General features: G+C 42.0%; 9 protein-coding genes across 15 annotated transcripts in view; 8 read left to right on the top strand and 1 right to left on the bottom strand.

Annotated features, from left to right (window-relative positions):
* The window catches only part of tdg.2 (thymine DNA glycosylase, tandem duplicate 2), a 5,020-nt gene extending 1,668 nt beyond the window's left edge, over positions 1–3,352 (bottom strand). Inside the window, exons 1-5 of one of the 2 annotated variants that reach the window (XM_079163680.1) lie at positions 2,957–3,352; positions 1,658–1,971; positions 919–1,118; positions 764–833; positions 32–167 (exon numbers count right to left, since the gene is read on the bottom strand). In XM_079163680.1, coding sequence (XP_079019806.1) covers positions 32–167; positions 764–833; positions 919–1,118; positions 1,658–1,971; positions 2,957–3,045 — 809 coding nt within the window. In that variant the 5' untranslated portion in view covers positions 3,046–3,352. The remainder of the gene's footprint in view (positions 1–31; positions 168–763; positions 834–918; positions 1,119–1,657; positions 1,972–2,956) is intronic. The other variant, XM_079163681.1, reaches the window with a different exon arrangement.
* Positions 3,353–3,921: 569 nt separating this feature from the next.
* uqcc6 (ubiquinol-cytochrome c reductase complex assembly factor 6) lies at positions 3,922–5,362 on the top strand. Of its 3 annotated transcripts, none has more exons than XM_079163098.1 (3): positions 3,922–4,028; positions 4,438–4,565; positions 4,930–5,362. In XM_079163098.1, the coding sequence occupies exons 2-3, from the start codon at positions 4,458–4,460 to the stop codon at positions 5,047–5,049; spliced, it is 228 nt and encodes a 75-aa protein (XP_079019224.1). In that variant the 5' UTR covers positions 3,922–4,028; positions 4,438–4,457; the 3' UTR covers positions 5,050–5,362. The 3 variants fall into 3 exon arrangements, with proteins under 3 accessions (XP_079019224.1, XP_079019226.1, XP_079019225.1); XM_079163100.1 differs by having other exon boundaries at positions 3,930–4,167; XM_079163099.1 differs by having other exon boundaries at positions 3,930–4,202.
* Positions 5,363–5,790: 428 nt separating this feature from the next.
* efcab10 (EF-hand calcium binding domain 10) lies at positions 5,791–7,119 on the top strand (the record flags this gene model as incomplete). The annotated part of the gene is made up of 4 exons (XM_079163302.1): positions 5,791–5,893; positions 6,432–6,596; positions 6,876–6,966; positions 7,074–7,119. The coding sequence occupies 4 exons, from the start codon at positions 5,791–5,793 to the stop codon at positions 7,117–7,119; spliced, it is 405 nt and encodes a 134-aa protein (XP_079019428.1).
* An 855-nt stretch (positions 7,120–7,974) lies between these two features.
* Positions 7,975–15,166, top strand: samm50 (SAMM50 sorting and assembly machinery component). Of its 3 annotated transcripts, none has more exons than XM_079162476.1 (15): positions 7,975–8,111; positions 9,225–9,335; positions 9,643–9,744; positions 9,832–9,919; positions 10,065–10,171; positions 10,426–10,556; positions 10,761–10,848; positions 11,035–11,163; positions 12,102–12,173; positions 12,261–12,347; positions 12,683–12,753; positions 13,733–13,800; positions 13,893–14,039; positions 14,273–14,414; positions 14,989–15,166. In XM_079162476.1, exons 1-15 carry the CDS (start codon positions 8,091–8,093, stop codon positions 15,032–15,034), a joined length of 1,410 nt encoding a protein of 469 aa, XP_079018602.1. In that variant the 5' UTR covers positions 7,975–8,090; the 3' UTR covers positions 15,035–15,166. The 3 variants fall into 3 exon arrangements, with proteins under 3 accessions (XP_079018602.1, XP_079018601.1, XP_079018603.1); XM_079162475.1 differs by having other exon boundaries at positions 13,884–14,039; XM_079162477.1 differs by lacking the exon at positions 7,975–8,111 and adding an exon at positions 8,267–8,284 and having other exon boundaries at positions 13,884–14,039.
* Positions 15,167–15,896: 730 nt separating this feature from the next.
* Positions 15,897–22,791, top strand: api5 (apoptosis inhibitor 5). The gene is made up of 14 exons (XM_079162259.1): positions 15,897–16,187; positions 17,243–17,404; positions 17,554–17,647; positions 17,891–17,956; positions 18,128–18,279; positions 18,531–18,737; positions 18,950–19,054; positions 19,710–19,799; positions 20,383–20,564; positions 20,717–20,810; positions 20,917–20,973; positions 21,321–21,400; positions 21,509–21,651; positions 22,147–22,791. Exons 1-14 carry the CDS (start codon positions 16,116–16,118, stop codon positions 22,224–22,226), a joined length of 1,584 nt encoding a protein of 527 aa, XP_079018385.1. The 5' UTR covers positions 15,897–16,115; the 3' UTR covers positions 22,227–22,791.
* Positions 22,792–73,700: 50,909 nt separating this feature from the next.
* hsd17b12a (hydroxysteroid (17-beta) dehydrogenase 12a) lies at positions 73,701–93,931 on the top strand. Its single transcript, XM_079162478.1, has 11 exons — positions 73,701–74,044; positions 85,614–85,660; positions 86,654–86,729; positions 88,412–88,519; positions 89,288–89,352; positions 89,630–89,674; positions 90,098–90,132; positions 90,869–90,950; positions 91,091–91,156; positions 92,010–92,159; positions 92,552–93,931. The coding sequence occupies exons 1-11, from the start codon at positions 73,867–73,869 to the stop codon at positions 92,690–92,692; spliced, it is 993 nt and encodes a 330-aa protein (XP_079018604.1). The 5' UTR covers positions 73,701–73,866; the 3' UTR covers positions 92,693–93,931.
* An 892-nt stretch (positions 93,932–94,823) lies between these two features.
* Positions 94,824–108,797, top strand: alkbh3 (alkB homolog 3, alpha-ketoglutarate dependent dioxygenase). Of its 2 annotated transcripts, XM_079163693.1 has the most exons (10): positions 94,824–94,923; positions 99,934–100,019; positions 100,186–100,295; positions 100,418–100,452; positions 100,609–100,656; positions 101,304–101,407; positions 103,227–103,315; positions 103,512–103,721; positions 104,166–104,264; positions 107,338–108,797. In XM_079163693.1, exons 2-10 carry the CDS (start codon positions 99,944–99,946, stop codon positions 107,461–107,463), a joined length of 897 nt encoding a protein of 298 aa, XP_079019819.1. In that variant the 5' UTR covers positions 94,824–94,923; positions 99,934–99,943; the 3' UTR covers positions 107,464–108,797. The 2 variants fall into 2 exon arrangements, with proteins under 2 accessions (XP_079019819.1, XP_079019820.1); XM_079163694.1 differs by lacking the exon at positions 94,824–94,923 and having other exon boundaries at positions 99,611–100,019.
* A 13,196-nt stretch (positions 108,798–121,993) lies between these two features.
* Positions 121,994–123,508, top strand: cUnh11orf96 (chromosome Un C11orf96 homolog). The gene has a single exon (XM_079162535.1). It carries the CDS (start codon positions 122,340–122,342, stop codon positions 122,718–122,720), a length of 381 nt encoding a protein of 126 aa, XP_079018661.1. The 5' UTR covers positions 121,994–122,339; the 3' UTR covers positions 122,721–123,508.
* A 5,773-nt stretch (positions 123,509–129,281) lies between these two features.
* ticrr (TopBP1-interacting, checkpoint, and replication regulator) lies at positions 129,282–141,560 on the top strand (the record flags this gene model as incomplete). The annotated part of the gene is made up of 21 exons (XM_079163016.1): positions 129,282–129,944; positions 130,487–130,724; positions 130,821–131,056; positions 132,366–132,609; positions 132,960–133,098; positions 133,230–133,357; positions 133,598–133,801; positions 133,931–134,076; positions 134,489–134,589; positions 134,782–134,875; positions 135,082–135,164; positions 135,390–135,620; positions 135,840–135,927; positions 136,191–136,269; positions 136,691–136,822; positions 137,006–137,096; positions 137,191–137,249; positions 137,650–137,927; positions 138,142–140,245; positions 140,400–140,528; positions 140,942–141,560. The coding sequence occupies 21 exons, from the start codon at positions 129,282–129,284 to the stop codon at positions 141,058–141,060; spliced, it is 5,586 nt and encodes a 1,861-aa protein (XP_079019142.1). The 3' UTR covers positions 141,061–141,560.
* Positions 141,561–142,176: the final 616 nt, after the last annotated feature.

The raw sequence follows: 142,176 nt of genomic DNA, 5'->3' as shown, positions 1-142,176 counted from the left end.
AATAGATCAGTGCAATTTCTTTTGTATTCACCTGGAGAGGTCCTTGCTGCCGGGCGTGGTCCTCTCCACCATGTTGGTGAAGCCGATGCTGTATGTCTCCGGCAGGCTCTGGTCATGCATGAAGTTGAGCTGCTCGTCAGTTAGACCAGAGAGAAACAGACATTTCCCTGGATAGGAGAGAAGAGTTGGACATTTATTTAGCCAAGCGGCTATCGAGACACATAAAATAAGTTACGAAAACACTGGACCCAGACTAGTTTTTTAATAGGTTATTGTTGCTTCACTGAATCTACGGGAATACATAATTCAGTGAGCTGATGGACAGTAAAAGTCTTTTTTGTGCTGAGATTGAGGCAAAGTGAGCAAAGTAGAAAACCTGTCTGTCAGAAAAACCTCCGTTGATGATACATTTGTAAATTGCATTTCTACATTTTTTATCGACCCCTTAAGTGTTTCAATGAGCACGTATAAAAGTCAAAGTGATGAAGCAAAACTGTTCTGTGCATTGTCTGCTTGTTGCAGTGAATCGCTGAAGCTTACATGCAGCGAAATATTCAAACCCTGAAACAACATTTTCATGGCTGCACACGAAACAAACCATTTTATAAAAGCTCTTTGTAATTCAGCATGATGCATTTAAGCATCTGGGCAAATATGAAGTCTGAACAAATGTGAGCTGCATGCCAAGTGTTTGTGATGACGGACCCACGGTGGGTTAAGGTATGGGTTAAGGATGTTGTGTATTCCCTGGATTTAAACTCACAGAAATGGTTTCCTGGGTTTGGATAATGGCGTCCTTTGAAGGCTGACAATAGTCCCGGGTTAATTCCAATCTGAGGGGAGAAGCATGAAGGTGTTACCAGGTGTTTTTTTTAATTAAAAACAAATACACAAATAGTTGTCCAGTAAATAGCTCACTATCAGAATGTCCAGATTGTAGGTGATGACGTCAGGCAGGGTTTTGGTCATAACCTCGGCCACCGACATGCCGTTGAAGCGGTTGAGAGCCCTCTTGGCTTTTTTGGCGGCCTCGATCTCGTTCTCCTCCTCCTGCGTCTTGCCGTCCTCTGCCGGCTGCTTTGGAGGCCGGCCTCTCTTCTTCTTCACCGGAGTCGCAACTGGGACAGAGAGGAGCAACAAAAACAAACGGTATGAGCCAATTAAACCCGTATTTGTATTGGGTAAAATCATTCATGTTGGCGTGGCATATTACTTAACTTCTGATATTATTTAAGTTTGTATCGTGTTGCCTTAAAGTGCTACCAGCTATTTGTTATTTACGACAGGTAATAGTGCCGTAGTGCAGTATTTTTAGTGCACATGACAAAGTAGAGTTGGAAGGTGACACTCTTTGGAAAATGAAGTCTGCTTCGGTTTGGATCGAAACGTGTTGTAATGTGCAATAATGGAGTGATAAACAATATATGTATTGGAATCGGGAAAGATGCAACCTCGTTCAACCGTTCCCTGGCTTCTGTGAGCACATTGGGTCATCACAAAGAGGTTTAAATTAGTTTGACCACGAGTCAGAACTCAAGACACCTTGCAGACTAAGTGGGCTAAGAATTTGGAGCATTGTAAACGGCCACTATGCATTCTTTTAAAACCTGTTGTGGGTGTGGGGATGAATTACTTTGATCCATAACCTCTTCCATACCTTGAGCGGCAGCAGCAGGCTGAGGTTGGTGCTGAACACTCGGCTCCAGCTGCTGTATTGTATGTTGGTGGTGCAGGTGCGCAGGATGCTGCTGCTGCTGCTCCCTGAGGTGCGGCTGGTAGGTCAGCTCCTGGTAGTGATTTTGGGCCGGGGGGTTATAGTTCTGGTAAAAAGGTTCCTGGTAGGCAGTTGGTTCCCGGTGGACAGACAGCTCGGCCATGACGAGGTCATCTCTGGGCCCTTCTGCGTAGTGGCCCATGTTGTGATATGACATCACATGCTGCGCCTCGGGGTGCTGCTGGCTGGACTGGTACCTAGAAAACAGAGGGTGCACGAGAGAGGAGAAGGAGGAGGAGGAGGAGGAGGAGGAGGAGGAGGAGGAGGAGGAGGAGGAGGAGGAGGAGGAGGAAGGTAAAAGTTAAAGAGAGAAGGAAAAGGAAGGTGAGCCAAAGAAGAAAAACGAAACGGGACCCGGACAAAGCAAGAAGGACAAATTATGTCTGGTGCTCAATGGGGTGCGTGGAGAAGTGGTTTTTGAGGCAAACTTACAAGACACGATACTTACAAACACACATGCGCTGATATACACCTGTTTGTATTCTCTGCATTTCATTCAGTGAAGAGCATGCGAGTCCAGCTCTAAAAGTAGTTTTCCTCGCTCTAATTGGTTGTTTTTTTCAGCCTCTAACCTGCGACACTCATTGCATCCACAAATCTGTTTAACACCGACTTTGTTGTGCGCTCAGGTAAGGCAATGGAATGAAGACATACAAACAACTGTGATTAATGTGAAGTCAACTGCAGGTCAAGAGTTTCTCATATGGTCCCGTTCATTCCACAGTTGGCAGAAAAGGCTGCGTAAGAGCCACTGTATTTATATGAAGCCTGTAGCAAGTCATGTTGTAATAACTGCTCAATAATGTAGTAACAAGTCCAATATTTAAGAAATATCATTGTCAATTTACCAAACCAGCGTACAGAGTACAAACTCATTACATTGTAACTGGCAAGTACATTTGCCAGTTAATTACATGTATTGAATTACAACTCAGGGTACTTCTTATACAAGCTGTTGGTCCACTTCCCATTTAAAAAGGACAATTTATGCCAAAATGGTTATATCCTTAATAATTACACTGCCACTTGCTACAAGCCTGAATACAAAGAATACAGGTATGTATGATGTCGTGTGTCAAATGCTATTTATTTCTTTTCTCCATCTCATGCATGAAAATGAAGACGTCAGGGAGATAAACATGAGAAGTTTTCCATGACCTGCCACCTCCGACACCAACTCACCACTGCTGAAAATAATCCGTAGGTACCGTCAGTGATGTATACTGGTTTTCTTCCATCTTAACTGTTGACTTATTTGAATACATTAACATTCATTCTGCTGCCAAAAGCATCAATACACACTGGAGATGTGAGCTGTGTGGAGTTTGTAGCACATACGGTACACAAAGAAGACTTATGGACGCTGCTACAGGAAGATGGAAGGTTTAGCTAACAGTTAGCCAACAACGTTACGCGGTCCTACGGCTGTCTTGAAACCGCACGAGACATCTAGGTTAACGACACATGAAGGTATTTGAACGAACTACCGTACCTGTCATACATTTTGTTCTTTAGTTTTCAAATAGGAAGACTGGGGGCTGGGATTCCTCCCAAAACAAAGACCATTTAAACGCTCAATAATTCATTTAGCGCAGGTTGAGTGAACGCTTACCGCCACCTCTTGGTCAGGAGGTGTACTGCATGGGTCTGACTAAAAAGGATAATTTAGGATTTTTAGTCACGTTGCGCAACTATATTATTACAACCGATAATCGATAATTACAAAGTAAAACAGCACACACTATTTATTTAATTTTAACATCTTGAAATTATAGTGTATGGAAATCGACTGTGTGAGTTCGTACAAACTACCGCTGGGTGGCGGCAGATCTTGTACGTATGAAAGCACCAGCCCGAATTTACACTGCAGACGAACGTAGCAGTCAAAGATAGTAGTGTGTTTACTTAAAGTGCATCACTCCGCATTGAAAACAGGACCAGTCAAAAAACACACAAATGGGGAAAAGTCCATATCTGAACCCTCCAGATCATCCACATTTTTTGGGTCAATTTATTCAATGTACTTGTCTTTAAATGGCACAACAATGTAAGTTAAAATATATTATAACACGGAATCGGTACCTCTGTGATATCCGTAAATAGACGCGGAGTGAGAGCTCTTCTCTCTTATATTTTATCTCCGCTTTAGCTAACAGCGTGACCTGAGTCCCAATGACAGACATTTGGGATTTACTATGGTGAAAATTAGATTCACATTGCGGTCTGTTATTTAAAATACGTTGAAATAAACAAGGTGAGGTCTTAATAGCGCCATTATGTGTCAGCTTGTGTCTATGGCTGTGTCGACATTTATTTGTTTTTAGCCCTAACATTACACCACGGCTAACAAACACAGTAACGTTAGCTTCCGTGTCACTGGATGTACTGCGCAGGTGATTAACAATCGTATACAGTATATACATATATGGTATGTGTGCATGCATAAGATACTAAAATAGTGAACTTTACTTAAATAGACAACCCTAATATGATACTGTCTGATATTATGATGCATAGCCCTGATTATGAGGCATTGTTTTACAATTTTAGTAGAGACTTTTCATTTAGCAAAAACAATATTTGACACCATATTGCATGCTTCTTTCTGACATATAGCTTTTGGTTTGTTTACACATCTCTTCTCTTGTTTTTGTCTCCCCCAGGGTGAGGACTTTCTGTGAAGATGCCAGCCGGTGTGTCTTGGCCTCGTTACCTGAGAATGTTGGGTACCAGTATGCTGGCCATGTTTGCAGGATCACAGGTCGTCCACCAGTACTACCTACCGGATCTGGTGAGGGACAAAATTATGTTTTTAAGTCTTTTACCACTCATGTACATGGCTATCGCTGTTTAGTGCTACTGTTATTACACATAGGATAATATGTGCTGGTACATAAACACACACTATGTTATATGTTATAGTGTTTTCCAGCATTTCCTATAATGCAATTTGACAGCCACCACATGGTAGATGTGAAAGTGTTGCATTTACTCAAAGATGGTCAACCAATCAGGATTTTCTTCCATTGATACTAAAGCCAGACTTACGGTTGATGTTTAATAATAATACAACACCACCCATCCAAACAGGCCCAATCTTGCTGCATGTGTTTAACAGTTCTTCCTGTTTTTATTTTTATTTTTTTATCTTTCAGAGTATACCAGAGGTCCCGCCAAAGCCTGGGGACCTAAAGACTGAATTGCTGGGCTACAAAGTCAGAGAAGAAGCTACGGCTGTGTTACAGCAGCTTAAAGCAGAACAAAAGGTGGACTGATCCTGGACTTATACGTCCTCCGTCTGATGGACACACTGAATCAAGCACTATGTCCAATGTTTTGCCAACAGCTAGAGGCTGCGACGTGCTACGGGAGTAAAGTCATTTCTTGGACATCTGCAAGTGGACATTTTCTGTGTTTGTTTTAGCAAACATGAGTGGAACGAAATGCTACACACTCGGGATAAGGATCCTATCGTAAGGGAAGGCTTCTTGAGCACATGAACTACAAAAGTCATGAGATAATTCTATTCTATTCAAACGTATATCTTTTGATTGTATTTTCCCTTTAGGATACGCTTGAAATAAAGATATCACAACAAACATTTGTCATTACTTTGTGGTAAAAGTTAGTGCTGCTGACAAACTCGCAAACAATTATGGAGGAGTATTTTGATAATTGATCTGCAGCTTCTGAGATGTGAAGATGCACTGCTTTTCTCTATATAAGTTAGTTGTAGATTTCATATTTTGGGGTTTTGGACTGCTGGTCAGACAAAAGAAGCAAATAACCTCAAAACATCACAGAGGAACGTCAGTAATGCAAAATACACAATTAAAATGAAAATCACGTTGTGTGTAATAATTTTACTTTATTATAGTCTGCCTGGATGTATCATGGCATCGAGGGACCTAATAAGTATAAACAAGCACGAACGTGTGTACGTGTGTGCGTTTGCCCGCGCGGTTGGATGTTGGCGTATCATAGCAACAAGTGTAAACACAAGTGAAGTGGAAAAGATGGCGACTCAGAGAGAGCAAGACGCCGCAGATTACCTGAAGAAACACAAAATACCAGAGCTCATGGAGAACCTGACCAGCATGCTCTTCTTTCACAGACCCGGTTAGAGCAACAACCCAACATCCTCTCGTTTCTTTAGAGAGCTGACTCCATTAATAACACACGTGCTATGGGCAGGCTAATGAACACAACACGTGTTTGGTTATGGCTTGTCAGTCACTCTTTAGGCTACAGGCTATACCTTATTTAACTGGATTAGGACTTCTGTTGCTAGATGGAAAGAGTGGAAACAGGGTTAGCTAATACACTGAAATAAATATACATAATGAGATACATAACGTTATATAGGTTATTATTGCCTGTAGTAACCTGAATGTGGTTTTAAAAAATGACACAATTACATATAAAACATTGTCTTTTTCTTACAATTGTTAGCACAACACAAATGTACTTGAACCCAAGTGTTGATATTGTCTACCAAGTGTATTTTGCATTGTCGTACTAGTAATTGTTTATATGGCATTTTATTAATTTTGAAATTGTTGCTCCATATATTTTTCCTGAAAGTGTTCAATGATTTAACTTTAATTACCAGACACATTCATATCAGTGATTAATTGTGATTTATTCCTTCGTTCAGAGAAACCCAGAGAGTTTCTTGTGGAGCAGCTGGAGCAGCTGAAGATTGCTCAGCAGAGCGGTACAAAAGGGCCCAATCTGTTCAACAAAGCCAACCTGGATGCAGTCTTTGGGATACTGGACCCCACCAATCAAAAATACATCACTACGGCCCAATACCAGCAGGGTGAGCACGGGACATGGACAGTATATTAGGCCTTCACTTTCAATATGATTAAATATGTGATTGTTATTTATATCAGCAACAAAAATCTGAGCTCACTCATGAAAAGGATAAACAATGTTTTCATGCATTTGTCAGGTATTCATTCAGTCTTTCTGTTTTAGAAACAATAGTGATTGCCTTCATATTATTGCTTCATACAGCAGAATATAATATCATCAAATAATGAATAATGACACTTTGGACTAAAACAACTACTAACAGAGTCTCCTTTCCTCACAGCTCTGACCACGCTGGGCATCAGTGATATTAACGAATGCCCCGAAGGTGTCAATGAAGACAGAATATCCCGCGATACCTTCACAACAGAAGCGTAAGAGCACCTTGTAAAATCTGAACAGCGTTACAAAGACAATATTCACCAGCGTTTTAAAGTTCACCATGTTATGAAGATTGTTTTGTCTCATTGTGTTGTTACAGGGTTGAAGGCCTGAAGAGATGCTCAGCAACATATGAACAACTGTGAACTTCTGTTCGATGTTCCCTTCAGCGGTTATTTAGATGTTGATATGCGTTTGTATGTTGCCATTGGGGCTTGATGTGGAGCTGTGTCTTGTAGATTAAACACATTTTCTATTAAACTGCTAATGTGTTTTCTGATTTTGGTGATTTTCACTTATCAGCCTTTTTACTACTGTTTCATATTTTTGGGGAATTTCCTCTAAAAACTGGACCCTGATTGATGATTATTTTCATTTTCATTATAAAACAAAATTCTTTCCCAGTGGTTTAATTAAATTAACACCACTGGTCAGTTTACCAATGTCTCATACGTATGTTTTCACCAAACAGGAGGATACTTTGGTTTGCTCCACATAACCTTTCCTAAAACCGGATAATGAATACAGTTTATAATAATGATAATGAATACTCGTGTAAAATAACTAACTTAATAAATACTGTATGTAGTAATAAATCCATCTCGCCATCCAACCTACATAGATGTCAACAGAAAGTTGGGAGTGATTTATGTATGTATCCTCCATGATCTCTATCTGAAAAGAAAAGGAAGACGCTTTTAATTGTATTTGATGTTTTTATAGTATTATTATTATTAATGCCAATATTAGTAATATGATTAGAATTATTTGTATTTATTGGAAATAAATTAAATAATAATACATTATAATATCTTATAATGTGTACAACATAACAAATAAAACAGTAGTAAAAATATTATAGTAGTGTGTATGGTAGTATACATTTATTTATTTTAGAAAAAGTTATTATCATTAGTTATCTATTATTTACATTTTGCAGCGTCGCTGTGTTGAATGCGCACCCGCAGAGGGGCGTGGTCAGGAAGTGACATGGCCGCCTCCTTCTACGAAGCCTCGTCGCCTTTCCTCCGGTTACTTGTAGGTTAAATTGTGTCGGTCTTTTTCCACCTACAGCTTCGTCCGTGATTTACCGGGACCGCGCCCTGCGGAGCTCAGCATGGGCACCGTCCACGCGAGGGTAAGGAACCTCCCGGCGAACGCGTTAGCTAAGACTAACTAACCTCTCCGTGTGTCCAGTGAGTTATCTGACAGAGCGGGCTGCTGTGCAGAGAGAAAGAGGCCCACACACTGCACGTTCAACATGATCCTACAAAGGCTCAGGCGTTCATCTCTGGGACAAGAAGACACTCGGTTAATTCACTGCTAGTTAGTTTTTACCTCCATTAAACGTGAAGGCTCTGCTGAGTGTATTTAGATATAAATCATTGACAGATATGCTCGTGGCTCCTCCACTCACTGCATTCTGCACACTCTGCTACACTTAGTGTTGTTTACACCGTTATTCTTCTCAATACATTTTGTACAGGACTGTAGCTAGGGCCAGAGTAGTCCCAAATATAATACATCAATAAGTATTATTGTTAGTATTATGATTAAAACGGAGTTTAAAGGGAAAGATAACGCTTTGTACATAAACCTCCTCATAATCATTTTTTAATTCGTTGATTTTCCTGTATTCATATTTTTGTCTGGGCACACATTTACTCATGTCTTTTCCAATGCAACATTTCCTATTCTTCTAATAAAACTTATATAATTATACTATATATATATATATATATATATATATAATACTTTATAATAAAATAGATGCGTCATCAACAATGGCCAAACAACAGTCCTGTTTTTATTAATCGGTTTCATGATATTTTATGGAAATTGTATCTCACTGCATTGTGGTGTGGTTTAGCTTTGGAACAATGAATCGCTTAATCAATTAATTAGTCAAACTAGTCAGCAAATATTTTGATCATCAATTAATTATTTCAGTGTAAATGTAATTGTCTTGCTCCAGCTTCTCCAGTGGGCTGATTCGCTGCTTTTCTCTGTTTTATATTGAACAGTAAACAAGACATTTGGAAATGTGATGCACATACAATTGATTCATCAAATAATCAAGAAAATAATGGTAACAAATAACCGTTGCAGCCCTACTCTGCTGCTGGGCACTTCATTGTTGTGGAGAATACTTGGCACTCCCAGCATGTGTAATATAGTGTAATTATAGAATGTAACCTCCTCTCCGTATTGGTCAAACGTATAACACACACCCTCTTATTTTGTGTTGCAGAGCCTGGACCCTCTGCCCATGCGAGGGCCAGAGCTCGGAGTTCAACCTGACGACATCGAGGCTCCGGAGATTGAGCTCGAGCCAAAGCAAGAAGTTCTTGAGAACAAGAAAGTAAGATTTGTTTTGTTCCGGTCAGTAATTAAACTGTGCACTCTCACGTTGTGAGGGCTGTGTCCACGCTTTGTTTGTGCTCTGCTAGCAGAGGAGTTCTGCATTGTTTGCCTCATATCCATCCCACAAGCTGTAAATGAAAGAAGTGAAACAATAAATCTAAAACAACCTGAAATGCAGGCAAACTGCACCTTTAGTGGACATGCTATAGAAGGGAGAAACAGCATTTTAATATTTGGCTAATGAGTGTTTTTTGTTTGTTTTGTTTTAGGTAAATATTCCTATTTCTGTTTGTTCTGTTCTACAGGTCGTAGTTCAACGAGTGCACATAGATGGGCTCGGAAAAACCAAGGAGGACCTGCTGACTTATGAGATCGCAGAAGTCTTCCGGGCAAAGAACTTGATTGATGTAGGCGCATGTTGATACAGCTGTACTGATCAATGCTTTCCCAATTCATGCTTTTGAGTGCATCAAGAAATTCCATTTGTTGTGCAGGTGATGCGAAAGTCCCATGAAGCCCGACAGAAGCTGCTGCGTCTCGGTATCTTCAGAAAAGTAGAAGTTGTAATCGACACTTCCCGAGGTACTGGCAATCACTCCGCGGCCTTATGGTTGCGCAGATGCACTTTTCAAATAAAAGTACATTTCTAATGATTCATCTTCTGTGTTAAACAGCGGAACTGGGCTGTACGTACATCATCTGACTCATTGTTTCCCTCTCTCTTCAGGTGAGGATGCTCTTCCCAACGGCCTCGACGTGACGTTTGAAGTCACCGAGCTGAGACGGATGACGGGCAGCTACAACACCATGGTTGGAAACAACGAGGGAAGCATGGTGAGCATGGCTCATGTCGCCGTCTGCTTTCTGATAGGCCACAGACTGACTTGGATCTAAATCATAGTGTCTTACTGCACTGACTTCCATACACTGACTTACCTAAGATTATTTCCAATGTTGACTTCAGCTTTCGTTTGTAATGATGCTAATATGTATTTATTTCTTCAGACAGATTCAGTGAAAAGATCAGCTTGATTGCCTCTAAGCACACAGTCGGAAACCCTGATCATCTCTCCCGCTTTATTTTTCAGGTACTGGGCCTGAAGTTACCCAATGCATTAGGTCGGGCGGAGAAAATGACCTTCCAGTTCTCCTACGGCACCAAAGAAACATCCTACGGCCTATCTTTCTTCAAACCCCAGCCAGGAAACTTTGAACGCAAGTAAGACATGAACAGCTTCATAGAACACCCTTGTTTTTAGGTCTAATCACCTTAATACACGGTGTGCAGGGCAGGCAAGCATGGTGGTCTCCTGGAGTCGTGTCTGAGTAATCTATGCAGTAACTGTAGATGGGTATGTTTCATGATCACAAGGGAATCCGAGCAGGGTATTGACATTTCCTCTCTTCTTTGTTTCCCTTTCAGTATCTTACTCAACGTGTACAAAGTAACGGGTCAGTTTCCGTGGAGTTCTGTGAGGGAGACGGATCGAGGCGTCTCTGGAGAATTGAGCGTAAATATTTGTTTTATTCCTAATTGTATTGCACTCACATAAATGTATCGCATATGGATGGATAATGACAGAGGCCTACCAAGATAAGCCTTTCACAGAGATGTTACTTTTCCTATGTTTTAAGGAGACACGGGTGCCTGAAATCTGTACAAATAAAGGTAATAAACTGGTGTCTTATTACCACAGTTCCCCGTGTGGAAGACCAACCAAACCCTGAAGTGGGAGGGAGTGTGGAGAGAGCTGGGCTGTCTGGCTCGCACTGCCTCGTTTGCCGTCCGGGAGGAGAGCGGCCATTCCCTCAAGTCCTCACTTTCGGTATTCGTCTCTTATTTTACATTGAATATTTTACTGTGGGCTTTGAAACAGCTGTGGGGTTTCATGAAGTCTGCTGTCAGAGAATTAATGGCAACGCTGTTGTTCAGCGCTTCAGCCGGGGTTTTCAAAAATGTGCGCACAACACATTCCAATAAAATTGTGTGGAGGGTGAATGGTGGATTCCCTCTGACGAGTGCAGTACTGATGTGGAAGGGGCCGATTGCTTGGCCCCTGGACATTCTTTGCAGGGTTGTCAATAACCGCTCGTCGCTCATTGATTCCAGGGAAGTGAAGAAGAGTTTGGTTCTAACGTTAATAGCATCCAGCAGCAAAACTGAACCGCTGTCAATGAGCCACGGCCTGTAGAGGCCCGCAGCGGACGACATGTTTGACTTAGTCTGTAGACCCCCGAACCCCCTTTCCCGCGGATGCACTGAGCTCTTTTCACTTGTTTATTAATATTAAAAGTAGATTGAATTAAACGTTCTTGAGATATCCTTGCTTTGTAGTTAGATTATACTGCTACAGTGCAACCTATTGGCCAAATGGCACCAAATTTGTCATTATCATTCAAAATGTAATGAAATATGAGCTACATTTGAGGGCCAGCTATAGCAAAACTGTATTGAACATCAAAAAAATGAAAAATAACTTTTTCCGGCTTGGTCTTGAGCGATCGCTCAAGATTTGTAGGTGGGGTAGCGAAAAAAAAACAGATTATGAAACGATTCAAAATGGCGGAAATACAATATGGATACAAATGGGCGTGGCTTATGTGGATAGATACGCCTGGACCCACAGAATCCAGGAAAAAGATATTTTGGAAACTTAAGATTCCAAAGTTAAAGGCCAAAATGTAAACTTGAATATCCAAAAAGAGGCCGTAGTACTAAACCAGTTTTTAGCACGTTTTCTGACGGTGTCTTTATGCTTTCCAGCACACTATGGTCATCGACAACAGAAGCTCCTCCATTCTTCCCAGGAAAGGTGGCCTGTTGAAGATCCATCAGGTCTGTTGTTCAACACTAAGCCAGAGCTTTTTTTCAATTCCTATATAAAGAACAATTTCACTGACGTGTTGTGTTGTGGTTGTGTAGGAGCTTGCTGGTTACACTGGGGGAGACGCCAGCTTCCTGAAGGAGGACTTTGAGATACAGCTCAACAAAACTCTCTTCTGGGACTCGGTGAGATTCTAGATTTTACCTTTCAGCCATTTAGTAAATTATCTGAACTAAAGACTCTTAAAGCTAGGGTTGGTAATCTTGAGACTAGCAAGAGTATTGTTCTTACAGTCCTGTGATAGCCACAGATGCCAGAGCATTTGATGCATTGACTTCTGTCGGGATGTAATAAGAGTTTCAACAAAGATAATAAAGATGTTTTTGAAGTAGATTACTAACCCTACCTTTTATTGCTTTATAGTTTAACTTAAAGCAGTTTTACTGGGCCAAAGTACACAGTTCTAGTAAATAATTTAGGTTCTGTGCACTATACGAACCCCTTTGACTCTCTCCTCCAGGTCCTTTCTGCCTCACTGTGGGGCGGTGTGCTCCTACCCATTGGTGACAAGCCAACAAGCATAGCAGACAGGTACAGAAATACAATGCACCACCCTTTTACCCTCAACAACAAGGCCAAGGGATTTTGAAGTCTGGACACTCCAGACAACTTGAGCCATTTTAGCAAGTTGGCACCAATAAATGTATGCTGGATTATCGGCAGTTCCTGTTTGCAATGAACACATGCATGTCCAGACAACTATCTCTGGATTACTGTGATAATGAAGATTTCTAAGTGGATTATATATGTTTATTTGCAATGGACATTGCAGATATTTTTTATATTTCCTTAAAAAATGTAAGTCACATTGATTTTAAGAATATGTGTATCATGTACACTACCGTTCAAAAGTTTGGGGTCACTTAGAAATGTCCTTATTTCTCATAAGGTTTCTTTCAATGAAGATAACATTACATTATTCAGAAATACGCTCTATACATTGTTAATGTGGTTAATGACTATTCTAGGTGGAAACGTCTGGTTTTTAATGAAATATCTACATAGGTGTATAGAGGCCTATTTACAGCAACTATCACTCCAGTGTTCTAATCGCCTTCGAAGACTAATTGATGATTAGAAAACCCTTGTGCAAATATGTTAGCACAGCTGAAAACAGTTATGCTGGTGAGAGAAGCTATAAAACTGGCCTTCCTTTGAGCTAGTTGAGTGTCTGGAGCATCACATTTGTGGGTTCGATTATACTCTCAACATGGCCAGAAAAAGAGAACTTTCATGTGAAACTCGCCAGTCTATTCTTGTTCTTAGAAGTGAAGGCTATTCCATGCGAGAAATTGCGAAGAAACTGAAAATTGACACGAAATTGTCTGGGTGACCCCAAACTTTTGAACGGTAGTGTATGTGTGTTCAGATTTGACTGAGTTATGACTCACAGAGCGAGTGCAATTTTTATGCTAACTAAATTCACTTAATTAACTGAACGGTTCTTTCTGTTTTCACGGAAGCTCACATTACATATTGTATGTTTTCTGTGTCTTTGTCGACCTGCTAGGTTCTATCTAGGTGGCCCCACCAGCATCAGGGGATTCAGTATGTACAGTATGGGCCCACAGAGTGAAGGTGAGACATTAACTTGGCTGAGTTGCTCTGTAACCAGGCTGAAGTTTGATGGTTAATTGAAAGGTTGTGTGCTTGAATTACTGATATGGCAGGCGACTACCTGGGAGGAGAGGGCTACTGGGCGGGAGGCCTCCACCTCTACACCCCTCTACCCTTCAGACCAGGCAAGGGGGGCTTTGGTGACCTCTTCAGAACACACTTCTTCCTCAACGCTGGAAACCTTTGTAACCTCAACTATGGTGAGTAGTTGGAAACAGAGCAAGCACCTCTGTAATGACCGTTGAAGGTTCATTGTTTCATGGACCAGAATTCTGTTAGGAAGGATTGGGTCACTGGGTTGAATTGTTGTCTTATGTAGTTCAGGTTTGGACAGAGTTGCCTCTTGATCGGGCGAAGCAGAGCTCAAAATATTGATGCTGGAATTTGCAGATGCCCAATATATTTTCTGTTGATTGGGGTTATATGTTCTCAGGTGAGGGGCCACAGGCACATTTGAAGAAACTTGCAGAATGCATCCGTTGGTCGTACGGACTCGGCATTGTGCTGCGTTTGGGGAACATTGCCAGACTGGAGCTGAATTACTGCATTCCCATGGGAGTCCAGAGTGGAGACAGGTAGGACTGGTTGGGTTAGCTAGTTTTAGGTTTTACTTTAAGGACACTTTAGGCTCACTAGGTAAACTCCCTTAGCTTCCCTGCAAACAGACAATGAATGAATAACTTAGAAACGACCAGAGTAAACAAAACAATCAAACTGAAACTGAAACTGCCTGAGCAGGTGGGTCTCATCATCTCATGTAAACATGGGTGAAATACACTTAAAGGGGAACGTTTTTCTTTACCTTTCGCTTGAACTGGTGTGTTTGTTATTGTGTCCGCTCAAAGAGAAATCTCGTTCTGAAATCTGAATATCGGGCTGCAACACTCTTTACAGCATTCTTCCTCTATGGGGGAAATTTTATTTTAAAACATTGTCACATACATTAGGAGCAGGAGGCTGCTGTTCAGTGTCTCCCTCATGGACACGCGAACAGGAGGAGCTGGGGATCGAACCAACAATCTTGTAGTCAAAGGCGGACCCGCTCTATCTCCATGTTCCATGCATAGTGTCCTTCACATGCACTGGAAATAATCAAATTCTTGGTTTGCTTCGACATTGATTTGAACTTATTTTCTCTGTTCCTTGCAGGATATGTGACGGGGTCCAGTTTGGAGCAGGAATCCGGTTCCTGTGAAACCACATTTCTTGGATCTGGAACTTCCTTGTGTTTCAATTTAATTTTATGCCAGAAACATTTTATTGGAAGAGGAAATTGCTTGTACAGAATCGTTGCAACTCATTAGTTCAGTAAAAGTGTTTGCACTGACCGTTCATTATGATGTACCCTTTTTTTTTATCATTTATTGTCAGAAGTCAAATAAAGGGCTCTTAGTCTGATTTTACTCAGGTCACATTACTGTGTTTCACATAGAAAATAACAAGTGAACGAACCTGAGTCTGCCACAGGATGATTGAACATGTAGTTGTCAGCCTTATACATTCAAAAACACTATTGCATGTTGAGCAAAGCTCTGAATTTAGAGATTGGTCTCACTGAGGTTTTGAGACATTGTTGACAGCTGTTTCAGTTTTTAATCCGAAACAGAAACCGTTTTATTACCAAGTAGGTTTGCACAATCAAATGTGTCTTGGTGTTTTGATGCATAACCAAAAATGCATTGCAAAAGTCAAGAGACATGATATAAATGGAAAAATGTACAATAGAAAACATAAGAAATAAGTTTCAGACTTGATTCAAATATAAGTTTCATATAAAAGTATGACGTATTATACAATTTAGAAAAGTATAAATGTCAAACATTTGAACATAATACATGAAATAAAATAAAGCGATTCTGTCAATATAAGCCTAATTTATTCATCTGTTTACTTGTCATTTGAACCAGAGCCATCTCATTTGATCATTTCGGTGACCTACGGTGAGCGGTTTTACTGCGCGTCTGTTCGGCGCACTCTACTGGTCACGTGTGCTGTGAGTCTCCACCCGATTGGCTACACCGGCGCATGCGCTCAAGTTATTGTTCCGTAGCGTTTTAGCCTGCTCACCAGAGATTGCGGGAAGACGGACCGTAGTAGGGTGTTCATTCAGAGGATTCTCGAAATTTCTCCCCGTCAGCTTTTCCGAAGAACACATATCCCGATAAAACGGCGTTGTTTGTGCTAACGTCGTTTGAAACGGAGCAAAAACGAGCAGAGAAGAGCTCTCTTTTATCGGCGGTCTTATCTGTGAGCGGCAGGCACCCGGACGCACGCTGATGGCGGTCACTATTGAGGATCTCTATCGGAGCTACGGGGTCCTTGCTGATGCTAAGGACGACCTGAGTCAGGTAAATTAGGCGACCGTGTTTATTTTACAACATATAACGGCCCCTTATCCCCCGTCCGCAGTCGTTAACTTTGTTGTGAGCTACGTAACATTGTTGTGAGCCTGCTAGGCTAACTTCTAGCATGCTAACGCAGTGTCCGTGCTAATGTTAAGGGCCTCTCCATAGCGACCCTTGGTGGTACAAACTCTGTTACAATCACTTTTAACTCCTTCAAACGGTGATTTTCCTACGAACAAACACATTTTCATCAACGGTCAACCGATTTAAGGACAACTCAATTAAACTAATGTTGACTAAAATTCACCGCATTACTTCTCATTCAAGATAATGTTTCACTGGACGTTGTTGGGAACTTTTTGACGCATATGGGTTTAAAAGATCAAATCTTTAGTTTACGTTTAAATGTATGGCACACAGTTTACAGTTGAGTGACCAATCACGTTTTTAGCCAGTTCTGCAAGTTTGGTTACTCCCTGTTCAACACAGGCACAGCAGGTTTAATTTTTTATTTTGGGACTAACCCGAATCTGAAAACAACCCAGTCCACATGCAATTTACATTTAAACGCACCGCCTCCATTTCCCTTTTGAGATTAAATAACGTTAGGTGTAGTGTTAGAGGACCTACAAAAACTGGTCAAAGTCAATGCTGCAGAGCCATAGCATGGTAGGTCTCGGGTGAATGCATTTCTCCTTTTTTAAAACCCAATTTGTAGTCACCCAGTTATTTCCTCAGACTTAAGAAAGCTTTCCCAGAATCACGTGGAACATCGTACAATTGTTTTCACAGACTAAAATTACGTCCCCATTTCTACCCTCACGCAGACTGCTTCATAGCGGTCCCACCTCATGGTAGTACACATACACAGAGCTGAACTGTAACAACCATGTACACTCAATGTCCCATGAAACCCACTGTTTAACAGGTTCAGCTGTATGTCGTTCCAGTGAACCGTGGACCAAAGTCGCTTTCGATCTTGAACCTACAGCATATTATAATGTGAGCTTAAGTATAAATTTGTAATGTGGTTTATTGATGTACCTTTTCTTCTGCAGCACAAGGATGCCTACCAAGTAATCTTGGATGGCGTGAAGAGTGGCCCGAAGGAGAAGCGCCTGGCGGCACAGTTTATCCCCAAGTTCTTCAGCAGCTTTCCGGAACTGGCCGACTCGGCCATTAATGCCCAGCTTGATCTTTGTGAAGACGAGGATGTGTCGGTGAGCATTGAAGGACACAGCTGTGTATGGGAATCTGATGAACTTGCAGTTCTAATCGCAGGCTCGATGTGTTGGTTGATTTGGGGTTTCCTCCTACATTTCTAAACATGACAACAAAAACTCAATCCCCTCTGTGTGTCTTTGTCCAGATCCGACGGCAGGCCATCAAGGAGCTTCCGAGGTTTGCAACTGGCGAGAACATCCTCAGAGTTGCAGATATTCTCACCCAGCTCCTTCAGACAGGTATTTGAATGCTTTAAGCTAAACATTTAAGAAACTTCAGTATCCTTTTTGGTATTCTATTTGTTTTTTTACAAACGACCTCACTGGCCGTACAGCCATGTCGTCTACTTGCACTGCTAATATCATAATCTGTTCTCCAGTCTGTATAATAACTTGGATATCAGATTTTCTTGTCAGTCTTAACAGTATATTGTTCTCTGGATTATGCAAATGTTAGAAATCTGTATTTGTTTGTGCTCTCAGATGATACACCAGAGTTCAACCAAGTGACTGGAGCACTTGTTTCTATCTTCAAGATAGACGCTAAGGGTAAGCGCTGCGTCCCCCTGCTGAGCAAAAATACCACTCTTGTATATTTGTCAATAATTCAACTCGGTTCAGAGCTGTTCTGAAAGAGGACCCTGTGAAAAATGAATGTATAAGTGACTGTCCACGGTCCATTCTTTCAAACATGTAACGTAAACGTCTTTTATCGCTCAGGTACTCTCGGGGGCCTCTTCTCTCAGATCCTGCAAGGAGAGGACATAGTGCGGGAAAGGGCCATCAAGTTTCTGTCGACCAAACTGAAGACCCTGCCAGAGGACGTCATGACGAAGGAGATGGAGGATTATGTCTTTGCAGAGACAAAGAAGGTGAGCATATAGAGTGTACTATTGATCTATGGTCACAGATGCGTGCTTTATTTCTGAATAAGTCTAAATGTAACAATGGTACTACATCACACCTTATGATGGACTGGAATCAGTTAGGGCTGGACTATATGTATAATATTATGATTGACTGACTTAAAGGCCATGGGGTTGGTTACCATTTTAATAATGTTGTAGTTCAAACAATGACAGACGAGTGCATGTTGATTAAGTGTTTCCTGTCTCCTCCGTAGGTCCTGGAGGATGTGACTGGAGAGGAGTTTGTGCTGTTGATGCGTGTGGTGTCGGGCCTGCGGGTGCTGCAGACGGTGAGCGGGCGGCAGCAGCTGGTGGAGCTGGTGGTGGAGCAGGCTTTCCTGGAGCAGGCCCTCAACCCGGCCGACCCGGACACTGTTGACCGCCTGCTGCAGTGCACACGTCAAGCCCTGCCCCTCTTCTCTGTGAGTGCAACCAATGCATGAAACACATGACTAATCAAAATAACTGATGATTCATTTTCTGTTGATTGAATAATCAATTGATCGACCAGTCGTTGCTGCACACAGTGCATATTGTCTGTTTTTACATGTATTCGTCGAAGCATTGATGTTATTTATGGCAGGTTTACTGCAGTTAAAGTATGAATTAATCATAGTTTTCTCTTGTCTTGTAGAAAAATGTCCATTCCACGCTTTTTGTAACCTACTTCTGTGAACACGTCCTGCCCAACCTCAGTGCTCTGACAAGTCCTGTGGCTGAGCTGGACATTCAGTTGGAGGTGAGTTCTTTATGTATTTACTGATCTTACCACATCGTACGTCGCATCTAAAAGTATTTATAAATTCCCTTGGTTCTTAAGTGATATTAACTATTGAGTGTTGTTCACATCTGCAGCTTAAATCGGTTCACTTTTATAATTTTGTTCAATTGTGGGTGAATTCACCAGCTATGCGCAGAGTTTTATACTCTAGTTTTATAAACTATAACGACTTTTTTAATTCTACCAATGTGATTATCGCCTCTTGACCGGCCCGTTCTCCATGCCTTATACTTGCCACGGCTCATGGGTAGTGTAGTGTTTAGACCCGTCTGCTGTGCCAAAACGAAACAAAGTTAAAATGATTAAAACTGGAGGTCATAGCATAAACCTATATGGTTGTTAAACTATCCAGGAGAATCTTTTGTTTATGTGTTAAATAACAGCAAGATGAATATGGCCACCGGTGTGAGGTCGATGCTCAGAGTGTCTGACATTTGGTGAGCGGTTGTAGTAGTAAACAAAGTCAGCGTGGCAGCCACCTGTCAGAGGTGTCAGCCAACTGCATGTTGTTAATGGGTCATTAGTCTGCACCACGCAACACTGTTTTCTCATTAGCAATGCGCATTACACTGTGTGAGGGGATCTGCTAAGCTGTGTGTGTGTGTGTGTGTAGGTGCTGAAGCTGCTGGCTGAGATGAGTCCGTTCTGTGGAGACATGGAAAAGCTGGAGCCCAACCTCAACATGCTGTTTACCAAGCTGCTGGTGAGAACCGATTGCCCTGTTGTTTTTGGAGCTGGAGGAATACAAGTGGAAACGCACTTAAAAATCAAAGTACACATCGGCAGTTTGAGATTCTACTGCTCTTTTTTTAGCTTTTCCTGCTTTACATTCGTGTCGTTGTGCATCCTCTCACTGTGGGACAACTGAGGATTCATTTTCTGGCGAGGGATCATTTAATAGCAGTTGGTGGGACATTCAAGAACTTGACTTACTCACTTTACTTAGTCAGATTGTCCCATCTGGTCTCTGTATTTGAACCAACAACCTTCCCTTTTAAAAGCCTACAGTTTAACAACTACTGCTGTCAGAGTTGTTGATATTAACTATACAATACAAAGGCGTTATTGTAATCAACTTGAGCTTAAAACAATGATCCTAATGATTTATTGTAGAGGTAGTTTTAATGCAGGGTCCACAGTAGTAATGGATAATAATGTTCAAATATATATTTGTAGAACAATAAACTATCCCTTTGTTCCAGTAAACCCTGTAATTGTCCAAGCTGAAATGGCAATAAATTAAAGCTAACAACAATGTTCTGCTCATGTTTTCCCTGTTTATGTAGGAGTTCATGCCTCTGCCACCAGAAGAAGCGGAGAACGGCGATAACCCGGCAAGCGAGGAGCCCAAACTGCAGTTCAGCTACGTGGAGTGTCTGCTCTTCGGCTTCCACCAGCTGGGCAAGAAGCTGCCGGACTTCCTCATCGACAAAGTGGATGCCGAGCGCCTCAAAGACTTCAAGATCAGGTGAGGGTGTGGCACACAAAGAATCCCGTGGAGTGAAATTTGTAACATAGATGAGCACGTCGGGTGTGTTTGATGGCTTAGCTCACCGTGGTCATTTTATCCTAAAACGGACACTTTTCAGACGGTAGTGAATGTGCTTTGTGTTTCAACAGGTTACAGTATTTTGCCAGAGGCCTGCAGGTTTATATCAGACAGCTGCGAGTAGCACTACAAGGAAAGTCCGGAGATGCTCTGAAGACGGACGAGGTAACGACTGCTGTCAACAATAAATGCAAACTGAGCCGTGTCCGTTGTCTTGAGTTCTGCTGTGAAGTGTACATCACAGACTAACCCGTCTTCTCTGCGTCATCAGAATAAGATCAAAGTGGTGGCCCTCAAGATCACAAACAACATCAACGTCCTCATCAAGGTGAGGTGTTTTCATGCTGTACTTTGTGCCGTCATTACGCTAAGCAGCAAGATGTTAAAACATTAATTAATCACACCATGTATGGATCTAGAGAAGCAGAAACACCTCAAATAATAATGTGATCCACTGCAACAACATAGACGTAAACAGAACCTTTCTGACACTGTCGGCAATGATTGAGAAATGTACAACTTCTCCAGTGGAGTTATTTATTTAAAGGACTGTTTCATAGGATTGCTTTACAATGTACAGGGTTTCTACTTTTTCTGGTAACTTATGTGCATCAGACGAATACAATATAAACTCTGCATTGCAACCAATAGTTCTATTTTAATGTTTCTTTCCAGGATCTCTTCCACAACCCTCCATCATTCAAGAGCACAGTCAGTCTGTCCTGGAAACCCGTCCAGAGGTCCGAGGCAGTAGCGTAAGTCTGCTCCCACTGATTCAGCCATCGGAAGCTACACACGCACAGCGTCTGTGTGTCCTTGCTGCCCTATTGGGTCCTCACCTACTTTTCTCTTTATCTGTGCAGGCCCAAGCGCCCGTCCGGTGAGGAGATGGGCTCTGCCGACGGCATAAAAAAACAGGTCTCTCCTCAGCCCCGGAGGGACGCGCGGCAGATCTACAATCCACCCAGCGGCAAGTTCAGCGCGACCATCGGCAATTTCACTTATGGTGAGGAGCGCTGTGGCGCTTTTATCTTTTAAAACACTGTTGTGCAGCCGTTGCATCTTTTTTTAATATACTGCACATTGGGGTGTTTTTGATAGAGCTACGGTTACTATCTGTGTCAGTGAGGATTTCTTTTGGTCTGAAAAGTCTGTGGATTACTCCTTAGTGGAGGACGTCGGCTTCAGTCCGCTTGGATTCACAGCCGTTCAATGTATTCAAATCAAAATGTTCAACTTACACCTGCTGAGTAATCCACTTCTTTATTGTAAATCTGTATGATCTATATTAAGGCAGTTTTTCTCATTTTATAAGAACAAGACAAACAACAACAAGCTCTCAAATGGGAAAACTTTGCCACGAGCTAAATCCGGCAATATATTCAACTGCATTGATGTATATGTCGGCCACTGCGTATCAATCAATTGCCGTGTAGAAATGCCAAAGATAAGTCATATTTCCATGCTGATCCGTGTTTTTTTTGTTTTGTTTTTACTCCAGAGCAGCGCGGCGGCTTCAGGGGCGGCCGAGGACGAGGCTTCGGAGGCAGAGGCAACAGGAGCCGAGGCCGAATCTACTGAGAAACTCGCACAAACGCACGCATACAGTACATGTTGCTCATTGAACTGCATCACATCAGGATCTTTTCCGCACCAAGACGGACTATTTGTCACCTACGTTTTTTTTTTCCAACTGGTCTCCACGTCTTTTTCACTTTCCGACTCGCACATCCAGTTTTTTGTGTTTTTGTTTTTGGGGCTGGGGGGAGGGTTTGGTTTCCTGTCTTCAGAATATCAGACAACGGGCTCAGTCATTACAACAATTACTCCCATAATCCTCTTGGCCACGGCGATGGTTAGCGTAAATCTAGATGTTTTTCCCCCCATCATTTTTAATATTATCCTGTGTATTTTTGTGGAACAAAAGACTGCCATGTTGTAACTGATAAATATTTTTGTCGGATTGTTGTAGGAAGAGATGAAGATCCTCTTGTTGGGAACATGTTGGTGATTGCGTTTCTTTCTACCTTTTTATTTAATCTTTTTTTATTAGAACTTAAGTTGAATTGGCTAACTATGCGACTTTGTATGAATCAATGATGTCGTTTCATTGGATTTTTATCATAAACTTGTATGGAAGTATGAACCGTTTGTCCTTCAACTTTTCTGTAGAAGTTTGCAGTAGTTGAGCTGAAGGCTCTCAATAATTGAACAAGCTATAAATAGTTGCTGTGTTTAGAACACACACTTTATTTTACACACACACTGGTGGTGGAGGCTCTGGTAATGTGCCCATTTTCCAACACACAACCGTATGCTATAGTTCATTCATTAATGCAAAGTTACGCCAAAGTCCTAATCTTGATTATTATTCTGAAACAACTGTAATTCTGATGAAGTGAATGAACGTAAAGCTCTATCAAGATCCACCTTAAAAATGGTCCGAGGGAGTTGATGCGAAGACGGCAGCTCTAAAAGTTTCACATAAAAGCACAAACGGAAGATAAAACGGCTAAAGGTTGAGTTTGTATGCATTATTCTGGATGTGAGCGATGTTAAACGTGTTGTGTTTCTTACTCACACAATCTTTACTTTGGTCTTAGCTCAGAATCCAAGTTTGAACTAAACTAAACATACCTATTCAAATCCTAATTTAACCTGTTTTTGTCCAGTAGCCTTGAGTCTTAGCTAAACCTTATCTAAATATAAGACTCTGCTCTAAAGACAGAGCGTATTCCCAAAATGTACCCAGAAATGGAAAAAGGAGGATCATGTCCGCGCAAACTCAATGTTCTGAATCGACTGTGGAAGTGTTTTACAGGGGCAACTGTGAAGCGTTTTAACGTTAAAAACAAACTATATGAAAGTGAAAATCATATTTAAAAACATCAGCTGCAGCATTATATAAAGCAAATACAAAAAGCTGCAGAATAAGTTACATTTCTGAATGTAATTAAGGAAGTGCATGAAGATCAAACACAAATTCGTTTTATCGTCCTTTACTTGCAGAAGGACGTTTAACATGCAGCATTTGTTGGATAGACATTGTTCTTAAAGTCCACAATACACATTTAGGTGTTTATTTCACTACACGATGTCTAATTGCATCTGTAGATTTTTCCGAAATCCCCCAAATGAGCATTCGATAAGGCTTCATTTCCCAATAGAAAAATACTGGAATTCACAACACTTTAGAAAACTTCATATAAAAAATAATTGTCTTTATGTAAGTAATCAACTATGGAGATCTCATGGAGATGCCTATTGGTAAAAACGTTGCACCCTCTTCACCTGTAGTTTCTTCCCTTACATACAAACAAATTCCAATACAACAAACATGTCTCAGTATGTATCATTTCATGTACAATTTAAAAAATAAAATGAATCCATTATATGAATTGATTAGAAATAAAGGTGGTGGTTGCTTTACAACACTGTTGAGCAATACTGCACATTTTGATTGCAGAAGATATAAAAACAAAAGCTTGTCCGTCCATGAACTGTCTCTTGTCTTTGCAGAGTCTCCCCTCTAGAGGGCGATCCAGTCCAGGGTTTTCCTCGCAGAGCAACCAGATCTATTTTTATCCCCAACCCAACGAGTCACTTAACGCTTTCATGATGTCTTTTTGTCTCTTTGTATTTCTGCTCGGGTTAGGGCGCATGGAGGAACACTGCGATCCCGGCGAGCGATGCAGAGAAGAGGAAGAGAGAGAAAATATCCTCACATCACATCCCCTCCTTTTCATGACCCTGAACATTTAGTGATAAGGGGCCTTGTCTATTTTTTGGTCAAGTGCTGTGATCGGTCACTGCTGAAATGAAACACGGCTGCAACAGAGATAACGCTTTCAAAATGTACCACCAGTTGGTTGCTTTTGATGCAATATGTGTTCCCTAATTTGATCTCTCATCGTGACTGATTTGCAGGCTGGTCGTTTAAGTTCAAGTTCTCATTTCAGGACAGTAGGGAGCGGTATGTGACCAGGATTAAACCATCTCCTCATTGATCGTGACCAGGTATTTCCCAAACCCGCCAGCCAGCCAACCAAAGATGCCTGGCACACGCGTTTGCGCGCGCTCACACAGACACACACACACACACACACACACACACACACACACACACACACACACACACACACACACACACACACACACACACACGGCGGAGCTGAAAATAACCAACACAGGGTTTGCCCAGAATGCATCCAAGGAGAACTTTGCTTGACAAAAACTTTCTTGACAAATTCATTCCATACAATTGAGAGCAGCATTTTTGATTGAAACGGATGATTGTTGTTTGTCTTTCACGAGACTACGGTGCGTAACGTGTGAGTTTATTAGTGTTATGTTACCAGTATGTCCAGACTTCGACGTCTTGAAAATAGTTATGGAGTTTAATAACATTCATTCTATGAGGGAAGAAAGCTTTGTTGCTCCACACAGAGGTCGAGGCAGTTACACACCATCTGAGTTCTGCATCCAGCATTATCAGCTGGTTGTGTCCAGGCATTGAATTATCGAGCGAGGTATGGGTGCAGATAACAACCCGGAGTTTACGCATACATCTAAATCTGTTGAGAAAAGGGTACTTGTTCTTCTATCTTCTATTTTGTATGTATATAAACGCACCATCCGCCCCCTCATGTACAATGCTGGGAATAGTAACAGCACTGTGAGGCTGGGCTAAATATAGCAGCCAGTGAGTGTTAACATGTCAACTTCAGCAGGAGTGCAGGGAAGCGGCTGCGGCACATGTGACCGCTGTGGATGTACACAGTGTCTCTACAAACACCAACCAGCCCTTCCCTCTGCTGCTGTTTATTATATGCATATATACCAAGTTTTATTAAAAAAAATACGCAGTTCCTCCTGTCGCACGAGAAAAACACAAATGTCCCAACATACATGGAAACGATGCCAACAGAGACGTATGATAGTGCTTCAATCAAGCAAAATGACAAATATGTGTAGCCTACTCTCCGCCTCTCAAAGACAGAAATGATCAGAATTACCTCTTTTTTATTTTATTTATACCGGCTTTGAAGTGAGATATTGAGGACTTTTGCTCCGTTAGATCCCCGAAATCATCATTAACCTCTGCCGATAGAGCCGCATCAGCTCCTGTTATATATTTACACGATTCCGTTGATGAAGGACGGGTTTGAAATTCAGCTCTTCTAAATCTCAGAGAGGATGAGGGTGGATGATGGATTTTGGGAGGGGGGGGGGGGGGGGTAGTAGTTTATTTTTATCACGGCCGCCTTTCAGAAATAGTAGGCAGTCTAAAAAAAACAGACCTCATGAGTTCTTCTCAGTCGAACACGCTTGTGCAGCAAACCGTGCATTTATTTGTGATGGAAGGAGACTTTAACCCCCCCCCCCCCCCCCCCCCCCCCCCCTCAGCACCACCACCACTCCCCCCCTCAAACTATGTTACGTAATCTAACATGTGAATGTCAAGAGACAGAACGAGTCGTGGAGAGAGAGAGAGAGAGAGAGAGAGAGGTGTGGAGAGGAGAGGAGAGGAGAGGAGGGGGTGTTATTTGGTCTATGCATAGAGCTCCCAAAACTCATACCCAGGGAACACAGTGTACTCTTGTGCCCCCTCCCCCCTCCTCCCTCCACGCACGAGCACTTACACGCACACAAGTTCAAGTTGGTGATTCCAACTGAGAAAAAGAAAAAAACCCAAACAACCTGGAATACCGGCAGCAGATAGCGCACCGACAGAACAGGTGGCTTCCCGCATTCCCACATTCATCCCATTCACAGACTCTGCGGGACGAGATTTGTATGAATGAGTGAGTGGGAAGGTGATGGATGAATGAATGAATGACTGCACGAAATGAGTGAATGAAGAGCAGCAGCTCGGGGCCGCGCATCTCCCCTGTCCCTCTCAATGGGTTTTCTTTTTCTTTGTTTTTTTTTCTCTCCTGCAGAGGGAAGTAGGCTACGGCTGCACGGACAATAACCAGGCATGGAGAGCAAACACACACACACACACACACGTTAAGGGGGGGGGGGGGGTGATGGGGGGGGGGAGACATGCGCGCGCAGTGCGTACATGTGACAAAGCCGTTCATAAATATTCAGCGGCTCGATTCATGCGGATTCTTCTCTTGAGGTGGTTTATTGTGTGCAGCAGAGCTCCCAACCAAGCATGTGATGCTGAGGATGGTTGGTGTTGGGTGTAGGAGGGGTTTGTAAGTAGTGGTGGTGTGTGTATTTGAGTGTGTGGTGCAGAGTGGAGTGGGGAGGGGAGGGGGTGGGGTTTCTATAAATAGCACTATAGCTCTGCTTCCATTGACATCATTTAGGCCGGAGAGATGGAAAAATAAATAGGGGGAGGGAGGAGAGGGCGCAGGGTTCCTTAATCTGGGCTTGAAATTCAAACAAAACCTGGCCAGCCATCCCTCTGTACACACTCTCAACAATAACGGTCCCACAGTAGTAAACCTGGCAATGGTTCTACACTTTAAATCTATATTTTCAAGCTTCTCTTTGATTTAGATTTAGTTTGAGTGTTATTTTGTTCTATCATATGAAGCTAAACCTGAAAACAAATATGACTGAAAAACTACTTTTAACATGTTTAAGACACTTCCCTTCTGTAATTTAACTTTAAAAGGTATTTTAGATTTTTTTAAGTATGTTTTTTAATATAATCTATTTTTTGTAACCTTTTCTTTATATATTTTTGACTTCTTTCTTTTAACGGAACATTTAAACCAAACAGTAGAGGGATTTAAGTTACCACAGTTTATTAAGACGGTTTTGAGGAAACAAAAATCGCACATGAAACCAAATAAAATATACAAAGAGACATTACAATCCTGATATACCTTTCTCTGGGGATTTCTTTTTTCAGTCATAATGGTTCAATATGTATAACATAACTTGGCAAAGGATCCCTTCTATTCGGTGTGTATGCTTGCCCTCATCCACAGGGGCCAATAGTAAACATCAGACCAAAACACCCACTGTTTCCTAGAAAGACGAAGCCTACGAGTCGGAATGGAAAGCCACAAGGCAGATGGGAGGGGGACATCAAACAAATTAAAAGGACCTGTGTGTATACAACACACACATACACACAGGCAGAGATCCAAGTGGAAAAAAGGGAGGGGGAGGGGCAACATACACCCAAGGCAAATGTTTTGAAGGTATTATTATTGTATTGCCGTGTTGTCTTCTAAAGAGGACAAGGCGGAGGGTTGAAGCTCAATAGGCCGTATAGAGGGAGTGACATTTTCATTTTGTTATCAAGACCAACATTTCCGCTCAAACAGGCTGTCTGACTCGTGTGTTTATGTTATTATGGAGGAGGAACGGAGGACAGCACACTGTTTTTCCATGGTCTTAGTCACACCCTGGATCTCTCTCTCTCTCTCTCTCTCTCTCTCGCTCTCTCGCTCTAACTCTGTCATCAGCTTTGGCACTGACCCCTGAATGCTGCGTGACTTCCATGGCTGCTGATGACGTCTTCTATGATACATTTCTCCCCATGTGGGTCCCCCGCCTGCTACTGCTATCACACATCTCTTGAGTCCCACAGAGCTTGTACCTGTAACAGCACAAGTCATTGTTTTCTCATTTATTGTGAATCCCTTATAGATTCTTCTGAGAAAACTCGTCTTTCCCCTTAATTCACAGAGGTTCAGAGGTCAGCGGCAGCTCCAGAGTCGCCTTGAAAGGCTCCCCAGCAGGCCAGACATTTGCTTGAACCCAGGATGGACACCCACCGGTTCAACCTGCCACCTTTTGTTCGCGACAACCTGAGCAGGTTAGTGGTACGTTCATGTATTTGGGCGTTATCCGAGCATCTTTCCTCTCTGTTGGTGATCGCACACTCCACTTCCTCCTCCCAAACAGCACTCACACCCTTTTTTTTTTTGTCAGTGTGTTTGGTACGCAATTGTCACAGCAAAAACCTGAAAGGCGCTGTGGTAAATGGCTACCAGACGTGAGATGGAACATCCTACGACATTTGAAATGTGTTTCTCAATTGAAGAGGATGAATCATAAGGCCTAATTCAGTCCTAGAAGTATTTTTGTCACGGTCTCTCTGCTCGCCTCACTCCCTCCCTCCCTGCATGTGTCTCCTTCTCCCTTCTTCTCTCTTGTCTTCTACTTCTCTCCACCAGACATCACACATAAAGACAGTTTCTTTCTGCACTCCTGGAAAAAAAAACACAAATGGCAACCCAGTAACTTAAGTAGGTTGGGCAACTTTTGAAAAACAGGTGGGAAAAGTTCCAAACCAGTAGCCAACATTTGTATATGACGTTTGTGTGTTTCATAGCATGCATCAATGATGATGTGTCTCGGAGATAGGGTAGTTATTTTTCAAATCAACAGGTCTCTTAGCTATATTAGACTTAAAAGAGAAAGTATTGATGTTGCTCATACATTTTGTATGTAAAGATAACAGGCTATTACTCTACAAAACGGTGTTTCTTTATTGTAGAAACTGGCTACAGACAGGAGAATAATAAGGGTTCTTTCTTTCTCTACAGCTTCAGATTCTTCATTGAAAACACATTGGCAACATATTATTAGCACTTGGTAAGGGCTAATAATATTCATCAGAACAGTGTAAACACTTAAATACAGGGATGTATATGAGTAAACTATAAATCTCCAGATAGAGTCATAATTTCTGAAAAAAACATTTATTTGCATTCTCACCTACACTTTATTCTTTTATAGAATTCAGTTTTGTGTCCTGGTGGATACTGAAACACTGAGGGCACTGAGTCTTTCAACCACTTGCACAGTTGCTTCTCTACTTCAATCACCAATAAAATCAATGTTGTTGTAGAAGTATAAAAGTTAGAGTGAATGGATAACTACACAGCCACCCCCCACCCCCTTTATCCATTTGTTCTGTTTACCCCAAAGATCATGATTGTAAATCATTTGCCACAACGAGATTTTCTGATAACCCAAAGGGGTTTTAAAATGCTTGTTTCGCTTAAGAAGAAGGGAAATAAGGAGTACCTTCAGTTTTTTTTACCTTTCAAAAATGTACCTTATTTGGAGATGAACGGTCTTAGTGTTGTGTACAGTTTCTATATTGTCTCCCATAGCTTGTGAATAAGAAATATTAATTGCAGCTTTGTAGTGATTCCGGGGAGTGTATTGCCATTTCACCTCTTCAGACTATTATCAATTATCAGTCACGATATGTTCCCGGGATGCAGACGAGTCAGAGGCCTGTCAAAATAATAACCGTAAGAATAATTTATGGGGGCCACTCCTCTGAGTTTTCAAAAAGCTGCTTTACAACAACATTGGGTAAGTTACATAAAGCGGGGACAAAAAAAATGTAGAGTTTAACAGTAAAATCTTGATTGTTTTCAGCTTGTATTGACATTTCAGCACCATGGATAGCTCCCACACGTGAACCCTGAGACCCAACAGTGAACTCTTCCTCTAAATCCTAGTACAACTCCCCATGTATTATATTCCTTGACATTAAAACCACCTCCCTGTGAATTCAACCTCTACCGAGTGAGACCTGGACAGAATCATTCTGGAGGCTTTGTCAAGTCTTGTGAGGCTTACCATGTAGATCATTTAACCAATATGTTTTTTGGGATGGTCATTACGGGTCTGCTGAAGAAAAAAAAATCTGAAGAACGCAGCATCCCAAGAACCTGTAGAACTACACCTTCTGTCTCTCTGCTCCCTGTTTCTCTGCTCCTGTGGCTCTAAGAGTTGCAGGTTAGATGGGGAAAAGGTTTTCAACATGGTCAGCTGAGGATATTTTTAGATTGGATAAGCCAGAGAGAGACAACCCCTTTGACCTGTTCACTAAAGCTAATACTTTAAAAATCTTTATTTTAATCAATGTTTGATTTATTCAAGCCTTAGTTTTTCATAGTGCGTTTATAAATTGAATTTGTATCGTTCCCAGTGGGAACCACATTGAGCACCGGGTCTTTCGGCTTCAGATATCGATGTCTCTGGACCAGCTCTCCACCTCAGTCGGCATGGAAATGGTGGTGGTGCGTGGAAGAGGGGGGGTGGATAAAACACGATGTCCCCCCCACTCCTCACCCATACCCACCCACACACCCCCCTTCACCCCAAACACTCATAAGCCCCACCCCTCTCTCTTTGCCGGCTGAATTAATTTGATACTATTTTTGAAAGTCAGTGTTTCTAAGGGAAACCTAATGACGCAATGACGTCAATGCAGGTCAATAGCACACTGCTGGAGAAGAGGACCAGAGAGAGAGACAGAGACAGAGAGAGAGACAAAGGCAGAGATAGAGCGAAAGAAGGAAAGGTGGTTGCAGGTCTCGTCCCCAAGACACTTTTCCAAAGCCCTTCCCTGTGTTGTGACATGAATGGTTAAAATACAAATAGCGCCCGGTTTATTCCTTACCAGCAGGTTTGCGCTGATAATAGCGCAGACTCTCAGTCGCGCTTCTCCTGCCCCATTCATGTTTTCCGCCTCTGTCTGGAAGTCATTCACACGCACACACGGACATGGTGAGAGAGAGAGAGAGAGAGAGAGAGAGAGAGAGAGAGAGAGAGAGAGAGAGAGAGAGAGAGAGAGAGAGAGAGAGAGAGAGAGAGAGGGGCACACGCACAGGGTGTGAGGGAGAAGAGAGTCTATGCAGTGAGGTGAATCGTGTGGCGCGCCTCCCCAATTGCGTATAGTCCCCCTGATTTGGCGGGCTCTTTCCGTCAGCTGGCTCACATACACTCTGTGTACTCTCTCGCTCCTCTCCAACCACCACCGCCACCCTTCCACTCCCAAGCCCCTCACCCCTCCCTTCACCATCACCACCTACGACCCAACCAACCCTGAATCTCGAATGACAACACCAAATATTTTAGTCAACGACAGAGCAGGGAGGCGAAGCACATCGGACTGACCTGCTTTCTCCATCCTGACGCAGGAGAGACTGTAGGCTGCCCTGCTTTCTACCCTCTCCATGTCTCCTCATTCTGCCTCAGCTTGCGCAAAGCCCCTCTTAAAAAAAACAAAGTTTAAAAAGAGAGAAACAAACTATCTAAATCCAAAAGGTAAGTGCTTTCTTTTGTAGTTGGCGCGAATCCCGAACCAGAATGTGTGCCGTGCTAGTGACGGGAAGTTTGCAGTCAGACCATGCGTAGATATTTTGGGACTACGAGGGTAGTAGCACTCTCACGAGCAGGAATGTTGTGGCGGCGAAAGCCCTCCAAAGTGCAGGTTATACGCCGTTTCATAGTATGAAAACTTCATCTTTCTCACATAATGATCTAAATTATGTGACGATGTCGGCCTTTGAAACAGAAGCTCTTAATCGCACATTTTGCTGCACAAGAGACATCCGAGGATACTTGGGTTCATAGGGCATGCCTGTGTTTGCAAGCGTTACCATCTCCGGGAAATAATCTAAACACAGCAAATTGAACTGTTGTCAGGAAGGCTTTTCTGTTGTTTTTGTGTATGCATGTTGACAACGGAGGGGGGTTCTGCAGGCACTCAAAAGAGAGCGGGCTGCGGTAATGCGTAGGAGTATTCACGTGTTGGGGATCCTCTGCTTTAGGCTGCCTGCTCTGCTGAGATGCCTAGTAACAACTAAGAGCGAGACAGAGAGGGAGGGGAACTTTTGGGGAAATTGTTTTTTTCCAGACCCTGTTTCCTCCGTCTTATATCTTATATCTGTGATATATTTTTACTATTTTGCAACACTGGTTTCTTGTCGTGCCACTCAAGCAAGTATGATTGCCTCATGCATGCCTTTTATAGAGAAAGATCAGCTTAGATTTTAGGCGCCTTTACTTCACCACTCTGTGAACAACTTTCCGCAGCGGACTTGCGACCGTCCACGCGTGTTTTCAGCCACCTCCGACTTGCATGTTGTCTTCCTTTTTCAAGGATGTGTTCTCTAACTTTACTTGCATGCGCTGAAGCAGCGCGAGGTGACATCAGTTTCAACCGACTGTGGAGCATCTTGTGCAAATTGCACCGGCTGCTTTGTGCAGCAGCAGGGAGGTTATAGACACGACAGACTGACTGAGCTGTTTCAGCACCATGGACAGCGCCTATAGCTCATCACTTTCAGCTGCGTCCACATGTCACCGCCGGGAGGTAAAGTTGATTTACGTCAATACACAGTGCTTTAAGTGGTGTTAAAAACACTTAAATTAATACTTTAAAAAAAGTAGAAAACAGGTGTTTTCCTCGATAGACCGTATACCTACTGAATATGAATGCCTTGAAGATATCAGCCTAAAGCACTTCGAGTGTAGGTGTTTATTGCTGTCAATTTCTGGCTTTCACTTGTTGCGGTTGTTATAAAGCGAGCACCACCTGTAATGAATTAGTTTCGACAGTGAGCGCTGCGTCGTGTTTCCTCCTATCGTTGTAAGATGAAGTCGGACAAAGGCTTCACAAAGGGGGGATCTGCTACGGCTTGCAACTTGCAGGAGTCAGGAGTGCATACTTTTCAAGGGGTATGGGTGGGGTGGGGGGGATTAGGGAGGATCTCTGGCCGAGTTTGTCGACACCACGCGGTGATCTCGGCGCACTGCACTGAGGAACCTCGGCTGCGACTCCCATTGATACTGCTCCCTCTTTGATTGAATGATTTTGGACTTCAGGGAATCGTTAGTACATGTGTGTGTGTGTGTGTGTGTGTGTGTGTGTGTGTGTGTGTGTGTGTGTGTGTGTGTGTGTGTGTGTGTGTGTGTGTGTGTGTGTGGTAGATGGGATACTTAACTATTGACACTTCTTTTCGTACTTCGGCTTGATTTTGTCAGGGAAAAAAGGGGTTTCTTTATTATTCAGTGATTCCCTATGCTGGTTTTCTCAGTGTAGGGGACATGCTAAATCCACTGTGTGTATCTGTCCCTATGCACTCACCAGCAGAAAAGGACATATATACAGTTGGCCTACAGGCAGGGATAAAAATAGCACAAACCGATGCGACGGGCGCAGCCCTTTTCCCTTCTCAGAGACGACTTTTCTAGGTAGCTGCCACTCAGTGGATACACACCATCTCCATCTCCCCCCCAAAAACATATCCAGCCTCAGCCCACCACACCCCATCCCATCCCTTTAAGTCTCGTGAATCTCCACGCGGCACAAGTGCAGATGGACAGCGTGGGGTGTGAGGAGAGGGTCTTACAGTAAAGGTGTTATCGAAATTGAAGGGGAGGTGGGGTGAGAGACGGAGCATACTGTGGAGGGAGGTTTGTGTGTGTGTGCGCGCCTTTGCTTGGACACGTGTGCGCTCCCCGTGGGTCTATTCCGTGGGTGAGCTGGGTCTGGTGCGTGGGCACGGCTAGTGAATATATGAGATGGAGGATGCAGCGGCTCTTCTCGCTGTGTTTTCCTCTCCTTCAGCTTAGACACACATTGTTTTGCCCGCCAAATGCACTGGATGCTGGGATACAAATTCTCCAAGACTAAAACAGCACCAATGCTTGATGGGGGGATATATAGAGACGAGAGAAGGAGGGGAGGGAGAGAGGAGGGAGGGAGGGGAGGTTGGATGGAAACCCAGATGCTCCAGCATTAGAGGAGGGTTTTTATCAGGAGATAACCTTCTCCAAAGCTGCAATTTCCACGAGTCCACACCACATAATCCACCTGTAATATTTTCCTATTTTGTCACTCTTTTTAAATTTTTTTTCCATGGCACATTTGCGAAGATCTGATCACAGAGCGGCAGTGTCTTTAATCAGGCTCTACGGGCTGTAAAGTGAGAGAATCTAAACGTGACGTCAATGCCTAGTACTGACGCAGCCCTTCAACAAAAAAAGCCTTTTTATTTATAATTTTTTTCCTCTTCTCGTCAGCAAAGCTTAATTACCAAATTGCACAGCGCTCCGTCGACTAAAATAAAAAAAGGGGAAAATCCCGCAGGGAGCGTTGGGTAATCCGCGTTCATCAGTATTTGGACCTATTTCGCGTTCATGAGTTCCAGCTGCTGAAGTGGGACGAGGGACGAGGAGCTTCTGAAGAGGGCGACAAGACATCAAATATTGTCGATGATATTGGCAGCGACGACGAGTTGCACATTTTAGCCGAAGAGGGTGAAAGTAGTTTAGGGATGAGAATGAGGTGGTGGGGCTGTTGAAGGCACATTGGGTTTAAAAAAAAAAAAAAAAAAAAATCACTGCAATGATGCAACGGAGGGGAATCGGGGTTCTTGTGCAGAGTTGGAGAGGCAAATTAATCTACATTACATGCACTCCACGTAACGTTCCTAAGCGATGCCTTTCGTGAGTGTTTTTTTCCCTACCTCGTACTGTGACCTAAAAATAGCATCATAGTTTTGATCGTGCGCCATAAATAGACAGACGGGTATCACTTGTATAAAAAGGGAGGCGATCCTGAACAAACTTGGACGTGTCACTGTAAGCCTATACATAATAACAAATGGTGGACTTAATCTGTTGCATTTTCTTCCAGACTCCTGTTGCGGCTCTTCACTAAAACCTCAATCTCTCTCTCTGTTTCTCTCTCTCTCCAGTTTAGAACGAGGACGTACCCGCACCACGGTGAGTGAGACACATGCGATGTTTAATTTCGTATACTTTTTGTACATTTGGTAATGCATGCTCCTGTTCCGCTTCTCTTCTCACAATTTCTGCCCGACTCATGCACGCAGACACACTCGACTCCCGGTCGTATAAGCATAGATTTTATTGGCATGCTTTACGAGCCATGTTTGACTACAGAGCCGAAGCATAGAGCAACCCTTCCTGCAGAGTAGGAATCACCCCTTTTGGTAAATAAGCAAGTGCAAAAACTCCCTTTGTCTGTTGGCGCTGTTGAGTCTATATCACATATTTATTTCCCCCTCCTCCCATCTCCCTGCCTAACCGCGAAAGCGAGGGGAACCCTTCTCTGATGAGCGCTTAAGGACGCCTTTCCCTTCGTTTCCTTTTTTTTGTTTTGTTGTTTTTTTTTATTAAAGAGGAGTCGTACTGACAGAGAAGCTGCGGTGGAGGAGGAAGAGGAGGAGAGGGGGGAGTGAATTAAAGGAGCTGTTGCTGCAGCAGAGACCAGGCGCACCGCATGGGGAAACCCGGGAGCTGTCCAGCAGCAATGGTGCTGAAACCACACCAAGTGGCGGTAGTGGGCTGTTGCTGGTAGTGTTTGCCTGTGTGTGTGTGTGTGTGTGTGTGTGTGTGTGTGTTGTTGCTGGCCGCGAAAAGCTTGCTTTACTCCTGTTTGGAAACCAAACAGCATATATTCTGAGTGAATCCTCATTCCCGAAGCGACGCTGGAGGAGAAATACGGAAACAACCTTTTTAAATCGCCTGCGCTAACTGAGGGAAGACATTTGGCTCGGAAAAATATTATAACAGAGCTTTTCCCGCCTGTATAGTTTGAACTCCCTCATCCCGACGCAATAGGCAGGCAGACAGACAGAGAGCGAGAGAGCGAGAAGTGTGTGTGTGTGTGTGTGTGTGTGTGTGTGTGTGTGTGGGGGGGGGGGGGGGGGGGGGGGGGGGGTACCAGCAGCCGGACCGACTTGGATCAGCTCTTCTTCTGCTCACGTCAGTCCCGTCAAATTTCCTACCGCGTCTGACCAACTCATCAGTCTGACTCCTGTTCGATCCAGCCTTTTATTTTTAAGTGCAGCAACTTGCGTTGAAATAAAATGAAGATGCAATCAGTGTCGAGTTTGCATGCGCGCGTGCGAGATGTTTGAGAAAGTATGTAGTTGAGATATTCTGTGCTCAGTGAGACGCACCTAACTTCAATGTTGGTTTTGGTTTTGCCTCATAGCGACGGGGAGGGCGCGCGAGAGGCGAAGGGGGCGTCGCGGTTATTTCCCATACTCCAAGAAAGAGTTTAAAAGGAATCACCCTTTTCAATGTTGGTGTCAGTGTTGAATTCGCAAGCCGGACCTGCAAGATGGTGAAAAGGTCTGCATGCGTATGCAGAGTTCTACAGTCTGACTGGGACGCAAGAACCGCGCTCATTCCGCCAACCCCAGTCTGTGCACGACTTTGGCCAATTTTTCTTCGTGATTTAGAATTTAGCAGGCCAGGCTACCGTGCCATAGACGGAAAACCCCACATCGACCACCTGTCTTTGTCATGCAAAATTACAACTGTAGGCTACTTCACCTGCGAAACATTCCTCCACCTCCCCAAAACACCGAAAAAACAACTCTGTCATTCTTCGTCGGTCAAAACGCGCAAATACCGGTTCGATGGGGCCAGATCCTGCTCAATAATTCAATACCGAGCGTGTCATTTCGGTGGAAACAACACGGATTCCCGAGTCGTGACTGCTAAAGTGAGTAATGTGCGCGTTGGCTGCGTCAGGAGAGGCAGTCACTGTGCAGTGCAGACGGTGGGGGAGAATCGTGACTGACTGGGTTGCAAATGAAAAGACCACCCAATAAAAAAAAAATACCCACACCAGAAGGGGGGGGGGGGGGGGGGCTTCAGACTCTGGGTATGCACTAACCATTTCCCTAACCCCCCCCCCCCCCGTTCTTCAATCCCAAACATCTCCTTCCTCCCCAACGCTTGTTTTTAGCGTGAGCCCTGCTGTTTGCTGGCATGCTGGCGGCCAACTTGAATCCAGACGAGTTTCATCAGTGATAGTGGGGCGGTGTGGATAGGAGAGAAAGGAAGAGGAGGAATGAAGGAGGGAGAAGAAGGGGGGGGGGGGGGGTGTATAGGTCCAGGATCAAACCTGGTATAAACAAGGGGGGGGGGGGGGATGTGTCCGGATCTAGATCGTGACCCAGCCTCCACCTCGGTACAGTAACTTGCATAGAGGGGAAGTTGAGGGGTTGTTTATTGGAGAGGGATATTGCAATGGGTTCTGATAAATACTGATGGAACTGTTGCAGGAGAAAAAAAAACACAGGTAAGTTATTCTATTTGATTCTTACTTTGCTAAATTTGACCATAAAAAACATATTAAAGATTGTGTGTGTGAGAGAGAAAGAGTGCGGTCGTGATTAACTCTTTCACTCTTGATTTGGTGCTCAGCATTTTGTTGTTATTCTGTTAAGTATTACATTGTTGCTGTATGAGCTGTGAACTGTTGCAGCGTGTCGTCGTGGTGATGTAATTGTTATTCTGTTTGCTTTCAACCTTAAAATCGCTTTAAATGACTGAACCTTCGCTGCTCCGGACTGAATTTGCAGTTCGGAGACCCCCGTGTCGTTTTTTGCAGTGGTACCCTCCGGTGAACTCTATAGGTGACCATGAGTCGCCTCAGATGCTTCTTGCTGGTGTTGTGATGTGCTGTGCGAAGCCTCACTGTTATTTTCGTTATTATATTTTCGCTCAGTATCTTTGCATTTCCCATAATGTGATTTCGCTGGCTTGCAAGAAAAAAAATGGAAGGGGGGAGGGCGTTATTTGTGACCGTGTGAAAATGTCTCATCCGTGCCATCACATGTCTTGTTTTTATTATTAGCATTATTAATGTCTTCATAATTCAGTGTTATTTATGAAGATATAACCCATTTAGAGCGACGGTGGGTTCCGCAGCCTCTCTAGACGCCCTGCAAACGCAAAACAAGGAGAAAAATAAAATGCATAGTAACAAATAGCCGCATGAAATGCTCTTAGCCCTACATCAATGCATATAAGTATACACTTTCCCTGGTATAGATCACAATTTGGTTAGCCCTGTCTATTCTTTTTATTTTTTTCAAAAAGGGGGGTCCCTATATGAGCGAGACACCGATTGGTTGATGACGAGGTTTGGTTTCTCCAATGAGATCCCGCCCTGCTCTCTATTTATTGCCAGCAGTTTACAGCCTTGCTCTCTCCTCACCCAGAGCTCTGGAGCGGCTGCAGAGAGCCAGCGCTTCACTATACGGAGACACACCGCGGACCAGGGAATATAACACAGAGAGAGAGAGAGAGCACACTGACAACAAAACGCATCGTTGCACAGCTCCCAGTGATCTCACGGGCTCTGCACATCCGAGCGTTTGGATAATAAAAAAAGGAAAGAGAGGAGAATATGAGGGAGAGACAGAGAGACAGAGAGAGATAGAGGAAGGGGGAGAGGAGAAAGGAATGGATGAGGGTGGAGAGACGAGAGGGGAGATAGAGGAGAATTCAAACTGGAGAAGGAGTGGGGAATCAAAGCGAAAGGACCTTGGACAGCTCTCAGTTGCAGCAGCAGCCTTGGCATCCGGAGATCCCCCCCTCTTTTCATCTCTTTCTCTTCCTCTCCATCCATCCTATCCCCCTCCGTGTGTGTGTGTGTGAGTATGTGTGTGTGTGTGTGTGTGTGTGTTGGAGGGACAAACTCGCCTCGGGTTGCCGATGGCTGGAGATACAATCAACCGAGCCGGGATGGGAGATGCATTCACGGAAGCAAAAAGAGAGCAGACTCCCCGGGTGTCACGGAGTCTCCGTCGGACGGCAGCGGCAGCAGATAATGTCCTTCACGAATCTTTTTGCGGTCTGGGCTTGCTGTTCATAACTATTAATCTGGGAAGCCCTTACCCCAAAAAGCATTTGCGGAGGGCGCATTCGCCGCGCCGAGACATCGACAGACGGAAGACGGCTCCACTCGTGGAATTTTACAGTCTTACATTTTTAAGGGCTTGATTTTCTTTTTTTTGCTCGAATTTTCTTTTTGCTTCTTTGTTGTCCTTATTTGCTCTTGTTATTTTCGTCATTGCCATAGCGGTGGCGTTTTTGTCATGGTTGCTTCTCAGCCTCTTACGTGTGTCATTTTTTTTTCTACACAACAGTTTTCTTCTTTGTTAGAAATTGTGGCGAAGCTCTGCAGCCACGTCGCACCCAAGTTTTTTTTCTCAAACTCTTGCGTGCATCAGTGTCCAAAAAAAATAAATTAAAATCTGATGTCAACAAACATCTCATCGGACCAAAAACGTTGAGCCATGCAAGATAAAGTAATTTCAGCAAAACATCCCCCCCGTCCCATACTTAACAAGTGTGGCCCCCAGCAGAGTAGAGTGTAAACACGGGGAGACCCTTGCAATGCACAAGCACGTGGGCAAAACAGTGGAGGGTGTGTCTGTGTCTGTCTGTGTCTGGCTCTGGCACTCCACTAAAGGGTGGAGTGCCACTTTTCTTGTACCCAATTGAATCCCCAAACCCCTTAAAAAAAGTATGTGGGAAAAACACACACACACACACACACACACACACACACACTCACACACACTCACTCACACCTGTAAGCAAAGTGTATATGTAAGGGATTCCCCAACAAGACCATCTTAACATGGGGAGAATCCCAGATTGGCAGATGGAGAGGAAGAAGGAACATCTGCAATCGCTGCCTCAGACACTGACCGTGTAGTGAGTCTCCTCTCCCTCTCTCGTGCAGCCTCCGTGCGAACATCCAAGCAGCCTCCCCTTTAACTGATTGACACACACACACATACACTTTGGAAATGCACACGTGTCTCTCCCAGTTTTATGAATAGTAGTTAATCCACCTCAAGTATCACCCACCACTGTTCCCTTTCAACTTTCCCCACAAATAGCACACAGAGAACCGGACACGACCACATATTTTCAGCCTGACCCACCGAAAAGAAAAAGAAAAACAAACAACCTTAAATTTCTGCAGGTTAACGACTCGATCGATACACTCACAAGTTATGCAGCACATCAAAACTCGGACCCCCCTATCTGGCTGTATGTGCATTATGAGTGTTGTGTGCACACAAAGTGATCACACCGATGAAAATAAAAGCCAGAGATGAGCGTTCCCTTTCTGGACAGACAGAGTAAAAAAAACGAAACGAGGCGCAATTCAATTTAGCCTCAAGAAAAAACATGCATGCAACTTTACGCTTAGTTTGGTCTCTGCTGCCCCATCACAGGTAAAGGTGGTAGAGTATCGGTGTGAATAATCATGATTCATGCTAAAGTATATTTGCAATAAAGGGCCAAATAGCAGCCAGATGTAGTCTTGAGATAGAGGAGGCATACTCAGAAATGGCGTGCACTATGAAATATTAGGCCCCTCGTTACGCTGCAGGACCTGCAGGTTACAGGCCTGAAGCTTGGCAGGAAAATATATCGTCAGAGTGGAAAAGGTGCACGTCAAAAAGCAGAAAGTGGCGTAATTTAATTCAAAATCAAACCCCTTAGAAGGCTGTCTCTGTTGTTTTTGGTGATGACGTGGCAGAAAAGGAAACTTAAGACGTCAAAAAAGTTCACGACGTGCTGTGAGCAAAATGAACGCTGATTGATTTTTTAAAAAAGAAAAGAAATCCCAGCAGGTGTGTCTGTAATTTCCGAGCTAGACATGTGACCCAATCCATTAGCAAAGCATTAAAAGATACAGTTGCACCCAACCGAAAAAAACACCTTCTTGCAGGTGGCTTACATGGCCTGAACACGTTTGTTAGCAGGACGTGTTGGTAATGAGCTTTGACATGACGAAGCAAAAAAAACGGAAACGACAAAACGGACAGATGACGTGATCTCCTATAAAGGGAAACAGTGTGACCTCTGACCTGGCCTCACGTTTCTCTTTTTTTATGACGTTTAATGACTAAAGTAACACTTTTGATATGCGAGGCTAACTCTTTGTTTGGTGAGGATGTGACTAAAGGAAAACTCGTCGTTTAAGGGTGATGTAATTGTCGCTTGTAGGTTTGTATCAATCTGTTGCGTAAAAAACTTTTCTAGCTTATTTTTCTGGCTGTGTGGTAGAGTCTGATATCCACCGGATGCAGCTGACATTGTTTCCAAGACAGCTCTCCAAATGTCCATGTGCATCTGTCCTGTCCATGTAGGCCTGCACGCGCGCATGGACGCAGATTAACTTTATAGTCGGTTAAACCTCACCATTCGCGTCTTGTCTTTTTGTCTTGCAGGAGAGACCAATGAGAACAGAAACAGGAGCAAAGATGGGAAGAGGTGTGTGCCCGCGTGGACCCTGCCGCTGCCGTGGGAGCCTCCAGTTGTGCGCCGCAGGAAAAAACCCCCAACGTTTTGGATGTTTTCACCGAGAAGCGCACACACAGAGAGAGAGAGAGAATGACCGACCGTCCGACCGACCTTCCTCCACCTTGTCCTCCCCCTCTTCCTCATCCCGAGAAAGGTAATTGCACAGCCTGTGATGTGTTAGAGGATGACGTCAAACCCAAATCACCCTTTAAATTGCATTTTGCGTTAGTCTGGTTATGACAGCTCGCTGCTTGAGAGCAGGACTTGTGTCGGCGCAGAGGCTTCTTCTCCTTCTTTTTATTTCAACTAGGCCTTTTAATCGTTCATGCCAACAAGTGTTGTGCCGCTCTCTCACACGTTGATAGTTTTTGTTCTTATGACGGTTGGAGACCCGTATTGTCAAACACTTCTAAAAGCCATGCGTAGATGTTAATTTTTACCTGAATAACAAAAATGGTATGATATATGTATCTTAGGTCTTGGAGTGTGTATTAGTGATTTGAAAGTCTGCCGGGTATCTTACATGTCCTGTCATATCAGTATACCATTCCTAATCCAGACTGCTGTGATCTGATGACCCCGGCGACATTTTGCGTGTTTTGTTACCCGGAATTTTGAATCGTGCTTTGCTGCAATCCTGTATCTTCAATTTATATTATTTCAGGGATCATACGATTATATGTTACTGTATTTTCTGATAATATGGCAGAAACCCGTACACATGCCCGTCACTTGCCATTTAATCTGATATGTGATTGTTAATCAGTCATCCAACTTGGGAGATCATGCTATTCATCTGTACTTGTGTATTTAGTGTCAGTATTGGATGTATGTGAAAGTTATCCAGTGATTATACATTATATTATTATAATTGTTATGTTTGAGCGGGTGTGAGTGTGCACATACTGTAACATTCACTGTGCCTGCTTTATACTGGTACCATTAGCTGTAAATTCCCCTCCCAAATACCTGCTATGTCACCTCTCAGTGTGAGTCATCATATCGTCGACAGTTCAGGCAACACCTGAACGTCACCTTAGATTTATTTTACCCTTGTAATAATGCTGTAGTTACCAGTACAAGTGGAGAAGAAACGCGCCATGACCTGGTGCAGCAATTCAGCCCCAAAATGTCTGTATTCTAACAAAACAGCCCCTCCATGTTTCTATACAATATAGGTTTTTATTGCAGTAATTATCAATTTCCATTGTGTATCAAAGAGTGACATAGAGTATACATTTATGACAAATATGACCATGGCTGGGAAGGTCAACCTTCTTTCTTTAGAGACTGTTGGAGGCATTTCAATGGCAGCTATTTTGCATCCCCGTTACATTTGATGGTGCATTCAGGTGCTCCTCCTATAACCCTCTGCTTCTAAAACAGGAAGTGGTAATCACAGTAGGATTGACAATCATGTGCTCCTGCAACAAAAGCAACAAAATGGATGCTGTAGATGTTTTAGCATGTGTGTGCTGTGTGAATAAAAACACCAGCTGATTTCCTATAAAAGACAAGAACTTTGCTGTCATAGTATTTTTGAAGCAGTATAGCGTTGCTTTCTGTAATAAACTATAAATTAGCATTTTAAATGCATTGCCGGCTGTATGTATAAACTTGTATGACAGCATGTTTGAGTCATTCTCTTCTGTTCAGTAAATGATTGTGGCTGAACTTAGGGTCAATTATTTCCCCCCAAATTACAATCTATTTTCTCACGTACGTCGAATGGTATTTACTGTAGCAATGCAGATATTTTTATTTGTCCAGGTTTTGAGATTTTAATCTCTGATATTTTTGCCTCCACCCAAAAAACAATTGAGGCATAATTACAGTGTCCTCATTTATCAGGATAATCCACAAAACACTCTCTCAATAGTTGTAATAGGACCATATCTTCAGAAAGAAAGTAGTTCCAATGAACACCGTTGACAGCGTGGTCTGTTTAATATCCAGAGTGACATGAACACTGACTCTTGAAAGATATTCTGCTACTACATTTATAAATGAAATGGGCTGGGGTTGTGGCAGAAATCTCAGACGTTTCTCAAAACAGACAAATAAAACCCCAAATATATAGATACCAAAAGAGGTACGTGAGAAAATGGATTTGTTTGGAATTTGGGTGGACTAACCCTTTAACTGTACATATAAAATTGGGCCAAACTGAGTCCTCACAGTTCTCTTTTTTTGCATCAGTAATGTGAATGAGGGAAATTAGTTTTTTTTCTTAAAAAACATTTTTCTTGAGAAAACCAGCTTGAATGTTTTTTGTTTTTCTTAAAACACTATTGCTAATTTGTCCATGAGCTATTTGGTGTTTTATTGAAATGATTTGCTTCAAGTTTGGTGTTGAATACTGCTGTGCCGATTGTTTACTTCTCCTGTCTTGTATCACTTGCACGTCTTTTATCGTGACACTTGTGTTGTTGCTTCATCAGAATAATGCATCACAAATGGGGATGCAAAATGGTAAACCATCAAATAGTGGAAATAGTTTGATGTGTAATTTAAATTCTACTGTTCAAGCAGTTGATGTTATGGTAATACTGTGGCATCATTTAACAGTAATCAAATCATCACACAATGTCGTAAAATAAAAGATGAAGTACATTTTATACCTTTAAGTGTAGAGAGAGTACTTCTGTGCTGACGTCACCCAATCTGTGTACAATAAATTATGGCATGTTCCTAAATATCCACCAACAAGCTTGCTGTCTTGTTTAATACGAGTATTGCAAAGCTATTTTTGGGGAGATGACGTCAAAACTGAGACCAAGGGGCTTTGAAGACGTAGGCTACAAAAAGGCAAATCTGGGTTCTATCGACACAACACACAGCACACGCTGCATTATGACTTGTCGTCAAAAATACACCGTATTTCTCTTTGAAAGTCTTTGCAGATTATTCCATGATGACCTGCATCCATTTGATTTTAGCTGAGAAATGTCATTATCTGGTATTTATATTTACATCTGCTTGAAGACCAAACGTGGATGCAGCCAGAATACATTCTTGATTTATTCCTAAATGTATCTTTTTGGATAAAGTGACCAATGTCACCAACAGACACTTTGAAGTATTAACGCAAATGATAATCAGAGAACATTTTACCTCATTTATTTACTTAACAATGAGTGGAGTGATTTTTTTTCATGACTTTCTTTTTAAGCAAAAAGAGTTGCCCCACTCGCATGCTCAAAAAATAATCGCTCGTCCACTTGATATTTAACTAATGTGTTTTATTCACAAATAATGAATGACGGCACGTTTGCGTAGTCCATTTCAAACCTCCATGTCTCAAGTTGTATGTCCTCCTTAAAAATTAATAATTTGTATGTGTTTGTGAGGGGAGGTTGTTTGTTTGATTTGCAAATTTGCTATATATATATATATATATATATAAAGAGATCGTTGGTGTGTTGGGACATAACGATACCCTCCATTACAGCCCACCTTTCATTTATTTCTCAAAGTGTAAGATACTATTGGGCTATTCCACAAAACATGTATTTAAAAATGTGATTTTAAACGATAAGGCTGGTGAAATTCTATATTTTTGTGACTGTTAACATTTACAATAAAGAGATCAAACTCAATGATTTTATCCTACTTAGAAAGTATCGCTGTGTAGCCAAAGCTTCATATATCATATTCCTCTGTACCAAAGAGCTCCATTGATGTCCCAAAACTCAACATTGTGATACACTGTGGCACTGAATGGCATGTTCCTTCATTATGATGAGCAGCTGTCGTTTATTTTGAATCAATGCCACATACATGGTCCTGCTGCTGAAAATACGCCAGTGAACCAGATGTGTATCAATCCGATTTGCCTTTTGTAAAGCTATCGTGGTTTTACTGAGTCACAAAGCCTAAAATATTTTGGACGTTTGGACGTTTGCGTAAGGTTTTAGTCTGAAAAACATCCGCTGAGAATGGACAGAAACTGACCTCATATAGGGAGTGTTGAGATGATAAATGTTAAACCCACCCGCATCATTATTAGACGCTCAGAGCATCTGACGTGGTATAGAGCAAGATCGTCCACAAAAGGCAGAGAGGAGAGGAGGTGGATAGGTCAAACAAACAGGTTTTCGCACGCTGTTCGTGTCCCTTTCGAAGATAAAAGTAAATGTTGACATTTTGTCACGTCAGGCGTTAGTCATGTGAGTTGTTAGTTCCTTGAGTTGTTAGTGTCCTTTGTCATGCGGGTCAGTAAGGGTCACTGACAAAGCGTAGGGATTTGACAAGTTTGCAGTGCGAATGTGTTGCTGAAATGTGGACTTCTTTTTACAAGACATTGTTTTACGAGCAAGGTGTAACCTGGCGACAACCTCCGACAGAAGTGAATTGAACTTGCATTCTCCCTACTGGCCATCAGGGGGCGACTCCCCTGGTTGTAAATAGTTGTCTGATTGTATAGAAAACTATGAGAAAATGACTCTACTTCTCATTTGATTTATTACCTCAGTAAACTTTGTAAACATGAGTTTATGGTTTCAATCTCTAGTTTTAAGTCTTCTTCAATACAGCATGATGTTCATTCAGTAATTGATGGTCCCATTTAGAGTCAAATAGATGAAGTTGAGTATGCTTTAGGGCGGGCTACCTTGTGATTGACAAGTCGCTATCACTGCCAGAGCTGTAGCCGGCATCTCTACGTCGCTCCTCCGCAGTCCTAGAACACTTTAGGTCACTGGTTGCAAAAAGCCAAGATCCCAAATGGCAAAGGCCAAAATGCCGAACTTGAGGCTTCAAAACGACAGTCCACCAACCAATGGGCGACGTCGTGACGACTACATACACTTATTTTATACAGTCTCTGGGTGTAACTTAAGCTGTCACATCAACAATGTACTCCCAAGATGTAACAAATCTTGCTAAAATATCTGCTTGTAACGCTGACAGATATATTTAGAAGCTAAAAACCTGTTTATATAGTTATGCAGAGTATTTAGTTAGGGAATAATAAAATGGACAGAATTGGAAATTGTATATCTAATCTCCTATTTATACAGTATTAATTCTCTATTACCATTATATGGTGTTTTTCGGCTATAATGTTGAACACAATAAAAGCCTCACCATAGCAATGTGATGAATTCAACCAGTGTTGGTGCAACAAATACTTCCTTTGTTAAACTATTAATCTTATTGACAGTGTCAGAGACTAGTTGATTCATCTCTGAGAATTTGTTAGGGTCAGGATCAAAGGTTGTTGTAATGGATTACACTATACCGTATATTAATATAGTGTAAAGGACATTTGTATGGGGGCCGATGAGGGCAAAGACGTCACAACGGCCCAAAACATCTCCATTAGCAGAAACTTGCTGCAGCCAATTCAAAAACACATACGAAAATACGACAATGGAAAAGTGCCACAAATGAAAAAGCATTCTGCAGAAAGCTAAAACAATACCGTAACAGCAAACCCGCTGCAAAGACAGAAATGATGCAAATTAATAACATACAAACCCCGAAAACAAATGCAACAGACAAACGCTGCATCAACGCAGCAGAAGTTCTGGATTTGCAGTGTGTTTGGTGTTAACGTATTTGTTTTGTATACAATTGTGAATTGGCATCTTTTCTGCATGTTTCTCCGTCCTTAATGTTTTGGGCTTATTTGCCCTCGTCTCCACCGTACACTTGATGTACCACTCCAAAGATTCCTGCTAAAGCACTCAAACGGTTCATATGATAGGAAATCAGTTTGGTACTCTTTTTTTTTAGAATGAAAAGAGTAACAAAACTATTCAATAAGCACATTGGTTGTTGTTGAGGCCTCTTTAGTCTGGTGCTATTGGGAAACAGCAAGACAGAGCTCTCTGATTGGCTGATTAGCTTAGCAAATGAGTGATGACACATATTGACTGTGGTTTCTCCTTCCCACACCTTTTCTTTCCCTGTTTTCAGTTAAAACAGGTACACAGTGGTTAGTTTGTCCTTCCGCCATTGTTTGCGCACATATGTTTCGTCAGAACATACGCGCATGCCAATGATCTTTGCAGTGAGTTCAGGGTCAAATTTGGACCAAAATACACAAGGTAACTTGATGTGTTTGATTGGCATGACCTTCTTTTGAGGTTGGGCTTGTGTGTTGAGGCTGGAACAGTGATTTGGCTCCCCTCACATAGACTGAAAATCACCACCACTCAGCAGATTCACCTCGTTTGGGGTGCTGATGTTAGCCAGTCAGCACTTTAACAGTCTTGACATTCATTCAGTTTAACTAATTAAATTCAGTTTGAAAAAATATATATATTTGCAAGAAGAGAAAAGGCATATTTTTGTATCCTATGAGAAACATCAAGTAGAAGATAAACAAAAAACGCTGTCTATGTAGACGTAAAATTCACTTTATGTGCTACGAAGTCAATCTTGATTAGAACAATTATAAGTGAGGTATAACAAGTTTGATTGTGTGAAGTCAAGCATTAATCTGAATACAATTTCTTCTGCAGCTGGCGGAGGCATTTTTCTTAAAATGGTGTTTGGAGTTTAAAGTTTTATTCTGGAGAAAACAACACATCAACTGGAGAATTGTCTCAACTGTTTTTACAGAACAGACATAAAAATGTTTACACACATGCAAAAATTGTCAGAAAGGACATTAAGAGATGGAAAATGTAAAAATAAAAAAGAAGAATGCACAAAAAGCCCACATTCTAGTTTCTGGTTTGAGATGTGCATATAAATATAGACCGATTAGTCCAAAAGAACAGGAATAACTGAGTAATAAATTAGTTCTTTGTGCAAGTGGTATTTCCCTATTAAATCAGAAATGAGTCCTTTAAAAGCTGGAGGAGGACAAGCTCTGGAGTGGAGGGTTTTAGTCACAGAGCTTGACATTCTTTCATGAGTCTAACATTAACCAAACCTGGGGCGAATTGAGATTTTAGTCAGTTGAGGTAACTCACGAGTTTGTTTTCTCTCCAGGGAGTAAAACAACATCACCTGTTTAATATTAGTTGCCAAATCTTTGACAATTTTACTCGTCCAGACCTAAACTATGAAGCAAAGTTTGTCACATGACAACCTTGTGAAGAAGTGATGCAATGAACTTCTTTACACTTACAGAACATAATCTGTGTTTCAGAGATTTGTCCCTTTTTTACGAATGTGCAACACCGTCTTACCTTCTCATACAATGACACTGCACTCTCATTCATGTTTTTAAGGAAACTTGTTTTCTCCTGTGGTTAATGTCATAAATTGAAACAAAACAAAACAAAAAATAAAAACTGCTACAAAACTAATTGGTGAGGTTTAGTAAAAAAAAAAAAAAAAAAAATCAGGGTTTGGCTTAAGATGACAACAAAAAAAAGCAAGTACCTGGTAATGTTTAGACAACAACATTTCTTCTCGTTTTGTAAGTTTCTCATCTGAAAGAGTAATTACTAAAAAAAGAAAGAACGTGGTGAACTGTCTCTTTAATGACAACACAGTAAATCGCCATGTAGACGAATAATTGCACGTTTGAAAGCATATATTTTCTTGCAGTAGACAGATGCATTGAATATGACTCATCCTTTTTGTAGGACTAATATACTTTGTATTTTCTATTAATGTTGGCCATGAGTAAAGTCTGTGTCAGTAAACAGGGGGAACGCAGCGATGTTGTCCAGAGTAGACTCACCAACATTTTGTTATCATATTTTATTCAACAGTTTATCAATTTATTTTTAAATAATGTTACGAATCCTGTTAAGTGGCATAAAAGTGGTGTCGGATTTACAATAATGGGGTAAACACAGGAAGGAATGCTTTTCTGTCAAATTAAGATGTTGAAAATCTAAAGACTTTTTATATATATTTGTATCTACTGTCTGTCTTGTGACTGTATATTATAGTCTGCCTTCTTCCTGGATTTATGTTGACTGTGTGTGTATGTGTGTGTGTGTGTGTGTGTGTGTGTGTGTGTGTGTGTGTGTGTGTGTGTGTGTGTGTGTGTGTGTGTGTGTGTGTGTGTGTGTGTGTTGAGGTAAGTCTTTTGGAGTTTCTGGAGGTCTTGATCTCTTGGTGTTGAGAACCGGTACTCTCTCTGTCAGCATTTGAATGGGGAGGAGAGGAGAAAGTGTGACTGTGTGTGTTGGTGAGGGGGGGGGGGGGGGTATCGTCACCGCCACTCCTAGTCGTGACTCACAGTGTACAATGGTTTTCACTCCTCTCCCGAACCTTTTATTTATTTTTAGCTGAGCAACGTTTTATATGACCAAACTGTGGGCCTGCACACAAGATGACACACACACACACACTCTCAGGAAAACATGTGATGCACAACATACTTCCCGTTCATCTACACACTCCTATTTCTTTGATATTGTTTTTGTCCGTCAGTCATAGTGGTTAAATCGATTTTTTATTTTGTTTTACACACCAAAGTGTTTTACATTTCTAAGATGTCACAGTGTGTCTCTGTGTGTGTGTGTGTGTGTGTGTGTGTGTGTGTGTGTGTGTGTGTGTGTGTGTGTTTGTCTGCAGTCCGTCCCTCCATTGTCTTTGCATTGTCTGCTGATAACTGAGCCTGTTAATGTTGGAACAGATACAGTAGACGTTTCTTACACAGCTTTGCTGTTTGATCAACTGACTCTCATTTCAACCGTTTCAGCATGAACAGGCTCTGGAGTTTGGTTACTTTGGATAATATCTGCTGATGAATACATTGTATTTCTGCTGTACTGCTTAAAAGGTATTTTTAAGTTGTTGTGGTCCAACATGCAAAGAGCTGAAACGAATTACATGAATTAATACGTTACTTCAAGTGAGGAACAAACTAGAATAATGAAAAGACAAAACATTAGAAGACTAACTTTTTAAGAAGGTAGCCGTGGATTACCAGGAGGCATCAGTGGACTTGCTTGCTTCACATTACAGACATTTAATAAAACGATTATGTGGGAGCTAGACTTATGAATAACATTTGACCTGTAAAACACTTTACTTCAACGTAAAAAGCTGATAGTTAATATTTTCCAGCAGTTTTTCTGGACAGCATTTTGGTCATAATGACAAGTTAAATGTTGGGCTTCTGTAAACTTTCAGAAAAAGTTTCAGTTTAGTTTGGATCAGAAAACCTGCTGGTGATGAAAAAGTAGCATTTAACTTTTTGGGCAAATTATTCATAGTTCTATCAGTTTGATCTCTTCTGTGTTTAGTTTCAGTACCAACTCTCCTCAGGCTCACTTACCTCGAGTGGTATCTAGTCATGCAGAGAGTTTGGGGTTTTCCAGGCTTCCAGGTCTCCACCGCGTTATACAATGGAGGTAAATGGAATTGTGTTTGTGTTGCTCGCAGCATTGAATGCTCATAAGAAGAAGAAGAAAATCAACATTACTGTAAAATTGTTCACAATAATTCTTTGGGCAAACCAGATTAAATAGAGCATTGTACGCTGGAAACCCTCTTTGCTGTTGATTTATTTATTTTTAATATTTTCAATGCTCCACGAGAAACAAAATCCCATTCACCTCCATTGTATACAGACAAGCATTGAGGCAGAAATCACAAACACTGACATCTCAAAGGCTGAACAAATACAAAATGTTTTTAATTTGGGTGAACTGACACTTTAAAGTGGTATCCTCCTCCAGGGCTAAATGTATGAACCCTACATATGATACACTTTATTGTCATGATATCTGACGATCCGAAAAATGTTTGCAAAGCCCGACCTGAGCAGGACTCAAGTCTGTGTGTTTATCCAGATGGTACATTTGTTTTATAAAACGTCATGCAAACAATCCTTGTACATAAAACACATCATAAATACAGAGAGTGCTGACATCACCAAATGTAAAAGCAGTTGTATCAGGCCTCCTGAGAGTATAGAATACGGTTTATGAGACTGTATCGAAACTTTTGTTGAGATTAAGAAAAAACATAAATTATCTTGAAAAAAAACAAAAAAAACAAAAAATTTCCGACCTGGTTTATTTGGCGAAACCCATGGTTACCATGGTAACAACAAGCCCAGTTTAATACTTCATCACTCTGTAAGCAGCTACTTTGTCAGAAATAAGAACAACTGGTGTGTCAGTTTACAGTGCAGCCAAACCACTTCACGTAGCTTTAATGCAGAAGTCTGTGGAAAATAAATGCAACAGCGACATGATGAGTAGTTTCTACCCAACAGCAGCGCTCAGTGAAGTTGGTTACTAGCTGAAGAATCGGAGGTGTGCAGCCTGCAGCTCTTCATATAACAGCTCGCTGTGGCTGCTCCGTCTTACAATACACCCTTGAAAAGTATCAAGCGATCCGCAGACGAAGAAATGCCAAAAGTGACCATTGTCTTGTTTTGTCAACACATTTTTTAATGAGCTGTTTTCAAATACATGTTTTGTGTGTATGCGTCACAGTAGACGCCAACATCGTGTTTTGTTTTGTTTTAATGCTTTTAATGTGAAGCAGCTGCAGTAGAAATATTGCGTTTGCATTTAGCAGTAACAAAGTGAGGAACATAAAAAGATTAAAATAGAAAATAAAGTAAAGTAGAAACAGCTCTGAGTGACCGTAACACTGATATCAGTTTGATAATTCCATCATTTCTTCATATCACCCATCACGCACCTCCATTCATTTCTTGCAAATCTCTGATGTTACAGCCCGGCTCAAAGGTTGCAACATAAACGGGAGACCAGACGAGTGATGAGCACATTTATTTAAAGAATGCGTTAACTAAACAAAACAAGCACGAAGAGTCAGTAATCAGTGATGTCAGCATGTGTGAAAATGTGTGACGCAAACAAAACAAAACAGCAGCCGTGTCAGCCAAAGAAGAGAGAGATCCAAGTTCATCAGCTGACGATCAACACCCTGAAAGACAACGTAGAGCCAGCAAACAGGACACAGAACCCTAGTGTAGGGGAGGGGTCATCACAATAGGTTATCAGAATCCAATGTGGGAATGGCGGAGTCCGCCACTAACAAATAAAAACAACTTTATCGAGAAGTATTTACAGAATGCACATGCTGCGTTTGCAGTACCATGCAACATACAAGAAGCTGAAGTGATGAAGTAGAAGAAATGCGCTATAATACTAACTGCAACCAACCAACAGTCATTTAGTGTGAGCATGCAACGCATTTACCCTCAGCATTTTGGGCAGCAACGTATCATCATACGACAGTTCGTATGATATCTTACGGAAAGTAACTCCTCATTTTTAGTGTGTTTTCCTACGAAAGTCCAGCAACGCGTGTCAATTTCTGCTCTTTACATGCACACTGTCTTTTCAAATTGAACTTCCGTCTTCACATGAAACAACTTAGTTTGGTTTAGGCAACAAAACCACTTAGTTCGATTTAGCAAAAGCTTGTGGTTTGGTTTAAGATAACTACGGAAGTGCCGTTACTTAATTACGGAAGTTATGTGACAAATACATCATGGTTGACTTCTCGTTTCACACGGGGCACAGATAAGGGTCTTTTTTTGTTTGACCCATCCACCTCTCCTGCCGCCCGCTTTGTGTGTGTTTTTGCGGCCTTCATACTTCTTGGTTCAGGATTATATACAAATTGATTTCGTGAGATATCAGAACAGCCTGCTTGCGGTAGAAGTTAGTTAGGTTTTTCCTACACATAACTTAATTGTTTTGTTGCCTACACCTAACTTCCTGTGAAGATGGAAGTTTATTTTGAAAAGACTATGTATATACGAACAAATATTGAACACTTCGTCACTGAGACGTGCAAAACTGATGCTTGAGGGGCACGAAGAGCGTCATAGTTTACAGCTTATTGACACTGACCAATCTATGTTCTTTGATGCATCGGCGTGAGAATCACTCTCATCTGATCCATTCGTCTTCATCATCAACTTCCCTGCTTGGATATTTTTTAAATAATTTCTTGCTTTCCTTTTGTCTTTCCCCCCCAAATGTTCTTCTCCTCATCCCTTGTCTCTTCCCCTGTCTCTAAGTTTCTGCCTCACTTGTGATTATTCTCTCTCCCCTCCTCTCTCATCTGTCTCTCCCCCTCACTCCGTCTTTATCCTCCTCTCTCATTCACTCCGACTCTCTCAGGGCCCGAGGTGAGGATTGACTGAGGGGAAATCCTGACTGACTGAAACCCGGCTGATGAGTTCTGCTCTTCCTCCTCCTTCTCTCCACCTTGAGGACTTTTCTCTTGTCCTCTCCCTCTTCTTCGTCACTGCTTTCTCCTCCTCCTCTCCGACCTGTGCATCTACTTCTCCCCCCTCAACCTTCCCCCCATCATGTTGTAGGATTAAGGTACATCCACACTTCCCCTGTGGAAGGTCTCACTTAGATACACACATGTGATGTGGCTGACTAAATGTGACACACACTTTACTCTCCACATTTTTTTTTAAATATTTGTTTTCATAGAAACATGTTAAATGTTAAAAATGTGACAGTCAAAAAACACAAACTACAAAAAAGAGACACAAAGACAGAAGAATAAATGTTTTAAATGTGTTAAAACCTTTCTGGAGATTGGACATCATCAACCAGAGGACATGTTACCAAAATGGTAGTCAAATTTACAGAATAATGAATTTTCTGTTCACCCGGAGGGTTGATGTAGCAGGTTACTAAACTTCAAGTGTTGAATCGAGATACATTTTGAGGATATAAAATGTTTTATCTGATAAATTCCCGGAGCCCTTGTTTTGAAAACATGAAACGTAGATTTTAATGGTGTGGAAAGGACTAGCGTTGTCTTTATTTGACTGTTGGTTGTTCTGTTTTGTTGTTCTCTAAAATGTAATTGAGTAAAAAGTACAATATTTACCTCTAAAATGTAATGGAGTAAAAAGTACAATATTTATTTCACTAACAAGGACCACGCCAATAACAGTATGAGTTTCGAGAGGTTTATTGCATGATGGAATGAATGTTAGATTTAGGAAGCGGTCGAGGGATAAAGGGATGTAGGGTAGGGGTAGAGGGATGAAGGGATGTGGGGTAGGGGATGAAGGGATGTAGGGTAGGGGTAGAGGGATGAAGGGATGTGGGGTAGGGGTAGAGGGATGAATGGATGTAGGGTAGGGGTAGGGGTAGAGAGATGAAGGGATGTGGGGTAGGGGTAGAGGGATGAAGGGATGTGGGGTAGGGGTAGAGGGATGAATGGATGTAGTGTAGGGATAGGGGTAGAGGGATGAAGGGATGTGGGGTAGGGGTAGAGAGATGAAGGGATGTGGGGTAGGGGTAGAGGGATGAATGGATGTAGTGTAGGGGTAGGGGTAGAGGGATGAAGGGATGTGGGGTAGGGGTAGAGAGATGAAGGGATGTGGGGTAGGGGTAGAGGGATGAATGGATGTAGTGTAGGGGTAGGGGTAGAGGGATGAAGGGATGTAGGATAGAGGGATGAAGGCATGTAGGGTAGGGGTCGAGGTAGAGGGATGTAGGGTAGGGATGAAGAGATGAAGGGATGTAGGGTAGAGGTTGAGGTAGAGGCATGTAGGGTAGGGATGGAGAAATGAAGGGATGTAAGGAAGAAGAAATGTGGAGGGTTGTAGAAAGGAGGTTAGGCGAGCAATGGGGAACCGTTGGTGTCCAGCGGCTGGCGGGAACGGGGGGAATGGAGACTGTAGGGTAGGGGCCGTCTCTTTGGAAGCTCTGGTGGTGCAGAGTCCCCTGTTGTTCCTGTACTCCTGTAAGAGAGAGAGAGAGAGAAAATAGAAAGACAAAAATGGGAGTGGGGGAGGGATGTGAAGACAGAGTCGAAGAGGAAGTGAACGGGTTCGTTGTGCTTAAATACTTTGTGCCGAGGAAATTAGCTGTGTTCTGGGCGTGGTCGCTGTTCCTGAACTAAGTTTATAAAACTCAATCTCTGAGATGTAGTGGAGTAAAAAGTACAATGTTTACCTTTGAGATGAAGTAGAGTAAAAAGTACAATATTTACCATCGAGATAGTGGACTAGTGTTTTGTGCCGGATTGCAAACCACCTTTATACCGCCACCTAGTTACTGATATCAGTCCAATCCAAAGAGGAGTGTAACCAATTAAATTGAGTGATGCAATGGGGACTGGGTCCGCCACACTGTCAGAAAGTATATTTCACATTGATTTGCACTCATAGAACTTTGTTTAAAAAAAACTATTACAAATGAATGCCAAATTGTATTTCCTAGTAAAGTGAGTTAATCTCCTCTTCAGCCTGTTTCATTCACAAACATCAGCAGCATATTCTACTGCAGCAGATAATGTGATTGAACTCTTTGCGCTGAAAAAGCAGGTTGAGTTTTGTTGATGATTCCAATCTCAATGCTTCTTGGTTCACAGAGTTCAACGCCCACGTAAGCTTAATTCACTCTGAGTCCATGTCCTGTTTCTGCCCTAATAAACGCTGTAAGGTTCTATCATCTTGTCACACTAATGGAAGATAAGAAGATGTGCAAAATGTTTCACCACCTCAAGCAGCATGTTCAACGTTCTTTGACATTATTATAGAATTCATTGATTTCTTACAGTGGGTAAAAACGAGTTTCGAAGCCAAAATAATAAAGAAATATACATTTTAAAAAACAAGGCAGTATTTAGTAAATGTACATGGAATTTTAGACTTGATAATATGTACGGTACATTTTTCATTTTCATAAAATGTGTCATGTTTCTTTTTCTTGTTTGTTTTCATAGGACGTAGCGTCTGCAGTTCCACAGCACTGAAGCAACGACAACACGCGGTGGTCTGTGTTTTCTTACCTCGACTGCAGGTATGATGACAATAGAGCTACATGTACGACAGATAATAAGAGAATGTTTTCCACGCAGTAGCTTAATCAATGGCACAATAGCAATAAGTGTGCAAGAGAGTTTTTTTGCCCTCTCGTTCACATGTTAAGGGACTTCTTTACCAGCCATTGTCAGTGGTTACCTGTTATTTACGGTAGTTTGGCTGTTTCTTTTCTCCACCACATTAAACAAAGACCCGCCCTACTTTGCCTCTGAATGGCTTATTGCCTTGTTTGCAGAATTTGTAAAGTTTACTGCCGATGTAAAAGATTGGTCGAAGGGTTAGGGTAATGGGGGAAAATTATTTTTTAAATGATTTTTAATGTTGATATCTACACTACATCTATATCTAAATTACATATCCGTTGGAGATTTTATTCATATCAAAAAGGTTGCCGAACCCTGATCTATACAGTTTAAAACTAAGTGGAGACACTGGTTGTAGAAAATGTTCCCTCCATTAATTTTTGTTTTAAAAGTTTACCTTTAAGAATAACTGCAATGTTACTCATCACAGAAGCATGATGATCTCCCACAGATGATAAAATGATAGTATGATTTAACAACACGTTGTTTTCTGTCAGCTTTTTCTAACTAGCATCCCAGTAAAACAAATACTACAGTACCCATGAGCCTCATTAGCCTCGTTTTTTGCTGCAGTGCTCATTGGGACACATATATATCTCACCTACATCTCATCTCTTCCTTTGACTTTTTATCAATGAATCTGATGTTTTCAATGGAGTTGCTCCTTGTTTCTACTTACTATTCAATCAGGAGAGTTTCATAGGCAACCACAAGTTAGAAGCTCTTACTTGTTATTTAAGTTTTTACATTACATTACATTACATTAGATTACATTACAGTCAAAAGCGTCTGCTAAATGACTGTAATGTAATGTAAAAATGAAAAAGAGCGACTTAGTTGACAGAGGCAGTTGCTTTTCATGATCATCATGAACTGTTGGTTTATCAGCTTAAAGAACAGACAAAGACCAGCGAGCCTGGTCCCATCCAAAGGTGAAATAAATCTTCCTACAGTTTTATTAATATTACTAAATGTTTACATATCACACCTTCTGTGTCTACTGAGACTAGTGCTCAAAGTGGTTGAGAACGATGGTGTCGATACAAGGTCCCCGTCCTTTTTGTAAAATTATGAATGAACTGTTGGTCATAACTTTTATATTTAAAGGTAGAAAGACCAAATGAAGCCGACAGACACTGACCTCAAAACTATTATCTCCGTTCAGAATATTCCTGATTGAGGCTTTAATATTTGCTACCTTTGTCTGATAATAACTTTGAGAATCATCAACAGTGGATACAGTTATTTGAACTGTTTTATATCTTTGTGGTGAAAGACAGAAGGACACAACAACTAATTAGACAATTGGCAGCTTTAATATCTGATTCAGAATCAGGACCTGATTCTAATTTTTTCACACAAAAGTCGATATTTTACAGCGATGCATGGAAACAGGCGTACCTATTATTTTGCTGAGCTCTGCACCAAAATATGAAGCGGCATGGTGTGGTGTGGTGGGGGCACATTTCCGGACGGAAGTGTAGTGCAATGTGTGTGTGTGTGTGTGCGCTACCGGAGGGCAAAATGCCATGTGAGTTTGGATCGGAGGCTTCTGTTCTCTGCCAGGATGTCCTGACGCAGACTCCACCCTCCTGGTTATGACAGCATCTCTCCATACTTTTACACCAGATGTAATGTATATATTGACTTTGAATCTGACCCATGTACCTAGTATTTCACCTCCGCTAACCGACACACACACACACGTTTTAGGTGTATGAGTCAAAAGAAAGCAGCTGGCTCGCCCCATAGGTGGTGTTGGGAAATGTTTCAGGAAAGTGGGAAGCAGGGAAGGGAAGGTTTGGTAAGAGGTAAGTAACTCTGTGACCCCTGACGCAGAAAACGCATACACACACACACACACACACACACACACTTATACAGAGAGATATAACACAGCAGTGTGTCCGGACGTCATCAGTGGTGTGAGAGCTGCCTCTGTGGCTCTGTAGACGTAGGTGAGTAAAGCATCACAGCAGCCCATTTAATTCAGACACACACTTTCAAATATAAATAGACAATAGTCTATTTCACATTCATCTTATTTGCGCACCCACACGTCAGAAGGTTGAATGTATTTTCTGGGATATATTTGTCGTACGCTGTTAGTCAAAGCATCAACAGACAGGCTTGTAAGAATACACGTATAAACATACAAGTACGTTTAGGACCAAGAATAGTTTCTTCGGTTTGCGGCTATTACTTCAAGTCCAAGTGTTTCTGAACCGTCGTTGGGACAAACAACTTCTAATTAAGTTGTTTCAGTTGACTTTTAATTTAGTCAATTCAAACTATAAAGAAAAACTGAAACTGTTTATACGTTATACCTTAAATTATTTTAATGAATTTATAGTTATTCTTTTTAAATATTCAACAAAAAGCCTTTCATGAACAAGTTGAATCAAAAGTGACTCCAAACTCTGTTCCTCACTTTGTCTTAACTGTAAATGGACACACACGCATACACACGTATATACAAAAAAAACATACGGTGACATGCACACACTCACACAATCTCACAAGCAGCTGTCAGGAATACACAACTTCACAACTAGATTCTCATTCGTATGCTGACGCACTCTTGTTAACACTTTATGACTCACACACACTTTTTTTTTTCTTGATCTTTCTGCACTGACTGACTGACACACACACACACACACACACACACACACACACACACACACACACACACACACACACTGTGCAGTTATTAATAAACACAGTCATGTTCAAATTTTCCCCAAACATGTTTAATCATTTATTTGCCTTTTTCCACCCCACTTGTATTTTTGGATAAATAATATTTATGAACGCCGACATAAACATTTATCATTTATTACAGTCTAAATAACAAACAACAAAGTTAACCTGCCATGTTTTACTAATCATACTTCAAAAAACAGAATTAACGTATTTTGATAAATCCATATGAAGCTCATTTCAAGTTATAATTAATATTGAATGTGTCATTTGGTTTTTATGTGTTGAGGTTATTTATAGAACATCTGGCTCTGAAACTGGTGTCAACACACCAAATATATAGAGTGGAATTTTATTTTAGGACGCAAAATACAATGAATAATCATATTATATAAAACCCAGAATCAGAGTGCCTTTTTAGGAACGCCTTCATATTTATAGTGTGAGCATAATAAAATACAATAGATATTAATATGTACAGTATGTAAGACAGATATGGATTTTCTTCTGTGGAGAGCAAAGACAGTTTTAGTGTAACAGGTTCTGCATTCTACTTTTAGAAAACACAATTAAAAGTTTAATCGTCCAAATTTACTTTGTGTATAACACAGTTTTGCTTGTGTATCAGACACCACATGAAAACATTAGTGTTGCTGTTACTTCTAAAGTATTATGTTTAGAATGATTCACAGTCGTGTCTCCACAACTGAAGCCCACAGATTAAAAGCAAAGCGTCAAGTCTGATCCGGGCCTGAAATACACGTGCGGTGATTCAAAGTGCTCTTGAGCAACACTCCACTCATTTTAATAATGTCATTATTTTTCTGTCTTCAAGTTCCACACAGAAACTTTAAAACTAAAAGTCTGGATCACACAGTAACACATTAAAAAGAACACAAAACGATATAAACAGTTAAAAAAGAAACATTAAAAAGTCATAATTAACCTCCACATTTTCAAACATCCACTTATCTTGAATGTTTTGTCCTCAGTCCGAGTTGTTTTGAAGTGTTGAACCTTTTTCTGACATTTATTATGTGCTGGAAGTCTTAACATGTTGAAGAATGAAATGAATCAGTCACATTTATGTTTTATTTTGTGACAGCTGCTCTGCGTGTGGCAGCACTACATAAATCTGACTCAATTTCCTTGCCGGATGTTGAACAAACTAAACATGATTACACAGTCAGTCATATCTACTGCTGCTGGTATACTGAATATTTAATAACACGTCACACATCTCTCCTCCCTCCTTCAAATGGTCTCTTGATTGTTTCAGGTTGATTTTCTCACTTCTTCGTCCTCTTAGTTTCTCTGACGGTCCAGTCACCAACGTCCAGATGAGAGGAGATCTGAGTGGCTGCGCTACCTTTCTGGTCGAGGTTGTTGCAAACACGACTCAGGGCTTTTTTATTTTGTTAAATACTTTTATTTATAGAAATATTTTGAGTAAAACATTAGAGAAGACTTTTTGGATGCAAAGATGCAAATACAACGTTATCTGTCGTAAAGTTATGGAGGAAACTAAAAGAGAGTCTAAAAAAAAAAGAAGAAAATACCCATTGTGTCCTCGCCAAATCTATGCCCTTATCCACTTCTTCAGAGAGAGAAAGACGACTTTAAGTGGCCAGTTATCCCCTCAAGTTACATCAAACACTTACTGTTATTTGTCAGCTATTTAACAGAAAAGTTCAAAAGGCGTCGACAGACTAAATTTGTCTAATTCTGTCTTCTTAAAGTCACAGCGAAATGGCAGTTGGAGCATCTTTAGTCTCAGTATTGTGATGAACTGTTTCCCTCCACACACACACACCTCTCTGTGTGTTAGATCAGGTTACATGAATAGATTAGACAACAACCACAGTCTTTGGAAGTGTTTACAAAGCTGACAAACACACACGTACACCTCTCACTGGGAATATTACTACCAACACTATAGAGCTAAAGGTCAAGTGTGGTGATTTATATGTTGGGCTAGTCGCCCCGTGTCACATTTGATTGAATACATTTATGTAACCGCCCCGTCCGGGAGAAAAAAAGAGTGTTTTTTATATTAAAACACTCAAACAAGAGATAAATGAAGGACAGAGGATTAGAGCATGGAAAATGTATTTTTCATTTCACTGTCTTTAAAAACTGTTATTCGTCTATTTTCAACATTTAGAGTTTTGGTTTTACTGTGTGAATTGTGGAGAGAGTAAGTGAATTAAGGGAATATTTTACTTTAACTTGAAATGTACACGTTGCTTTCAAACACACACTGGAGGTTACATTTTCACTGGTTTTTGTGTGTGTTGTTTTCATCTTATTGAGACGCACCTTTTATCTTTTTTTTAAGACACATTAAGGTCACATGTACATTTTTACTTCAGAAGCACGTGAATGTGAAAATGCAGTTTTCTCATCTGTTTATTTTGGGGTGTTTTAATCCTTTTATTCTTTCCTTAGAGTTGTGATTTGTGATAGGAATTTTGAGAATGAGATATGTTTGTTTTCTGTTTCATAGAACAACGAGGAAGCTGAAATTGATTATATACAGAGAGAACAAAATGTATTTCAAACTTGTTCAATACATTAGTTAGAAATATTAAAAGTAAATATCAGTCAGTCTTAGATGTCTTTCCACATCATCATGACAAGTTACATTTTGTACAGTTACACATTTAAAGTTTTTGCATCTCTAGAGACTTCAAAATGTACTAAAACATAAGATAAGATAATAGCTAATGTATTTTTATTGTCATATACATATACACATACACAAAATTTGACCTCTGCATTTAACCCATCCCTAGCTTATAGGAAGTATCATTAATATGGACAGTTGCAGTAAGATGATTTCTACATGCATCTAAACGGTTTTACTGCTAAATATATCCTTCGAAGAAGAAAACAGTGAGAAAAAAAAAAGCAAAATTCAACTAACAATCTTTTTTAAGAATCCCTGTGTGTGTATCATGACCACTGGAACAAACTGATTTTGGTTTTCTTACTCATTTTCATTCATTTTTCCATATTTTCACTTTTGAGCATCTTTAGAAAACAGCACATCAGTTAGTGTGAGGAAGGAAAAGAGGAAACATATCAACAGCACTCAGATATTTTAGGAAATTATCGTCATCAGTGTTTTTTTTACAGCCTGATAACTGTATGCTTTTTTAGTTTTACACAATCAGTTCTGAAACAGTTTCATTAGCAAAGAGCCTCTCTCTAGTTTGTGCATAAACTGATGTTAATACTGACTCAGACCGAGTGTGCGGCATCCCAACGCCACACGCACAAATATGTCACATGTTAGTGAGTGAAATATAGAAAAGATGTGAAGAAATTTACACCAGACCGTGTTGATTAAATCATGTTTAGTATCAGTGGAGCTTTTGTTAGCTTTTATTATACAGTTAATTGAATAATGCACAAACACAATGTCTGCAGAGTTTCTTCCTTTTCAACATGCAACAACATATTTTAAATACACTTTAATATATGACAGCACATTTTAGTTTCCAAAACAGCAAACAACATCTTTAAAAGAAATGTCAGCGTGTGTGTGTGTGTGTGTGTGTGTGTGTGTGTGTGTGTGTGTGTGTGTGTGTGTGTGTGTGTGTGTGTGTGTGGACTAAATTGAACAAACTCAGTGTCAAGATCACCGGAAAAGCAATATAGTTCACAGTGTTTCATCAAATATAAACTGTTAATTTATTTTGATACATATTGTCTTAAGTTAGTGATAAATTAGACTTTATTTTCTCAACTCGCTGGTTCATTTATGATCCTTCAGTAATAACAGAGTCATGATCAGTTCTGTATTGTCTTTTACAGTCCAAACATGTGTAATATTGATGATGTGTAACAGAAATTTAGGATTAATCTGCAATAATCTGCATTTATGATATTAGTCAGATGCATTTCTACACACACACAGCTGTGTAACCAAATGTGGCGGTTAAATAGTGAATGTGTATTTATTTGTGTGTTTCAACTAATTGAGACCAACACAGTGTCACGGCAGTTTGTGAATGTTGACACACACATAAAGGCAATAAAAGTCTGTAGACTTCTTAAAAAAAATGTTTAAAGACACATTCTCAAAGTCAAGTCTACCTTTTTACTCTAGAAGTAGTTCAATTGGAAAGGAAAATGTTTGCTGAAAGGTTTATTTTAGGGTGTTTTAACCTTTTCTGGCCTGTAAGTGTGTTTGAAAAAACAAAAGAGCGAAGATCAGGGCGGAAGCTGTTTGAGAATATATAGAAAACAATATCTATTATTTTGATTAAAAATGTATAAAACAAAATATAAATATATAAATATACCATCAAACGGTTGCTCATCTGTGATCATTCCACAGTAAATGAGTTGTGATCAGTCCAAACTTGTGTCCAAACTTACAGCTATACTATGATGTCGGAGATGTACAGCAGCAATTTAAAATGATTCTCTCGTTTGCTGCTCGGATTAGAGTCCGTTGCATGCAGACAAAAATAAATACTGTAACCAAAATGTACAAAAGACTTAAAATCTATGTATCTGTATACAGGTGGGACCACTCAATCCGCTGGTTTGTCAATACAGTGATATGATTATAATAATAATCACAGCAAATGTATCTCTGTAGCCTCCGTAGCACCTCAAAGATCATAAAGATGGTGAATAACTCTGAGACAGGAACAAGGAAAGAGTCACACATCGAGTGTCTGAGGACGGAGATACAAAGCTCCTTTCAACAGATATGTGACTTGTGATACTGGGCTTTAAAAATATAACTTCACTTGACTGAATACACTGCTTTATACTATAAAAGAGTACAAATTAAAAGCAAATAAGGAAAAGATTTCCCTTTTTTCAATCCATCTATTTAATTCAACATATCATTTAGTTCATTCAGAGACAAAAGAAACGAAACAAAAATAACTTTTGGTGCTTCTGTGCAGATATGGCCAGATGTTTTTCTTGCTTTTACAAACAACGTTTGTCCGTCTGTTACATCAACAGGGTTATTTTTGGACACACCTTATGTCGCCGAGACGCTGCAGATTGATGGGAAGTCAAACGTTTACAGATAGAAAATACTCTCACATGATTCTTAATTGGATGATGATCATTTCTCTCGGCTTTTTTTAATTGTCTCGCCACCTTATGTAGAAAGTCGATCCAGTTGATGTTCATATATAACTGGTGTTAAATGTAATGATTTTGTTCTTCTTAATGATTTTTTAAACTTTACATAAAGCCTCACAAGTACTTTAATTTTTAGAGAAAACTGTATTTTACTTGATACATTTTCAGAGTGGGTGCTGACTACTGTGACTGTTTCACATGAAATGCTTCAAACTTGCCCAATTGTGGGAAAATAAAGACAACTTAAAAATGTAATCTGTCAGCTAGAGACACATCTTTGCCCCGTCATAAAGCACGCCCGACCACGGATGAACACAAAGAGAGATAACGTAAAGCTCTTCCAGAGGTTTTTGTAAAAGCTACTACGGTCAGTGTGTGTGGATGGAAGCTGCTGATTGATTTGATTGAATACTTTTAATTGACTTTTTTTATGCCAGAAAATGTCATTTATCAGTGTCTCCCACATGATGTTTATTCAGTCATTCAACAGCAGCAGTTTCACCGTCATAAGTCACAAAATCTCTCTGAAGACATTTTTAGAAGTTTCTTTTTGTTGAAAAAGATCCAAACCTTCATCGTAGCTAACAGAGAAGGCTTTCACTGGCAGAGTCCTTACCTGCTGAACAAAATCATTCTACATTCAATGCAAACTTGCCTGATTGTGAGGATTTGAATAATTTGAAGAGTGCACAAACAAAATAGATTTTTTAAACTATTACAACTTTGAGAAAGTCAAATCTTTCTTCAACAAACATGAAAACAAAGAAAGGAAAAGTAAATCTCATCTAATAATACCACATTTAAAATATTATTTCACAACTGTTGTGAAAAAGAGGCAGTTTTAAATGCCTGACCAGCTTTATTTGATCATCATACTTTTCTTATGCACCAAAAAAATATTGTTCTTCACAATAATCCTTAAAAAAAAAATAGTTAAAACTGCAGGTTGTCGGACAAAAGCTACAAATGCAGGTGAAATCAGATTCTCTGTGTTTTATTTTGACCTCCCGGATGTTTATTCAAACATGTATAAGTTATCCTTCAAGATGCAGGTCGGCCATTTTGTTGTGAGCACTCATTGGGTTCTGCAGTCATGCATGTGAGTTCTCCTGATGAGGAATAACTGAAGCATAGTGTCATTAGCGCAGACGTTGACGGCGTCTACGTGTGTTTATTCTCCATGTAGGAGTTTTCTTTAAGGCTAAACGGGTTCCTTTCACGAGCAGTGCAGCCTCAGTGAAGCCTCCTCGTGTCAGACATAAAATGGCTGAGTGTGCAGCTGAAGGCACAGAGCAGCACTCAGAGAGCTGGTGCTGAAGGGGGTTGATGTCAAACTCTTTTTAAAATTAAAATGGATTGCTTTTCAGACTATTCTTGCAGCAAAAGAGGAGAATTAGACTGAGAGAATTATCCAACTTTGTTTTTGTAACATGTCATCTATGTTGGCATTTCTTTTATCGAGGTAATGCATTTATGTTTAGCACATTCGATTACACGTGAACCCAGTGTGCTTTAAGGTAAAACTCATAGAGCAGCAAGGACCATGTATACAGGAGAGTGAGATGAATGAAATACAAGAAACACGCTGAAAAACAAAAACACCAACCAATTTGAAAAATGTGGGTCTAATGTAAGATAAATTAAATTAAAATTTCACAAGTTGATGCTTAAAATCAGAATCAGACTTTAGTCAAAAAGTATGCGTGTACAAGGAATTTGTGTTGGGGCAGGGGTCAAGAACCGCAAGATAAAGAAGAAGATGATTAGAAAGCTTAAGAAGATGCCAAAAGAAGTTAAACTACACAATTAGATAAAAGCAACACAGTTGTGTGTGTGTGTGTCCGTGTGTGTGTGTAGACTCTCATTTACTGTGTATTCCTGATGACATTACCTCACTATATTTTGGTTTTTGTGTGCATCTCAAACAGTGTGTGTTTTTGACATACATCGTATAGTCTCATATGTGATATATTCTCATTCATTTACATGTGTTTGAGTGTGTGAGTGTGCGAGTGTGTGAGTGTGTGAGTGAGTGTGAGTGTGTGAGTGTGTGAGTGTGTGAGTGTGTGAGTGTGTGAGTGTGTGAGTGAGTGTGAGTGTATCTCAGCATCTCAGCATAACGTTGCAGCAGATGAAGAACCCGTCTTGCCACTAAAGGGGAACTGTGAGCCGTCTGTCTTGTGGACCGGAGGGGTTGAGAAAAGCGGGACACCAGCGGTTTGTGTACCGCCCCAAAAGCAGTCGTACCCCTCTTACCTGCACTCATACAGACTGTTATTCTATTAATTACAGCCCCAACTCCATACATGTGTTAAATATTTGCTTCAGGATATGAAAAAAAAAGAATTTCTCACTGTACTGCTGTACAGTATTTAACTTTTTCCGCCTGTCCTGTGTTTTTTCACAACATCTTAGTACTGACAGGGTCATTTGTTGCACCCAGTTGTGTGTTAGTGTGCATGCATGCCACTAAAAAGGGTGTGATCTCCATGTTTTCTCCTGAATCTCTCTTTATTTTTTGTCTTTGTAGGACTTAAAAGATGATTGTGAGAGGAAAGAGAGCGGGAACTCACACAGCCGATGAAGCAGAAAGGAACAATGAAGGACCGGCAGGGAGGGAGGAGGCAGTGGGACGGGCGGCAAGAGAGCTTGGATCAAAGGACACCCTTTTTTTGTCCAGTAGGACCAAACTCTAGCCGGTTTGAGTGGGACACACCCGGCCCCCATCCGGGCATCAGAAGCCGTCTAAAGCCAGTATGGGAAGGTAAATGGCTGTGACTTTTATTTGCTTAAGTAAGAATGGGTCCAATCGCCTTTGAAAATAGACGTAATCATTTCAGATGAAAACAAAAGGGTATGCATGCAGAACATTTCTAAACGTGTTTACTGCGAAATCAAGAACTTACTGTATGTGAAAACTAGAATGCAAAAAGTAGAATAGAATTTACTTTAAATTGAAAATTGAAAAAACTAGACTTTAACTGAAATTGTGGCTATTATGCTGTATTGATTTTCAGAAAATCTTTGACTGCAGGGGGGACAGAAAAAAGTAGAATAGATGCGAAAGACAAACGCAAAGGTGGAGCAAAGAAAAGGGAAGGACAGGTCAAGTTACAACAACAGTTCAGTGGCAAATTAATCGTTTCAGTTGTCAAAAAGATCAACAAGCTTGTGTCCTTGAATGCAGAAAGTTTTCGCTCCAGCTGGGCTTAAAAGCACACCTGCTTGTACCCGTTTCAAAAAGAAAAAAGCCACCATTCAACCATTCAGCTGCAACTCAAAAGCAGCCGAATAAGTGAGTTTTATGAATCGCCACGGCCACAAATTAACCAATGCAAGTTGATGAATTCACGTTTCAGCTGTAGAGTGTTTTAGGAAGAGGAGCGTTGGGTGCAAACAGCACACCTGATGTGACAGCGGGTGACAATTATGGCAGATTCTGGAGCAGTGTTTGACATTTTTGTCACAGAAATAGCTGGATCCAGAGATTTTGTTAGATCATAATATACTGGTTATATATATATATATATATATATATTATCACATCAGGGCGCAGGAAATCATTAGAGGACCTTCAGGGGACTCTAGGAGGTCCCTCCTTCCTGAGATGGGGAATAGTTTTGTTTCCTAAATAAATCTGAGGTCTGTTTTCCTGAACAACAACTAACGCCTTGTCACGGAGTTCCTGCATCTCTGTTGTGGCGTTAGCACATACAAACCAACAGAAATACCTAGTTCTTACAGACGTAAACAATGTAAATGTCAGCTTTGTAAATCCTCACCCTCAATTTTAATTATTATCCCCAAAAAATATGTTGATGTCTCTTAACAAGAGATTGCCTGATTGGGTTATTTTGAGTCGGTCCCAGTCAGGATTAAATCTGCTAATCGCTTACACTCAGGTGGCAGTTTATTAGGTACAGCTCGCTAAAAATTAAGCCGTCGAAAAACAAAAGTCCTGCAATAAATCTGATCCTCGTGAAGGTTATAATATTTGCGTTTAAACTGTTTTAAACATTTAACTTTATAAGCCGTTTCTAGGATTGTGATGCTGTTGAATTGTATTGCGTTACACAGAGAGGTGTTTCTGATACTTAGCCTACCATCATTAATACAAACGGGGTGGACAAAATAATAGAAACACCTGCCAGTATCTCAAACTGTTTTTAATAAAACTGATCAATATAACCTTCACAGAGGTGAGGTGTATTGTAGGCCTGCGTTCATTTTAGCCAAACAAACTGGCGGCTGAGTGTGAGTACATTTAAAAGTGATTATTCTGATAGTAAAGGAAGTCGATTATCCATTCCCCTGCCCCTCCATGTTCATTCAGTCATTCACAAGTCATTCAGTCACAAGAGTGTTACTGACTGTCTCTCTGTGTGTGTGTGTGTGTGTGTGTGTGTGTGTGTGTGTGTGAGAGAGCGAGAGCGAGTGTATGTCGGTCTGATTCTGTTTTTGAGCATCTATGCATATGTGAAATATTGGTGTTTGTTCGAGGGGTTTGGTTTGGTATTCATTTCATTAACACGTGATTCTTGTGAGTTGCATTTAGATAAAGTATGAATTAAATTGGTATTAAAAATATTTGTAAAAGTAAATATATTCACAGAAACTAACGCACGCACGTCTGCCAAGAGTCACACACACTTATGACGGCTGGAAATGTGTGTGTCCTATTTTTCATCCTTAATAGGTCAAATTGAGAGACAATTATTTAAACATATAACTACATATTAAAACATACATAAAGAGAAATTAGTATTTTACGTTATTATATTTGATTAATGAATTCAGTAACGTTGTGTTATACTGTAATGTCTAGTTTTAATTCTAACATACAAAACTGAGACGCTTAAATGTAAAACCTTATTTTTCCTCTTTTCTTGTCGTATTCGATATCTGAGAGGAAACATTTACCCTGCATAATTATTGATCCCAGATTTTGGCAGAATGAATCATTACATTTCAAGTAATTCATGATGTTCATTTCAACGTGGATTTAGGTTTATATTTGAGATGATTTTTGATGAATTTACAGTTTGTGTAATTTGAATGGGATGTTTTTTTTTAACCGAGTTATTTTCAAACTGTGATTCAAGCTGTTCATATTAAAGATGTGTTGCACAGAGAGGGACGCTTGAGTGTTACATGTGGCGCAGCGTGTGTGTGAGAGTGTTTGAATAGATATACACATCTGTTTATTAGTCTCATACATGCACAGTTGAAAGGTGTGTATGTGTGTGTGTGTGTGTGTGTGTGTGTGTGTTGGACTTAAACATACATCTTGATCCCTTTTATTTTTTTTATATTTTTTTATTTTTAAAAATGAAGGCAATACTTTGATCTGACTGTACAGACATGAAGAAACGTAAAATGTGGAAGCCGTTCTGTTAAATTCTTTAATTTGTGAGAGTGTGTGTGTGTGTGTGTGTGTGTGTGTGTGTGTGTGTGTGTTTGCCCTTCTGTTTCTACAGTAGCGTATTATTAGAGTGTGTGTTTTCCCTTGCGAGCGTGTGCGTGTCATAGCAGGTTCACTGTATGGTGACACAGTGAGTGTTGTGCGTTTGTAATGGCTCTTTCTGTTTCTTGCAGGATGAACGGGTGAAAAGGACGACGTGACAGCAGTCACTATGTAAGGCTGCTGTATAACTGGACATAACACACACATGCACACAGGTATGTTATGTTTCATGTTTTATGTCACACAAAATTGAATCACAGCAAACAACATACACTTTGTCAGACAGCATGCATACACACACTTAATTACTGAAAAACTGTAAAATATAATTTGATGGGAAACCACAGCTGATGTGAAAATATATCCATTGAGGCTTGTTAGAGATCCACTGAAGGACCGATCTTTTGAATTCCAACACACACTACACATACGGACATTTCTCAGCTCCCAGTTTATTAAAATGTATTTTGAAGCTGCCATTGTGTTAAAATTGAGTTTTTAAGGCTGAAAATGTGTCAAATAAAAACACATATTTTGCTGGAATTGTGTCAAATCGACTTGCTATTTGCCTTAATGCCTCAGTCATTTTTGAGATGCTACAGACATGAAAATATGAAATTTTTTTAACAGCACTGCTCTGTTTTTTTTCAGTTCTCTGTATCCTCAGATGCAGCTGCTGAAATGTCGCTGTGGTCGTCAGATGAAACAGGACTATAGGTATGTATGAAAAAGAAATGTAACGTTGAAAGCGTCTGTATAATATTGTTGAGGAGATGCACTGAAGCGGTGTTGCTTGTCAGATACTTTAAAGGCATTGAATATGACTCACTGGGCAGAAATATGTGAACGGAGCTGTCGTTGTTGAGAGTTAAGTTAAGAGTACTGTGGCATTATCTGGTGTTTTACTACTAGTACTGCTACTACTAATACTACTACCTTTTCGTGTTGATGTTGCCACTATCACAGTTTTTGGAAGAGTAAAAAAGGAATTGTGTGTCACGTGAGTGTGGCTTCTATTGAAAAGTTATCTTTAAGCTATATTAAGGTGTCAACGACGTAAACTGTGAATATCATCAGTTAAACGGGTCACTGTAGGGTGGACAGTTGTGTGTGAACGACAGGACAGGACAGGACGGGCGGGGGGGCGTGCTGGTGTCTCACGTGTGTGTTTGACTCTTGTGCAAATGTGTAAAACTCCATGTGCAGGGCAGAAGTCGGCCATTTAAATGTGAGAAGCTTTAGCAGTGTTTAAGGGGCTTTTTGTGCGTGTGCGTCGCTGTCCACCTCTGCAGTGCTGAAATGTGTGTTTCAGCACCGCAGTGGTAGACAGCGACACACAAAAGGCAGATAAATAAAAGTTAGTTTGCTGTCCTGTAAACTCTGGAAATACCTGTTTAAACTACAATATTGCCAACAAAACTTCAGCTCGTATTAACGTAATTATTTTTTGAAAAGTGGTTGAAATCAGTGATGATAGTTGGGGTGTTTTTTTAATTTATATATTTTCATCAGTTTGAGAAATGATCTGTAAGGAAACATTAGTTTGAAACGCTGTGCTGGTGTGACTCTTTTTATAGCTTTAAATTGTTGGTGTTCAGCTAAAAAATCTTTGCTTAATGATTAGTAAAATTAAAGAAATATAAGATATACTTTTGGATTAATGTGTGGACAGAGAAGATGCCAGGGACGCTATTAGGTGGAGTAACTGATTTGTCAAGTCGCTGTGTCAAAGTGGACTGTTGGATTTGTGTGTGTGTGTGTGTGTGTGTGTGTGTGTGTGTGTGTGTGTGTGTGTGTGTGTGTGTGTGTGTGTGTGTGTGTGTGTGTGTGTAGAAATATGGGGTTAGTGTTGACTCTGACAAGGTGAGAGAAACAGCGTGTGTGTGTGTTGAGAGGAGGGGGCAGGGGGGCAGAAACTTCGATGGGAGAAAGGCTTTGTGTTGCAGGATTTAAGGGAGGTGGTGTGTGTGTGCTTGGGACTATCGATAGGAGGGGTAAATGTACTTTTCGTGTATACAAAGCAAAGAGAAAAGTAGAGGCTGGAGTTTGTGGTATTGTTGTGGCATAAACTAAAATAAATGGACAGAAAAGTATTATTTATTTGTTTGGCCTGTGAACTTGGTATTGAAAGATTCCTTACAAAAGAATGCAACAATATTGTTTTAGAGGCGGTGGACCTGCTGAAATACACTTTCTCTGTGATGTGCTTTGCGTGTTTAAAGTCGTGCAGATTACACAGACACGTACAGATGTTCACAGGGAATTGTAAAGCACTTAATCCACATTTTCTCTTGTTTACAGGTGTGAGGACACGACCGAGACGTGAAGGTAGAAAACGTACGGTAGAAGTGTGTGTGTGTATGTGTGTGTGTGTGTGTGTGTGTGTGTGTGTGTGTGTGTGTGTGTGTGTGTGTGTGTGTGTGTGTGTGTGAAGTTTGATGGAATTTCTTGTCATCAGTTTAAACACACTTTAAAGCCACTCTCTTTCACAACTAAAGACATTTTGATAGCTGTACACAACACTCAGATGCTGTGTATGTGCTGTTTTTTAATAGGAAACGTGTTGGCAAATATTTGTGTGCAAAAGCTCTATATTAGAGCCTCCAAGTTCATAAATGTTTACTATATTGGACATTAATGTATAATATGTATTGTGCAACTATGCCAGAATGTACCAGTGCTGGTAAATTATTATTATTTTGTTAAGACTTTTATGTGACATATGACATTTTTGTAAATATATATTTTTACTCTGCAGACTTTATGACTGAGAGGCAGCTGCTCGGAGAAGCATTTAATTTATTTCCCCCGGTTTGAAATGTGCTGCTCCTTCCTCTGTCACGTTGACTTCGATCCCTCCACTTGTGTCAAAGAATGCGAGCAGCTGCACGACGACCGTCGGCGCGTGGACACATTTGTATACTCTTGTCCCTCTGCTGAGTACATGGCAGGCTTTGCTTTGTGCCACAGAGCATTTGTGTGTCCGAATTTTATGTTTATTTTCTGTGTGTGCGTGTGTGTGTGTGTGTGAGAGAGAGAGAGAGAGAGAGAGAGAGAGAGAGAGAGAGCGAGAGATGGAGTATGGCGGCAGAGGAGCGGGTGAGTTGGAGACCTAAAAGAAAAAGAAGTGCTGTTGCAAATCGCCTTTCTGGGTCGGAGTGCGGAACAGAAGGCTTGTACTGCTGAGGAGAAAAATCGTGACAGCCGGTTGTGCTGAAACATCCTACGTTCATGTGCATGCTGATGTTAAACTGTTGATTAAAGCGATGGAAAAAAAATCACATGCCTGTCTGACTGTTTATGTAACACACACACACACACACATCACATTTCATCTCCCCTTCGGATGTGGAACATACTACGATGGGGAGGGGGATACTCTCGCGAGAGTAAAAATAAAGAAAAAAGCGAAAGTTGGACTGGGGATTGTAGTTTTTCCTGTTTGGGGAGCCTGCACCTGCCTATGTTGCAACAGAGGTGAGTGTGGAAGTATGTGGCGAAACACGGGCGGATATGTGCGCTAAGATGCCTCACTGCACCTGCTTCCAGATTTTTTTTAGTGGTTATCAGCAGTATGATGCAGGCGGAATACCTAAAATAGACGAGTGACTCATGTCTAGGTGGGAGCAAGCTGACCTCACAGACTGGCACCACTTTAGCCAATAAACTGCCTCCCAGTGCCCACCGAGGGGCGGGAGAAGCAGCACATATTTCACCAATGAGAGCATTCTTTCATTCATAAACCGGTATGGGCAGTTTTTTCTTTTTTTCCGAAAGCGTGGGTTTGGAGGGTTTCATAATCCTGACTGAAACCGACAAACCTGCTCCGGTGAGAGCCAATGACAGACTCCGGATGGGAGCTGCCGTAATGTTTGCCCAATCGCTCCTCGTCCCGGTCTCCCTTTGACCCACCCTGTTTCATAGAGAAAATCGAATGAATGGGGGAAGCTCTGGGCTATGATCGACGCGCAAATGCATCCAACCGACGGGGCGGATCAACCGAGGGACGTCTACTGCAGCCAGTGAGGAGCAGAGGAGGGCGGGGCGCAGTAAGGGGGGTGGGCGGTGCACTTTAAATCAGGCTAGACAAGTGTTGGGGGAGTTGGGGGAGTGTGCGCGCGTGTGTGTGTGTGATGCTACAACCTCCTTATAAAGGGACTCTCTCTCACGTTGTGGCTTGGAAATTAGAGCACATTGCCTAAAATTGAGGTATCCACACACACACACACACACAGTTTCGCACACGCCGAGTCGCCGAGAGCCGCAGCCATGAACTGGATGAACGTGGAGGAGACGCTCCGCAGGGCCGAGGCGCCTCTCTTCTGGGTCGGCGCGTTCACCGTGGCCTCCCTGGCGCTGTGGCTGCTCTACAGGCTGCTCTCGGGCTTTAGGATCTGGGTCTTGGGAAACGGGCAGCTGCTCTCTCCGAAGCTGGGCAAATGGGCAGGTGAGTTCGGGTTCACATCAGCTTTCACGCCACCTACATCACGGTCACGAAGAGGGCAGCTCACAAAGTAGGCAGGTGGACTCGACGTGCAAACACCAGAACGAGTTTTTAAAAAAATGTTTTAGCTCAAACTTCACTTTGGCACAAAGGAGAGCTGCATTCTGGAGCGTTTTTTAGTGTGTGGCTTAATTCAAGGGGAGGTTGATGTTGCGTAACAAGCGCAGGTAAGCAGCTGATTGACTGGCAAGATAATGGTCCTTATTAGCTCAATTGGGTTATTTTTTTCTTCTTCTCCCCTCCCAGTCAAACACAGCACCGTCTGCTGTGAGGGGCTCCAGTCAGCGTTTTCACCCACATTTTGGAAGCAGTGTTGTGGGGGTGGGTGGGGGGAGGTGGGGGGCCCACATTGGTGAGCCAGGAGCCAAATTGCGCAGGCTATGCGCACTTTTCAGAGAGCTGTGTTATGTGGGTGAGCTCTCTCTCTCTCAGCCAGCGCACTACTGAACCACATTAGCCCATCCGCAGGATGTAGGACAAACCCATATGTCCAGTTAAAACGTGACCTACATCTAGATCATTTTTATAGCCTTTGACTTCTCCAAATATGTCACATTTGGGTTGTTTGTCCCACAAATTGACACTTGTGTTGATACCGCTGTTTTTTTTTGTGACTTTGTATATTTTTTTGATCAGGCGGTGTTTTGTCACGCTTCTGCTTGTGTCGTCGGTTTCTTGTCCCATTCCGTTTGCCCTCCACGTTAGATAAGATGAAAGCCTCTTTAATTGGATTTCACTCTATAATGTACTTTTCTAACGTGATTGGACACATTGAGAGCGAGTTAGCAGTCAAATTAAAGTGTATTTTGGTTTGATAGAGAGTGGTCTCATAGGAATCGCCCTGCCATGGCTTGACCCACTTCTCCAGTCTCCTGTTTGGTGAAGACTGCTGCGTCTGGAGCCTCTTGCTGCGCAATTTTACCAAGCGCTCCCCTTCGCATCGGGGATAGGTTGATAATCTCCCTCTTAACACCCACTAAACCATGGCGACCCGGATGATTTGAATGCTTGTTGTTGTCTCTTTTTCTTGTAATAACCCAGATGTTTATCTGCACCGTGACGTACTTTGCCTTCAAATCGTCGTTTTTTTTAATGAATGGAGCGTTTAATTGATGCCCTGTGCGCCATAAGAGGCATTGGAACGCCTGACGCAAAGGTAGGGTGCCTTAAGGAATGACTAATGTACGTTTCTTTGTGATTCTGCTGGAATATGCGGAGGAATGCCGGTGCACACCGATGAGTCATGCGCTTGTTCATCGCTTCGTCATCCATTGGTCATATAGAAATTGTTATATCACCCCCCGCCCCTGCACCCCCAGTATCGTATCAGATGTAGCTCTAACTTGGCACTTTTGGTAACCAGAAATGATTCCTAGTGATTTTTTTTGGTGCAGGAATGAACATTTCTGAGTTGTTGTTTTTAAAGTTCACTTGGTCCAATATAATCCCTGTGATTCTGTAGAACTGAGTTCTAAGAGTGCAGGAAATGGTCCAGTCTAAACTATCACTTTTAGAAAGGATTCTTACTTAACTGATCTAAAGGTTCATGAAAACTATAACTTTTCCACACTGGTCACATTCATTTCATAATACCTTTTTTATTTTCTTTAACAAGTAAACTTGCACGCCACTCCCTGAAACCAGTTCTTGGCACCAGTCTGACATGCCAACGGTTGCAGCCATGGCAGGAAGTGAACGGAGGAGGAGGGGAGATGTTTGCTTGGGATGAGGTGTCCTCAGCTGGTTGTACCAGATGTGCAGGTCTGGCTTGCTCAGGCAGTGGTGTGATTTCTTCTTTAAAGACACGTCAAATGGTGCCACTCCGTGTCCCCACCTTTCCCCCAAGACAGAGGCACCTGTTGCAACAAGTTAAACGGCCTCTAGCCATTGAATAGTGCCGGTATTGTGCTTTAGTTTAATGCCCAGGGTGTATGGACATGGAAACTGTCATTGGCAGGAGTTTCAGTCTTTGATGTATTTTCTTCCACCTCCTTTCTGAATCCACTCTTTCTTGCTGTTACACAATACCTCGTGTTAGAGTTTTGCGTCTATGCATGGCAGTACCTACATGTTCACTCATTGTAACGCGTCTTTTCTGGAAAACCTTTTTTCTCATTTGCCTCTTTATTCCTTTTTAAGGAATTTTGCTACATGAACATTCTGTCATTTTTAACAAAAACTTCTGTAGTTGGACTAATAAATAAGCCACTGGTTTGGTATCTTTACATTTTTTACTTCATGTAACGATAAAAGAGGATATTGGCTAAGTTATTCCCCTCCCTCCTAAAAAACATATTTTTCACTCATAGAAGGAATTCTTTGATGACCATGCTTTTCAGAAAAATGTCCCACGCCTGGCCTCTTAGCTAATCCTTCAAACATGTGCTTTTCTATGTGCACATGGCTGTTGTTGCAACACAGGAGACAACTGGTCAGACCGGTTTGAGTGTGTTGCAGGCATAGACTGTATATAAGAAGGGTTGCAGGTGACTGAGGTCAAGTTTGCCTGGAAAGCAGTTGGCTCAGATAAGAGTTAAACCCTCCCCATTTTAAGAGTTTTTCGTGTTATCGCTGCACATCTTTCTGTGCTAAAGCTCTGCAGCTCTCACATGCAGGGATTTCGTAGGAGTTCCTCTGCTGGTCTTCCCCTTAGTGGAGGAGACCCCTAGCGGCAGAGCAGGAGCACTGCAGCATGATGGAAGGCGGCTTCCCCAGCCTCGCTATACTGCACTGTGCATCCATCCACAGCACGTTCACCCTCCCCACCTCCTGTCAGCCCAATCAATGTCCGCAGCTCACTTTTTCTTGTTGTTTTAACCTCGAGTGGAGGAATGGTAGTTTATATCATGGCACATTTTGTGTTTTAATTTCTTAGCAGATTTAGAAGAAGACCAACAGGTGCATCAGAGGAATGAGGGATTCCTAAATGTTGGGATATTTTGTTATTATTTTGAAGGGTTGTTTCTTGGTATTTTAGCTGTTTTTTTATGATGCAGTGTTCAACATGTATGCTTTTTTTTGTCCAGTGGAGCAGCTGGAATACTGTAATGTGTAGTGGTGCCCAGTTTTCTCCTCTCCGCTCGCTCCACTCTTAGCCCCCAGCATCTTGTATTATATAACGGAGCTGGTGTCTGCTCTGTTGTGTGAATGTAAAACTCCATTACAGGGAAGTAAATTAGACCAAAGGGAGCTTTTTGTAAGGTTGGGATGGGGGGGGGGGCATGCGCCTTAGAAGTGCCCCCTCCCTTTTGACATCAGTTTATTGAGAAAATGGTCCTATTATGTAAGAAGGATGCAGCCGTTCATCAGTACAGCATGGGAGTGACAAAGACTTGGGTCAGCACATGCAAAAGATTTTAGTTTGAGGTTCCATTTGACTCCGGCAGTGAACATTAGGGGCGTGCAAGTTTATGAACACAAACTGCAGGCGAATTAGAGTCACAGGGCGGCTTTTAATTATGAGGGAATACATTCTTGGCTATATTTTATGAATAGGCATTAGGCTTCATTCATGGTACGGAAAATGCACACGTGAATGAAATGTATTCGTGTATGTGCGTTTCAACTGAGGCAGGGTCTCCACTTCTTCATCCTTGTGAATGTGCTTCCCCCTAGTGCTTTGTTTGAGAGAGAGTGTGTGTGTGTGTGTGTGTGTGTGTGTGTGTGTGTGTGTGTGTGTGTGTGTGTGTAGGCGAGAGAGAGAGAGAGAGAACACTGCTGTTCATGTGATGAACACGCTCTGTGACACGTGCCAGAGCCAGTGATGCTGGGTAAAAAATAAAAAATAAAAGGAGAAAAAAAAGAAATCCTCTGCACCTCCCTCATCTCAAGCTCTTCTCCACCCCACCCCCCTCTCCTCCACCTCACCCATCGTGTGTGTGTGTTGCACTCTCTTTCAGGCTACAGTACCATCTTCCTCTGAGCGTGTTGTTTTTCTCTCTAGTTTAACTTCTCTCACATTCTCCATCCATCTCTATTTGTGTTCATTTTTTTAGAATTGAAATAATCTCGTTCAATGAGCAACAAAGTCATCTATTTGTTATTTGTGTAAGTATTAATACTGCAGCTTCACAAACGCTTCAATGTTTCTTCACTTTATCATATTTTCATAAGTTATTATAGTGGGTTTTCTGACCACTGCCGAGACTACGTGAACATTTCTAGATATAACTTGTCAGTAACTTTCTTTAAACAAACTATTAGTTAAATGCTCTCGTGCTGCAACTTTTCATCATTGATCAATCTGCTGGCTATTGTCTCGATTAATCGTTCGGTCTATATGTCAGAAAATCTGTATAAGTTCCTACAGCCCATCTTGAAATTGCTTGTGTCCAACCAACAGTCTAAAAACACAAAGATAATCAGGTTTACTGTCAAATAAGAGGAAGAAAAGCAGCAAATATTCTCATTACTAATACTCTCATTTTTAATGGCTAAAACAAGGTAATATTTGCTGTGATTTATTGTTTACCAAAACAATTGCTAACTCTCTATCCATCAGCTATAGTTGACTTATCATCCCCGCTCTGAAGTGATTATTTGAATTCTTTCCATAAATGGGATATTGAGTGAAGTAAACTGGTAGTGCGAGTTTCGTTAGTCTGAGAATTATTCCCACATTTGGTCTCTTTAAACCTTCTACTGTCGGTTTAATTTTGAACTTAACCCAAGTTTGCTCAACTCTCCTGCTGAACCACATTTTACACACTCTCCAAAACAACAAGGGCATCGAGTGCAATACTAAAAAAGTTGCTCAGTCTCGTTCTCCAAACGCACAAAACAGGATCATATTTGGAATTAGTGCTTTATTGCTGCTGTCTGTTAAGTGACACATTCCTGCGTCGGTTTCAAAACCCCAAAAGTCGTTTATTTGTTATTTGTGTAAGTATTACTTCAATGTTTCTTCACTTTATCATATTTCTCTTAAGTTATTATAGTGGGTTTTCTGACCACTGCCGAGACTACGTGAACATTTCTAGATATAACTTGTCAGTAAGTTTCTTCAAACAAATGATTTGTTAAATGGTCTCGTGCTGCAACTTTTGATCAACTTTCTTTCAGCTGTCTATTGTCTCGATTAATCGTTCGGTGTATGATGTCAGAAAATGCCCACAAGACAGTCTGTATACGTTCCTACAGCCCATCTTGAAATTGCTTGTGTCCAACCAACAGTGTAAAAACACAAAGATAATCAGGTTTACTGTCAAATAAGATGAAGAAAAGCAGCAAATACTCTCAATTTGAGGCTAAAATACGGTAATGTTTGGTGTGATTTATTCATTACCAAAATAATTGCTAACTCTGTCCATCAGCTATAGTTAACTAATGATCCCCGCTCTGAAATGATTAGTTAAATTCCTTCCATAAATATGATATGATGAAGTAAACTGGTATTAGCGTGAGTTTCCTTAGTCGGCGAATTATTCCCACTTTTGGTCTTTTTAAGCCTTCTACTGTTGGTTTGATTTAGACTTTGAACTTAACCCAAGTTTGCTCAACTCTCCTGCTTAACCACATTTTACACACTCTCTAAAACAACAAGGGCATTGAGTGCAATACTAAAGCTGCTCAGTCTCGTTCTCCAAACCTTCAATACTGGACCACTAGCATATTTGGAATTAGTGCTTTATTGCTGCTGTCTGTTAAGTGACACGTTCCTACTCCGGTTTCATTCCAACATGCCAGAAAGGCATGTTAGTTCAGTTGAATCTGTTGAAATGTACTCGCAAGGTGTTTGCGTCAGTCTTTTGTGGGACAAACCTGAGAAGAATATATGACGTCATGTTCTCATTGAAGTCATTGTGTAACCTTCACATCAATAACCTGAGAAACGTTTATTGGATCCTCGCACAGATGGTACGTTTTAGGACCTGGGTTTTGATTTTAAGGTTTTTTTATTTGTTTTTATATTTTTTTTTTTTTTTTTTTTGCGATGAGAGTTTCGGTCAAACTCTGTTTGACTGTCGGGTTATGGTTTTTGACGTGATTTGGCTGTAAGCTCATGAACCCTTGATGGATGAAGTAGTATCTGTTCGCAGGAACAGCGGCATAACAATCATGTACGTGTATTTACTCCGTCATCATTGCATCATCCGCCTGATGAACTAGATAGTCTTTTTTTAAATACAAGCTACTCTTAAAGTATCTTTTCATTTTAAAGGATCTTCGCATCAATTTCATTTCATCAATTTGTCTTGCGTCACAAATGGCCTTTTCAGTCGTGCAGCAGTGACGGCCGAGTGTTTCCATACCTCCCACCAAAGACTCCAGCAGGTGATTTCACTGATTAACACTCCTTCAGTCAAGAGAGGACGGACTAATGAAGTGAAATCACCTGCTGTCTGCTTAGTTGGAACTGAAATCCACACAGTACAGTCTGTCCTTAATGCCCCCCGGTCAAACAGCTAAAGTTTGTTCTCTGCACAGAAAGTCTCAATCCAAGTAATTGTGATGAAGGAAACCATTGATCTTTAAACGAGCCATGTTTTTTTTTTGCTCTGTGCCCAAATATAGATGCTGCTTCTATCTTGGGCGGCTCTGAAGTACATGTTCTCTTTCTCCGTCTCTCACCCTCCCTCCCCTCATGTCTCCCTCTCCTCCCCCGGCCCGATCAAGCTTTATTTTCGTCTACTTTTGTATCGCCCATGTGACTTTCCTCCCCTGCTATTTAAAGCAGCCAGTGTCTGTGTGTTTTGAATGTCGAAGGTGGGCGGATGGAGAATGGAGTGTTTTTTTGGTGAGGGTTGAAAGGGGAGGGGGGGTTTGGGGGGTGCTGTCTTTGGATCTTCTGCTGCATCCCTCCCTCCATCTTTTTTTTCTTTTTCTTTTCTCTCCCTCTGAGGTGGGAGGGGCTGCTCGTTGATAGGCGAGTTTGGGGTGCGACAGATTATATAACGGCACGTAACGAGAGCGTACGGGGCATACAAGGACCGCAGTCTGTCCTCACTGAGAATCTTAATTGGGGATTTGGTGTGTGTGTGTGTGTGTGTGTGTGGGGGGGGGGGGGGGGGGTTTGGGCTCATTTTAGCTCAGTCTCGTTCTTTGCATAGGAAGTTGAATCCAAAATAAACCCATCACCCTGTGGTTAACTGATAGTCAAGACCATGCCAGCATTCTCTGCAACTAAACGCACTACATCCGCTTATTTTACTAATCAGCACACCAGAATAATCAGGGAATTAAAAAGAAATCTGAATCTCTATAAAGATGATAACACGAGTTGCTCATCCTCGCACTTATGCCTTCTGTCGTGCATTCAACATTGATCTAAATCAAAAGATTCTTCACACGTGTCAGTGGGTTTTTGTGGTCGCCCTGTTTTAGTTTTTTGTTTTTTTCCCCCCACTGCTCATGAGATCAGATCTTGTGTTTTTGTTTCATTATCTCCCAGCCTGCAGTGCTCATCTGGGCTTTAGGTGGAGGGCTGAGGATGCAGCAGCCTGGTCGTCGTGGTGATGCTGATGGTGGTGGGGGATCTTGTTGGTATTCAGGTGCTGCGGCAGGCAGCCAGGCAGGCAGGCAGCTCCCAGACGAGGCAGTGCAGGCGCGCTGCTATTTTTACTCCTCCTGCTGCTTTTTTTAGACCCTCGGAATAGTGAGCAGGCAGCGGCAGGGGCTGCTCCACTGCTGAGGCGGGAGGGAGACAGAAAAGGCTGGGGGATGTCAATACCTCTGGACGTGATGTGCAGCACTGAGCACGGCGGAGCTGCGGAGCAAATGCGCCCCCGTCAGGCCGCTTCGGAGCCAGCATGCTGGACCAGTGAGGCGTTGGGATGGATGGAGGGGAAACTGGGAATGAATGAGAGGCAGCAGTGCGCGCATCCCCCTCCTCCAGCACACGCATGAATACATTCATGGGTTTACACGCGGCTCTTCCCCAGCCTCTCCCAAATCTCCATCTTTTTTTTTTCTTTCTTTTTTTTCTTTTCTTTCTCCATTGTACACATCACTCTCATACGTGGTTGCCCCGTCAACACACATTCAACCCTTTGTTGTCGGTGTGCGTGAGTCTTCTCCGAGCGTCAGGAGCGCTGCTGTCAGTCACGTGCTCGCTTGCGTAGATCTTTTTTTTACATTAAATCTGTGTGTGTGTGTGTGTGTGTCACAGATGTAATGCGTTGCTCACGTGAGGGGAATTAATTCCTACTGGGAGCACTGGGGTGTTTGATGTACAAGCGGAACACAATGTCCAAAAATACCATTGTACGGTTCCGTCACTGTGGAAAGAGTTGACTTTTTTTTATTTCCCTCTCTGTCGTTTGGGCAGTGTCCAGTGTAGATTCATGTTTGAAGGGTTGCCAGTTATTGGTGGAACAATTGGCATCTAATTTCATTTTGTTGTATTTCAGGCATGGCTGATAATTCGGAATACTTGCTTTGTTCGTTTAATCTGTGCACCAATGGCTGATGGCAACTCAAAGTCAAAAAGGAAATGTCTTAAGACTCGAGAGGAACTCTGTGTTCTCATCCCACCGCCCTCCCCCCCCCCCCCGTTACATACACACACACACTTGTCTCACTCACTCCCTCGACAATGTTTATTGAGAAAATGGTACGATTAAATAATTAGTGGGAGGAGTGTAGTCATTCACAAGTACAGCACGAGGGTCTGGGGGGTTGTGGGGACTGGGCATTAGACCCCGGGGGGGGGGGCAGATAAAACAAGCAGACACCTGTCCAAAATAGTTTGAGGGTTTGAATGTTTCAAGTCACCTTATCGTAAAAATTATTGTAGTTTACAATTTCTTTGCGTTTGATTACAAACGTAATCGTGTGCCCTGACAGCATGCGACTGTTTTGCGAAAATATTGATTGTAATGAGTGTAAAGGCCCGTTCTCAGGTTTTTAGTCGTTGTTTAGTGATGAGACAATCAAGTGATTAGTGAGACCAGAAGATAGGAGTTAAGACTGACCCTGTTTTCTTCTAAAATGCACGGCATGCGTAGCCTGAACTCAAGTCTGACACATTGCATATGTTCTTTACTGTTCAAACGGTCATGCCACACGTGTGTTTCAGTGCATAACACATTCTTGCACGCTCTCCTCTGTCAGGTTAGGGTTGAAATGCCGACGCTGTACGTGCATTTTGACACATTCTCGCACGCAAGGTGCAACTCTCTGCACCTGAAACTCAGTCATGCGAGCAGGTGACATCCCAGCGGCCTGTCTTTGGGGTACATTTCTGTCCTATGTGACAGGAATGTAGCTCTTCTTGTTGTAGTTTTGAGTCTTTTTTTTTCTTTTCTTTTCTTTCTAGTTCAGTTTCAGGTGACAGTAATTTCTTCCTCCTCGACGGTACCGTAAGGCCTAGTTAGAGAAGCTATTCCTTATCAGTCAGTCCTCACTTGTTGGAACATGTCTCAGAAAAGACTGTGTGGCTGTTGCCATCTAGCAACCTTGTAACTCCGGTGGCGTTGGCTTTTCATGATTTAAACGGTTTTATCATCCTCCTCTCAAAACTTGCTTGACTCTCACCAGAGAGGAGGCAGATTTGTTTTTATTACATTTCCTGGCGAGTTGACATTTTGGAAATATTAGGTTTGTATCAGCCACGATGTGTAATGTGTCCAATGTTGTTCTGGCGTGTGTGGTATGGATTTGTGTAACCCTGTAAACATGAAACGAATAAGCCTCATTCACTTGTAGGTTAAATCAGGCAAAAGCTGATTTTATGCCGAGGTGGTTGTTGTCTCTATATCCCCCCCCCTCAGCCATTTTACTTTGCAGCAAATGTAGCCTCTCCCTGCCTCTGTTTGCCCCCACCTGCATCTGCAGCGAGAGCCTGATTTGGTACAGCCCGCGCCCATTGAGGCTTTTCTGCCACGGAGCGTTTCATTCTTAACACGGGGAGGTTTAAAAATAACCAGGGATTCTGCTCCCTTTTTCACTTTTGACTTTGTGCTACTCTCGCTCTCACTCCTCTCTTCTCTCACTCACTCACTCGTTCTTCTCCCTCCCTCCTCTCCACCACTGCCATCTCTATTCTGTCTCTTTCTCCTTCACTCATTCGTTCTCTTGCTTCGCTCCAGTTCTATTTTTAGCCGCCCCTAGGATCCCTCCTCATCCCCCCCCCTCACCCTCCCTACCCCACTTCACCCTCCTCTTCTCTGCTGCTCCATGTTCGTCATCACTCCCTCCTCTCTGCATCCCCTCTCATCTTGTCTTTTTCCTGCTCTCCAGCTCTTTGCCAGAGAATGTCCTCTACCTCTATTAATCTTTCATCAAGCCTTGCTGATAATATATTCATGATGCACGACTATGTGTGAGTGTATTTGTGAGTATCCCCGATCCCTCCTTATCACCCCCCCTTATTTTTATTTTTTTTTGTCTTGCGTCCCCCCCCCACCACACACACACACACTCACACACTCCTTTTCTCCTTCCTTCCATCCATCCTCCGTCAGTCAAGAAGGAGCTGGGGGTTGATGGGCAGTGAATGTTTAAAAATAGCCCTGCTTGCTTGACAAGGTGAGGAGAACTCTGAGCAGAGGAAGAACATCAGCTCCCTCTCTCGGCCTCCGTCCCCCTACGATTCGGCCACTTTACCGTCCTCCTATGAAATCTTTCCTCTTTTGCCAATCTGTTCCGGTCCTCTCTGCGTTTCCACCATTCTCCCTCGCTCCACCTTTTGTCTAAACTGCAGATTGGCTTGATTTTTAACCTTGCCAGTCAGATAAACTTGGAAATCATATTGTTTTTGCATCACAGGAGCTGCTCCCAGTGAGGTATCAGTGGGTGTTGAGGGCTTTGTGAATCCTATACCGTCTTTTATCTTTGTTCTGCTTCAATCTATACCATCTTATCGCCGCCTCTGTGCAATCTCCGTCCCCTCTGTTGTCTTTGTAGCTCAATCTTTGTGATTTGACTCCTATCCATATTATTTTGCGTTGTAGTATTTGCAAATCTGCTGCAAAACAGACTTCCCTTTTGTGTGCAACCTTTTTAAAGAATGGACACCCTCATAGAAAAGAAAACAATGCTGCGATTGTAGAGCTTAGAGAGAGGCTTTCCTTATTCGCAGGTGAATAGTGCTGCGAGGTGTGTCAATGGATTTGCTTTGCACTGGAGTCTTAAATTAATTCCATTTAACTCAGGCCCTGAGACATTATGGTGACACCTGGAAGCAGTCAAACCTGATGTGAAGGCGTGTTGCAAGCCTGTGAACAAAGAGGATCACATTTGTGCGTTTTTTTAATATAAGTACGACTTTTGTAAGATAAGAGACGGTGAAGATGGATCGTAGATGTGCCAGAGTGATGCGTCAGTCCAGCGTGACTTGCCAGCGTTTGACAGGGTTAAGAGGGCAGAGATTTAAAATACAAAGTGAAACCATTCATTCTCAAGGAACATGAGCGTTCTTTCTTTTAACTTTTTTTGGGGACTTTTTTTAAGAGCACCTACTCCCTCATTCGTTGAACAGAAGTTGACTGGACTCCTGCCCCGGCTACATAGTGAGAGTGTCATGAGGAGAACCTATGCTCACCACCTTTTTTCTTCTCTTCTGTCTCTCCAGTTGTGACGGGAGCCACGGATGGAATCGGGAAATCCTATGCGGAGGAGGTGAGGCTCTTGGACCCTTATTTATTTAATTTCTTCCACGGCGAAGCTGTGACTCATGCATACACACACACACACCGTATTCACTCATAGGCCACAGTAGGGGAGAGCTCTTACGGACCTATTAACGTGGAAGAGAGTCCACACACACACACACACAGACACACACACACACACACACACACACACACACACACACACACACACACACACATCAACACAGGCTCGTCAACAAGAGCTCATACAGATGTAACGAGCACACGTTGAATAGGGGCTACCCTGCCACGTGTTTGGCCCAAACTAGCGTTGGTGTGCTGGCTGGATAATATAGTCATGTAGGGCCGTTTGACTCATTGCTGTTGGTGCTACAGTGGAGCTAACGGTAGGCCAACATTTTACCCAGTGCATTTGGTCCTGCAGGGTTTTGTAGTCATGTTTCATGCAGAAACACTCCACTTGAATTCTGCTTTGGTGTGATAAATCCACCTCTGTGCCCTAAACTGCGTCACACAAGCGGATTTGCTCGCTGTGCACAGCAACATGCCCACAAAGATCAACCTGGCTGAAGAAACTCGTGCTGATTTGAATCTGTGTGCATCCAAAGAGTTGGTCAGAATGGGAGATAAGTTGAGGAAAAACGTTTTTTCCATTGCCGTCAATGTATATACACAGAAATAGATAAAAAAACAAGGAGAACAAAGGTAAGCATAAACATTTAACAAATATGTACACGTATAAATGTATATATGTAAACATAAAACACAATGAAATGGAGGTAATAGTACAGTGATGCAGAGAGCAAGTAGTTAATATATTGTATGAAAAAGAGACCGAAAATGTTGAACTTCAGTGCCCAGAAATCACAAATTGTTCTGTCTCCTCGCTGCCGTCTGCATCTGCCAGCACTATGTGTGACATTGGATTCAATATAATAGACGATGTATAGATGATGGTCAAACTTGTGCGTTCATTACTAACTGTTTACTTCTTTTCTAGCTGGCTCGTCGAGGATTTAACATGATGTTGATCAGTCGCTCTCAGGACAAGCTGGAGGACGTGGCCAAGTCACTTGGTAAGTGTGTATAAATGTTTGTGTGTGTGTGTGTGTGTCTTCACAGCATCATAGAAACCTGTTTGAGGTTAAGAGTGAGTGGACTTATTAGGATGTGTATGGGCAGGCGGTGACGTGCAACCTCCCACCCCGTCATCTACAGGGTTTCCTGGGCCCAGATAAGAGGGCCCCGATACCTTCTGCAGCAGGAGTTAGAAGAGTAGAAGAGTCAAAAAGAGAGAGAAATAACAGTTTTAGGACAAAAGTTAGCATACGTTTATTTTAGGCGTTTCACTTTGAAAGTGTTGCCACAAAGGCGTTTTTTTTTTTTAAAAAGGAAGCAGTTTGTTTTACACAATCTAATTTTGTGAGTAGTTGCACTTTTCAGATTTATCTTCTAAATCCCATTTTTCACACTCTTCAGCATCTGCCAAGTCGTGCCTTTTTTGTTTCCAATTGGAAAAAACGCAGCCAACATAGCAGGCTGTGTTTTACTTCGTCGAACATGTTGGATATCTTGCCTGATTTTTAAGAACCACCTGTTCATCCGCGGTATTTGTTGGAAAACGAGCTTTCTTCATTCACGTCTACACAGTTGGAAAATGAGCATCCTTATGAAAGGAGAAAACTTTTTTCCCTCCTCCTCTCTGGCCCATCTCCTGATTTGAACAAAGACTGAATGGTGTGTACCCCCCCCCCCCCCCCCCAGTTCAAAAAGTGCCCTCTCCCTGACTCGCTCTTTTTCCATCTGTCTCTGACGTCTCCCACAGCGTAATTTCCCCAGTCGTGCTTCAAGTCCACAGAGGGGGCTGATGGGTAGTCACAGGATGCCACCAAACTCTGGCACTCCTCCCTCACGACTAGTCTGACAAAACCGCCCTCCGTAGCATGTAGCCGGGCAGCCCACCCTGCCCCACCTATAATGTCATTGTAATCTCTTATGTAAGCATCTCATTTGACTTTTGATCACACCTACCTGGCAACCCCAGACTCCACCAATTTGGCAACCTCAGCCTTATTAGTTCTGCTTACTTGCCACCGTGTCCGAAGCTGCTTTTATCATTTTCTTTGACATGGACTCAAAGTGATCGTGATGTCTAAAAATAAACTGGATATAGATTTCAGAAAGGCTCCAAATCCTTTTCACCCCCTATTTGTTTTGTTTTTTTACTCTTATCCCTCTCAGGTTCCCCTCTTTTAAGCTTGTCTCAACTTTAAAAGACACACTGTCACACTACTGATCTTTGCCGAGGAATGTTCCTCTTATAACTCCCTCCGCCACCTATCAGCTAAACGAGTCTTTGGACAATAAATTCTAATTGCAGCAGGCGCGTCAAACACGACGAGGGTGTGGAGGGAGGGTTAGAGGAGGATAGAGAAAGCTCGCTCGGCTGGTTTGTTGGTATGCAGTGCCCTCTTCAGTTCTGGTCTGACAGTAACTGGTTTCATCCTCCGTTCATTTGAATAGATCCAGGGTTTTGGAACGGGGGGATTGCTCTGTTGTTGGGCCATGGGCAATGCTGGCTGATTTGTGACACTCATGATAGTGAGAATAAATCTTAAAGACCAAAAGCTCAGAAGGATGCGTGTTTGTTTTCACAACATTTCTAAAATGTAATTCCTACAGACTTTGTTCATTGCCCTGCCTGAATATCATTGTAACCTTTTTAAAGTTAATGGGACGCCTGTTTCTCCCTTCCCAGAGGACCAGTATAAAGTGGAGACCAGGACCATTGCAGTTGACTTTGGCAAGGCGGACATCTACAACAAGATCGAGAAGGGGCTGACTGGTCTAGAAGTTGGAGTTCTTGGTAAGTTAGCAGCGGGAGGTCAGCAGTATTAATAATTGGACATAATTCATGAGGCTGAAAGTGTGTGTGTGCTGTACAAAACCTTGCATAGTTTGGCCTTTTGTTTCGCTGTTGGCAAACGGATCGTACAACACCTAATATATTGTTGAAATGTAAGGTGCACATATCCTGGTTCTCTCTGAACAGCTGAGTAATTGTATACATTTTAAACCCCTTTAATTCAGATACTTGAATTGACTTCTTTGTGGTTTTTCTGCCGGGTGAAGTTGGGAATGTGCTCCTTGTTGACTGAGGTTTGAGGTGTGGTTGAATCACTCTGGCGTTGTTGTGAAAGAGACAATAATGCCAGAACTCAAAGGATGAATACTCTTTTGTGCCTGACAGTAAAACATTGTTGGGGCATGCGTTCTTTCTAAAAGTCTGAGACATTTCAGAAAACATTTATTGTGACACCGACATCACGACTCATGGTAAATGTTTAAAGTTGCATCGAAATGTCAGCTGCTGGAGCCATTTCAGACGTTTAGACTCCAGAGTTCACGTTGTACTTTTTAGTTGAACGCTGAAGGAACTCTTTGTCCTCTTTTTAATGATGCCAATTGTGCTCTACTGGTTGTAAGGTGTGGCTGCATCTTGTGTGGAGTGAAATGCCTGTTTCTATCTTAGCTTTAGCTGCCACCTAGTGGTAGAAACCGGAGCTAGTTTTGTTACTCAAGCACCAGTTTTTTTTACACTGTAGAATAATTGTTTTGTTTTTGTCCTCAACAGTAAACAATGTTGGTGTGTCCTACCACTACCCTGAGTACTACCTCCAGATTCCCGATCTTGACAACGTGAGTGTCTTATTTCATCTTTATTTGCGAATGGAAATTCTCTGATGCTGATAGCTAAGAGTGCAGTCTAAAAACAACTGAGCCTGCGAACAAGAAAATGAATTCAAATGTCTTGTGTCTGTCTCGTGCCCCACCTGGTTATTCTTTATTGCCTCAAGTTTACCAATCATCTGGTACCCTTTTTTTTTTTTATATGTATTTTGTGATCAGCTCTCTACTGTATAATACATCATCTTATATGTGGTTGTTTATCTGTCTGGTGCTTTCTGCGTTTCAGTTCATCACAAACATGATCAACGTCAACGTCACCTCAGTGTGCCAGGTGAGTTTGTCTCGATCGTCTCTGCACACTTTAGCAGGGGAGGAGATCTTCCCAAATACCTACAGCCCACATATCTAGATCCGACCCCTTGTTTGTTCTAAGTTTTTGGTCCATGCATACAACTTTTTCTCCCCCCCCCCCCCCCCCCCCCTTTTTTTGTTCTCCTCTTCTGCTGTTTCTTCCATGGTACCTGCAGTGTCTCAGTTGTTCCCAAAGCAACGGTGGACTACACCAACGCTGTCTGTACTCGCCACCCACGCAACTCTCTCTCTCTCTCTCTCCCCGTCGGTCTCTGCCTCTCTCTTTCTCCCTCCTTACTTTTAGTTTTTTTTTTTGTTATTAAATGAAACTCTTTCCCAGTCCCTTAAGTCTCCTTGATGAGTTGTATCATTGTTTCTGTGTGACTGTTGTTGTTCTTTATAGATGACCCGTCTGGTGCTGCCCGGAATGAATGAGAGGTGAGTTAAATGATGGGCTTCCATGTTTTACGACATGACTGCAGTCAAACATCAGTGTTGTGATTGTGTGGTGGTGGGGGGGGGGGATGCTGCACGAGGAATCTGAAAATTAAACGCAACCCTGTTTTCCAAGAGCTGATATTTGGGGGATCACACTTTATAAAGATGGCCCTTCCCATCACTGCATCTCTCTCTCTCTCTCTTTTCCTCTCCTCCTTTGTTCGCAATGCTGACAGGCTTTCAATTCACACAAAGTGCTCTTCCCACCCGATTGGCTGCTCTGTTCCCATGTGACTCCTGCTGGCCAATAGCAGCGCAGGCACATTTGGTGCCGTGTGAGGCTGGAGCGTCGCTCCACTACATCACTGCAGCAACAGGCTGCCATGGCAACACACACGGCCACTACCACACAGTTCTAGTGTGTGTGGAACATCACTTTGTGTGTATTTGTGAGTGTGCTGAATGTGTATAGACACAGGGTTCCCACTGGCATGGAAAGCCTTTTTTTTCTTTTTTTTTAAGTTTGTGGATTTGAGGAAAATACATTTATTGCACTGCTCTGGGATCAGTGCTTCACATCGTGAGGGAAGCCCTGTGGTGTAGATTGTGTTATGGCAGCAGCGATTTTGAGCAGGCTTTCTTGATTTGACAAAATTCCAAATTAACTTTAGTCTTTGATTTGTATTGAGTCATTCAAGGCGTAGTCATTAAATCTACCTTGTTGTGTGTTTCTCAGGTCCAAAGGTGTTGTCCTGAACATCTCCTCTGCCAGCGGCATGTACCCCCTCCCTCTGCTTACAGTCTATTCTGCCACAAAGGTTTGTGCCAAATCTGTACTTGTCCGTCCCTCATAATAACTTGCAATTCTTCCCTTTTTTTTTAATTGCACTATTTGGCTGTTTTGATGACACCAGACTGACGTGATCACATTTACCATCTTGTGTCCTTCTATGTGCAGGCCTTTGTGGATTTCTTCTCTCGTGGCCTTCAGGAGGAGTATAGGCGTCAGGGTATCATCATTCAGGTGAGTTTGGGGACAAGGATGTGTTCTCAACTGTGAGGACGTATGTCAGGAAGAGGGAACTGCTTTAACAACATTGTTTCCCATTAACTTTGAGAGATCGTAGCACAAACCCATAGCACTGTTTTTATAGAACCTTTTGCCATAGACTCTGATATGATATACGATTTATCCATTTGATGATCCCTAATTGAATTCACTCGCAGATTTAGCTCAAAAGAATTTACGAAATCCAACTTGTTGCTCTCAGCCAGTCCTGCCTGAAGCACAATGCCATGAATACACATTCATGAATGATGCGTTTTTACAGCGGGGGCATTTTTGAAAATATGTTGTCCACATGAGGCTTGTTTGTTCTGTTTTTAGCACCGTCTGTAGTCTTCACTCTTGTGCCACCTTGTGGTGGAAGTGTGTACAGCAGTTTCACCTCAGCAAACCCTGAGTGTGTTTTCACCTGATTAACCTCAGTCATCAGCCAAGCTTACAGCAAAGATGTTATGGATGTTTTTTAAAATGTGATTTAAGTATATCTGATATCATTGATCAGAAGAACACATGATACAACTCTGTTCTGCAAATCTGGAGTTCAACTTTGGGACTTTGTTACTTAAATCAAGAAACAAGAGACTCGATGCTAACATGAGGGAAGACCAAGGAAAATTAAAAGTGGTTTGATTTGTACTTGGGACTGGAAGTTTTTTTTAATTATTTTAAAGTGTTTATTAATATGCATTTAATTTATTGGTAATTTACATGGTAAATCTCCCTCACGCCACAGTCCCAGATCCTCCAGATGAAATTAATAAATGACACACTTGATTTGTTTGTCTCACGTTTTCCCTTTGACTTCCTGCAGAGCGTGCTGCCGTTCTTCGTGGTCACTAAAATGACTCGTATCAGGAAGCCCACCCTGGACAAGCCCACACCAGAGCGCTATGTGGCAGCTGAGCTCTCCACTGTGGGCCTGCAGGGCCAGACCAATGGCTATTTCCCACACGCCGTCATGGTAAGAAGTGGAAACCTCGAAATACCTATAACTCCATTGTTGCTCTTAGTTTTGGGATGTCAGACTTGAGACTAAAATATCTGGCTCAGTATTTCAAGCCACCTTTCGATATGTCAACACATACAATGTCTTGTGTGTGGAAACTATTAATAATACTGTAAAATAATGGAAATGGGAACATTTGATACATTGCATGTCATATCATTTGCACTTGTTTTTCCTTAAACAATGTTTTAGGTGCTATAAAATTAGTATAATAGACTTAAAATGTACCTTTTTTCAAGAAGTCTTGGAAAAGGGTTTTAATTATTGTTAAGATAAAAGCCTGAAAGCTATATAAGAATTTGATTGCAAACGTATGCACCTTATTTATTGTGTTTCTTTCCTCGCAGGGTTGGCTGACCACCAAGCTGGTGCCGATTGACCTCGTCATCTTCTTTGGAGCCAGAATGAACCGTCTGCAGCGTACCGGATACCTGCGGAGGAAGATGCTGCGGGAGCAGAGGAACGGAGACAGTTTGAAAAACGATTAGGAAGATGGCTGACGTATCTTCAGGCAGCCCCTCTGTGCAGCGTTTATGGAAAGCTGAGATTGTGTTTTGTATCTGTGTGGCTGAACCTCCTGGGTTACCTGAGATCTCGCGTGTGTGCCTTCAGTAAGTGTGCACGTCAAAGCATACGTATGACTGTGTTTAAAAACGGAAAACTCTGCCCTGTTATGATTTGTCTGGAGAGAAATAGCCAAAGAAGGAATGGGGCTGGAATAAAAACGAATATGCTGCTCATGACAAAGAACATTGATACGTTTTGTCACTGGCACTGATGGTGGAGATAATACAACCAAAAAAAATAGTGATTTGTTAACCCTGCTGTTGTAAGCAGTGGAAAATGGTGGTGGGCATCTTTTTATATATTTGTATAATTTATTTTATATTTCGTATGAACACACAAACTAAACTCTGACCTTTTTTAAGACTAGCTTTCAACCTAGTCCTGTTTACAAATCCACGAGCCATTTAGTGATGGCAATTTCTGCTTTCTATCAGGTCTGTTTACTTTCGTTACTGAACTGCCATTGTCACGCATTGGTTCTTTCTTCCTTTGTTTGTTTTTTTTGTATGATCTTGCGTGTTAACAGAATACTTAAAATGATGCTTTGTGGTGGGTTGTTATTGCGCCAATGTTTTTTTACCTGTCCTAAACCGAAGAGTTCTCATTAACTAAGTGTGGTATTCATCACACGTGCCTTTCTAATGAGAATGAATGCAGGAAATGTTCAGACAAACAAGCATTTGCTGTCTGGTTCAGAAAGGCTGTAATTCAGCTGGTGCGATGTCCATTGTGAACTACACAGTTGCTCCATTTTGTGCCTTCTTTTTTAATTAAAATGTAAACCTTAACAGACAAAGGAAAACCTCTAAACTGCTGTACAGTTCCTCCAGTGTGTTTTGAAAGGATTTCACAGGGATAGAGAATATTCCCTACAGTTTAAACTAAAATGCTTATTACCTACAGACTGCTTCAAAAATAGGAGAACTGCGCCGCCTCACACAGTTGGGGCATTGAGTACCCCATACGACTTGGTCTGGCCTTTGCCTTTAACTAAGTGGTCTTGTGAATGCGTCTCCTTTTGTACAGGTCTTTTTTTTAAATGTTTTGGAAATTAAAATAAATAAATTAGAATTTCTACATGTAAAATACACTGTTTAAGTTTATATAACTGGCAACTTGTGTTTTCTACTGTTTGTTAATAAAAGTTCTGGCATACGGCACAGTGTTGTGTAATTGTGTTCCTTTTTCTCCCCCTAATAGCTGACATAATGACAGCTTTTTAGTTTTTTTTTTGGGATGGGACTGTATAGCATACTGGCTCAGCAGCACAATAAACCCATTGAAATCCAGACAGTGGTGGAAGAAGTACTCGTACTCTTTAGTAAAAGTAATAATGGTGTACAAATACTAGTGTAGGTAAAAGACCTGCATTAATTATGTACTTAAATAATATATACTTATATTATAGATAAGTGTGCATTATGTATATTTATTTGCACATCTGGATCACATTAGCCAAAGATTGGAGGCAGAGAGAGAGACAAAGAATGGATTGTAAATATGGGGATGAGTTTATATTATATATATATTGGGAGAAGGTCTAAATGTTGGATACCTAATTGTGAATAATGTTAAGGAAGTGTCCTTCACACAATTATTTATAAATATCATCCTGCAAATTACTACATGAATACATTTTTAAAAAGACAAACACAAACTGCTCTTTCTGTGATTAATAATAAGAAACAGTTTTCACCTTTTTTTGTAATTGTACTCACACCACAATATTTTCTAAGAGAAATTTGATAATGATGTTGGCACTTTTTTTATTTGGAAATGTAAATTGAACAGTTAAAATATATATTTAGTTGTCTTATTCTCGTTGAGATATGTGAAATTTACAAAAAAGTTTGTCAAGACACTAAATATCTGCATGTTTTATAATATTTTACTATCAATACATTATTGTTATATTTGTATGCTATCACTTGTATACTGAATATATATTATTATATCCTCTTGTTTGTTCAAATAAAAAAATATTTAAATTAAATAAGAACAGGAAGGAACCTATTCACGGATCTCAGTTCCGGGTAGGATTTGTTTTTTTGTAACACCCTTACCGCGGCTGTCAGATGTCTTCACTTATGTAGAGCAACGTTCGTCTTTTTTCTCTTTTAGCTCTCGTGTTGCGTTTTTGCAGCCGTTTTTGGTAAGTAGTTTAAAGATTTGGTTCAACATTAGTCAACGGGTTATATTTATTTTTATTTTGACTTTTAAAAAGTGTTTATGTATCTATAAGTTGGCTTAGCTAGCCTAGCATCGCGAGCAAGGGCGTAGGTTTGCATATGGTCCATAGGGACTAGTCACGACCAAAGTTTGCGAAAGAATCCCCACCACATTAAGTATAAAACATGCTACCTGCATCTCGTGAGTTAAAGGGAAAATACACCTAAATTGTGCGTAAAGTGTCTTTATTCTTTGATCGCTGGGTAACCATCATCACCTCGGAGTTACAGATTTATATTGATCAACAGTAGAGCTGCATTCACATGCTCTGACATTGAAACATTTTATTCCTGTTGCACAGCAGTGGAACACGTTTCACATACAGTCAGCACACTGAGCACAGACAGTGCAAGAAATATAACTGCTACTGTGTAAAGGGAATACGGCTGGTAAAAAGCACCTTATTTGTTTAAAGTGTGCAAACCAAATGTTATTGTTCATATAGCAGTACTTTTCAAATAAAAGTGCGTAATACACTACTTTTGAATTCATTATTGAACTTTGCCATAACAATGCGATTAATCGCAAAACATCCATGCGATTAATCGAGATTACAAATGTTAATCGTTGCCCAGCACTACTACTAATTGCATAAAGGAAGAAAACACTTTATTTATAGCCTATTAAGTGCTGCAGAATTTATTTTGTCTTTTTTGGCTGCACAACTGGGAAAAGTTTTTTATATATATTTTGGATATAGAATATACTGTTACTGTATATTGGCATTTTAGCAGAACGTTTTTTATTCATTTATTTAATTATTTATTATTATTATTATTTATTTGGTGCAGAATACTGTTTTGTATACTGGTTTTATTACTGTTATTATGTTTAAATCAGTTCCAAGTTTCACAAATGTTAATATATTTTAAGTGTGCCTGTTCAACATAATATCAACTCAGTTTTTTTTATACGGCCGGGGGGGTTTATACGCCCTTGGATTTACTGCTCTTATGGCAAATGACAAGTGAGATAAGCACAATTATTATTTATTTATGTGCTTATTTATTTATTATTGAATCAGTTATTAGATGTTGCCTACCGTCACGGTAGAAGTTATTAGATTATTAGAACATCTGATAACTTCTACTATCACAGTAGCAGCACCAGATTCCTGGGGGTGGACATTAGTGAGGACCTCTCGTGGACAGCCAACACAACATCACTGGCAAAGAAAGCCCAGAGGCGCCTCTACTTCCTCCGCAAACTGAAGAAAGCAAGAACCCCCCCACCCATCATGTGCACTTTTTACCGAGGCACCATCGAGAGCATCCTGACAAACTGCATCACTGTGTGGGGCGGATACTGCACTGCTTACAACAGGACAGCTATTGTTATCCTGTTTTCTTTATTGTTGAAGCATTCCAACTATAGTTATCCTGTTTTCTTTATTCCACTATTTCTTCCGTACGTTTTTTGCAACTCTTCTCCTTCCACATTTTTTAAGCTACAGAAACCGTTCGAATATCAAAATGTTCAGCTCTTTCAGCAGAGGGGTGCTATGACTTTTCATATTTCAAATATTTAAACTTTTTGAATTATTAAGCTTTTTGCACATTTGTTTTTGAAAAGGTTTCTATGGAGAATAGTTTCAAATCCTCTTAAATTCTTCAACTTTCAAATCCTTCAACTTCCTCATACTTTCAGCTACAGACACCATTTCAACTTTAAAATGTTGGGAAAATCCTGATCTTTTGCCGCATAATTCAGCTTTTTGATATCTTTTATACTTTTTGAACTGTCCCATTTGAACTTTTATGATTTATTCAGTCCTTTCCTTCCTTTATAATGGGTGTGTATTGCGCAGTTCGCAGTTCTCATTTCTTCCCCTGAGAGGGCTGACAGCACATCTGTCCATCAGCATCTCCTCTGTCTGCGATGTTTCTGGTCTATCCATGGAGATTGTTTCCTGAACCTCCGATCCACACATGAAGATGTTGGAGATGCCTTGTCTTTTGCCTTTGACTCCACAATTTTATCAGATATCATCTACTATCACAGTAGAAGTTATTAGAAGTTGTCTACTATCACAGTAGAAGTTATAGATGTTGTCTATCACAGCGATAAAGGAGAGGGCAGAGTTGACAGCTGAAACCTCTTTATGGATCAAGTCTTCCTCAACCTCTGAAAAGCTGTGTGTCATCCAGACTGGACATCACCTGGTTCTCATTTCTTCCCCTGAGAGGGCTGACAGCACATCTGTCCATCAGCATCTCCTCTGTCTGCGATGTTTCTGGTCTATCCATGGAGATTGTTTCCTGAACCTCCGATCCACACATGAAGATGTTGGAGATGCCTTGTCTTTTGCCTTTGACTCCACAATTTTATCAGATATCATCTACTATCACAGTAGAAGTTATTAGAAGTTGTCTTCTATCACAGTAGAAGTTATCAGATATCATCTACTATCACAGTAGAAGTTATTAGAAGTTGTCTACTATCACAGTAGAAGTTATTAGAAGTTGTCTGCTATCACAGTAGAAGTTATTAGAAGTTGTCTGCTATCACAGTAGAAGTTATAGATGTTGTCTATCACAGCAATAAAGGAGAGGGCAGAGTTGACAGCTGAAACCTCTTTATGGATCAAGTCTCCCTCATCCTCTCAAAAGCTCTGTGACTTGCGGGGCTTTCAAACAGTCCACCTCGGCATTAAATGGGTCGACGAGGAACGTGATCTGTGGCCTTTTCAGTTGTAGATCACGGAACCGGGCCACAAAGCTTTCGTGCAGGTTTTCAACCAGTGTTGCAGCGTTGTATTTTCATCCCACGCACATGAACTCAATCGAAGCGAACACTCATATTACAAAGATACACACTTCGATATGTAAGTAAGAGCCGCATGAAACCGGGCTTAGAGCCGCGTGCGGCTCGGGAGCCGCGGGTTGGCCGCTTCTGTTCTGGTCTATCCATGGAGATTGTTTTCCGAGTTGGACTTCCGTGAGGGGGAGTGATGCCCGGATTAGTTACAGGCTCTTCACTTGGAGCGATGAAGGAGAGGGCAGAGTTGACACATGAGGCTGTAACCTCTTTATGGATCAAGTCTTCCTCAACCTCTGAAAAGCTCTGTGTGTCGTCCGGACTGGACTTCACCTGGTTCTCATTTCTTCCCCTGAGAGGGCTGACAGCACATCTGTCCATCAGCATCTCCTCTGTCTGTGATGTTTCTGGTCTATCCATGGAGATTGTTTCCCGAGTTGGACTTCCGTGAGGGGGAGTGATGCCCGGATTAGTTACAGGCTCTTCACTTGGAGCGATGAAGGAGAGGGCAGAGTTGACACATGAGGCTGTAACTTCTTTATGGATCAAGTCTTCCTCAACCTCTGAAAAGCTCTGTGTGTCGTCCAGACTGGACTTCACCTGGTTTTCATTTCTTCCCCTGAGAGGGCTGACGGCACATCTGTCCATCAGCATCTCCTCTGTCTGCGATGTTTCTGGTCTATCCATGGAGATTGTTTCCCGAGTTGGACTTCCGTGAGGGGGAGTGATGCCCGGATTAGTTACAGGCTCTTCACTTGGAGTGATAAAGGAGAGGACAGAGTTGACACATGAGGCTGTAACCTCTTTATGGATCAAGTCTTCCTCAACCTCTGAAAAGCTCTGTGTGTCGTCCGGACTGGACTTCACCTGGTTCTCATTTCTTCCGCTGAGAGGGCTGACAGCACATCTGTCCATCAGCATCTCCTCTGTCTGCGATGTTTCTGGTCTATCCATGGAGATTGTTTCCTGAACCTCCGATCCACATATGAAGATGTTGGAGATGCGTTTGCCCACAGACGAGACGAACTTGCAGATGTTTCTGCGCTTTTTGGGTTGTGTCAGGTGATATTCGACATGGGAGGCAATGCAGTTCCCAAGTTCTTGTTCCTCTAATCTCATGGACGACTGCACCTTTTCTGAACCGCCCCAGTTCTCACACAGGAACTTGAAAATAGCCTTGTCAAGTTTTTTTAATGTTTTGGGTTTAAAATTGACATCCTGGACTTTGATCCACGTTCTTTCAAACAGACGCATAGTGATGGCCTCGGGGTCTGCAGTGCTCCATGTCAGATTTGGTTTCTCGAATATCCGCGAAACCAGCGCCTCCACGAATACCTGAACTGCCCTTTTCTTTAGTTCTTCCTGTGCTGTTGCACCTGGCGCAGGTTCATCATGTGAGTCCTTGTATACTGAGCCAGTTGTTGAACGTTCGTTATTGAACCAGAAGTACGGATGATACTTAGGGTATATTTTGTGTGAGACGTACTCACTCAGCATTTCAAGCTGTAGTGTTTCTAGTCTATCCATGGCGATTGTTGCTGTTTTATTCTAATCTTCAATGCAGTCTGCTTTTAAAACTCCTCGGTAAAGATGTCACGTATAGCTCTGTGAGTACAACACTACACTCGGGCTGAAGGATAGCCTCACGTGACGTCACAAAGGCTCGAAACAGAACGCCCACAACGGATCGTTCTGTTTCGAGCCTTTGTGACGTCACGTGAGACAACATCCGGTTTCTTCAGACGAACATCCGGTTTTCAGAATAAGATTTCAACAAAGTATGAATTATATTCACATTAAGTATAAAACATGCTACCTGCATCTCGTGAGTTAAAGGGAAAATACACCTAAATTGTGCGTAAAGTGTCTTTATTCTTTGATCGCTGGGTAACCATCATCACTTCGGAGTTACAGAATTATATTGATGAACAGTAGAGCTGCATTCGCATGCTCTGACTGTCATGAAGACAGAAGACAGACATTTTGATGAAACGTGCTGAAACATTTTATTCATGTTGCACAGCAGTGGAACGTTTCACATAAAGTCAGTTACGGCGGTTATGTCAGTGTTTCTTAGGACACATCTAGCGATCGGACGTCTGTATTTCTTTTGGTTTGTGCAGGATTTGTTTCCACGTTGATGAAAGCTAATTCTTCTTCTCTTGTCACGCCGCAGATGTAATGTAATGTCAGATAAGCGTCAGCGTGCCAGAGTCCAGGGCTCCTGGGCCAAACAACTGCCAAAACACTCTGGACCAACAGGTAGTTTACGGGTGAACGTTGATATTCACGTATTGGTAGTATGTGACTCCCTCTGCATGCTTCTCACTGAATAAGATCATTATTTATATGAACTTATTCATAGCCCTGTATGCTGGATTATTGTGTAGACAACAGATTCTTTGTGTATTTTTATTTTTTTTACCAGGTGCAGTCTCAAACAACCAACAACCCAAACATGTCGACCCAGACCCAAGTTCCTGGGGAGGTGGGCCACAGAAAACACCCAAGACATTTGAGTTTCATCAGCCCACCAAGGTAGACGGTGCACATAAATGTCCTGGTTGAATGTTTGGATAATTGGAGCTTTTGCAAAACGTTTAGAATGTTTTATACGGAAGTGCTTCCTCTTTCTCGTTTCTGTCTTTTCTTCATCGCAGCAAGTTAGAGATGTTCCACCAGTGAAGGTGATGGAGTAAGTTACACATTTCTATCCTGACTGGTCAGACCTAAACATCAAATTCATCTCTTTCAAATATGTTTCTGTCTCTTGACTGATGACATGTTGGCTTGTTATTCCTTTGTATACTTCACACATGTTGGCTAATATACATTATTTTGTTCTGGACAGGCAGGCGGGTATTCACGAGATCAGCCATGGACCATCAGGAGTGTCCAGGTGAGGGAACATTTACTTTTTATATTAAAAAAAAAGAGTTTAAATCAGTTATGAACAACCCAGTGAGTTAAATCATGATAACAAATCTGTGAATGCATTTTACGTCCAGTAGGTGGCAGTCATCCCTCAAGCAACAGTGTGTATAGCACTCAGTGACTCTCATGCCTCCTGTCTCACTTATGGTACCCACTAGGACATGTGGAAGTGAGCCATGTTCTTTAACAGACACTGAATATGTAGGGACATGTGCTGTACATACAGCACAATGGACAAGCAGAATGTTCCATTTATTTCTTAGGCATTGAGCTGATGCTTTCATCAAGACTAAAATACAGAGAGTCTCTAAAATGACAGACAATCAAGAGTAGGGAAACTAACCTCGAGCCAAAGGAAGCTTACAATCGATATTCTGTGATTGTGAAGTGTGACTGTGGTCGCTATTTAACACCAACCATCACGAGAATAGGCACATTACTCTTTAGCTGGTCTTTCGTCTTAACAATAATGGAAATTCGCTTTTTAGACTACTTTTCACCAAAGTCTTCTCTAGATAAGACGAGCCACTGCGTATGTTCTGGTTCACTATGCTTTTTAAAATGATTTTTGGAGAAATGTATGCAGAGTGTTTTGTCTTTCCGTCGGTCCAGACTGCGGCTGCTGCCTGGGTTTCTTCCCCCGGAAGAGGCTGACTGGATGTTCAGTAAGCTGTTGGCAGAGCTTCCCTGGTCCCAGAAGACCAACTATAGACAGGGTGGGTACCAGGGGCTTAAGGAGAAGCAGTATGACACGGGGGAAGTGTGAGCCCATCGTGTAAGCTGGAGGGTGAACAGGGTTCTAGTTTCTTTGCAGCGCAGCATTGAACTGTTTATTTTCATCATGTTTAAGACGTTTTTATGGAGGAAAGTCTATTAAAGGCTACATTTATTTGAACAAAAGCACAGTATTAGACTTTGTTCAGAGTGCTTCTGTGTTTTTATAGTGATAGGACATTGTTTGGTACACATGCCTGATTATTTTTTTTTAATTCAACTTTCAACACAGTATACGCACTACGTGGATCTTTTTTTATATATGGCAGCTCCTCTTTGACTATAAAGAAACATTTCATTTCCAGAGCGCTCCTCAGTGAAGCTGGCTGCTTTTACTTTTATAATTTGTATAAATATGTATATAGACGTCTTGTTTGTACACACCGTACATTCTGTTCTTTCCATATACTTAATAGTTATATGCGTTGTTTTGTATGTTTTAAAAATCAAGTTGAAGCAATTTTATACTTTACTTTTACTAACTTTTTTTTATGCTTTTTACAAATGGGGGGGAAAAAAAACAATAAAAATAGTTAAAGTAAGCAGAGTATATCTGGAGAAGATGGAAGACAACAGCAGAAACTGACGCCTCTCCCTCCTTGCACGTGCAGAAGTTGTGCAATGGCTTCATTTTGAAAAACAGTCGTCATTTTCCTCTCAAAGGAAAGAATAACTCTCCTTGTGTGCAGACGGACTACACAGGCTTCTCTCAGCTGGCTCTCGTCCATCTTGTGTGTTGCTCTGCGATAGCTCCGCAGCAGACAAACGGCACGATAAAGACAACAAGATGACCGAGATGATTTCCAAACACAGATCATAAAGTTGTGTAATCTCAAGCCATCACTCCTGAGACTTGGTCAACAAAGTCCACGTGATGTTTGGGTTGAAGAGGAAGTGGTGGAGAAATGATGTTCACCCCTCTTCTCTCATTTATCCTCTCTTGTTTTAAAAACCCTCTTGACTCAGTTTTTCCGACCGTTGCTCACGGCTCTAAGTTGGATCCTGTGCATGAGTTACGGTTTTGTTAATCTTTTCCCCCTGATAACATCTTTTCATGGAAAGACTAAGGCTTTTGAAAGTTGACCACACATGTTTATATGAGTATTAGCTCCAGAGGACCTGAGTAACTGATGCGATGGCTGCTTGAGCAGTTTGTTTTGGTTTCACCGTGTTCTCGTCCCGGAGGGCAAAATGTTTTAATGGCACACGATTGGTTCTTGGAAGAGATCTTGTTGTTCCCAGAGAAAGAACAATGCACCATTACCAACAAAGGCAGACAAACAGAGAGAAATTGGATACTTTTTCCTGTGCTAGAAATAGATTTGGGTGGAGATGAGAGGTATGAAAACAGACTGGTTTCATTCTCCTTGGAATTGTCTCTCTACCTCATTGCATTTAAAAAAATAAATTACAAAAATTGCTAATGTATATAGCATGTTATCCTTTGTTTACATTTTATATCGCAGTTGTAGTAGTTTGGTATATATATTGTGGATTCCAATATGGTTTTATGGTTTGGCATTTTTATTATTAAATTAAAAAAAAGTTTAAAACCCCTTAATACAATACTATACAAAGTATAGTTTTAGTACCCGCCCTAAAACTGTGATATTATTTAGAAAATCTTACGATACTCCGACTGTAAATGAGGGGTTTATGGCATTATAGTTTAAGAACTGTATGCCGTTACAGATATCCTGACCGTGGTCTCCTGTGGTTCTTCTGAGGTAAAGCTGTATTTGTTTGTGTGTGTTGGTCCAGGTGAGGCGTACGAGGAGCCCAGGCTGACTTGCTGGTTTGGAGAGCTGCCCTACACGTACGCTCGCTCCACCATGGCTGCCAACGCACAGGTTAGATAAACTCATTCAACCTCCAAGACCAACGTTTTCCACACATTTTTATTCTATCTTTTCCGTATTAATATTTTGTTTTCCCTCACTTGTCGTGTTGTTGTTTCATATCTTTTAATCGTGTCTCGTTTCTATTTACATTTAGTTTCAATATTCTTTTCTTAATTAACTGCTGAACGCTCTTCCCCCCTCGTAGTGGCATCCATTGCTGTCGACCCTGCGCGAGGCAGTGGAGCAGGCGAGCGGATGCAGCTTCAACTCGCTGCTGTGTAACCTGTATCGGGACGGCCACGACAGCATCGGCTGGCACAGCGACGACGAGGCCACCTTGGGCAACAAGCCCACCATCGCCTCCATCAGTCTGGGCGACACCAGAGTGTTCGGCCTCCGCAAGAAGCCTCCGCCGGTGAGATGATGGTGGAGCATTGAAGCTGGTGTACGTTCTTACGTTTGGAGTAGGACTAAGAATTTGTGTGTCTGAACACTTGAATCCTTTTCTTCTACTTACTTATCCTCCTCCAGCCCCCAGTGGTCTCATAAAGTGTTTGACTTGGCCTTCTGCAGATGCTGTTTCTGACCTTTTTGCTGTTCCTCATGAGTTTGTTTTGAGGGTAATACTTGGCTAAGTCAGGTATAGTGTTTAGACTTAGAGGCCTGTGTTCTATAGTTGTCGGTCATTTGAAGTGTTAAAGTGTACACTTCTCAGGAGGCAGGCTTCATTACTCATGAAGTAGAAGAGTTGTAGTGATCCGCAGGCAACGGAATGGGCCTTCAAATGAGTTTGTGGCTTTTTGATCTCCTCTGTGCATCAATGTGTGTGTGTGTGTGTGTGTGCGCTTTACTCTTTTAGGAGGAGAACGGTGACTTCACCTATGTGGAGCAGATTCGGGTTCCTCTCAGTCACGGGACACTTTTGGTGATGGACGGAGCCACACAAGACGATTGGCAGGTGAGCTCCACCAATCAAATGCAAGGGCCTGTTCAGGCGAAATGGCCACTCAGAAAAAAAACACACCGGCCACAGCGGCGGATCAGAAGCAGGCAGACATTTAACGACTGCTTTAAAAGTGTTTTTGTTTACCCGTCAATCAAACAACTCGAGCATTACTGAATGTCTTGTTTCACGTGTTTTATGTTGCAGTTATGACTTGAGCTCTCTTCTTCGGGCTTCTTCTGTTTATAGCAAACAAAGCTCACATGTCATCATGTTCTTCCTCTAGAAGAAAAACTCACCTTCCACCACATGCTTAGAAAACAATTTAAAAGCTTTTCTCAGACTTTTTCATGATAATATTAATAATAGCAAAACAGAAATGTAAACGTTTTGTAATATTACTAGAACTGCACTGTAACAGCCATTGTATCTAACACTATCAACAATAACTACTAAATAACTGGTAAGTTATTTAACATCCTGTACTCTCTGGTACCTGCCTTTTATAATCAGTCCAGAAACAGTTGAATGAACAGTGACTTTGAAGTGAATGCATCCATTGCCTCATTAAGCCTTGAACATTTACAGTAAATAGTCGAGCACGGAAAACCGTATCTGCCTCAGCCAGGTGAGGTCGAGTGAAGACTGACCTCACCTGCACTGCCCGTGTTTGTGTCGTGCTTTTGTGTGTGTATGTGTGCTTGAATGCCTCCGGCTCAACACACGTGACGGGATAGACCTGTGTTCAAGGCAGAGAGCAAAGATGGATGGAGTGGCCCTCCAGATAATCGCAGAGCGCCAGAATAATGAGTCATTTGTTTTGCAATCGGGGACAGCGGTCGGGTTTGTGTGAGAGAGATGAGGAAACATCTTTGTGTGAGTAACAGAGAGTGTGAGCCTGAAGCTGCTCTCTGGGACTGTGACAGTATGTTATAATACAATAGTTTGAAGTTAGTAGATAAAGAAAGCTCAACTTCTGGTCGTAATATTTAGTTTTAAAGCTTTGTTTGTACATGAACAAAAAGTATAATTAAAGTTGGAGAACAAAACAGGTGTGCAGGAGAGGACAGAAACACTGTGAGCACTTTATGGTAAACGGCAGCGGAATAGAAACCTTTATGTGTCGGTTCCACATGGGAAGTCAAATTGGAAGTCATTTGAAATGTTATTTCATTTTTGAGAGCTATACTGCGGGGAAGATTTTCTTTCAGCTGGTCACGCTGAAGTGAGAGAAAAACAGAGGGGATGAGAGGGAGTACAGAGAGAGAGAGACACGGTGAAAGAGCTTAAAGGAGAGAAAGAAAAAAGGGAGAAGGTCACAGGTGTTTTATGGCGACACCTCCCTGAGTATCTCAACAAAGGTTTCATCTCTCCTTTAAAGATCTTGCCAGAGAAAGAAGATCACACCATCCATTAATTCTTCCTCTGTCACCTCAGTCCTGGTCTGCCTAATAAAACCTCCTGGCTCCGCTGGAGAGGTTTGGAAGTGAGTGCTAAATATTTACCTAAACCTGACAAACCGGCTCAAGTACTTCATTTGTTTGAAAAAGGATACAGGGTTATGATACAGGGTTATTTCTGCCTGTTCCGGACTCTTTCTTTGGAGGCTGTGACAGAACCAATTTGAGTTTGAGACCTTCAGAGTGAGGGTCCTCACTTTTGGGACAGACCATCAAAGGCCTGTTTGAGGGTTCAGACTTAGTTTTAAAGTTCAGGTTAGAATTAATTTAGTTTAGGGTGAGGGGCATTATGTCAGTTAGTGGCCTCACAAAGATAGAATTTCAAGATTGTGTGTGTGTGTGTGTGTGTGTGTGTGTGTTTAAGGGCACGAGATGCACAAGTGGAAATTATTCTCTATGCAAAAGGTCCAGAATTATATCAAGTTGAACTTTGTGTCTGTGCTATTACAGAAAATGGTTCAGCGCTGTTTTTGGAAAAGGGAATAAGTTTGCCTTTTGCCCCGCATGTCAAATGGTAAGAAAATGGTGTTTGTTGAGTTGCCCTGTGTTCGGAGTGCAGAGGTCAGCTGCAAAAACAAAAATACGCTCGTCTTTAGGGAACTCCTTAAAATGTTAATCCTTCCTTGTGTTCTCATATTTATGCATTAGTGTATGAGTCTGTGTTTTTTGGCTGATAACAGGTCATTTTTTTAATTTTATTTTTATTTATTTATTACAATACTGTTCATTTGACCATAGAACCATGATTAAAGAAAACTAAGATATTGCTTCACTTGTAAACTAATTATCTGAGATTCCCCAAAGCAGCCAGTGTGTCTATTAATGGCCAAATGCCCACGAGAACAAAGAGTCTCTAAGCCGGTGTTTCTCAAAAAGGGCACTTTGGAGCACTGGAGGGGCTACTTGTGATTTTTTTTTTTTTTAAATATAAGTCATGCATAATTCCTTAAATAGTTATACTATAATATATATATATATATATATATATATATTTCAGCCAACTGCCGTGACAAACGCGACCACGGTCACGTTTGTGACGGGGAAGCCAAGTTCTTTTTCATACGTTGGCGAAGTCATGACCCGCCCTACTCTGCCTCTGATTGGCTGGTGCTTGTTGTCTATGTTGGTTTGGTTGGTTAGGTTTAGTCCTGAGGTGCGAGATTGTTTTAGGTTAGAGCGAGACAAGCCGAGTAGGACGGTTCATGCCTTTGCCATCCGATGTAAAAAAACTGGTTTCCCCGTCACACGAAACACACGCGACCGTGATTGCAGTTGTTACGCTGCTGGACTGTTAACAATTTCACACTGAATGACACAAATCTAAAATGGATTTGTGGTTGAAATGTAACAGCTGAAAACAAAGCAAAAAACAGATCCAACAAAATACCGTCAGTAACATTTGAAATGTAGCATTTAAGTGTTTTTCGTTACATCGTGTTGTAAATCAGACGCCGATGACGCCGCGCTGGATTATATGTTGTGCTGGACAGACAAACATTTCAAAGGGGATACATCATTGAAAAAATAAGTTTGAGAACCACTGTTCAATGCCACTAACTCCTTACTTTATAGACTAGTAAAGTAAACAAGTAAAATGCATCTTTTATCTGTCTCTCCGTCTCCACCAGCATCAAGTGTCTAAAGAGTACCATGACCGAGGCCCACGCATCAACCTGACCTTCAGAACTATGTACCCAGAGCCGGAGGACCACAGGCCGGGTACCAAGCTGCGATTCACATCCAAGCAACCATAAAACTCCCCCCAGAGACAGGTACTTACTTACTGTGTCTAGCGGCTCTGCATTTAAAGCAGCGATCCACACAACGTTAGATCTGATGGTTGAGGAAAAGATTTTGTAGCGTCCGAACGCCATCGTCCTTCTCTGTCAGCAGTTTGAAACAAGTCTTGTAAACACTCTGTTTCAACCCACAGTATGAATAACGGCTTCTTCCAACTGAAACAGGGAGACTTTCACCTGTGAACCATAATAACTCGTGACCAGTGGTGACGATCAGATATCAGGGTTTTCAGAGAAGCGTAAGAATTGTTGATAATGAAAGTTTGAAGGCTGGGTTAAAATGTCAGCTCTGCATATTACTGTGACTTTATTTATTTTTTCAGCACAGACAGTTGCTTGGGTACCTTTCAGTTATTTTGTTACAGTCTTATGAAAAAGTTTAATTTTGACTCAAAGAGATGTCATGAAAAGTGTCTTTATGTCTCATTGACTGCTTGGAAAGTCACGGTCGACGCACCTTGTTTATCTCGGGGAGCTTTTTTGGAGAAAACACATTTGCTATAGAAATGGGATGGAACAAGTAAAGCGGCCACTTACAGGCCAATTACAGCTCCATCAGGACTGTGATTAGTTAATCATCCTGTTGTTAAAGGTTTGTCTGATCAGTCTCTCAAAGAGGTAATTCAGCTTTTAAATTAAAACCTCTAATATATCATGAACCGGAATCGTTAAAGTTCATCTAAAGTGTGCTTACACAAGTGTTGTTGTGATATCGTATGCACAGTTTAACTTTTCTGTTAACAAAACAAGTCAATATAGTTGCATACCCATTTTATTTTTTTTAAATCTCATAATGCAAATTAAATAAAGAAGACAGTACATCCAATCAATCTGGAGACATCAAACGACAAACAAGTTGACACGGCCACAGATGCTATCGGGACATGCTAACTGTGTATGGCATCCAGTGGTACATCCCACAGCCATAGAAAGGAGCTTTAACGGCCTGAAATAAACTTGACAAACTAAAGAAATTGAACCGCTAAACAATGTTCTTGGCAAAGTAACAGACACAATTAAAATGTAAAGTGTGTATTTGAAAATTCTTGATTTTGAGATTCCTGTTTATTTAAGGTTATGGCTTTTTTTGGGTTCTGCATCTACATCCCTGCATTCTGTTCAAACAGGACATTAGTGCATCAGATAGGACATCAATACTTACTGACATTTTAATAAAAATGCATGAATTGAGGAAAGTACACGGTTCATGTTGCATTCTATTTATTCTGTAACACTAAAGAGATGCAGTAGGGGTTCGTGATTGCCGTTGTTCTGAAATAAACAAATACATCTCTGAATCCACTTCCATTGTGTCCTATTTTCCAAAAAACAGATGTTTGTCAATTTAGCATAAAATACCTTATTTGATACATGAAATGGAATTGAAACCCTTAATTTTGTAGCAGCACTAAAATTGCATATGGGACAGGCAAGTTCACACAAAATACCACGTTGTGTGGAAAGTTTGTCATTAAACTATTCTACAATCTGTCATCATGTTGGCAAAATACAGGAGACAGTGGAAGGTTCTCGCCAGGATCTCTGAGACGAGACAGATTATGCAACCATTGGTGTGACTTTACCCAAAAGACGCGATAATGTTGTTTAATAAAGATCAGTTCTATTTTTTTCATGTTGGCTCTCTCCAGCACTAAATTAAAAGTTGAAGTGCTGCCTCTCACTTTGAGGACTGCGTGTTGAGGAGCTCTGTTCTACTTATCTTCTGTACTTTTTGGAAATAGTCCCCAATTTATAAACAATAAAGGGCAATAGACTCGCATACAGACGAGGCAACCTAGGTTTCTTTTTTGTTATTTATTGGCCAAGTCTTGCTAAAAAGTGAAGATCGAGTCGGCAGAGTGTCACCCTTATAGACATTTTATTTTAAAATGTTGTATGGAGAGCTATCACTCTACTGGGATAATAATACTTCTCACATTTTTATTCAGTAAATGATGGTCCATTTAGAGTCAAATAGACCATGAAGTGGAGTATACTTTAGGGCGGGGCTACCCTGTGATTGACAGGTCACTACTGCTACGTCACTCCTCCGCAGTCCAAATATGGTCACTTCCGTTCAGTGGATGCAAAAAAAAAAACGAGATTGCGTCGCCTCAAATTCATATAGTTACATGCTAACTCTCACCGTAATGTCTGCATAACCCATAGCATCTTTTATTTTCAACCGCTACTTGAAAGCAGTGACTTCAGCCTCCACCCTCACTGAAGGCCGAAACGGTGTTTATGAGCTGTATTTGTTTGATCTGCTAGGTCAGCTCAGCGAGGCTTCATAATAATAATTGCAGTTGCAAAGAACACTGGGTCCCGGATCAGGTGATGGTATAGTAAAGTGACGGCTCAATCAGTAGTTTCTCTGAAAGTTAAGGCCACCGTGAACTGTTCAAACTAAACAGCCTCTGTAAACTGCAGCCTCAATTTTCCAAGTTCCTCTCAAACAGTGCAGCAGTCACTGTAACCCCGGTAACTTCTTTTTCGGCTTCCCCATCCGACTCTTGCCTGACTTTGGTCTGCTGATGTGTCTCGGTCTCACATGCCGGCCGTAATCTTTCCCCAAACTGCCTGACAATAAGAATAACAAACCTGGTTTTCTTTAAGCCTCACTGAGCAAACAGCTTTGGTAACACAAGACGGAAAGTAGTCTGCAGGATGTATTTCTGTGTATATAACGGGGAGTTTGAGGACTCGTATACTGTTTAATAGGGTCAGCAGACACCATTTCTCCCTGCAAGATCCTGTGCGTATGTGTTTGCCCACTTCCTAAAACCCCTGTTCTGTGTATATAAAAGTGTATTATTATCGTTAGAGGGTGAGTTAATGTGGAAGACCCACAGTGAGTGCAGCAGGTTGTGTCATAGCTCCGGTACAGTGCAGGTGAGAAATGAGCCACGCTGTGCCCGACGTTCACTGGCTCCTCGGTGAGGAGCCCCGAGAGGCAAAGATTGGGACATTTTGTACCAAAGGAGAACGACACGGCGCTGAACGTGAAACAGGTCTGGGCTGAACATTTAGTTTTGGAACAGCGTCTTCTCTTCAGGACATCGGGGCTTAGTGTGTTTGTGTTTACGACATGTCTTGTAGCAAATCATGCACCTGCTAACTGATTACAGGTTGTTCCGATGTTGGGATTGAATTTAAGTAATTGTGGTCAAAATGGGAAGCAAAGAACTACACCTCCTTAAAATGTGTGCAGTAAGATTGTTAAATTGTCAACTGTACATCGGTAGCCTTCATTGTTTCATTTAATACTTTGTACTGTGCTGTTTAATTTATATCAAATATCTTTAAAGCCCTAATCAATATTTTTATACAATCTTTTTAATATATTTTTATATTATATATTTATAACAATGAACTCAAAATCAAATACTATGTCTAGTATGAACTGTGTCAGTCGTTATGTAATTATTGACTCTGCAGTGGAGTTTTAACGTCTTCAAGCTTTTTATTTTAGTTTTGCGGCGCCTCCAACGTTGTGGCTCAGTCTCTCAGGTCTCATCAAGAAGACGGCTGCTGTTGAAACATCTCTAATAAACCAACATTACTGTACACGTCAGCTTGTTCCGCTGCACTAAAGTGAACCAAATTTTACATTTCAAGGTGAATTAAGTATTAAAGCTGCAGAAAGCCTTGGTGGAAAATGCTCACATAGATTTAGCAAGACTTGAGTACCAGAGAAAATAACCTTTCTGTATGTATCTGTATGAATGTGGCCATCTTAATTCCCACTACATACTCCGAATTAGACATTGTCTTCCTGTATCTGCAACACTTTCCCAGCACTGTCTGTCTGTTGTTGACGTTTTCCACTCTGCCTGGAAAGGAACTTGGCATGTGACACGATAGATAACTAACAAGCTGCCCGGCATTCCTGTGTTAGCCACTGTTTGCATGTTCCGTATCCCGACACCTGTTGTGCTGAGCTGGAAACATTTGGGTTCCTGCTAACTCCCTTTTAGCTCCCTCTGGAGCCACTGGGAGCCACCGTATGGATCACACCTAATTAGTCCTGAGTCCAGCGACGTTTCCTGTCCAGGCTGTTTACTGTGGCCACCTGATCTCCAGCCTCTGTGGTCTCACATTAGCAGACAGCGAAATATAAACTATCGGACCGTGTTTGCTTACAGAGCTTTAGATAGGTTGCCTGGCATTAAGAAGATGATCTGATCCACAAGGATGGTGAAATTAATCCAGTGGGGAATATATAACCGTAACAAACTGACCTGCATCTTGATTCTTGATTAATGCGCCAGCTGTTTGAACATGTTAAACCTATTTGAATATGGCACAATATGTTGAGTGGCGGATGCAGGCTGTCTGAGGGGCAAGGAGCAAAAACATATATAATTGGCACATGTGGTGGGGGCATAAGTGCACAGAAAGTATTCTAGCATGTAGGGCAGCCTATATGGCACTGCACCAGGTTTTCTCCACTAGAAGGGCGCCATAAAGGTGACTTTATCATGTCTTCTCCACTGGAAGGGCGCCATAAAGGACACTTCATCATGTTTTCTCTACCATACGGGCATCTGAGAGGGCCGTTTTGCTGAGTCCAGCAGTGGTTGAATACATGTATATTGTAGATTAAACAGCCTCTGAACTGTTAAACTTGAACTAAAATATCAAAGTTTCATTTTTTACCAGTGAAAAAAAACAAGACATCCATGATCCCCAGAAGAGTTTTCCTCTCGCACGACCATGAGGTTCAATATTTCTGAACCTCATGGTCACTGAAACAAAGTGTTCCAGTGAGAATGACAGTGAGCCAGCATGCACAATACCAGGACCCTGAAATCAAAGCAGCTGAATGGAATTCAGCCATCATTAAGTTGATTATTTGCACCAGTGCTTTTCCTGCTGAGACTAAAGGTCCTCCAAGAAAAAGGCCCATTCAACATGCATTTCTCAATCCGTCATTATCTTTGATGTCAAAAATGCAACATGCTAGAGTTATGTTTTTTTTTTAAATTTGTTGTCCAGGGTGAAGATATTGTGCTAAATATTCACGTAGCGCTTTAATCTCATTTAACGTAGTCTTGGTTATAGCTTGTTACAGTGGAAAGAGATAGAAAAATGCAAAAATTACACATATCAAAGGTCACACCCTATGTTTGAAGCCTCATTGTCACATAACAATTTTCCATAGTTTGTGTGCTAAAAGTGTGGGCAGTGCCACTTTTGCAGTTCAGTAATTAAACGGCAATTTGCAATGCCTGGAGCAAGCTTTACCCCTGAAGTACATAACTGTAATGTGATTTCCAGTGTCCACCAAGCTGTCACGTTTGTATTGTGGGAAAGCTGCAGGAGGCTTCTGAACGGTCATAAATACTGGTTGTACTGTCTTTCTATATGTATCTTGTAGAAGAGAACAGTCCATGAGTCTCTGAGTGTGCAGGTCAAATGTTTGCAGTATAGTGTCACTATACTGCGGCATTCTGGTAAACCTAAACTGACCTGCGTCTTCCATGGAGGGTAGTGAGTCAGTGAGATATTTCATTTTTAGTCTGTATGCAAATGTCCAAATGTACACACCCAACTATACACAAAGAATATACACTTGTTTTTGGTTTTACAACCGTGTGTGTGTGTGTGTGTGTGTGTGTGTGTGTGTGTGTGTGTGTGTGTGTGTGTGTGTGTGTGTGTGTGTGTGTGTGTGTGTGTGTGTGTGTGTGTGTGTGTGTGTGTGTGTGTGTGTGTGTTTAATATAGTCGTAAGTGGAGTCTGAAGTCATGCTGTGATTTGCTGGGAAGCTGCTCTGGGAACAAGTTGACCGATTCACTTCACCCTCCCAGCTCCATTGTCTCCCCCCCCCCCCCTCCCCTCCACTCCCCCCTCCCACTTCATGACTTCAGTTCTCTCTCCTTTATTGTGCCTCCTCCTCCTCCTCTCCTGCCCCTCCCTTCACCTATTATCCTCTTCATCTTCACCTCTCCATCTCTGTCTCCCGTCACCTTTTCCACTCTCTTTTATCCGGCTTGGTCACGTCTTGTTGGTCGGGTCATATTGCTGCATGCCTCTCTCTCCGGTCAACCTCTGAGAGAGATAAATAGATTCCCTAAATGCATAAACTTGCGAATCGGCTGCTGGACTTAAATCACATTCTTTCCCTGATACTTCAGTTGCTTGTTAGGACATCCTTCACTCCGCCATCACAATACGTATCTATTCCTTCCTCTCTCATATCCGCCTGCTGCCCTGTGAAGTCACGTCTTTCCTGTGTGAGTTATAGCGCCTGGCATCGATCACCTGTTAACAGACACGTCATTAGTGGCATCTTGAAGACATAACGGCTGATTGCAATGCACCGCCAATGTGGTCACACTTCACAAGCTGAGTCAGAGGGAACACATTTTTAATAGTGCTACGATTTTGCGCTACACAGTGAGAGTATTTCAAGAGACAATCCTGTAACCAGAAGGTCACAGCAGTGGGTCCATTAACAGTAGCTTCCTATCAACGGATCATTGGCCACAGTAACACTGGAAATAAATCCGCCTTATGAAGACATGCAGACTCATAATCATTTATTTAAGACATATGTTTCTCCTATGAACAGTTATAGGCGCCCATAGTGCACAGGGACAAGGACAAGAACTCTAACTGGCTTCACACTTGTGAACAAGACAAACCTTTTTGTTGGACGGCCTGGCGAAGACGGAGGTACAGCTGCTGGTTTTTGTAGTGGTGGATGGAAACGTGTTGCTCCCGACAAAAGCTGTTTTGACCTGAATTGTGATCTGGACGGTATAGTGCCCCCTGTCTCTGTTGTAAGAGGAGTAAGATGAAGGGTGCAACCCCAAGTTCAAACAAACCGCAAATCACTCGGTCCAAAAGTCTTTAAATGTAGTGTGAAAGTCAACAAGTCTGCAACACTAACAGCCCGTCCCTTCAGGCCTATCGCTATAAAGACCGGTAGGGTTATTACAATCCTGCGGTTTTTATTTATTTGTCAGAGCATTTGATTCATTTCCGGATATAAAAACAATTTCAAACATTTCAACACAAACAAACAATGTTTAAAATATACATTACCGACCCTAGTTTTATAGTCTTATGAATGTAGTAAACATGATCTCAGATGCATCTACATTCCTCCCAAATTAAAAGTGTAAACAAACAGCGATAGAACAAAAATAGTGTTCTCTATCTGTGGCCCTGAAAACGTCATTCATCCGCGTATATGCTCACGGTTTTGCAGCATAAACAGACTCAGTGTTCCTGCATGGGAATCCTTCCCAGTCTCCAAGTCTCAGTCTATAAATAACCATGTTGTCCCTGTGGTGTCTGACTGACTCAGTCCCAAGAGAGGGAGGGTAGTGGGACCAGGCCAACCCCCCCCCCCCCCCCCCCCCCCAGAGGATGACGTGCTTATTGATTTACACTAACGTTGCTGCAGGCACTGTTGTTATTAATATACTGCACTGAACATGGCTGCGTAAATGTAAACTACTGTTTACTTTTGCTGCAATCTTACGTTGGATAACAGTGCCTGTCGTGACCAAAACACTTAATTTAAGGGATTTAAGGTTTCCTTGAAGGTATTTCTCACACATCAATCATGCCGACTGATCAAATGTAGCCCTTCTGACACTGGCATTTCCAGTTTTTATGTAATAAAAATAACTTGGACGGAAACAATGTGAGAGATAGAAGGTAGAGCAGTCTGAATTAAAAGCATATAAAACCTTGATTAAGATCAAGTACAGTACATTTTCAGAGCGGCATTAGATTTGCCTCTAAAATAACAGAAAGGTAAAAACTTCATAGCTAGTGTGTGATCGTCGTACATTGTTGTAGTTGTGCTCACTCATAGTTCTTTAAGCGGAGAGAAGACATACAGTACCTGAGCTGTTGTGTTACTCACCAATTTTGGTTCCCCTCCTCTCCGCTGTCCCCTGACATTTAGTTTGCTATGGTAACAGGGGCGTCCTATCATGTACGGGTGGTTTGCCCGTTCGGGAATGTGGCCTGTGGCGTGTACCTCACCTCTTCACTCCGTGGACCTGGATAATGGATTTGCCTTTATATTCTCTGTCTCGCTCTGTCTCTCTCGCTGTGTCTCTTTTTGTCTGTGTCTCTCTCTGTGTCTCGGTCTCTCTCTCTCTCTCTCTCTATTTGTCTGTGTCTCTCTCTGTCTCTCTCTCTTTATGTCTCTCTCTCTCTCTCTCTCTCTCTCTCTCTCTCTCTCTCTCTCTCTTTATGTCTCTCTCTCTCTATTTGTCTCTGTCTCTCTGTGTCTCTGTCTCTCTCTCTTTTTTGTCAATATACATTCTGTTTTCAGATTTTCTTTCACACTGGTCTTTGGCTTTTAGTTTGTGTGGTCCCACCTAGAACAGGCTACACATAGTAAATACTGTGCATTATTATGTATTTATATATTTTATATATTACATGTGATCCTTTCAATGACTATACATTTAATAACCATCTGTCTATAGGGACAGAGGAGTTGTAAGTGTAAAACATGTGGATCTAGCTTGACTTTAACTTGTGACCCTTATTGTGAGGTTTAATTAACATGGAATTGCCAGTTGAATGGGAGTGAATAAGACTGATAGATTTAGTGTGTTTTTATGTGTGTAACTGTGTGTAACTGTGGCAAAGTGTTGTTGTCTCTCTCCGTGTGTATATAATTGTGTGCCCTAATTAGAAGTGTGTGTGTTAAAAGGGCACTCAGCACAGTGAATCGAGTTGGAGTTTGATTGCACAAGTGCAGATAATCGTTGTATTGCCAAAGGCCACCACAGTGTCAGCTGATAAACACACAGCTTTCCTCTGTTTATCTCCTCTTGTATGTTTTCAACTATACCCAAAAAAATAGAGTGGAGGTGGATGGGTTCAACAAACGACGATCTTTCAGCCAGGAGACCGCTGTTTGTTCCCCGTGTGACACGAGAAGTCAGTGTTGATTTCTGTCACGTAACTTGCGTACTTCAGTAACTACATTTCTGTGGTTATTTGAACCCAAACAAAGATCTATTCCTAAACCTAACTGACGGACAGACCGACATTGCCATCCGACCGTGGCGAAAAAAACTTTCTTCATAGTTGACTTGACATGTTTCTGTAACAACTGCAAATATTTAGATTGTGTTCAATTTCCAACTTTTTAAAAGTGAGCTACGATTGAACCGTCCCTTAAATCAGACACATTTCTTTACTGTTCAGTGTCACTTCTATTGTGTTTTTGGTTCAGCACATGCTATCAGCTACGCACTAACTAACATGCAGTGAATCACATTAATGCTGACAATGCACTTTAATCCAATTAAATTCATTAAAATCGACTCTATATTAAGACAAACTGCATTGCCAAATGCTTATCATGGCGTACATCTCTACCGGTGTATCTTCCATGTCAGCCCCTAAAGTAATCCCTCACATTGAGCCCTGTAACTCAACCTGCACACTCGCGACACACAAACATACTGTACACACACCCACTTACACACCGATGAAGTGGAACCTAGTGAAAGTCGAGCCCGCTTGTTAATTACAATGACTCCGTCTGATTCCTTTTCCAGGCCTTGCCCTTGTTTCCGACCGTGTTTCGTAACCAGGACTGTAACGTTTATACACGTATTATATCACTGATAGTGGCTCATATTCCAGTTGAGATCTCAGCAGGAATATGCTGCTGTAAGCTCCTTTTAAAAGTCAGTTATAAAAAGCTATAAAAATCAAATCAATTATGACACCTGTGTGAAAACTATTGCATGCAAAAAAAGGAATGTATCTATTTTATAGCTCTATGTTTTAAAGAACTTATATCAGTGACAGAGTCGATAAGTTTTTATGGTTCCCAAAATTAGGATACATTTTCCGTCACACTTCCAGCGAGCGAAGTAAAACTTGTTTGGTGCTTGGCAGGTTGCACAGTTGATTTATCAGAGCTGTTAGACCATCTAACTATAAAACAAGGAATCAAGAACAGGTCATATGATCTACTTCACACTTGGCGGATATATTGCTGCTGCAGTCCACGGCTCATTGACTGCAGTTCACTTCTGCTGGTATGTGCTGGATATTCTAATGTTACAACCAAACACGATGCAAACTGCACGAGTACAGTTAGTGCAGCTAAAAGAGGATGAAAACCTCTAAAAAGCTGTAGAGTTGGGCAATAATTCATATTACATGTAGTCATTTTATTGTTTGTTATAATATCAAATATTGTAACGTCAAAAACAAAGAACTGTACGGAGAAATTCTTTAAAGTGCCCCAGTTAACAAGCATATCCATATATGACAGTCTATTGCAAACCATCTTTAATAGGTGTGTGTGTGTGTGTGTGTGTGTGTGTGTGTGTGTGTGTGTGTGTGTGTGTGTGTGTGTGTGTGTGTGTGTGTGTGTGTGTGTGTGTGTGTGTGTGTTAGGGTGGGACAAGGGTGGTGTAGGTGATCAAGGAGAGGATTGGAGGGGATTATTTCTCAGCTGCCTCTGCCCATGCTTCCTGCTGGAAGTATTCCTCCCGAAATGCCATCGGCTGTTGATACAGGATGCAGGATGGGATAGAGCCTATAACATACCTACGTTGTACCTTGTTTACCTTTTCAAGTCCCGCCACCCCACATGCTCCAACCAAGGGAGGATGACGGTAGTGATGCGTTGATCAACTCCAGCATTCAGAAGTGTGAAGCACCAAAAACAAGCATTTCATTTTATGAGCAAACACAGGAATTTTTTTTTAGTTTTAATCTTTAAATTAAATCGTTAAGTGTTATCAAAGCCCCTATGTGAAAGAATAAAAAATGTCAGACTTGTATTGAAATGTTACAGGCAGCAATGCATACCTTGCCTTGCGCGGCAGTTGGATCTTCGCGATATCACGAGATCACATGGAAATCCATCTCCTCAGGCTTCAAGTAATGCATTTGTGTCCGGACTCGACCAATCAGCGTCCTGTGGGGAACGACTGGCAGCTGCAGGCGTGGTTTAGGAGTGTGTGACTAAACAAACATTGGCGGCTCCTAATAAGGTGAGCGAAGATGCTGCAATAGCATCGGTTATATCAGAACTGGAGAGTTTCTTCATTGAAAGAAGAGCAAAGAACGGCACTGAAGGCTCTTCTGGATGGAAAAAGTGTTTCGCTTTTCTTCCTACTGGCAGGAGTTTGATTGACATCCAATCACCTGCCAAGTATTTTGTTAATGCTCTTTTCAAAACAGCTTCTAATGACGGCTTCTCAGATTGCTCGGTATAACAAACGGGTCAGGTTAATGCACACAGCGATGTGCACCAGGATCTCCTCACAAACACAAACTAATGCCAACAGAATCATTTTTAAACGATAGAAGAAAAGATCAACACATAACGTCTTTAATTTTAGAGGATAGATGTTGAAAACAAGATGGTATTCTAACATGGACTGTGATGTTTTTTTAGGATCCATACATTTTAAATGAAGCTTTTAACAGCCGTGATTGAAAGACGAGTGCAGTGCTTTTCAAGACATTGTTTTTGCCAAACGATGTCCTCGTGTGCAACACATGCAGCCTTGGCAGGCTCTTTTAAGAAAACAAGGCTTCCCCAAGGACACACACACACACACACACACACACAGTTCCTGCTCGGAACACTTCTAATTCCCGGCAAGCATGTCACAAAACACTTACGCTAAATCAAATGGGTGATTGTATGAAATGGAAATGTCAAGCATGCACATACTTGTATGCATGGACACATACACACACACACACACACACACACACACATATGCAAAATCACAAATGTCATGTGATGTCAGTTGACTAGCAGCTGCTGGCATGATCATGGGTGACCTTATATCTACTCAGAATAGAGCAAGGAGATATTTGCAAGTTCACTTACAACCCCGCTGAATATGTGTGTGTGTGTGTGTGTGTGCGTGTGTGTGCGCGTGTGCGTGTAGGTGTGTGCGTGCGTGCGTGCGTGCGTGCGTGCGTGCGTGCGTGCGCGCGCATATGAGACAAGAAACGGGATGACTTGGTCTCCATCTCACCCTCCTGAGGTGTCATCTAAGGAATGCATGACGAAACCGGGGGAGCCGTTTTTAGGCCATTAGGTCACTCGTGAAAACCATGCAAACATGGTAAAGGAAAGCCTGTGAGGCCGACCCTTAAAATACGAAACAGTTGTCACCTCAGTGCGAGTGGACTTACATTGCATGATGTCCATGCCACTGATGGCGATACTACAAGTTAATATTAGTAACTACTGATGTCACTCGGGTTTGCCCCCCGAGTTTCTGCTGGTTATGTACATGTTGCCGTGTCCACTGTGACACTCACTGGGATTATGGATTATGATATGATTTATAGATGTGTCACTGACTTATCCATCACTCTGCTTTTATTCATGTGCAATGAAACAGTTCATACCTAAAGCTACATACAGTATAATGAAAAACAATGTTTTTTGCCCCGATATACAGATGGTTACATCCTCAATTTTTATTTTTATTTTTCGACATTGACCTTGTTTTCTGAGCTGAACTTTTGCCTTCAAGTGTCAAAGGCAACGTTCACGGTTCAAGGTTGTTTTAAAGGCATGACCACTGTCTGTTACCAATATGAAGGCATGTTGTTTTAGGTATTGGTGAGGCGATGAGGCCCAGTCTGAGAAATAGAGCCATGACTTTGAAGCCTTATCAGACACCAAAGCGTTGCTGAAAGTTTTATAATGATATCAGACAGGATTTTACTGCTTCAGAAAGTTCATTTATGCTTCAATACTTCTAGCCTTAGACTATCTCTCCACTTCATAAAACACACTGTAGTTTACGACGTCCTAAAACGTGACAGTAAGTAAACAACCCTATCTTAAGCAGAGCGAGCCCCTTTCCCACTGGTCAAAAAATAACATTCACACCCAATTACATCTTCTTGCTTTTAGTGTAAAAGGTTACAGTTGGCATTCATTCCTGGGACAAGCTTATTTTCTGCAATAATCCCAAAATACGTAAGTTATCTGTGCAGAACTTCCATCGTGTCCGTGACGTCAAAGATGACAAAACAGAAAAGAAAAACAGAACGGCAAATTCATCCAGGGAGTCTATTGCCTATTTTTAGCAGGTTTTCTCGTGTTCAAAAATTATTGTCACTGAAGTAGATAGAAATGAAACGTATCTCTTTCACTGAACCCTGGCTCATATACAGTGAGTAACAATATTTTATTCATTTATTTACCAGACTTGTTTGTGGAAGTGGTGAATAAATGATCCTATCACATCCACTCTGCCTCAGTCCTTAACCTCGCCCATGACATCACTGAATGTGACAGCGATAGTTGTGACCCTCGACAACCATCTCTGACGACTGACCGTGAATTAAACTAAGCAACAAACAACCAGAGACACCACATGTGTTTTGTTGCGACACTTGTCTCGTGTTGCCTTCACATTGTGGAAGGATACGTCTGTTTGAGTTTTGACCGCGTCGAGGTGCAACGGTTGCTTATTTTCTTCTGGAGCATTCAAATTAAAGCCACAAGTGCGTTGAATGGCTTAGAAAAGTGATTTTATATCAAACATCAATGTTTCATCAAGATTTTCTGTCACTCTGATCATCTCACCTGTGTCACATGTGAGAGAAGAAATCTGCATGGGGACGCCGTCAGCTGCAGTGTGAATGTAACCGACCCAACAGATCTACACGCCAAACCCGATGTGCCGTCATCAGCGCTGACACTTATACATTTAGTCATTACAGTTCCAGTTAAGATGACGTTGACTTGGATGCCGCTGTGACTGCTGATGAGTCTCTGGTGTTTGTGTATCTGTTTCCTTGTCTACTGACTTGCAGTCATTTAGCAGACGCTTTTATCCAAAGCGACTTACAATAAGTGTATTCAACAGAGGCATTCAAGAGAACTAGCAGTCACCAGAAGTCATAAGTGCATCTCCTTTTTTAAACAAGTATCTAAGAGCATAAACCAGAGCAAAAGTACAGTACAGAAACAAACTATGACCAAAGACCTGCCGCTCTCGTGACCCTCACGTATGCATCGAGCACAAATCAGGCTTCAGTTATTTGTAGTTATTTAAGTCGTCCGTTCCAAGGACTCTATCCTGCATTTTGTGATGTAATTGCATTTGAATGTTTCAACCTGGACTTTGGTTATGTCCACTTTTCTTATCCTCTTATGTGGTGTCTCTGTTCTGTCTCCATTTCTGTCTCTAATTCTCTCTGCCCCCTCACCCAAGCGCACACACACACACACACACACACACACACACACACACACACACACACACACCTATTCTCTCCACATATGTTTATTTTGGTGGGGTGACTCTGGCTGGCTGTCTTGCTCTGAAGGCCGGAACCATGACAGAGAGGGAAGGAGGGGAGAGGGAGGGACCTGGCAAACAGGGAGAAGGGAGAAGGGAGAGCGAGCGACAGAGAGAGAGAGAGAGAGAGAGAGAGAGAGAGACAGACAGACAGTGTGTGGGTAGTGAGTTGCTATAAAAGAGAGTGCTGGAGCTGTCAGTGCCATTAACTTCAGCGGACTGAGATTCACACACACAAAACGAGAAACAGCCAGAGAGAAAAGAGACATCGGGCACCAGTTGAAACAGAAGCGTTCACATCGAGTGACAGCTCAAGGGCTCTTGTTTTGTTAAGACTGGTACTCTTCAGTGTGCCTGGACTTGGAGGTTTTTGAGGGTGCATTTGTTTGGCTTTGGACAAACTCTTGTGTTGAGGCTACTGAGACAGAGACTTCTCTTCAACTAGAGGCAGAGTTTTGAGACGTCGGCCGTCGTCTTCAAGCTGTGTCCACGTGCATTTGATTTAAACCAGATTCAATTTCCATTTGGGCTTCTGTTCTACCAATGGCTGCTGTGCGTCAGATGGTCATGGAGGCCTCCGGCTTCCACGTTCTGCCGGCCCACCTTATGGCCTCGGCCATGGAGGAGTTCCCCCAGCAGTTGCCCGTCCCCAAGGGCCCAGCGAGGGGCAAGAGCCGCTCCCGCCGACCTCGCGAGGCCCGCTTCAAAACACAGCCTGTCACCTTTGCTGAGATCGCAGAGGTAGAGGAAGAGGGTTCCTCGCCCCTGGAGGAGGAGAGGGCACGCCGTTCCTTCCTGCAGTCCCTGGAGAACCTGCGGCGGAGCACGCAGACCCTCCATTGCCCGCCGACTGCCCATCACAGCTGCACCCCCACACCTACACAGGCCAGCCTGGACTCCAGTGACTCCGACTCCACCCAGTGAGCAGTGTGGGACGTGCCCATCTCCCGGCACCCGTGTTCCTCCCTTTCGCCTTGACGCCGCTTCGAACGGAGGCCAACTGAACTGAACCAAACTGGCCTGTCTGCCAGCCTACCTGTGTGTGTAAGCTGCTGCTGCCATACGCAAGTCTGCATTTAATACTAACATATCAACATACGGTGTATAGCTCCAAGATGCACAGGCTGGTTGTACTGCTGTATAGATGCGATGAGTGCAAAAAGTAGCAGATCACGCTGCGTTGAGCACACTCTTCAAATGTATTCCTTTTCTACTGTACATGTCTGTGAGGAAAACTTGAATGATGAATATTTTTCCATTTTAAAGTTGTATAGGAATTTTTGGTTCAAATCTGATTTTTCTACTTGACCAGTCACCATAGAAAGGACTGTTAAATTCATCTTGTGATTTACACTGATTAGCCTACACACTGTAAATACTTTGACAGAGCGACGGAAGTGACCTGGCCGCCACTGAAGCGGTAGAGCACCGTTGTATTTGTCAAGAGAGTGTCCCAGCTTCACCGTGAATGAAATCTCTTGTTTTAATTCCTGAGCAAATCAAAATGCCTTTCTAAATGTCTTTATTTATTCTCTTATTCTTTGTTCATAACCAAGTGGAGTTGTAGATGTGATATTTGATTGCTCTTTCTGACTTCTGAAGTCAACTTGACTTTGAAACAAAATCATAACCTATATACTTTATATTTGTTTTACTTTATACATATATATTACAATGTTTGCCATATGTACTTTAATAAATATTTTCAAGTATTTTGAGTCATTCTCTATTTTCATTCATTCTGTGATTTATATTGAGGAAGTGCATTTGCTGAAACAAACAAAAGTCTGCATTGAGTTCTGTGTTATTCAGACATTTTTTGATATCAACTGAATTAACACTGTTGTCCTGATTTAATACAGTGAAACAGAAAGAAACTAAGACATGTAATCAATAATGAAGACCTGCAAAGGTCAACAAGTCTCAGCACCAGGACAACGGATCTGAGAAAACAATATGGACCCTATTGATTGATGTATGACAGAGACGATATGGGTGAAGACATAAAATCCCATCAGAAATGCGATATGACTAAATCAGGAGTACATAAAGGAGGAAGTGACGAGACAGTGGGAGGTGACTTGTAGCCCTTACAGGCTGTCCGTCTCCTGTGTTATTAAGATAAACTGACGTCTGACCCGTATGTAAACACACAGTACTTAGTTGCCTCTACTGCATGCATGCTGGGCTGGTGACGCACATGTCAGGTTGCCATCAGTGAACTCAGTCACACCATAACCACCAGCCTGATGACAGAAGTGCCCTCCCCGGCCGTCCTAATAACCCTTGTCTCTCGATCCGCTCGGTGACAAGGGAAACGTGACGCAAGACTTCCATCCGGGTAGACTCTGAGGAAGTACATCCTCAAGATGAGAGGGATGTTCTCTCCAGACGTATGATGGCTGAAGTGTTGGAGACACATATTGGAGATCAGTGTCTGTGAGACAGAAAGGGGTAGCAGTGTTTTACTTATTGTCAACAAATGCTATGAAAAGACCAAAACTGACAAATGTTCGTCCGTAACACTTTGGGACTTCCCTACTCTATCTGTGGCACCTACCCTCAAGCCAATTGGTTCCCACTGAGGACATACTGTACGTCCTCAAAAACGAGACTCAAATATATAGTTTCATCATTTTTTAAAGGTTATGTACTTTGTCAAAACAGCTGGGCACTGTCGTTTTTAGCAAACGTGTATCAAACAGGAGTAAATAGAGCATTTGTTGGGGACTATTTTCAATCAGGGATTAATACAAATTTGGTGTTCTAGTGAGTATTTATGACACCGGGCCAATATGTATGGTTGACTCTAAATAAACTGCAGCGCCCATGTTTACTATAATGAAGGAACATGTACAAAGTGTGGCTCATTTATGTGTTTTCAATCGTGCTTGGACAACAATAATGCTTGAACGGATCAATGTTGGTTTGAGTCTTTTCATGGTATTGGTTGACGATAAGAAAAATACAGATTGTTGCCAGCCTTTCTTTCATCTCTCATGCATATGTATGTGTGCACACAGCAAGCAAAGCAAACCGTCACGACAACCCCTGACCCCGCTGCTGCGTCTGACATAAAACAAAGCACAAGTGCCTTTTTTTTTTTTATCAACAACAGTTACTTCCTGTCTCGTAACCAATAAGGAGGATGGACAAAGACCAGCTGGTAGCGCAATGTCTCCATGCCTCTCTCATCTCTCACACAAAAACACACATTAGCCAGTGTTTGTCTAGAGCTGTCATATCCACAGCAGAATTACTGCCTGTTTTTATGTGCCGCAATGTAACTCTGGAAGCATTTGCGTCACTGAAAGTTTACTTAAGGGTTGTAGAACAGTTCCGAGAAAGAGAGAGAGAGAAACAAAAAAGAGAAATTTGTCATCATGTGTGGGGTTGACGGAAACATTTTATAGAGTCTGATTAGAACCCAAATTTGGCCAGAAAGATCAGGGAAGAGTGCGGCTAACTGTACACTTCTTTCCTTAAAATGAAAAATGTAAACGCCTGGTGTCTGGACACCAAAGGATCAAAGATTGAAGCTCTGATTACACTCCAGCTCATTAAAGGTTAAAGCGTCCCCTCTTAAAGGATCGGAGGAAGGAACCAGACCTGAGCTGAGTCCTGTAAGCAATAAGTTGAATCTTAAAATCATCAGGATAACAGTAGTTTAAAGAGGGTTCACGCGACCCTGTGACGTGCATGGTGTCTTTGTTTGTTGACATCCTGGTTAAAGACAAAACAGCTTAAAAGGGCAATCATCTGTTAAATAGAACCTGCAGCACATGGAACAATCTGTACAAGCACCATGTCTGGCCAGTCCTCAAAGGTGGAGGCTGAAAAGACGTAATCTTGTTAAAGTGCAGATGCGTTTGTTTATTTCTTTTCCCCAGTCATTGTAGGTGGGATGCCAAGATGTTTGAAAGGCAACATCACTGCTTTAAGTGCGCTATACTGTAATGACAGTGTGTTCGCTGTCTGACCTGCCAGACTCGATGAGACAGAGCCGACAGCAAACACAAATGCACAGCCTCCCACTGTTCAGGTTTCCTGACGCTATGATTCATCCAAGTGGAAGTGTACACATTTCCTCTTATCTTATATAGGATCAACAGCTGTAAATTACATAAAGATCTGTAGGAAGCACTCTGTGCTAGTCTACAAGAATTAACAAATATTATACACCGTGGGCGTTACGGTGAGAACACGTCAGCTTCATGAGAACTAGAACCAAAATGTAATTTTACTAAATCTGATTTGGTCCTCTCTCTTCTGGGAAAGTTAAACCTGTTAATGTGTTAAAGGTGAAAGAGGAACTCACAGCTTTGTGATATAATAACAGACATTAGACATCATAATCCCTCACAAAGATGTATTACCTTCCCAGACTTTGTTTAAGATAAAAACAGTGTGTGTGGGTGATTGTTTTTATTATGAATCAGGCCAATCTGTTAAACTGGGCTTCAAGATACAGACAGATGATGCATGTGAGAAAGGTCACCGTAGCATAAAACAAACCCCAAACGTTGTCTGTTTTTATGTAAAAAAAGATATCCTGGTCGTGTGAAAGCAATTTATTTTAAATCTGTCAATTAACAAAAGGGATCTTGCTCATTTTATTTTGTCTGGTTTGCTTCTGCTCTCATTATTGTTATTATGTTATATTATATTATGTGTCTAACATATTTAGATTTTATTTGGCATCAGATTTCAACAATTTGGGAAGTGACACATTATTTCAGAATGTCCCCAAAACAAGCAGAGAATGTTGTCAAAACAAGCCAGCTCTCTGCCTTGTTTGTCATGCAAACACAAGCCAGGAGTCCGCTGTGTGGGGGCAGAGAGGTTTATTTTTAGGGTCAGTAAGGTGAGGAAAGGTTTTCAGGTTGCACCAAACTGAAGTCTTTCCCACTTCAGTGACGCAAATAAGACGTCATTGACATCTTGACAGGGCTGCTCTAGTGATGTGTACTTTCATACATGTCCGCATGAATAATATCTAATACCATAATTGCCTTGGAACAAGAGTCCTCTCTGCCAAACTGAGAGCATCTGCTCAGTGATTCCACACACAGTCTGGAGGACATTATGGTGAGCAGCCTGTTGGTTGTACTGTGTGTTTGTTCTGTCTCAGAACTCACCCTAATTTCATTTTGATAAATCTATTGACAATTGTAGCAGTGGATGTATGATGACCACTTGCCTGGCTGGTGTTTTTTAACACTGTGTCGTCAAGGTTGGTATTGTGTCTTTATATATGTTTTTTTTTTCAACATCCAGCTTAAATAGAGTTATGAGGTTTTTCACCTGTGAATGTCGAGATACGTATTTTGTCCATCATTGATCAGAGCGGCCCCTCATCCGCTGAAGTCACATCGCTAGCTCTCTCCCTTCTCTAAGTCCACGGCCCCAGAGAGCAGAGATGCCCGGGGGAGGGGGGCAGTTTCATAAATGGGGGCAATTTATGAAACTGTGGGGATCATTGCCTCAGACATAGTCAGATGAAATGGCATCGTCACTGTTTATCTTCAGCTCTGGTGCGAGCAACGCTTCATTCCAGAAAGAGGCCGACAGCTTGGATGTCTTGCATCGCGAGGAACACCACACCCTTGCATCCTCGCTCAGCAGCTGAGAGCAGAACAGCAGAACCCAATGGTACAGTGGATGCCACATTGCTGCACAGATTTCTGAAAGAGGGACCCCTTTTAAAGTGGCCCAGGAAGTGGCTACACCTCTGGTGGAGTAAGCTACCAGGTCACCTGGGACTAGGAGGTGCTGCCTAAAATAGGCCCCAGAGACAGTGTCAACAATCCAATGGGATAAACACAGTTTGGTCACGGGAAGCCCCAACTTCTTAATACTTAAACAAACAAATAACTTGAGAGTGTGCGCACCTCGATGACTGAGTGCGTACAGTATAAGCCCTTTGTGCCCTCACTGGACGCAAGGTTAGCAGGCCCACTTCTCCCCGTGGCTGAGCCAGATCGAGTTGAATTGCATTGGTCTTGACCACTTGGTCAACCGTCTGATGTTTTACCACTCTGTGCAAAAAATTAGGGATTTGGCCAGTGAGACACGCCTGTGTTATCAGCCTTCCAGCTCAAACATTCATAAGTGTCTTAGCAACAGCATTCTCCTAAATGCTTCCCCGACCTATATCCTGGTGTCAGGTGGGACACAGAAAGCAGAGTCTAGATCCATTCAGCATGCTCCTTTCTTCTCTCTCTCTCTCTCTCTCTCTATTTCAAAGCTCTTCATCTCCCCCTGGTGCTGTAGAAAAGAGGTGATTACGGATGCAAAACAGAAGGTGACCCACATACCTCCTCTCCCGGTGTTCTATTTTCTTTAAATCTTTCTTTTTCTGGGTTTGCCCTCCAGCCCTGGGGAGAAACAGGAAGATACTACACTTACCCCGTTCACAAATTATCTGAAAAACAGAGAAGCTGGGTCCATGTACTTTGAGACAATAAATCCAGTGTCAAGGATCTACGTCATAGCAGTGATTATGGTTTATTATCTTGCATACATTCTTATTATATACTCTCAAAATGTCAGATACAGTTTATACTTACATATGTGTAGTGATTGAATTGAAATAGGCCAACAACACACTGAGAACACCATTGCATGGATTTTTTTATGGTCTGTAGTCAGAGCATCCTACTTTGCTTAAAACTTGAGGGAACATTCAAAAACCTTCTTTCCTACTTTACTGCAACTGCTGCACAACAATTACCCGTTGGCATACATAACGTTATATCTTATCTTGTCGTGTTGCCCTCAGATGCATAGGCTCATTTTAGTTTGCCTTGACTTTCCTAGTAAAATATGGTAATCCATTGTCCAATGTCGTTTACCAAGAAGCAACGTTACTTTTAAAAGTTAAATGCAGCCTGTCAGCGTTTCTATTTTTATAGATTTGATTGACGGCGCATTTACCCAATAAAAAGTTAACAAGGGATTTAGGGCGAATCGCCGGACAGCTGACGCTTCATTTCGGACCAATGAGGTTGTTGTTGTTGTAGGATGTAACCAATCACAGTGAGGGGACGGGCTCCTGTTCAAGGAGCGCGAACGGTTAAGGACAAACGGCACCGAGAAAATGGCGAATATGGACGCGTTTAAGTAGGGATTTAACGTAATATGGACACGTTAAGCAGTTTTGATATCTAAATAAGTTTGAGCGTGTTTCTTTTCTACGTCAGGTGCCATGTTATTTCGCAAAACGGTGAGCGCCACACCTATGTTACACTAGTCGAAGCTAGTTTGTAATTACGTAAACCTGAGTTTTGGTAGCTATGCTAGCTAGCTAGCTGGCGTTAGCTGGATAGCTAGAAACATGAAGTGTCCTTAGTTGGCAGATGTGAATGGCTTCCCTGTACCCACACACACTGATATAACAGCGGACCTGAATACAGTGGAGCACGGCTGACCTGTGTTCATGGCTTATCGTTGAGTTAAGGTCTCAGGGACACCGTAGGTGACGTTATGGCTCTACACAACTTGGTTTTTGTTATCGATGTGGATTACGGAGATCAACTGGAAGTCAAGAATCATCTCCTGAAACGAGGAATATTACAAACCTTACTGCATTTCGGCTACAAGTACGGATTTGACAAAGTTCGCTGGGGTTATAAATTCTTTCAATCAAGGACTGGCCGCAATGCGAGCCTCCTATCAAGGGGATCGGACTTTAAGGAGCTTCGCCACAAAACATTTGAGGACTTTGAAATAGAGTTTGAAGCAAAGTTTGACCTGAAGGATAAACCGTGCCCGTCCCAGCAGCAGAAGCAGCAATATCACCATTCTAACTCCGTTCAAAATGCACTCAAAGAGACCCTGCTGGACTTCCAGTGGGACAGACCAGACATCACATCTCCCACTAAACTGTCCCTGAGGCCGCGGAAGTCGAGCCGAGCTGGAAAGCCCAGCGTTTCACAGGAGGAGGATGTTTCAAACAACGGGAGGAATGTGGTGTTTGTTGTGTCGGAGTGTCCACGTTCCAGGACACAACTTGTGGACTATCTTTCTTTGGGAAACCTTGACCTGCCGACAGATGTGACCGAGCACATATTACCCAGGGTGCTTCACGACATGCTGATTCAGCGACAGGTAGTGCTGCACTGGATTGACAGTAGATCACATGTTCAGGTGAGTACTGTAGCAGTCGAGAATATTACTATCATGCACCTGGACAATTTTGACAAAATCTGAAATCACAACATGTATAACTAAGTAAGTTCATAATAAATAGATCTGCTTTCCAATACTATTTTGTGTAACTTAGTTGTGATAGCAAAGCAGGTAAGCTTTTATGTGGCTGATGCAGCCGTAGAAGCTCATATATTATTTAGGCTACTGTGTATCACGCTTTTTGAGATAAAGATCAGTGTCAATTTAAGTATATCCTTTGGCCTTTACTGTCATCAAATCTCAACTCAATTAAGCACCTATGGGAGATTTTTCAGTGACCTGTTGGGCAGCAACGATATCATCAAAACACCAAATGAGGAAACCGATTTGTAGATATTTTAAAACCTGCATGATCAAGGCATTAACCTAAAATTACCTCATACTCCGAGCTGTTTAATCAGTCATTGTGAATTATAGAATAGCACCAATCCTAAGAGGCTGTTAAAGTAAATTACAATTTCCACTGACTTTAGCAACTTTGATATTTTGCCTTCTTGCAGGTCATGAGTTGTGAGGATCACCTCAGCTTTGACAAGCTGTCTGAGGTCCTAGCTCAGCTGGGCGGCAGAGTGATCCCCGTGGTTGCAATGCTGAACCTCTGCTCCAGTCAGAATCCAGACGCAGGCTTCAGGAGAGAGGCTTTTGCATTCAAGTCCAGCATTGAATACCTGCTGTCTTCTGAAAGGCAGCACCGCTTGGCTTTTCCTGCCATAGGCGGTGTTCTGTGCTGGGAGCAAGGTTGGTAGCATGGAAGTGAACTCGTATCACCATCTGTTCTCACTCAAACACGTCTGAAATAGTGCAGCTGTTAAAACTATTCTTCACCCTCCCCAGGTGACACGACACAGCGCTGTGGCATCATGGTTGAGCCAGTGTCTCGCAGACAGAGGCTTCTCCCAGAGTCGGTGGAAGTGTGTCTAAAGGGAGTGCTGCGGGACTGGGATGACTCGTCACTCACACAGACATCCACAGAGTCATGGGTGCTACAGTGCTCCAGCAGCAATGACCAGGGAGCAGCTGCTGCCTTCCAGCATCTCCTGATGGAGCTGTCATCTCATGCTCTGCACATGGTGAGGCATCCAAACACAACAGTGCTGTTTTTCCACAAGGGGCCCGTTAGGCCCAAACAATATGAGGAAAGTCTGCAATGCGCGATAACGTTCAATGTTGCGATGGCGGTGTGGCTTGGTATAAATAAACAAATATAGTGTGCAACTTGGCTGTACATTTCATATGTCAGCCTGGTTTTAAATTCAGAACCAGATTAGGATGGAATATTTTAAATATGAATAGGCTAAATGTTGTTTCTAGAGCAGCAACAGTTATGTCTACAACAGTAATGTCCCGATATAAACTCATTAATATTTCAGTGGAAACAAATCTAAAATGTTAATAACATAAATACTACTCCTGAGTAAAGTCAAAAAGAAGGCAGACATCAGTCAGTATCAGTCATTCCTCCTGTCCTCTGTCGTCCTCCCTCTGGTGATGTTATTGACTTCCTGAAAACGTCAGCTGTGGATGAGAGACTGCGGACGGAGCAGACTAATATAAATCTCTACATCATGTTGATGCGCGTTGAACGGGTGTATTGATCCATTTTTGTCTGGAGAAATTTAGATTTTATTTTTGGTCCCATGATGGCACCTTCCTAGCGTTGCATTTATTTAAATGAATAACATAATGTTGAGATGCCATTATCCACATATCAACAGCACGTCCGGAGTCAAGAAGCAAAGTCGAGTGAGAAATAAATCACAGAAAATGCAGAGAGAGACATTTTTAGTTGAACATTATCTCAGTTGGAAGAACACACAGCACTCTCTATCAACACTTCATCCCACAGGAACTCTTAATGAACTGGATGTCTTCATTTTGTAATAGAACATAGTTGTTGGGGGTGTAGAGATCAGGGGCTGGGAACAGGTTATGCAGTATATTGGCATGCCAATAGACCAGTGGGGGTTCGGCCAAAAATGTATGAATTACTCATCTTACCAGGGACAGGGGAGACAGGTGGTGGAGCGGTTTCCTCTGGCGATGATTTCTGGTCTTGGCTGGACTTTTCAGGACAGGTGTAACTGGCACCGCAGCAATTCTTTTGACGAAATAATTGTCAATAAATCTTTGTTTTGACTTAATGTTATGTTTTAAAGCAGTGATGTCGCCCGAGGAGCACAGGCTGCGGTTTCACGCATATACACGCATGCATTATTTATTTTATCGGGTCTTCACAGAATGTTGTGGGAGAAATAACTCAACACACACAGAGACAGACCTGCTATGTGTCAGGCGCACCGGTGCGACCAAAGGAAATGTTTACCTGCACTCGATTAACCGTAACCTGCCCTTTTTCCCGCCTTGTGCTTGTTCTCCCAGCTCTCTGAGGTGAATGACAGCGGCCTGGTGTGCTCGGCCGTCCTCTCGCCCATGTCACACTCGACAGCTCTGCTCACCGTCCTCCAGTCTGAAGTCACTCAGCACGACCAGTTCCTGACCACCGAAATCATTACACCGGCCACAGCAGAAACCTCGGCTCAACTGCCGGATATTGTTAGCAGTGTTCTGGGAGTAGTGTATGACATCATGGAGGAGGAGGAGAAGGAGGAGGACACTGTTGATGGTGAGGATAGAACAATATACAATATTTAGGTTCCAAAACATAAAACGGATATCTTTGGAAACAATGTCTGCGTATATTTATCAGTATTTTGAAAAACTCATGTGATTATGTCAGCAAAAATAGTTACCAAAAGGTTGGAGTTGTCTTGTAGCTGTTCAAAGTACACAAGTCATTGGTTACATTTACTTCAACAGGATGGTATAATATTCCCAATCTATGTATATGCCTCATTAAAATTGCAAATATTAGAGACATTAAAATGTTTAAATGTTTTTGATGGTTACAGTATATATTTTATTTACAATGTAGGTTGTATTGCTTGCTGTTAATTGTTATTTTTTATTGCTCAGACCAACCGAAGGATCATCCGGTTCCTGAGTGGGCTCAGCAGGAAGTCAGCCATTGCCCGCTGACGACCGGCGTGTTGGAGAGTTGGTTCCCTCAGTCAGACCAGTCAGGAGTGAGTTCCCATTTAATGGAGTCAATGAGGTAAGATTTCAATTGTTGGTAGATTTTGTACTTAGCACTTTTGACGCAAGAATTTCTATTAAGCTTTAAACACAACTCTTGGCACAAAAAGTGACGGGTGGTCCTGTTGTTTTACTTACTTTGCTGAGCAGGTTGCTGGACGCAGTGCCAGAGCAGAGAGAAGAGGAGGAGCTGTCTGTCCTACAGCAGGAGCTGATCAGCAGTCTGGCTGAATTGTATCAAACATCCCGGGGAGCAGATGCCAAGAGGGGCAAGAAACGTGAGGAAGCCCGTCTAAATATTTATGCACATTCCAGGAATTCTACAAAGTTTGAGAAATTTGTAAAAGTATTAAAGTTAAATTTAGAATGTTGGGACTTACCAATTATCCTTTTAAGTATAATGAAAGTGTTTAAATTGTGAGAAAATGGTTTAGTTTCCAGTATGTTCTTCAAGATGTTATCACGAGGGAACGCGGCACGAAATGTTGATCTGATCATTTCCCATCGTTGATCTACAGGTGGCGCCCAGCGCACACCGGTGAAGCAGAAGATGAAGACAATGAGCCGCTCATTGCAGATGCTGAACGTGGCGCGGCTGAATGTCAAAGCCCAAAAGAACCAGGCCGAGGCGGAGCAGCTTGGTGCCGAGTGCAGAGGGCCAGAGAGACCGGGGAAGAGACGATCAAGTGACCGGAACAAGTCTGGAGGAACCACCACCATCAGTGAGTGTCTGTTAAATCAATCCTCAAATGATCACCCCGTTAAAGTGGATAAACATATTTCCTAAAGTGTCAAAAGTCAACGTTTTGATAAAGTTACACATCTAATGTATCTTCTCCCGTGTTGCCCAGGTTTCGCCAGTGAGGCAGAGCTGCTGTCCCATCTGAAGTGCAGTTATGAGAAGATGATGGCAGAGAGAGACTCGTCCCTCCTCACCGGTGTCCACCAGCTCCTGTTCGCTGTGAAAACCTTCCTCGTGACAGAGTCAGACGTGCAGGTGAGACACGCGGCAGCTTTACATGTTCTTCAAGACTAGGACCTGACCCTCTTTCATCGTTACATCCCGACTTTTTAATGCTTACTGCACCGTTAAGTTGTGGACTAACAAAGGGACTGATGTAAACAGATTTTAACATGCTTGCATTGTTTTGAAGCAGAGGTCAGTGGTTGTAAAATGTACACACATAGCAGACGCAACTTCTTAATGAAAGCCATCTTTTTATATAATAAGGTAGCCGGCTGGACTTAAATGAGTAGTCAGCTGTTTAGCCGGCGCTTATGGAAAGCTCTGTATAATATGCAGGAACTTTTCCTGTCAGAATAATGAAAGCTTTAAGTGCGTCACATAAAGTGCATATACTTCCAATGTTATTATTTTGCATATCTAAGATGTTCTTCCTTCTTTGCAGGTGAAGACCTCCCTGTTTGTCCAGCAGCACCTTCTCAAGTCCGGCAAATCAGTCAGGCAGCTCTATGGCTCGGCTGCTGACGTCGATGGCAAAGTCAGAGAGTGAGTGCTTTATACCTGTTGTGTGTTCTCTTTGTTTTTAGAGTCAGTACAACTCAGCTCACCAGCCACTTAAACACCTGTCTGTGGGCATACTGGCTCTCTCCGAGGTGTCTGTTTCTGCTCATCCTCCTTCATAAATCACAGTCAAATGAATTGTATTTATCTGTCAGTAACACAGGTTGTGTCCTCTAGGTGCAAGCTTCAGGCGCTGCTGAGGTTGGACTTGTGCAGACTTTTCTCCACGGAGCAGTCTGACTCACTGGATGTTGATCAGATGACAGAGGAGGTAAGATGCTCGCCTTTGAGTCGCTGGTGCAGTTGAATCTTCTCACAGAGTATGTCGTGTAGCAGTGATTCTTGCATCACAAAATATCAGAAATCCGATTGTTTGGAAATATTCCCACATTTAATGTATTTTTATTAACAGCCTGAAATCATTTTGACCAGCAAAGTTTATCATTAAAGTCATTTCTTGCCTCTTCTGTTCCTCAGGTGGCTGAGATGCTCAGGATTATCTCCTTAACTAAAGACCCAGTTTGCCTCGCAAGGTTCCTGGGAGACGAAGTCCTCCCAGGGTAAGTGTGTGAGGGGCTGCAGGGATGGGATTCATAAATATAGTATAATATAGAATAAATGCGTAGTATTGTTGATAATGTTCTTGCTAGAGTAAATGTATCGAATGTATCGCTGATTTGTTTGCATAATAATGCATCACAGCATTGATTTGTAATAGGAAACAGTGATTTTAAGTGAGCCCTCTCCTCTATAGTTGTTACAATAGTCTTTTTGTGTCCTGGCAGCTTCCTGACCGCCGTCCCCAGAGTGCTTGCAGACATCTACCACAGTCTGGGCACCCAGCTCCCTGAGGCTCTGGTGGCTGTTCTACCTTCTGACTTCTTCAGCGACGAGTCGGTGACCAAGGACAGCGTTTCTCCGTCAGCCTCCTCGCCTCCTCTGTCCACACGCAGCGTGCTTTCAGATGGCAGTGATCGTCTGCAGGACCTGCGAAATCGCGCCGCCAGCAAGAGGAGGTGAGGGGAGGCTGAATGTTGGCTGGAATGACGCTCGTGTTGTTATGGAAAATAAATTAAAAACTTAGATACTACAACAAGGAGCAGACAGATGATTCTGTTCTTTCAATTTCACTGGAATAGATTCATAATAAATGTTATTGATTAAACCATGAGATGTATGTTTTGTAAGATAAATATGTCCGAGTGTTAAAGGTTCTTTGCGCTTCTTTTTTTTAGGAGTGGGATGCTGACTCGTCACCGCAGCATGACTGAATCATCGCAGAGTCTTCGCCAAATAGAGATCCCCAAAAAGACTACAAGAGCTGTAAGATGACCATAGATACTTATATTTCTGTTGGATTATTATAAAACTTTGTTCAGGTAGTAATTTCACCTCATCCAAAGGTGTGCAGGCATTTAAATGTGTTACTGATCGTCTCATTTCTAAAATGCTTACCGAGTTGTCGTGTGTTTGTGAAGACCATCGCCCAAATAACAGACCTGAGAGGACATTTGCAAAACCTTTTCTTGGTTATTTTAGCTAATCCATATGTCTTGATTTACCTGATTTATTGTGTTTTTCTTTAGTCCAAATCAAAGGTCTTCGTTGCTTTGGAGAAACCTGTTGCAGAACCACAACCTAAACCTCAGAAACAAGAAACACAAGGTATGTTCTACTTTACTTCTAACTTAGACACAACCAGCGCCACCTGCCCACTCAACCCGCAATCTCATCTTTTGAATAAAACATGTCAACGTCCAGCTTGAATTGATTTGCTTCAAATTGTGTCTAAAACGTCTTCAGAAAACTCAAACCAAGTCCGCAGAATACTAAACTCCTGTGTTGTCCATTAGTTTTGTCATTATGTTAATAATAATCCATCGTTACTTCTGACGGCCGATGAAGAGGGTGTGGCTGACTGATTTAAGCTGAATTAAACTAGAAACTCTTTCCGTCCTCCTTTCAAGCCGACCTGGGGAGATTGTTTTATAGTCTAAAGGCAGATTTGGGGAACAGCATCACCGTAGACATTCAGTAATGTCGGGTCGAGAGTCCTAAATACAGACCATGTTGTGATCGTCCACAGAGGTGACGAAGGTGAGAAGAAACCTGTTCAACGAAGAGATCCTTTCCCCCTCAAAGAAAGCCAAGCTGCCAAGGAGCCAGTCTGTGTCCGCAGTGGAAGGCTTGAAACGCAAGCGAGCTCTTGAATCTGAAGGTAAACATTTTAATTATTGCAAATCCATTGGAAGAAAGGCCGGCGGAGAACCTTTTACTTTCAGTGTTTAGCCATGTAGCCTTGTTGTTGACTGTTAGACTGACCATTAGGCAGAAGTTTAGTGGGTTTTTTGTGTTCCCCTCCAAACATCCTGTTAATTGTTTTCAAATTCTTGCTTTTCAGAGAGGCACAAACTTCTGACAAAGAAAGTGTGTGAAACACCTCACCACAGGCAGGTGTCCAGTCGCCTCCTATACAGACAGAAAAGAGGACGGTATGTATTTATCAACAGTTTTTTTTTAAGTAATTATGTGTTTTATGACCCAAAAATGATCTGAAGATGCTTATTATTGTCTTTTTGTTTTCAGGAGCTCTGTCCCATCGGAGGAGTGCATTGTGGAAGAGTCGCCAGTAAAACCTGCAGATGGTATTTTACTGATGTCTTTTGTTGTTTTTATCACACAATACATTTACATGAATGTGAGAACTATACTCTGGCTTTGTCTTGTGTTTAAGTACACAACAAAAGTATGTGTATTCTTTTAAAATGAAAAACACAGCAGAAGTCTTGGGGTTTTATGTTATTAACGTATATTAAAATCTACATGAACAGAAACTGAATCTTATTTGGCTTGAAATAAAGACGCATTACTTATTATCTTAATCTTGCATTCAGCAATTGACTTAATTTCACTTAAAAATAAAATTATTTTTGTATGCTTTTCACGCCTCTTCAGTTTGACAATTGATTTTATTTGTTTAGTTTCCTTGAAACACTACCCATAACTCACTAACCTAAGTCTTTCTGTGCTGTGGTTTTGCATCAGACCTAAGGAGGAGCCCAAGGATAAAGGCGTTTGCTCGAAGACACTCAAACGTCTTCTACTCGAGTTCTCAACCTCGCTCCCGCAACCTGGACAGGGCTCTCTCTGCGTCGCAGCTTTCTCTCAGCGACGGCAGAATCAGCGAGGTTAACGTAAAAACAGTTCGCTCTCCCATGCGTCTTCTTTTTGGAGCTGCTGATTCCTCCAGTTGTCCGTCTGAGCGGTCTTGTGCAACCAGGCTCACCAGGTCCCGGCTGTCCACAGACTCCAGTGTCTTTGAGGTGAGTTCTTTCTTTTCGGTACGCGATATCATTATAAGGCTACTGGTATTGTAATTTAAACAACACCCAACCCTGTGTACTCCCACAGGAAATGTGTTGTTCTGTTTCTGGTGGATTATTATACAAAGCAGCTAGTTTCCGATGCTCCTGATTGGCCAAACAAATCAAGTTATTGCAGGTTTAATGGCTTTTTTTTCCTGTGTGTTTGTTTCAGAGTCCAAATAAAACTCCAACAAGGTCACCCGGCAAACGTGGGAGAGCCACGCATGAGATCACAACACCCAAGACCCCTCGAACCCCAAGGTCCCCCAAAACCCCCCCTCCATCAAGGATGCGTGTTTTGCAGAGCCCTGTATCAGGTAGCGCTCGTGAACTTGGTCCGGCTCTGAGAGGCAGTCCTTTCAGATCTCCAGCCAGACAGACTCTGTTGGTAGAGACCCCTACCAAGGGGAGTCCTGTGAGGAGTCCACTGAAGGGAATCCTCAGGACTCCGGTCAAGGCCTTGGTCGAATGCCACCCCGCTTCTGGATTACATCTTCTCAATAGCCCGATTTCTAAGACTCCAAAGAAGAGTGTCACGTGGTCTCCATCCCCTCGAAAATGCAGGGTGGCGGAGAACAGTGTTGCTTTCAAGGTGCCAGAGTCTCCTCGTACCGCGTCCCGCACGTCGCCTCGACTGTTGAAAACACCCAGCCAGCTCAGCAGTCCTGTCAAAGGCACAAACACTAAAAGAGACATTTTCAAGACCCCAGAAAAGACTTGTCAAGTGAGCCTAGTGAGGGTTTCTGAAAATGTTTTTTTGACAAAACTTCAGAGGTCATCTGAAAAAGTTCACAACCGGATGAAAACACCTGAAAAAGGTGACGCTGTCGGCTTACTGGAAATGCCCCCTCTGCCATGCACACCACCTCCAGTCCACCACCTCTCACCTCTCACTAGAACTCAACCCAAGACCCCTAGTCCTACTCACAAAATGATCACTCGCTCTGGACGAACTCCAGGCAAAAGTTCAAACATTGCATCCCCGTGTAGGCCAGTATTGACACCAGCGGGATGTAGTAGTACTTCAGAAAGATCAGACACTTCAGCAAAGTCCCTGACAAGAACACGGTCGGGTCAAGGTGCTGAAACCACCAGATCCCAGTCTAGTGAGAATGTTGCGGATAAGAACATGCGGTCAGATACAAAAGACGAGATGGTACGAGCCGAACCTTCCCAAACCTCTGAGACGGACTCTAGTTCCCACACAGATTCACAGCCGTTTGACTCTTCGTGTTTTAACTCCGCGTCCACAGACGATGACAGTATGGACATCGTAGATGCTGCCGTTGTAAAGACTCAGTTTAGTGGAGGTATCAAAATGAACATAAGCTTTTCACGGAAGCCCTCGAAGTCCAGTGAAGACTTTTTGCCAGACGAAGTCGCTCCTAAATCTCTCATGCCAACGCAAGGCACACCTGGCCGGATCTACGGCTTCCGGCAGACCCCGGACCGCCAACAGAGGGAGGCTGCTGCTCGCTTGGGCTACGGGAACGAATCCCCTCGGTTTTCAACCCCTAGAGGCCCCGCAAGACCGAGTCGACAAAAGGGCATGGCGACTCCGAATCCTCTGACTTACCAAGTTGAATTGGAAATGCAAACATCGGGACTTCCCAAGCTCAAAATCAAACGCACAGATTCCATGAATGCGGACGATTCGGGAGCTCGGAGCCCTTTAGTTTGTGTAAAACCTTCTCAGCTGGAAAGCCCCTTGGCTTTGTTCTCTAAGCACAGAGATCCCGGATGTGTCTCGCCGTCCGTCTGTACTCATGTCACCCCGGCCAAGAGCACGCCTGGAAAAGGTGGAAGCGTCCAAACTTACATCTGCCAGTCTTACACCCCGACACGCCATCCTGCGGGAACCATGTCTCCGGTGGCGACTGCAGACATCATTCCCCTGACTCCTTCCCCTCAGAGTGTAGGGAAGGTGACCCCAGACAACTTCAGCAGCTGGCCTCGCAGGAAGAGGGCTCAGATTGGTGTGGGCGGGGGCAAGGATCGCGGCCCGAAGGGGGAGCCGATGCTGGCGGAGTTGCTGGAGGAAGCCGAGCTCGGAGTCAGCCGACTGCAGGACGTGGACGACGCGGACGAGCCTTCAAACTACAAAGCCGCAATATTTTCTCTGGCTTCCAAACAGTCCTCCCCAGCTGGAGCAGATGCGTCCCCTCTTTCCTCAGTGGAAGACTTGTACTGGACGGAGAAGCTGGCTCAGCAGACGGATCCTCAGAGAGCAGAAGAAGACGTCATCTGGGCCACTGGAAGTGGAGACGTCAAGTCAAGTAAGCTATGGTTCCCACAGCTGAGATCCTTTACATAGCTTCTATATTCTAAATCAGTATTTACTGTGTGATGTTATGTTGTTTGGTTGATAGATGCCTGAAATTCAATATTATATCATATATATTTGATGATATGTTTCCTGCCTGTTGACAGTAGCGACTCCTCCCAGCTCAAAGGTGAGGAAGCCGGTCACAACGAGTGGGATTCTGGCCCTCACTCACTCTCCGCTGTTGTTCAAGAGCAGAACGGGCTCTTCTAGTCACAGAACGCCACATTTTAAAGGTAAGATCTATAACGCTCGTCTTTACAGTTATCTTTTTATTGTTACCAGTTAATTAAGTTGTCAAACATGACAACTTCAAATGTCTTGTTTTGATTGACCAAAACGGTCCAAATAACACAAATAAATGAGTTGGAAGTCCTCTCACTTGAGAGGCTGGAGTCAAAGAATATTGAGATTGTTTCTGCGTGAAAAATAACTGAAACGATTTATCAGTTTCAATTATTCGACATATTGATTAATTTGCTCATTGTTTCAGCTCCAGTTGCATCCTTAGTCACAAAGTGTCTCAGTGTTCGACTGTCCACATGCTCTTATCCATGTGGTGTATTTTGTCCAAGTTAACCCCAACATATGATCAATACAACGAACCTGACGTTATCCGACAATCCTCGTTCTTTCCTGTACTTTGTAGACGAGGCCTCATCGGGGAGGAAGGTGGAGGTGGACGGAGTGGACGGCTCTCCCTTCAGCCAGCCGATCAGACGCTCAAACACGGGGAAGACCTACAGCAGGAAGAGGCTGCTTCACTGAACCACAGCAAAAAGATGGTCCGTTCTGTGTGTTTACTGTGAAGTTCTCCGCCATGTTTCATCAGCAGTGCTTTTGATGAAAGGTGTCTTTCAAGCCCTGCTTGAAAGCCTCTGCGCATGAACGAGTGTCCCTTTCGGTCCCGAGCGTTTCTGTTCTAACTGGTGGCCTTTTGTTTTAATCATGACATTTTAAGATTGTAGTCTGGTTGAGCATCGAGATGAGAAGCTATGCAGCTCTGCCGAGATGTTTAAAACTTCTCCTATTTAATGGTTTTATCAGAGTAGGCCATGTTCTCTGTACGGGTCTCTGTGAAGTCAACACGTTGGAAATGGTGATATTACGTCATCGTTGTTTTTCAAAGTTGTAATAAGCTAATTTACAATCAAGTCTAAAGTTTGTTGATACTATTCATGTTTATTTATTTGTTTGTTTTTGTCATAAACCTGCTTTTAAGTGAAAGGGAAGGGCCTAATGATTGATTCAGATTGTAAATTTCTTATGTTGCCAAAGTCTTATGTAAATAAATATCAGTTTTCTTAATTAAGTTATTGAGACTGTGTGTTTTTTATCTTGTACTTTTCCTGAAAAACTTGGTACAGAAACGCAAACCACAACTTTTCACTGTACGGACTTTCTTCTCTGAGTGACTTTTATAATTCAACTTTATCATCGACCAGAAAATAAAAAGAGCTCGTAATCACGCACCTGTTCAAAGGTCGGTTCTCCAGAGGTATAAAGTATAGCAGGCGGTACATTAAGGATTGTTGCACACAGGAAATTATATTTGAATAGCTGCAGATAAGAGTCATGATTATGGTCTGATCAGGAATTAGATTTTATGTATTTCATCAGAAGTGCTTATTGTTTCTGGCAGGAATCCGTTGACTGTCATGAGTCATTTAAGGTGACACAGCTCTTATGTGTGCCGTGCTTCTATACCAGTTCTCTCCGGCGTTCACGCTGCCACTGAAATGCCATTCCACACAGTGGACAAAACAGGTCTTTTTTTTAATAAAAGACTTGAATTTGTCACAGTCGGAATGTAGATTACAAAAGAAAGAGAGCTGGATTCTATTAGCTGCCTCAGTTTCAGGCTCCTGGCTCACTGTCACTGTG

The sequence above is a fragment of the Pholis gunnellus genome (assembly GCF_910591455.1).
Source record: "Pholis gunnellus genome assembly, chromosome: 7".
Taxonomy (NCBI): domain Eukaryota; kingdom Metazoa; phylum Chordata; class Actinopteri; order Perciformes; family Pholidae; genus Pholis; species Pholis gunnellus.
Note: the sequence above shows the minus strand (reverse complement) of the source record. Positions and strands in the feature narration are given on the sequence as shown.

What these genes read in the sequence shown, in the direction of transcription:
- uqcc6 (XM_079163098.1), top strand. Translation starts at nt 4,458, where the DNA reads ATGCCAGCCGGTGTGTCTTGGCCTCGTTACCTGAGAATGTTGGGTACC. An exon ending in AGTACTACCTACCGGATCTG is followed by an intron (nt 4,566 to 4,929) that starts GTGAGGGACAAA and finishes TTTATCTTTCAG; the next exon opens with AGTATACCAGAGGTCCCGCC.
- samm50 (XM_079162475.1), top strand. Translation starts at nt 8,091, where the DNA reads ATGGGCACCGTCCACGCGAGG. An exon ending in GCGTCTCTGGAGAATTGAGC is followed by an intron (nt 10,849 to 11,034) that starts GTAAATATTTGT and finishes TTATTACCACAG; the next exon opens with TTCCCCGTGTGGAAGACCAA. An exon ending in GCCTGTTGAAGATCCATCAG is followed by an intron (nt 12,174 to 12,260) that starts GTCTGTTGTTCA and finishes GTGGTTGTGTAG; the next exon opens with GAGCTTGCTGGTTACACTGG.
- api5 (XM_079162259.1), top strand. Translation starts at nt 16,116, where the DNA reads ATGGCGGTCACTATTGAGGATCTCTATCGGAGCTACGGGGTCCTTGCT. An exon ending in TCTTTGCAGAGACAAAGAAG is followed by an intron (nt 18,280 to 18,530) that starts GTGAGCATATAG and finishes TCTCCTCCGTAG; the next exon opens with GTCCTGGAGGATGTGACTGG. An exon ending in ATGCTCTGAAGACGGACGAG is followed by an intron (nt 20,811 to 20,916) that starts GTAACGACTGCT and finishes CTGCGTCATCAG; the next exon opens with AATAAGATCAAAGTGGTGGC.
- hsd17b12a (XM_079162478.1), top strand. Translation starts at nt 73,867, where the DNA reads ATGAACTGGATGAACGTGGAGGAGACGCTCCGCAGGGCCGAGGCGCCT. An exon ending in GGACGTGGCCAAGTCACTTG is followed by an intron (nt 86,730 to 88,411) that starts GTAAGTGTGTAT and finishes CTCCCTTCCCAG; the next exon opens with AGGACCAGTATAAAGTGGAG. An exon ending in CAGTCTATTCTGCCACAAAG is followed by an intron (nt 90,951 to 91,090) that starts GTTTGTGCCAAA and finishes TTCTATGTGCAG; the next exon opens with GCCTTTGTGGATTTCTTCTC.
- alkbh3 (XM_079163693.1), top strand. Translation starts at nt 99,944, where the DNA reads ATGTCAGATAAGCGTCAGCGTGCCAGAGTCCAGGGCTCCTGGGCCAAA. An exon ending in GGACCATCAGGAGTGTCCAG is followed by an intron (nt 100,657 to 101,303) that starts GTGAGGGAACAT and finishes CCGTCGGTCCAG; the next exon opens with ACTGCGGCTGCTGCCTGGGT. An exon ending in TCCGCAAGAAGCCTCCGCCG is followed by an intron (nt 103,722 to 104,165) that starts GTGAGATGATGG and finishes TTACTCTTTTAG; the next exon opens with GAGGAGAACGGTGACTTCAC.
- cUnh11orf96 (XM_079162535.1), top strand. Translation starts at nt 122,340, where the DNA reads ATGGCTGCTGTGCGTCAGATGGTCATGGAGGCCTCCGGCTTCCACGTT.